We start from the raw sequence: 101,921 nt of genomic DNA on the forward strand, positions 1-101,921 counted from the left end.
CCCAACCAATACCATCAATCCCTGTGGATTCTTATGCTCAAGTTGTTGAGGATAGATCCTATTTGTTGAAATTTCAATAGGTCTTTCATAGTTCTTAACGTGCATTCCATTTCCAATTTTCCACGACCATACACTCTCGTTTAATACTTTTTTTTAACCCTAATCGTGATATTGCGATTTTTCTCTGATTCAAGAGCAAAAAAGTCTTTAATTTTACCTTGATTTTTTCAAGTAACATAATTCAATGTACTTTTCATACAATTCTCATTCATCTTTCTTATGCCACCAACATCGACACTATTGTTGTAGTTGTCATTAACTCAACCAAGAAATCGACTCAAGCTTAATGAAGCCTTAATGTTGAATATCAAGCTTAAAAAGCTAGTAATCATACGATTATGCTACGCTCAACTCTACCTGTTATTATAGTTTTCATATAGGTCTACTTTTCATATAGTTGTAGACCTGTAAATGAATCGAACATTCTTTGACCCGCTCGTATACACCCGGGGCTCTAATTGAAACAACTACATAACATAAGGGGTCTAGTTTCAACCCCCCTATAAAATCTTCAGTCCACTCCAAATCATTTTCATTGTTGCAAAATTTATAATCTTGCACTGTTGTTTGTTTGTAGTCACACCTCCCAATCACAACCCATCATTTCTTGTAGACTCTTCTAATATCACCATCACCATCACCATCACCCTCCACAATCATCAATAAACAATTTCAAACCCATCATTACAAACATCTGTCTGTCTATGATACAAACAATGAGATTTCAAGAACATATACCCAACAACAACAAGACAACAGACAACAACAGACTATCGTTTGGTTCTAGAGAACAAACAGTTTTAGAATATTAAAGTTTCAGTTCTTGAGTGATTGATTGGTTGTTCAGCTGATTAAATGATGTCTCCTGGGATTAATTTAGTGATGACTGTAATTGGGTTTACAGTGAGTACTATGTTCATAGTGTTTGTGTGTACTAGATTGATCTGTGCTCGGATTCATTACATATCTGCAAGAAGATCTATTCGTATGTCTTCTGGATCTGATCTAAACGCTGTAAGTATTATTATTATTATTATTTATTAGTTTATTAATTCTCTAAATTTAGAAGCACACGTGTCCGGTGGCGGATACAGGATTCTTTTCCTATGGCTCACCTTTTTTCGTGGTATCGGGTCGGGTCGGAGTACATAATAATTGTTCAATTTGAAGTTTGAACAAAACTGACCGCCGACAAAAGGTGAGCCCACATAAAAAAAAAAAGTTAGAATTTTCGGGTCGGGTCATAATGATTGTTCAATTTGAACAAAACTGGCCACAGAAAAAAGGCGAGCCTAAATAAATAATGTTAGAATTTTCGGGTCGGGTCATAATAATTGTTCAATTTGAACAAAACTGACCACCGGATAAAGGTGAGCCCACAGAAAAAAAAACGTTAGAATTTTCGGGTCGGGTCATAATAATTGTTCAATTTGAACAAAACTGACCACCGGATAAAGGTGAGCCCACAGAAAAAAAAAAACGTTAGAATTTTCGGGTCGGGTCATAATGATTGTTCAATTTGAACAAAACTGACCATAGAAAAAAGGTGAGCCCACAGAAAAAAAAACATTAGAATTTTCGGGTTGGGTCATAACGATTGTTCAATTTGAACAAAACTGACCACCGAAAAAAGGTGAGCCCATAGAAAAAATACGTTAGAATTTTCGGGTCGGGTCATAATGATTGTGTTAATTTGAACAAAACTAACCACCGAGAAAAGGTGAGACCACAAAAAAAAAACGTTAGAATTTTCGGGTCGGGTTATAATGATTGTTCAATTTAAACAAAACTGACCACCGAAAAAAGGTGAGCCCACATAAAAAAAAGTTAGAATTTTCGGGTCGGGTCATAATGATTGTTCAATTTGAACAAAACTGACCACCGAAAACAGGCGAGCCCACGTGAAAACGTTAGAATTTTCGGGCCAGTTGGGTCAGGTTAGTAATTAATATTATCGGTCTAGTCGGCCGAGTACTCTGCCTTGAAAAGTAATTATCGGGTACTCGCGGACTGGACCGAGTACTAGCAACTCCTCAGTCGACCAACCTGACTGCACCTATTGACTTTTGCAACCATGGGTCAGGTATTTAGTATTTTAGGAGTATTATTTGAAGAAGATGAGGACTCAAATTTTGATAATTTTTTTAAATAATTGTTTCATTAGTCCAAAATTTCGAGTTTCAAATAATGTCTCCAAAAGATAAGTATTCAATTGCTAGCTTTCTGGCTGTCCTTTGTAATTCTGGTACTGTGAACATGGGTGTGTGATAAGTGGTTTTTAAGGAATAACTTTAGGTGAATAGCTGGCCAAAAGTGTGAATAAAACTATAAAAAGGTTTTCAAAATTTATAGTCATGTGATAATTCATGAAGTTGTACTCATGTTGGTAAAGACTTTTATATAATATTACCAGATTAAGCATCTAGTTGTGCAACTTTAAACGGAAAGAAGACTATACTAAACGATTATTTCGTGTAAGAGATATCAACCCTAACCCGGACATACTTTAAATATCATGTAACCTGAACGCTACTTGTTTAACATATGTATCTAAACGAGTCAAACAGGTTGTAAAAGGGTTATAATCAAGTTGTAAACCTGTTAAACAGGTTGGTAAGTTGTAATAAATGGGTTAAACGTGTCATAAACGGGTTGACTGAACGGCCTGTTTAATTAAACGGATTAAACTAGGCATCCTAACACGAACCATTTAATGAAACAGGTAAACATGTCAACCCAGACACGATTTCTTTATTAAATATATTAGACACGACAACTCAAAATACGGTATTTTCATGTCTTGTTTTTTATCGTGTCAAGAATTGACAACCCTGATTTCGTGTATGGAATGTGTTAAATTCTCATTGTTTTTCACCTATGTTTTTGTATCGATTATTCTATTTTACAAATTGGTCAAGGCTCCAATTATTGTGTTTCATGGTTTCTACTTTCGACGATGGCTCACATGTTTATCTATGATTAATTTTTGCCTTTTGTGTTGTAAGCGGGAGTGTGACATGCGCGGCGTTGACTCTTTTGTTGCAACAAGCTTCCCAACAAAGAAGTATAGCGATCCGTTCTTTTCTTGTGTAAAAGATGCTCAGTAAGTATACCTTTTAAAACTACCTAAATTAAACTTTGTAAAGAGGATAATGCTTTCTGCAATGTAGCAAAAAAAATTGCATTTTTGAATCGAGTGGTTTTTTAAGGTCTTGGTCTATTTGATAAGAAATTAATCTTTATGTTCTATAAAAATGCAAGCTTTATACAATTCTATCTTATTTTATTTATCAAGATTCTATAGTGACATTCAATTTTCTTGTCAAAACTTATATTCCCACAACAACCTTGAAGTTGCAAAACAAAAGATGCTCAGTTTGACTTGGAAAGGTCAAACTTTTTTCTTGAACTGTTTGTTTGCTTCAATGGATCAATGATGTGACATGTGAGCTATATTGAAAGCAAAGTAAGAATGTCAAGTTAATACTTAAATCTCTTTAACTAGAAGCTATCAACTGCATATTATCCACAGATTCCATCTTAAAAAATTGCACTGCTTGCGGTGCGCACATATGATGTATATATGTGTGAACCCTCGGGTGGGCAAAAGTGAAATTGCACTAATTTTGACGTTATTTTACTAATCTCATGAAAATAACGTTGAAAGTGGCGAAAGGTTAAGCAGATATCATGTGGTGGCGTTGATAGCCGAAAGGCAAGGGTACATGCACCAATCGGCCGGTGTCCCGATGATTGAGTGTTATGTGCCTTATGTCCTAGGCGTGATGCAAAACTACTATTGAGCCGGGGGTCTCACCAGAAGCAGCCTCTCTATCCCTATGGGGTAGAGGTAAGACAGTCTACATCTTACCCTACTCAGACCCTACCATGACCTTGCTATTGATGGGATATACCGAGTACGATGATGATGATGATGATGATGATGATGATGATGATGATGATGATGATGAGAGCAGCCACAACTATATTGGTTTGATTGAGATCAGATGATCCAAAAGCTTTGAAACACATAGCCTACACACGGATATCCTAATCATGGTTGTAAAAATCCCGATGCCGATTAATCGCTAGTCGGGGCTGATTAAATAGATCAAAATTGAAAAAAAAAATTATATATAAAATATCGTGTGTGTGTGTATGTATATTTGAAAAACTACATATAAATTGAAAGCCGATTAATCCTGATTAATTGCTAGTCCCGACCCCACAGCTGTCTAGCGATTTCTACAACACTGATCCAAATTAACCCTAACTGAAGCCTATATGAGAAGATCATATGAGAGATGAGTAAACCCTAGAACACATAGTTTGGGTGGAATTATAAGATGAGCTGTGAGAATCAATAATTGGAAGTGTAAGATGTAATGAAATGAATCAATCGATCTACCTAATCGTATCAAATAGAGGGAATATAATAAAGTATAATTATGTGCCGTAAATTGTGAGATGAAGAGAAGATGATGGATGATACCTGAAATGGAATTAGGGTTTGATCCGTGGGATGTGATATGGTTTTGCTTCGTGAGCAAGATGAAGGAGTCTGGCGGAGAATACCTGTCAAGACTTCTTTTTAACACGACTCGACTCGACTCAGATGATAATTTTGTTTTTCTATTTTGACCCTCCGACAATTGAAGTTTTTGTTGGTTTAAACCCCCAGCTCGGTTAAAAAATTTCAATTGGTCCAAGATCTTGTATGAGAATATTACTATGTCGGTTTCTCCTCTAGCACACGAGTAAAAGATTAAAGAATATAGAAAATTGTCAAATATATATATACGAATGACATAATGAACATTATTATTTTATAAATTATAATATATTACATAATAAATATTAATAAATGCTTAAATTGCATATTTTCTAAAATACATAGATTATTAAAAATAATTTGTATTTGTTTTTAAAATAAATCAAAATGAAAGGTTGTAAATATATACATATTAATTAAACCATAATAGATAATGAAGTAAAATTTGTTAAATGAGAAACTTGTACACTTAACATACTATGTGGTGAATATGTCTTTCTTTTAATAGTATAGTTAAATTTATAGAGTTAAATATATTATTTCGCTATGAGTACAAATAGGTAGCGTATTTTGCTAATATAAATGCTTTATAAGTGAACTAAGGAAATAATCTTTACTGTCTCACACGTGAAAAAAATTAAAGTTTTTAGTCGCATATAGTATTTCATGAGAATTTAGGAGTGTCATTAAAGTTGATCTTAATCAAAATATACACATGAAATGTTCATTTTTACTAAGTTTTCAGTCGCATATACAATTTCACAAGAATTTAGGAGTGTCATTAAAGTTGATCTGATTTCAAATCATATAAAGTTATACCTCGGTTTTTGATATTTTTTTTCTTTCAAAATTGCATGTACGAGGTTCAATGACCCTAATTTTGAATGCTTACCCTTTGCTTATACGTGTACTCGTAAGTGGCCATTAACCATCATTTTCACGCTTTGCTTATATAACTGGAGTTTAGCATAAGGTCCTCATCTCATAGGCATATTAGTTTAATGCATAGGTCAAACTACCCCATAGACGTTGCTTCATTTGGAATTCACCAAGTTGATTTATATGATCTTCAACAACAATAACCAACGTAGCCAATAATATCCACTCATAACGAAGGCACGAAGCTATATGGGTATGTAGAGAGTGGGATATAGACAAATATATATGGATATGAAAATACATATAATTGAAAACATAGTGTGTCTCTCATGAAATCTAATACTAAACAAATAGCATTAGTAAGCTATAAATAACAAAAATATGGTGAAAAGAAAATACTAACAACGGACAAAAAAAAAAGTAACGGCCTCCAAAAACCAAAAGCATAAAAAAAATTAAGTCTCTTAAACAAAGGCAAGTCAAATTTATACCTTTCATATAAAAAGTCTATAATCTTAATCCTAAATCTCTACAAAGTCCTGTCATTAATCATATATAAAAAAAGGTACGTCTATCAAACTATATGTTCATTTTTACTAAGATTATCATCTTATAAGAAGCTAGTCGTGTAAATTTACCTTATATCATTGCCAAAATTATTTTCAATGGTGATTAATCATTTTCTATAAGTTAGTGATGGTTACAAATTTACAATATAGTTTGACATAAAAACTACTTTATATCAAAATTGATCACATCTTATAAAATAACTTATATTTGATGATAAAGTAGTACATTTTCCAACCAAAAGATTGTGAGTTTAAGACTTTAAGTAATGCAGAATGCATGTGTGAGGATTAAAAAACCGTTAACACTCTATGAAACCTTAGGTGTTGCTAGCACACACTTCTAATATCTACATAGATGAATAGAACCAATCGTCAATCATGAATCGACTAATTTTCCAAAAAATTTTCGGCTCATTTTCTTGAGTTGGGTTGTTGGTTTAATATACGCTATATGTTTGTTTCGATTCTCTCTTGCAAACCAACACCAATACTAATACAACAAAGTCGAGGCTATTTATTTAAAATTTGTATATACAAATTTCTTTTTTACTTTACAGGACTCGAACCAATAACCTTTATGTAGTTATGAGCTTTGTTCTAATACTGGACCATTAACCGTATAACAAGTTAGGGACTATTTAAGTCCTCAAATGTTAATTTGAGAATTTATACCAAAACTAGTGTTAAACAAAATTGAGAATTTATACCAAAAAGTGAAAATTTATACTTTTTGACTTTGGTTTCGACATTTTATCATATTTTAGTTAACTAAGACAATTTAATGATTTGGACGAAATTGGCAACAATTGAAAGACCTCGATGGTCCAGCTGTAAAAATCAATTTTTTTAGATGAAAATCGCATAATTAATCAAACCTCAAGAATGACTTTGACACTTTACTATTTGAATAAAATATATTTAGCATACCGGTAATGTGATCATTGAGGTTTTCTCTAAGGGTTTCCTTCCTGAGGAAATCATGATTTCGAGTCTTGAAGGGAAAACAACATGATTCATAAGTTTAACTTTACAAGCTTAAAAAGTAGCATAGAAATTTGTTTTTCAATTTTTTTTAAAACAAATTTCTTTTTCACCTAAAATCTCCTAATCTTATACGTACGTATTTAACCTATCACCTTGATTTTAAAAGAATAAACACCATTAGATTATAGGTAGAAATTTTATCTCATAAAACCAGTGATCAATGTCATCAAATGTTACAAAACTTGTTATTTATCTTTACACTTTTTGAAGAATTTCTTCATATGACGACATTATTCCCTATATTTTTCTCCGGTGGGACCTTCAGTGGTTACTTTATAAAAGAAAACAATCCAAGGGCACATCAACAAATACATCAAAACCCAAGGACAGGAGAGTAATTTCACCTTCATTTAAACAACCCAACCATTACTTCAATAATAATAAGATAATAATATTAAATAATAATAATAATAAATATAATTATAATCCCGGAATCTTATAAAGAACACCCAACACTCCATCATCCTTCTGATAATAATCGATTACACGCACCACCAATTCCCAGGTATTTTTTTATTTAATCAGTTTTGATTGAATTTGATAACCGTAATCGGTGATTTGATCAGTTTTGGTGTTTGTTAACATTTCAGAGAGAATTAATCAGCAATAATAATAATAATAATAATAATAATATGGTGTCGGCAAACAAGGAAATGGTGGTGTATTGCTTTGATACTCTGGTGGCCCACTTCAACGGCGAACAAGTCCCACCTCCTGCTTTCGATGAAGACGGTCAACAGTAATAATATTATTATTAATATTAATATTATCCATCACTTATTGATTTACTGGTTTTGAGTATTAGTGATAAATGTTATACCTTTTTTGGGGGGTTTTGTGGTTAATTGTAGAGGTTCACGTTGCAACCGGTTAACCGAACCCAACCCGACATCGAGCTGGTTTGGGACCGATAGGAATCGTAGGTTCAGGACCGGTTTATAGTTTTCGAGATTGTAACCGTTTAAATTGAACCGAGACCGGCCAAACCGGTCCAGAACATGCCATAAACTGATTAAAAAACCGGTTTTAATATGAATCGAAACTGATCATAAATTGGTTTTGACTTTTTTTGTTGACCAAACCGAACCGGTTTGTGCACCTCTAGTTAGTTGGCTGCTTCTGTAAGACCGTAAAAAGCGAACTTTTACTTCTTTCAGTTAATTTACACGAGTTGTATACGGTACGTATAACACCTTATGCTTGGCCATTAACATCATCGCCATATAGGGTCATACCGCATATGACCCGTATGATTTGGTGAAAAAGTCATAAGCTCATATGAATTATCAGTGGTGTATGGATAGCATGTTAGTGGTGTTTCTTTAAAACCGAGCCTACGCAGTCAATATCAGTGCTTTAGCAATTATCGGACCTCTAGCTGAATATTAGTCAGAATATCGGTACCAATAATATCAATGATATGACCGATATTGGACCAATATATCACCGATTTTCCCAATATGGCGATATCAGTTTTAAGTCTTAATTGTTGATTTTTAGTGTTTAATGTTAGTGTTTTAACTTTTAAGTGTTAATTAGTTCCTACTTGCTACAATTGTTAGTGTTTCGCAAGTTGCAAAAGGTTAATTTGTTACTGGTAGGAGAGTATACTGAATTGCTAATGTTAAATTGCAATACATATATATATATATATATAATATAAATTTTGCATGATATTAAAATTACCGATATCCCACTGCGATAACCGATATCGGGTATTTTTCCACATTAACTGCATAGAACCGAGCTTTATAATCTCTGTTTGGAGAATCAACACGTGTTTATCCCCTTCGCCTTTGACACTTTTGGTTTCTTAGCTCCGGATGCCGTGGACCTTTTGAATAGGGTTCAGAAAGTTGTGTATAGTAACGTATCAGCCCATAAGAATCAAAACTTTGTTTTTAGTCGGATTAGGTTTGCTATCCAAAAGGGGGTTGCGGCGCAGCTTGTTGTCCGCTTACCTGCCACTTCATTGTAAATCATTTGGATGTTTCTATGAAATATAAAAGGATCTAGTTTTAAAGAGAAAAAAAAAATCTCTGTCACAAGATGGTAATCATCATGATTGAGTAATATTTTAGACATTTTAATAATATAAATTCGAAGATTGAAACTTTCTTGTAATGGAGGCCATATCTGGATATTGTGATTTCAGCCCATTGTTTGTCACTTGGAAGAAAGCGACTAATGGCGAGGAACCTCATTTACGTGGATGCATTGGGACTTTGGAAGCTCGCTGCATAATAACCGGCTTCAAGGATTATGCCATAATAAGGTAGGTCTTCTACCATTCATAATTAGCATAAAATGCATGTCTGATTACTGATATGTCATTATCACTTGATCGCTTCCAAAACACAATGCCAAACAACTCTATGGTGTATAAACAGGCTCACTAACCTCTTAATCGAGATAAAATATGATGAAAGTCAATAATGGGTTGTTATATATTACCTACCTGCAAGGTTAATATATTATGTGTTTTTTTTCTCACAGTGCTTTTAGGGATCGGCGATTCCCACCGATCCAAGCTAAAGAATTACCGTACTTGCAATGTACAGTTTCCCTTCTTACTAATTATGAAAACGCTGCTAATTATCTCGATTGGGAGGTACTGTACATTGTACAAGTCTATTTGACTTCTTTTATTTTTTTTAATTACATGTATATAAAAAACAACTTTATTTATATATGTGTATTTGAGTTCGTTTTTACTTTGTTTTTAAACTGTTCTTGAGCCCATCCTATCTTGCAGGTCGGTAAGCATGGAATTATAATCGAGTTCACCGACCCCAATAATAATACCAAGCGAAATGCCACATACCTACCCGAAATTGCTTCTCAAGAAGGTTAGCTTTTGGTGCTGAATGCTGATGGTTTTTGTTAATTTTTTTTCTTTTAATTTATATTATTAAAACAAATTGTTTTTAGGTTGGACAAAAATAGAAGCCATTGACTCGTTGATGAGGAAAGCTGGGTACAATGGCACCATAACTGAATCAGTTAGGAAGCGTATCCAGCTAACCCGATACCAGAGCACATTATTTACAATGCACTATGGCGATTATGTGAGCTATGTGAAGAAAACTCGAGGCGGTGAGCCGTCTGTTGTTGGTATCAAATCACATTGACTGGTCGGAACCATAAATGTATTTTGGTTCTGAAGTAATTTAAGAAAAAAAGGTGACCCGTTAAGGGCGGGCAAATCCAACCCGCCTGCATACTTAAGAATTGTGGTCAAGTTGTAAGTAATTTTGTAAAATTTGGTGGACTTGTATGTAAAGTCCACTGATGCTGCCATGTTGGATTTTAATGTTTGCTGGCACTAAAATATTGCAAGTGTGTTTTATTTCAGTGTGTTATGTTGTTCTATGACTTGGTGGTTGCCATTGTATTGGACTTTTGACATTTGACTTTTGACTTCAAAGTTTTGATGCTTGACTTGGCGTTATAAACGACTAAGATTAAAGATTCTTAGTTTTGGTGTTATAACCAAATAGATGTGCTACGATGAGATCTGTTATGTGGTTGTCGCTTTAGGCTAAACTCACATAAAGGTGAGTAAAGGTGGCAATTTTCGTTAAGACATGAAAATGATCTGGTTTTGGTTGTCATATCTGACCGGTTTAAAAAGGGATCATGTATGGGTTAACATGTTTAACCGGTATAATTAAGCAGAACCCATTGATAACCGTCGTTCAAGTCAATCAAAAACCTAGTTAAACTATATAGATAGGATAAGTAAGGTATCGTATCCACCAGGAGTATATGGTCAATGTAATCGTGTAAACAATTTCAATATTATGAAGTAACAGATTTAGTGCTGAACACAAACGCAGTTAAGTTGAATTTAGAAAACTGAGCAACGTACAAGTAAACGAGTATTAAGCAGTTAACAAAGCAAACCACACCTGGGAATTCAAGTAAACAACCAAACAGTATCTCATGCAACCTAACAAATTGATTATTAACGATTAACTAAAAACTGATCAACCAGACGAAACCTGAGACGCCAACAATTACTTTACACACGACACTGGTTATCAAACAGTCCTTGCCAGTGTGACTCAGTTAAGGGTAATTGTACGTTTTATCGTATTCAATCTAACCAAACAGTTGTATGACTAATTATCTAGCAACTGATAACAGATCGGTCAGACCAACGTAAACCTAAACCGGCCGAACACACAGAAATACTAAACATCAATAATCATATATCAATCTTCAATAATCAAAACATAAGTATTCTTAATCACATGAGAAAAACTGTAAATGGTTACAAACTATACATCCCGGGTGCGATTCTAGGAGATTAGCCGAGCCGAGACATCATCAAATCTTCGATACGGATGGTATGGATCATAGATATGGTCTTGACACGAGCTAGGATAGTGGAAATCGCCTCTTGGAGCTGCTGGAATCGCCTATGGTTCGTCAAAACCGAGTTAGGGTTTCCAATGATGAAAAGGATGATAATAACCAAAATTTCCCGTCTGCACACCCGTCGCGGTACGCGACGGGGTCTTCTAGGGCCCATCGCGTACCGCGATTGACCCAAAGTCAACATTTCATTTATCTCCCATCGCGGTACGCGATGGGGACTTCAGCAAACCCATCGCGTACCGCGATGGGACTATGTTACAGCAAACTCCATTCTTTTCCTCGTTTTGCGTGCTGGACATCCCGGGTCTTCATTCCGTGTCACAATAGGTCCATACTGAGTACTTTAACGCCTATGACCTGAATTCCAATAAAACACGTATGAAGTATCGATAGTTCTCGAATAAACAGTTAAAACTAACTAATAAACGAATTAAAACATATACAAATTAACCGACCATCACATCCGCACACTTATCTTTTGCTTGCCCTCAAGCAAAACTCTAAAGCAAACATCGACCTCCATCATAGGTATGTAGATTATCGCCATTAATACTAGTAAGGTTTAAGGTCATACCCAGTTTCCCAGACTGACACTGTTTTTAGATTGATATCTCACAAATACGGTTAAATGCTATAATAAAAATAATAGAGCCGCTCAGACAGGTGTACTTTGTTTCCGGTTAAGGCACACATGCTCATACCACTCGTAATATAACATCTCTCCTCTCGGTTTAATATATGGACTAGCAAAAGATGTGCCAGTATCACTCAGCTCTCAATATCACTCATAAGTACATATTAATCCATCAAGCTGCTTTGGCACAAATGCAAATCAAGAGATCTTTAAAAGGGTTGTAACGGGGCCAGGTGTAAGGGTATGGAAGGGAAATATTTAAGTAGCTCAACCGGTCCGACCCGGCTTATTACAAAACATCTAAATAAACGAAACAACCGTACAACTAACTAACTGATTATATACATCTAAATAAGCAACTATCACATACTAATTTCACAATTTTTTTTTCATTTTTTTTAACATAAACGAACTTCAACGAACTACAGAATACATAACTGAATATAAACAGACATCTTTTTGTCTTCTTTTTTTTAAGCATAATATCGTGATGCTTAACAATGAGATAAATACAAATACAAAACAAAAACAAATACAGTTACATATACAAATAAACCTAGTAAGCCGGATCGTCTCGTAACATAATGTCGGGGTTAAACAAACGAAAAATAAGTCCAAGAAATGTTTTCTAAGGGACCCAACCCCCCGCCCCTCACATTAACCTCACCTAATATGTGTAATAATGAGGCCCCAACCCCCCAGTACCCATACTCACGCTCATCCAGACGAGGCTTAACCTAGTTGCCTCTATCATTTTTGCATTTTGCCAACTACGATCCCGTAATCCATGAACATCAGTGAAAGCACTCAAATGACATGTGTTTACTATATATTATATGTGTATTATATATATTTGGGTCAACTCACACACGTACCGGAGGAATAGGGTTGACGATATAAACATGTGTAACTGTCCCCATGACTCGTTATCCCCGCCTAACGACCCCATTTTCAACTTCTCGTTATAAAAATATTTGTGAGTAAGACTAATGAGAAGCTGACAAACCAACCATGACCAGAAACCTATAACTTGGTATTAATAGCAATAATTGACAGTTAACAACTTTGGTTTCTGAACACTCTTCGAGATACTATCGGGCTAAAATTTTCAAATTTCCCCCATCCCCACACTTGAGGTTTACATTGTCCTCAATGTAAGAACACTTAACATTGTCCTCAAAGTTAAAAATGATAAAACAATTAATGAACATTTAAGGGACGGGGTTGAAATTGAGTGCTATGTGCCTTACGTCCAAGGCTTGATGCAAAACTACTATCTAGCCGGGGGTCTCACCGGAAGCAGCCTCCATCTTACCCTCCTCAGACCCTACCATAGCTTTGCTATTGGTGGGATATACTGAGTACGATGATGATGATGATTCCATCTTAAAAAAGTTTTGGTCAACGGTTGACTTTTTGACCATTTTCTTTTATTTTTTGTAGATGTATAGTTTGTCTTTCAGACTACCACGCAGATGACACGCTTCGCATTTTGCCCTCGTGTGGACACTTTTTCCACTCATCATGCATTGACATATGGCTGCAGCAACACTGCACGTGTCCCGTTTGTCGGGTTTCATTACGTGAAGTATTTGACAAACGGTGCTCGATGCAGCCCATGTTCAGTTCAGCCCTCGGATTCTCATCAAGAGCAGATGACAGTTATAGGATGGCCCCTACTACTAATAGTCAACCACGGTCAACTGACAGTGTACATGAAGCAGGACCAAATAGCTCAAACATGAATGATAATGATGGTCCAGCTGGCTCAAAAAATCCAGTGAACAAACAGTTTGAAAGCCCGTCGGATGTTTAAGAACTCATAGATGGTAAAATGTCAAAGAAGTCAAGGCCCAAAGGTGTTTGCCATCTCTTTAGGAATTTGTTTGTTTTGTCTACTACTAGTATATGTAAATATTAAAAAGTCAGTTTGATAAGTACATAGATTGTTTTTGCCATAACTGTATACATGTATCTAGAAAGTTGACTTTTTTTGTATCGAGGTCGTCTCGACTTATGTTGTTATTATCACCGATCTAATATGAGTGTAGCTAAATTAAACTAATAAACCCGTTGGCCCTAATATGATTATTACATTCCAATGCTTGTGTGGTGTTGGCCTATTTGAACCGTGGTTAGAAAGTTTTGTAAACATAATATTACTTCTACCTATCGTCTAATATGTGGGTAGCTAAATTGGCTTGTTGTATGGTTGAGTTTACCCGAACGAACATATGCAACTTTTCTTTTTTAAATGTAGTCGTTATTTGAAGAATGGATCATAATTGCCGCCCTAAACAAAAGTAATAAAGTCAGGTTTGGTGTAACGTGTTCGTATCAAGTTATTTTGGTAATTCTTTAGGTCGACAGGGGTAGGCAGCTTTAGGGGAATGGGTTCGGCCGAACCCGTACAAAATTTTGTGTTAGTGTTATTTGCTTGTGTATTTTGACATTGAACCAATAGAAAACCCAAATTTAAGTGATAAACAATCGATCGTCCGTCCTTGAAATTTTCTGAACCCGTAGAAAAAAAAATTTAGGTACGCCACTGCAGGTCAACATGACTTTCTGGTCCAGGACTACTTTACAACACAACTATATGATGTGTTTGTATATATCAATGCCAGAAAGGGACATGCTACAATTGTAAATATATTTAACTAGCCGAGCCCTCGTTTGCACCCCTACCCTTAGCCACCACCTTCATCATCAGTTTTCGCCCACCTTCATGGGTCATCGCCACTTATCATCAATTCCGTCTTCACTCATTGTTGACGTCCACAATCGCTAGCCATTAGGGGTGAGCAAAAAACCGAATTAACCTGACCGAAACTGAATTAACCGAAAATACCGAACCGAAGCATTAACCGACGGTTACTTTTTTGTTTTTGTGAAAAACCGAATTTTCGGTTTCACTTCGGTTTTCCACTTTTAGAAAACCGAACCGAATCGATTAATGGTGATGAAGATTATGAAGACTGGGATTAAACTTTGAAGATGAACAAGATGATGAATAAAGATTAGAACTAAACTTTTTAGTGTTTTTTGGTTGAGAACTTTGTTGAATTTTAAACTCTATTGCTCTAGCAACTTTGTATACATATGGTTCCACGTAACATGGGTCTAATTTTTTTTTTTGTGTTCAATATATTTGTGTTACTCTAATACACTCTTACAAGCTAAAAATTATCATCTTCATCTTTTATTTTTTTTTGCAATGTCTACACATAATTGAAATAAACCGACTATAACCGAACCGAAACCAAAAATAATCAAAAACCGAAACCGGACGGTTTGTATATTCAAAAACCGATGACTTCGGTTTCGGTTTTGCCATCGACCATGAATGAATTGATGTATATTAATTACCTTTTCAAAATTCTCCTTTAAACAAGTTTTGTTTAATTTTTAGGGAATTTCTCATAAAATAGTAACCAACTTTCAAAATTGTTCCAATTATGTCACTCATGCATATTTTTCTCAAATTGGGTCACTAAATCTTCAAATCGAGTCTCATTAATTTTTATGTGCGTCAAGAAAGAAATGGAGGATAAGATGTGGGGGTTGCAATATATGTAGTTATAATTAAAAAAAATAAAAAAACGTTAATTATTTTAAAATTCAAAGATAAAAAATAAAATTCACGTCACCACTCAACGTCAACATAAAAAAAATATAAAAAGATTTCCTATGTGAAACTAAAAAAACATTAAAAAAACATGTTAAAACCTTTAACTTAATAACATATGAAAATTAAGTGACTTAATTGAAACACTTTTTAAAGTTGAGTGAACTAACTAGAATACTTTTGAAACTTTTACTATTTTATTGTATGAAGTTGTCAATTTTTAATCCTTATTAAATTGGAAAAAAAAGAAAACCCTTGAGTTAAAATAGACCCGGCCCGAAACATCCTAACCGACCCAACAAAACAAATGAATCCAAAACCTATATATATATATACTATGTTAGAACCCGTGTAATACACGGACATGTAATAAAAAAAAAGACAAATAATTCTACTCATACAATGTAATTATAAATCACAATAATAATATTGTATAAAATAATAATACTATTCCAAAGACCATAACAAATCCAGTTAATATTGTTTTCAAGATCACTCTAAAATGATAGTTAGGGGTTTGATCCCCATTTAAGGTTGTTTGTAAATAATATGTATTTGGCTATTAAAAAAAATATTGTCTTTAAGATCACTCTAATAAAATAGAAATAATAATAAAAAAGCATATTGTTCCCAAAAAAATGAATTTTGCATACACCATGACTGTTATGCATGTATCCAAGATTAAATGGATATTAAAATTCAACTTCTATAATGTTAGTAATTAATGCTTTTTTTTCTTATTATGAAAGATGAAAATCGAGGCTTTGAGGTACTGTAGTATGCTTGCCAAATTGGATCGAACTCCAAAACGAATGGATACTTTTATACGGGTTAAAATGGCTCAAAAGTTAATTCATCCTTAATAGATCCAAACCTGAGCTGTAAAAGTATTATTGTTTCACTCTGTTAAATTGTATTACATAATGTATAAACACATAACATAGAACATAAAAAGAATTTTATCACCGAAGCCTACAATGGAAGGATGTTGCCATGAGGTGGTCCCACAAATTTCAGGTAATTGCTAGCGGCAGTTATGGCAGAATTCGAAGAAAACTTTCCTGCCCTACTTGCTCCTTCTAATCTTCCATTTGAAAGCATGTATGCAGGTGTGAACTTGTGTTTGCTAACTGCAGAGTCAACAATGGATAGTAATGCATTTGGAACTTTGTCATCTATGCTTCCAGTTGAAGTGTAAATGTATAGTCAAAAACTCATAATAGCCAAATGCCCCTTAATCAGAATCAAAGTTAATGTATCAATGGATTGCCCGTGATCATTAAGACCATAGTAATGAACACTGCATAATGGTTGTCATCGCCCTCTTTTGAAACCTAAATCAAGAATAACAATAATCATCAACTTTCCAAGTCAACTCAGATGTAACTAATTCAATTTGCATTCAAATATTACCACTAAACTTTCTTGTTGTTTGGATTAGAATGTGGAGGTATCCATGTGCAAGAAGCATTTCACTACATAAAACCTACACTTAAATAAAATAAAGTTAATCAAACATATTTTGTTGGCCAATGAGTAAATCCTATCCGGCCTGTTATATGAACATAAAAAACCCATTTAACTTGTTGCCGAAAACCCATCCGACCCGATAACTCGTATGTCCCGTAAATAGTCGATCTTCATAGTTAATCGAGAACCCATAATGTTGACAAACTGGAATTTTCATAATATAAAGTGTTGACTTTTCCATTAGTCAAATCATTTTTATGTGTATAGTGACTATAGTCCAGTTACAAACTTTTTTATAACCTTTAAATAAATAGGTTGATTTATTATACTTCAATTACATTTATGATTTTACCTTCTCCCTGGGACAACATCCTGATTAACAAAATTCAGGTTGATTTTCACTTTTAACAAAATTCAAGAAAAATGAACCTTGAAGCTATGATACTGATTAACATCCTGATCCAATATTCTTTCAGTTGGAACAACCATCAACGTTCACTGACATCAATTTCAAACGAATATCGAAAAAATTATAATTGAAAATACTTATCTACACTTACTTACAAGCCCACTATTCGAGATTCAAAATCAACTCAATTTCAAACACATGCAAAAATACTAAACCTCCATCTACCAACACCCAACAATTCACATAACACCCAAATAAACAGTAAAAATCAGATGATGAAACCAACATGAGTTCAATTTCAGACGGATGCAAACCAACATTCGTAGTATACCATCTTTAAAACACGACAACATGGCTATTAACTTACCGTAAATCCACTACTATAAAATTTCAGTAAAGCATATATAACAACAGAACGTGCTATAGTAAACAACACTCACCTAGCGAAAGAAGCGCTACAAAAACATGAATACGTAGCGCACCTGCATACACCTACAAAAACAAATATGATAAAAAGCATATGAAGCACTAAATATAGTTATAATAGAATTAGAGTTTCAATTGAAATACCAAGGTTTACATATAAATCAGATTACATAATTCGAATTACATGTAATCTGATTCATCAATTGAACCTGTGAATAAAATTACAAATACAAAGATTGATTGATTAAACCTGATTGTAATCCCTTTATTCTTAATTAACATGTTACTGGACTCAATTAAAACTCGCCTAGTATATTTTTAGGCTTTATTAGGTTTTAACTTTTTTTCGACTTCTATGTATTAGTTTAAGCTTAACATAGCACAGCCGAGCTTAGCTTACGATCAGATCATGTTTTAAATATTGACACTTTTGACTTTTTATATTATATATGATATACATCAATTCTGCATAATATTAAAATTACCAATATCCCACTGCAATAACCGATACCTCAAATAACTGCATATAAGTTAATTGATAAGTCAAAACGAGCCATGGTCGATTCTAGTCAAGGTCTGGTTGTTTGGAAATGATTGGTGTATAATTGCTTTGCAGGGGATTCAAGACGATTGATTACTGGAAGCGCGGATCAGACAGCTAAGCTATGGGATGTTCAGAGTGGAACACAGCTTTTCACTTTCAACTTTGGTGCCCCGGCTAGGTCTGTTGATTTTGCTGTTGGTGATAAGCTTGCTGTTATTACTACTGATCTTTTTATGGCGTCGTCACCTGCCATTCACGTCAAACGCATTGCTGCTGATCCTGATGATCGTGAGTTTTCTGTTCATCTAATTGACCTGGTTTATCTATATTAAGTTTGCTCTTCTGCGTTTGATGTTCTAGTCGTTTATTAGTAGGAATTTTAATTAGGGCTGTAAAAGAAACAAACTTTTTCTTGTTCATTCGTTAATATTAAGCATTTACCGTACCAATGGACGGTTCACGAACACTTTCGAACAGAACTTCTTGTCCGTGTGCATTTGTTAAGTTCATAAGCGAACACAAACAGACAAACGAACGTATATTAGTTTGAAAAATAAAAATCAACATTCTTAAACTCAAGCATTAGGCATAAGCATCCAAAATAAATATAAAGCCAAGTACTTGAGATAGTTATCTGAATAGACTTGACATAATATACTAAATAAAAACTAAAAAAAAACTATAAAAAAACCTTTAATGACCAAACATAAACAAAAGAACATGAACGAACACATAAACGGACACAAATGAATGACCTCAGCCTTTGTTCATTTTCGTTAAATTTAAATAGTCTAGCGGAGTTTCTTGTTTTTGTTTGTTCATTTATTAGAACAACTGTAAACGAACCTTCCGTCGAGCAGTTCAAGAACGGTTCGCTGGATGTTTGGTTTGCTTACAGCCCTAATTTCAGTTGATAATTTGGTTGTGTTTGCTCAAAATTGGTAGAAAGTTGATCAATTTTCGAACAATGGTCTAGGAAATATTGGTTTTTGTTATCTGTGTTAAAATTAACCTTAAGTTTTAGTTTCTGAAGTTAACATTAAGTTAAGGGATCAAAAGAATTATTACCATACACAAGTATAATAAAAACTTAATACAAGCAACTACAATCATCTAACTAATACTAAAACTGATAACGGTTAAGTGATAATCTGATATTGCATTTCTGATTGGATGGAATTGTGTCTTAATAATATCTTGCATTCTAATTGGTGTAACTTTTCAGAGGTTGCTGATTCTGCACTTGTACTTAAGGGTCCTCAAGGAAGGATCAATAGAGCGGTTTGGGGGCCTCTAAACCAGACAATCATTAGTGCTGGTGAAGACACGGTGATTCGAATTTGGGATACAGAGGTATGTTTTAAAATTTAGCATGGTTAACTTTTAATAATCTTATAGTTTTCGCCCTAAGTTCATTACTCCTTTTTAAAAACTGAGAGACAGGAAAATTGTTGCAAGAAAATGACAAGGAAGTTGGTCATAAAAAGATGGTTACATCGCTTGCAAAGTCAAGTGATTCTTCACATTTCCTCACTGGGTCTCTAGACAAATCAGCAAAGGTAATAATATCCATGCAACTATTTCACGAAAGTATTTTTTTCATTCTTTATTGTTTTATACGGTTGTTAAACCAACATATTCTTATTATTGTTACATCCTCTTCCAAATAAATAGATCTGGGACAGCAGATCATTGACATTGATCAAGACATATGTTACCGAGCGCCCAATCAATGCTGTTGCAATGTCTCCACTTCTTAACCATGTAAGTTCTATAAGATACTCTATTAGTCGGGGTTTTTTTTATTTTTTTAATTTTCTGGTCATGAAAAAGTGTCATGCTAAACAGACAAGAGTCTGGTTGCTCAAGCACAATGTGTTTAATATCTCCTTTATGAGCAAGTTGTACATAAATATATTTTACGCCTAATTTTACAAATAAATTCCACCCATCTTGTAGTTTTGACTAAGTTAACTTACTGTGACATACAATATTAGTTTCAACATCAGATATGTTAAGTATTACGTTATAGTGTGTCAAATGGGCCAATACCATTGAGTCACAAGTTCTTATAAAACAAATTATTGAAGCAAAAATGAAACTTTTCGGGGCTAGTAAACTCTATAATCATCTCGGCCTTAGTCATGAGATATGTGATCAGTCGATACCTAAAAAATGGTCATGTAATTTGGGCGTCTTCAGATAATAAAAAAATTTACTTGCATGTCAACCATTATATGACAACTTTAACATTAATCTAGACATCTAGTCCATAATTGTTGTCATTTTTGTTTTGGTAAGATGCATTTTAGGTAGTTGATTAAATAAGGACTCATTATGCAGCATATAACGCATTATAAACTTTTCAGGTCTCTTAAATCTTAATAAATAGTTTATTCATTAAAAATAAGCACAAGACTATTGTTTGTTACAATAATAATGTGATCTTTTAAATTAAGTGACCCATTTGACAAGTGACATCTCTGTTTTACTTACCAAATTGAGTTTTTAAATTGACCCCTTTAAATGAATTAATAATTTCCCAATGATTTTCCAGATATTGTACACAGTTAGTAAGTCAAATTTATTTGTTAATTTTTTTTGATAGTTTTTCAAGCGGAGGCGAAGACGGTTACGTGAGACTACACCACTTTGATCCCGACTACTTTAGAATTCCATGTATTTGATTTTTGTTGATACTAAAACATATCATAAGATGATTCGGAGTACAGTTTTGTAGCAGAGTTGAGATTTTTGGACATAGAGTTATTGAAGATTATTTGTTTTTGAGATACACATAACTATACAAGGATTCGATCATTTCTAGAGAGAAAACAGTTTAATACAATAACGAAGAGACCTTAAGTAACATTTTAGCATTTCATTAGTTTCGTTACTAAAAGGATTAAGCGAATTGCCAGTCTGGTTTCACATCGAACAATTCTTTAAACAAAAGTGTCCAATCAATAACTAGTTTGTGCGATTTTGACCATTTGTTTAACATGCACATAATAACTGAACAATCGTAAGAAAATAAACAGTTATGCGAAGTAGGGACACAATACAACAAACCCATAACATGAGGGGCTTACAATGTTATAAATCAAACACAAAGGATAACATTTGAAACTAGTCCATCACTAATCACACCCTAATTAAAAGATTAGCCACATGGATAACATAATTGTAGAGTCAACCTTCATTTCCAAACATGACATTAGGTCTAAAACTCCATCTTCACTCTCAAATCCCATCCATTCCATTCACAAAACTAGTTAGATCACCACAAACACCCTTATTCCAGCTTCAGCCGATTCAAGCGTGCGGTTTGTCACCTTTACGTCTCAAACCGAGACGAACAAACCCTTGGGGATTCAATGTATTAAACATTAATCTTGGCGAGGGCGGTGGAGGAGGCGTAGATGATGTAAGAAAGTACGGAGGAGACGGAGACGATGAAGGAAATGGAGGCGTAGGTGAAGTTGTGATTAGTCTATTTATTTTGGTGGCAAAATGGTTATTGGATCCAAAACAAGAGAGTGTGAGGAAAGTGAGGATGTTGGAGTTCATTGATGAGTTGATCTTGTTGTGTTTTAGGGCGATGTGTGTGTTGTATGTAGCAATGATGGAGATTGGTAATGTTGTTATCAAGTGCTTTGATGTTGTTCATTTGCTTCTATATGCTGTTATTGATTTTCTTCACTTTCAATTCGTTATTGTTTAATAAAGGTTGTTTGTTATGAATTACTTGCAAGTTAATAAAAGTTTTGAGATTTTAAAGTAGCTATATGCCTATATACTGCTTGAGATAATGGTTATTTTTATTAAACATGATGTTCTAAAGTATGAAAGCTTAATCATATTAGACTGTTTTTGTAAAGCCATTTGAATTGTTAGAAACCTAATGTTACTTGTTAGCTCCCTAGGTTGGGGTCAAAAAATGCTATTAATTATGAAGAAAATAGACTCGAATTGAAATTTGTCATTTTATAGGAAAAATAAATATTAAGATAGGTTTACATGTTATAGTTTTATACGGTAGCAATGGTGGTGTTGGTGGCATCACGGTGGCGACAGTTGTTGTGTTAGCAATGTTATTGTGGTGTAGTTGGTGAGGCCGTGAGGGCGACAGTTGTTGAGTCAACAATATTATTGTGGTGTAGTTGGTGAGATGTTTGAGTCGACAATGGTGGTGTCGAGTGTCGACTATAAAATGGTAGTGATGGTGGCGGCAGAGATGGTGACGACTAATGGTAGCGCGTGGTGTTGGCCTACTTGAACTGATTTAAGTTAAAAAGTCGTCTAAAAAATAACCCTTTTTGATATGTCGTTTAATACGAGTATAGCCAAATTGACTTGCTGTATAGTTGAGTTTACATGAACGAACACACATGCAAAAGAAATTTTTTATTGAGGTAATTTATTTGAAGAATGGATCATAATTGCCAACCTAAACAAAAGTAAAGTCGGGTTGTATCGTGTGTTCATATCAAGTTGTTTTATTGATCATGACTTTTTGGTATAGGCATGCTTAATAAATATGCAATAGAATCCCAATAACAAAACCTACTTTACAAAACTTGATGCTGATGTTCCAAACCTAACTCGCCTAAGAACGTTATTAAGAAGGAAACCTACCATTATGATTTGTGAGGAAACCTCTTTAAGTCGGGTTTTGAAACTGAGACGATCTTGTTTCAATTCTTGAAAATCTACACTTCTTTTAATATATAATATTATGATGACTTTTAGTTTCTCTTAATTATTTGATTATACTTAAATAAAACTAAAATAAATTAGTAATATTGATATACTTGTAAAATTGAGCATAATGATGCTTAGTTTTCTATTAAAGTACTTTTTTTATGAACGGCTATTAAAGTATTTCATACAATATCAAAACACGATAACAACTTTACACGTGTTGCATCTCTACTGGAGGAATTCATAGTCATAGTGCGTTTGTCTTCGAACGAAAGCCCATGAACTCCTGGGTTCCATTCACACTGTTGTTGGTTGGAAACTTCTTTTTATTTATTTTTTATCTTTTGTGATTATTAGTTTATTATCCCCCTTTGTGATTATGTTACTTGTCAATTGTTGGCCTAAACTTCTAAAAAGCTGTTTGGCATCAGGTTGTCAAGAAATCCCACTATTCTATCTCTTTATGCTTGATTATCAGCCATAACATGTAACCCGTCTAAGTTTTGACATGTACGTGCAGGAATAATTCTATGACTATCTAACACCGTAACACATTAATTGTTCATGGATTCATTTCTAGAGACAACAATAGTTTAGTACAATAATGGAGAGACCTTATGTAACATTTACGCCTTGCTTGCGGTGCACGCATATAATGTATATATGTGTGAACCCTCAGGTGGGCAAAAGCGAAATTGCACTAATTTTGACGTTATTTTACCAATATCGTGAAAATAACGTTAAAAGTGGCGGAAGGTTAATCAGGCATCATGTGGTGGCGTTGATAGCCAAAAGACAAGGGTACATGCACCAATCGGTCGGTGTCCCGATGGTTGAGTGTTATGTGTCTTATGTCCAAGGCTTGATGCAAAACTACTATCGAGCCGAGGGTCTCACCGGAAGCAGCCTCTCTATCCCTATGGGGTAGAGGTAAGGCTGTCTACATCTTACCCTCCTCAGACCCTACTATAGCTTTGCTATTGGTGGGATATATTGAGTACGATGATGATGATGATGATGATGATTAGTGTCATTAATTATTATTATTATTATTATTATTATTATTTTTTTGACAACGAAATAAATTTTTTTAAGGAATTGATAGCTTGTCATTTCAAATAAAAGGATTCAATTACAATAAAGAGGCAGGTAAGCGGGCAACAAGCTGCGCCGCCACCCCCTTTTGAATGACAAAACCGATCATACTGAAAATTAATTATTAAAAAGGATTAAGTGATTTGTCAGTCTCGTATGATATCATTGGTAGTTCAGTTAATTAAAAAGACCCAACAGTCGTCCATAGGCTACGCATAATGGGGCGGAAAAATGGGCGACAAGTTGGATTTGGGGACGAGAACACCGCACCGAGGGGCGATAAGGGGGGCCGACAATGGGCGGGGCGACATAAGTTATCGCCAGTGTGGGTTTTGGATTTAATACTATTATATTAGTGTGTGTGTGTGTGATATATATATATATATATATATATATATATATATATATATATATATATATATATATATATATATATATATATATATTGGGCTACAACATCATTACAACCCTAAAACAAAAACCCCACATTTGTTGACTGGGCGCAGGGCCGGCTCAACCGTGTTAGAGGCCTAAAGCTAACTGAAAATTAAGGCCTTTTTCCGAAAGTTATTTTATGAACACCCTTCTTTTGCCCAGGTTTGAAACCAATCATCTATTAGTTGGCTAACTTACTATTACGTTATCATATAGGCAAAATCAAATCAATAATTGTTACAAAGTATTTATATTTAACACAAATCACATGTTATTGCAAAGGAGCAAAAGCTCCCCAAAAAAATTATTTATGAAAAAGAAATCAATTATTGATTTGCATAAATAGATTACATTAAAGCTCCACTATTTATGAAAAATTATTTATGAAAAATTAAAGCTCCACTATTCTTATAAGTCCAGCCCAATTTAGTAAATTTTCAAAGATATATGCCAGCTTAATTTACAAATATATAAACCAAAATGAGTATTAAATATAGAGGCCCTGAATGGGTGGAGGCCTAAAGCATATGCTTGACTATACTTACCCACCAGCGGGCTCTGACTGTGCGCCACATGGCATAAATCGTCTCATTTTGTAGCCCCCACTACAAATAGCCTAATGCTCTATCAATAACTAGTTCATGTGGTTTTCATTTGTTGAACGGAAACCAAGTGTATCAAAATAACAATTAGGGGTCTGCGAAACAAACCGAAAAAATCCAAAAATCGAACCCTATCTGTAACCAAAGAGACTGATCCGAATTGCGAATTTGGTTAGAGAATTGCAAATTCGGTTTCATTCGGGATATTGGATAGAGACTAAAAAAATCAAATCCAAAAAACCGATCTAAACTAACCAAATAACTGATATCTAATCCGATGAACACCCTTATAAACAATTATGAGAAGTCGGGACATAATGCACTAAATGGGGGGGCTTACATTGCTAGAAATAGAACCAAAAGGATAACATTTAAAACTACCCCACCACTAATCACATCCTAATTAAAAGATTAGCCATATGGATAACATGTTTTCACAGTCAACCTTCATTTCCAAACATGGTGTTATCTCTAAAACTCCATCTTCACACTAAAATCTCATCAATTCCATTCACAAAGCTAGTTAGATCACCACAAACACCCTTATTCCAGCTAATTCAGCCTATTCAAGCATGCAGTTTGTCACCTTTACACCTCAAAACAACAAGAACAAACCCGAGGGGATTCAACGCATCATATTTAGAACATTTAAACATTAATGGCAGTGGCGGTGGTAGTGGTGGCGGTGTAGAAGTTTTAAGGAAAGATGGAGGAGGAGGAGGTGGAGGCGGAGGCGGAGCGGGTGATGTTGTGAAGCTTTTTTTGAGGGGGGTGGAGTTGTTTTTGGATCCCGAACGGGCGATTGTGCGTGCGGTCGGGTTACCGGGGAAGTTGGTCCAGTTATGTGCACAGGCGATGTGGCAGTTGCATTTGGCAATGTTGGAGATATGTAATGTTTTTGTGTTGTGTTTGTGTGCAAGTGTTGTTATTGTATCTGCTGTTACTTTTCTTGTGTTTAACTTTGTTATTTGAATGATTGAAGCCTTCTTTTGTTAATTGAAAGTTGTTTTATGAATTAGAGTTGTTGTAGTATTTGTGGATTTGTAAAAATCCCGTCTAGGCTCCAATTAATTAGTTGCTAGTTGGTATCTCACATTCTCACCGATTAGTCGCTAGTTATTATCCTACCGATTAGTCGTTGATTACTTGCTATTAGGTGAAAATTGATCAAAATTGAAAAAATTATATATAAAACTTGTATATATTTGTATATTTGAAAAATTACATATAGATCGATTTCAATTCGATTATGCCTTGTTAATCCGGATTAATCGTTATTTCCTACATCACTGCTTCATTTCTACAAAACTCCTTGAAGCCTATTGAAGTTGCAGATTTTAAAGTAGCAATACTGCTGTATGTATATACACGGAAGTCAAAATCATATGATAGCGTGTTACTAAAAATATAACTTCAAAATCCCTACCAACTGCTTGTAGAAAGCTGCAAATAGTGGGAATAGAAATAAGAGAAAAGTTGCAACTTTTAAAGCAGCTATAATGCTCAGGGGGTGTAAGTGAACGGGACGTCTAGTCGTTCGTTCGGCAAGAAGTTCGTTTATGTTCGTCCGTTTAGTAAACGAACCAGACATGGACAAAAAAAATCCGTGTGGTAAGCTTAAAGGATGAACACGGACAAGGGCCAAGTCCGTTTGATAGTGTTCGTGAACGTCAGGTAGTGTTCTTCTGGTATCGTAAGTGTTTAGATCTATCCAATATTGTAATTTATCTGTGGAATTTCTAGTGTTATTAATCACACGTTTGTAATACTACATATGTTTGATGTCTCTTATAATCCGCTTTATGTTATAATATATTAAGTGTTAAGTTTATTTGGATGTTATATGGTGTAATTCCAAATTTGTAGGTGAAGTTGTTTAGATTTATGTTTGAAATTAATAATGTAACCGTTCATATTTGTCCATTCCATTAATGTTTACATGTTCGTTTCTCCATTAATGTCCATTATTGTCTGTTAACGTCCGTTTACAATATTAACGGACAGACACGGACATGAATTTTCGTTCGGCAGAGTGTTCGTGAACTGTCCGTCAAAAGCTTAACCAATGGACACAGGCATGCTCTCGTCCGACCAGTCCGTGTACACCCCTTAATGCTTGTGGGAAATTATCAAACTAGACGATGTTGACTTGCTTGACCAAGTGTAGTGGCAACGTTGCCACCAACGTTATGGACGAAAACGCGGGGGGTACACCCCCCCCCCCCCCCCCCGCGTTATGGGATAATTTTTTTTGGTTGCGTTGTATACAAATTGCGCTGAAATGGCTCAAAAATCAAGAATATATCTGTCATATATGTTAGACCATGCTTGTTGGGTGGTGACTGGTGTCCGGTGAGAGGTTGGATGTTTTCCGGCGAATCGATGTTGTTGACGGTGATGTTGTGGTTGGATGTTTTCCGGCGAGTTGATGTTTTCCGGCGAGCTTTTCATGGATGGTGATGGTGACCGGCGAGTTGGATGGCTTCCGCTTCTTCTTCACCGGCGGTAGTAAGTTGTCCGGTGGTGATATTGTTGAGGGTTCGGTGGTTGAGTTTAAACAATAGGAGATAAGTGGAAATCTAATTAGTGTTAGGGTTTTAAGGGTGTTTGGTGAGCTGTAAGGATAAGGATAATTGAGTGAGAAGGCAGTTGGTATGTAGGTGTTTTGTTTGAAGATATGTTATGTGTTTACTTTATATATGTTATTTATTTTAGATAAAAAATTAAAAAAAATTAAAAAATGTAAAAGTGATTGGGCGCCACGTGGCGCATAACGCCTGAGGGTGGAGAGTTATGATTACACCCTGTTTTGATAAAAAACCATAACTCTGACTGGACGCCATGTGACGCATAATATCTGGAGGTAGAGAGTTATGACTACACATGGTCAAATTTCAAATTAGACATTCAATTATAGCCTACATGTTTACTTCAACAATGTTTTATGAATTCATCCTACTTCAGCAATTTATATGGTAACTAATATCAGATAAATATTCTGAATATATTATTATATTATATGCTGATTTAGTTTTCCTAAATTAACTCAAACTTTGTTACACATTTCTACCTACATATATCCCATATCATTGATAACTCAATCAAAAACCTTACACAAACATGGCGTTACGTTTGTCATTCCATCCTCGCACCCATAAAAACTCATCAATTCCATTCAAAAAGCTACTTCAATCCCCACAAACACCCTTATTCCGAGTTAAGCCAATTCAAGCATGCAGTTTCTCACCTTTACATCTCAAACCAAGAACCACAAACCCTTGGGGATTCAACGTGTCATATTCAGATTCATTAAACATTAACAGCGGTTGCGGTGGTGGGGGAGGAGGAGGCGTAAAGGATGTAAAGAAAGACGGAGGCGACGGCGGTGGAGGAGGAACATTGGCATATGTTATAAAGTTGTGAAGATGTTTTTAGGGTGGCAGAGTGGATATTGGACCTTGAAAGGAACTCGCAGGGGGATTCGGTGGATTTCATGGTGACGTTGACCTTGGTGTGTATCGCGGTGACGTTTTTGCTGCTTTGTGCAATGATAGAGATCATGAGTAATGGTAGCATCAAGTGGTATGAAGCATGCTTATATCTTGGGGGGTCTGCATGTTTTTTGCTTGTGTCTGCTGTTGTTGGTTTTGCTATTGCTTTGTTTCAACTTTGAACATATATGTTTTGTTTGTCAAGTGTTTTGAGATAACTTGCAATTTTGATGGCTGTTTTTTGAAACGTCAACCCGTACAATATAACCAAGAATTTACTTGAAAGCTTAATCATATTAGACTGGTTGTTTTTGTAAAAGCTTCTGAAGATTTGTAACCTGTTTTAGCCATTCAAAATGGGGAGGCGGCTTGTTGCCCGTTTACCCATCTCTCTATTGTAATCGGATCATGTTCAGTATATGAATCATATGAATGGGCATAAAAAATAATAAAAAAGCGAAGAACTTGAACAAACTCGTTTTACACTTTCTTGATTAATTGAAACCAAAACTGTTCTAATGCAATGAACAAGTAAACCTAAGGAACAACAAACTTAAGGAATAAGGAAACCTAGATTAGGAAACAAGATTAGCATCTAACTATAGATAAAAACCATTTACTAAAAATAAGATATAACTTGGGCAGAAAGTTAAGTTTTGGTTTCTGAACTTTACATAGTATAAATGAAACCAATTACTAAAAATACAATAACTCGGGCACCAAGTAGTTAACTTCGGTTCCCGAACTTTAGATCTCTTCCAAACCGCCCATGAAATTCCGTACCACTCTTTTGTTATACCAGCACTGTCAAATTCAATAGCTTTGTCATATAAAAATATTTAAGTGTGCTACATGCATTGTGTCTTTTTCCGATCGAGGGTTAAGTCCTGTTATGAACTGTGAAGTAGAATTATAAGTAGATTATATGAGTGTGTGGGTGCTCTCCAATAGAAAAATGTGAATTTATATTAAATGCAGCATGTCTGGTTTCATGTTTGGAATGGAAATTTAGACTTCTAGAATCTAGATGACCAAAAGATCTTCCATTCCAAAGGCACCCTAAGACCAGAATATTAACAGTTTCTTTGGTGCCAATAGTTATATTCACCTAAAAAAACACTACAAATATCTCATAATTATATTAAAACAAGTTTTTAGCACCCCCCACCCATTGTGTTGGGTTTGAGAGCTGCGTTGTAATCTAAGTCATTGCATTATAATGTAAGTACGTTATAGTTGTTGAACAATACTATAGTTCACAAAAGATATGGCCAATGTGTTTTTCATTATACAAAATAAGTTTTTTTCAGTGTTAGGCTGAAGTACTTTGGCACCCCTATCTCTAAAATCATTTGTTGAGGTAATATCTTTGGATCCATGTTTCCATTTGTGACAGCCATGTCTTTGCAGCTTATGTTCATCATCTCGGTCACATATTCGTTGAAGAATACGACGTTGGTTGTCCCGGTTTTATCTGTAAGGTTGTTATTTTTAGTGGACTATGAGTTGGTACTTCCTTGTACCATGTTGGATTGCTGCCATTTTGAAAAGAGTATTGACTGGCAGTATATTGCATCTGTTACATCTGTATAGTTAAGCAATGTACAAAATCTTAATGACAGATCATTACCTTGTTTGTAGACTGGTTGTCGATGAGTTCGTGTGTTGTGACTCTTAGCCGATAATATGTCGACACCACCGCTCAATTAATCCACGCTCAAAACGCCGATTGGGATCTGGCCAGAACTATGCTCCAGGATGAGGTTATTCGCAAAGATAATCGCCAAAACCAGCCTGCCTCGGTCTATGCAGCCACCTCCCACACCACACCGCCCAACCCGAATACTACCACCCAGCCGCAGCACTCCCCGCACCCTCCTGCCCCTACCTCGAATCCATCCCAGCCTCCTTACCGCAGCCGCGGACGTGGCCGTGGCCGCAACCAGTCCACTCGTGGCGGTCGTGGTCGCGGTTACCGCGGGCAGCAGAACACCAGTACCTGGGCTTTTCAGACCCCTTCTGGGCAGCCTACTTACCCCCAATGGGCGTGGTGGAACACCCCCCCCTGCCCCTATCCGACCCAAACAACCTGGCGGCCGAACCACCCTTCACCACCCACCACTAACCCCCCCACAGCCCACTTCACATATTCCCCCTACGGCCCACCCAAACCCACCTACAGCAACTTTGATGCGCTCAGTCCCTCTGATCTTAGTGCTGCCTTCACTTCGATGCAACTTCAGTACACGGATCCAAATACAATCATGGACACCGGCGCCGAACAACATCTCACCAACAATCAAGGTATGATTACTATCCCCGATTCATCTATTGCAAACACTAAAGTTATGGTCGGCAATGGTCACTGTATACCAATCCAGGCCTCCGGTACAGGCTCGTTACCCATTCTTCATAGAACCTATATTCTTCCTAATATCTTATATAGCCCACACATTATCAAAAATCTTTTATCTGTTCGTCGTTTTACTCGAGATAACCATGTATCTATTGAGTTTGACCCATTTGGCTTTTCTGTGAAGGATCTCCTAACGGGGCGGCTGCTTTCCCGCCACAACAGCAAGGGTGATCTCTATCCAGTTACTCCTCCAACACTCCCACCACAAGCATGCTCTCTTACAACTTCAACATTACCCTGGCATGATCGTCTTGGTCATCCAAGCCTACAAGTTCTAGATTTACTTAGTAAACGTTATGGTTTCTTTTGTAATCGCACAAACACTTTATCTTTTTGTCAATCTTGTCATTTATCCAATAATAAACGTTTACCTTTTTATGAATCTATGTCTTTTACTTTCACACCATTTGATATCATTCACTGTGATTTGTGGACCTCTCCCATTATAAGTAAATCTGGATACAAATATTACATGGTTCTCATCGATAATTTTTCAAACTTTGTGTGGGTTTACCCTCTTAAATACAAATCCGACACCTTCTCAACATTCACTAAATTTCATCAGCTAATTGCCACTCAATTCAATAGAAAAATTAAAACTTTTCAATGTGATTTGGGTGGCGAATTTGACAACCATGCTTTTAAAACTTTCGCCCATCAACACGGCCTTCTTTTTCGCTTCTCTTGCCCACACACATCCTCCCAAAACGGGCGCTCGGAACGTATGATACGACGATTAAACGATATTGTTCGCTCCTTGCTTATCCATGCTCACCTACCACCTACGTTCTGGGTTGAAGCCATCCACACCGCCACCTACCTTCACAATATCCTACCCACCAAACGCCTAAACTATTTCACCCCTACCTTTGCCTTATATCTCCGCCACCCAACATATGACCATCTCCGGGTATTTGGGTGTGCTTGTTACCCCAATACCTCGGCCACCCAGCCCCACCGACTACACCCACGCGCCACGCGTTGTATCTTCCTCGGCTACCCACAAGATTTCCGAGGTTATCGGTGCTTTGATCCCACTACCGGTAAAGTGTCCATATCCCGTCATGTCACCTTCAATGAACATGACTTTCCCTACACCATACCCACCCCACCTGCCTCCTACTCCTTTCTAGACGAGGCCACCCCACCCGGTTTCACTTTTGCACCACCCTCCTCCCCACAGAAACCCACCCCACCATCCCTCACCACTTATCCTTTTCACTATACCCGGCGGAACCGCCAAATGAACCAACCTTCTACCAGCCCTCATTTACCTCTTAACATCTCTCACCCATCCTCCCCCCAACCACCTGCACCTCCCACCCGCATTCCAGCTGTTCCTGTAGCCCGACCCCCAGGAACACACCCTATGATCACACGCTCCAAAGCTGCTCACATTCACATGTCCGCCAATATTTCTCCTATTCCCCGATCCTATGCCAAAGCCTTTGCCGACCAAAATTGGTTACAAGCCATTCGGACCGAATTTAGTGCTTTGCAAGAAAATGATACCTGGGAGCTAGTTCCACGCCCGATTGATAGACCGGTGATACGTTGTTTATGGTTATTTCGACATAAGTTCAAATCCGATGGCTCCCTGGAACGATATAAGGCTCGGCTTGTTGTCAACGGCAAGTCTCAGACTATTGGCATCGATTGTGAGGACACATTTAGTCCGGTTGTCAAACCTGCAACCATCCGGACAGTTTTATCCGTCGCTGTTTCCAAATCATGGCCAATTCACCAACTTGATGTTAAAAATGCTTTCTTACATGGCAATCTAAATGAAACCGTGTACATGCATCAACCACCGGGTTTTATCGATACTCGGTTCCCAGATTTTGTTTGCAGATTAAAGAAGTCGCTTTATGGACTCAAGCAGGCGCCGCGTGCTTGGTACACTCGCTTCGCAACCCACCTGCTATCTCACGGTTTTTGCAGCAGTGTATGTGACAACTCGTTGTTTATCTACTCTCATGGATCGGATACGGCTTATCTTTTGCTATATGTTGATGACATAGTCCTTACTGCCTCCTCCAATGAACTGCTGCAGCACATTATTCAGATGCTTTCCCGCGAATTTGCCATGACCGATCTTGGTAGACTACATCACTTTCTGGGGATAAAGGTTACACACACATCACACGGCTTATTCCTCGATCAGTCGCAATATACGAAAGATATTATCTCACGGGCCTCTATGACAGCATGCAAACCTTGCAATACCCCGGTGGACCTCAAAGCCAAACTCAGCTCCAAGGATGGGCCTCTTTACGATGATCCATCACTATATCGAAGTCTCGCAGGTGCCCTTCAATATCTTACATTTACTCGTCCCGACATTACATACGCCGTGCAGCAGGTGTGCTTGTTCATGCATGAGCCGCGGGAGCCACATTTTGTCTTCTTGAAACGTATTATTAGATATTTACAGGGGACAATCGACTATGGCATACGGCTTACTCGGTCTAGTATCGCCTCGTTAGTCGCCTACTCTGATGCTGACTGGGCCGGGTGTCCTGATTCTCGCCGATCTACTAGCGGGTATTGTGTTTTCCTTGGTGACAATTTAATTTCATGGTCTTCAAAACGTCAACCTACTATCTCTCGTTCGAGTGCTGAGGCCGAGTATAGAGGTGTCGCCAATGCTGTTGCTGAAGCTACTTGGCTACGCAATCTATTGTTAGAATTGCATCTTCCATTACGACAGGCATCCGTTGTCTATTGTGACAACGTTTCTGCTGTCTACTTATCCGATAACCCTGTTCAACATCAGCGCACCAAGCATATCGAGATTGATATACACTTTGTTCGAGAGAAAGTTCGTATAGGTCACATCCGTGTACTACACGTGCCTTCCTCACTTCAGTATGCTGACATTTTCACCAAGGGGTTACCACGGGAGTTATTTCAGTCTTTTCGATCCAGTTTGAGCGTCCGTCCAAGTCCCGCTCAAACTGCGGGGGAGTCTTAGCCGATAATATTTATATTATTATTATTAGTTAATCATTATCTATTATTAGTTAATCATTATCTATTCCTAGAAGTTGTATCATAGTTGATTTATGTTTCCTAGTTATTAGGAGTTGTTTTATGTAATCCTTTACCCTATTTAAAGGGATCTTGATTATTCAATGAAACAATGAATTATTCAATACCATAAACACTTTTAGTGACTTTGCTTTCGAGCGGGCCTAGTGCTTTCAACCATCATGAAGGGTTACCAATCTAATCATGCACCAACATCTCTATCCCCACCACCAAAGAAACCACATACGATAGAATATCATTGAGAGCGGGAAACATAGACGGATGGGTGTGGAAATAAAAGGCAAAAAAAAATGTTTCAGATATACGAACCACTTGGTGACCAAGTGTAGCAACTGATAACAATCACTAAAGAATAGCGTACAACTGATTAAGCACAAACGAAAATTAACAGTAATACACCTTCCTATAATTGTGCCCTGCTTGCGGTGCGCGCATATAATGTATATATGTGTGAACCCTCGGGTGGGCAAAAGTAAAATTGCACTAATTTTGACGTTATTTTACTAATCTCGTGAAAATAACGTTAAAAGTGATGGAAGGTTAATCAGGCATCATGTGGTGGCGTTGATAGCCGAAAGACAAGGGTACATGCACCAATCAGCCAGCGTCCCGATGATTGAGTGCTATGTGCCTTATGTCCAAGGCTTGATGCAAAACTAGTATAGAGCCGGGGGTCTCACCGGAAGCAGCCTCCCTATCCCCATGGGGTAGAGGTAAGGCTGTCTACATCTTACCCTCCTCAGACCCTACCATAGCCTTGCTATTGGTGGGATATACTGAGTACGATGATGATGATGATGATGACACCTTCCTATAATTGCTTGAATTGTCTGTACATTTTATTATGAGTGAACTTCAAGTGTTGTAATTAGTAGAATGAGTCTTAAATCTTAACTCTTGAGGTTTAAAAACCCATGGGCAAAAAATGGATTCATTAAAACGAGTCGGTCAAAACGCACCAGAAATTCAGATCTCTGAAATAGTATAGACCACCCACACAATATATACATGCAGCTTGGGGATGTTTCAGAATGGTCCTCAAATTTCATGAACTGAGACATTTGTGTGCCTGCCAAATGGGCATAGCAGATAAGTGCACCTGCATACGATAAAAGAGAAAACGGTTACTACGATCAAGTAGTCAAAACAGGTTGACTTGAGTTGACCTTTGATGAATTTATAGATGTACCACATATATTTGTACACCTGCTAAAAATAATACTTGGTGAAAGATGATTGATCTTTTTGGACTATATTTATTATAGAGTTGACCTGCTAAAGATAAATCTATATTACTTGGTGAAAGATGAATTGATCACCTGCTAAAACTAATTAAAATTCAACAGATGCTATTTATTATCAACAAGGGCTTGTTTCTTTTCAATGTAATGTTGGCAATTAACCATATGGACATTTTACTTAACATTTAACAATGCAAGGGACCATACAATAAGGATTTTGGTTAACATTATCGTAGTTGTACAAACTCGTTGGTTATTACTAAACTCGGGTTGAGCTTGCAACGCTATCTGGGTAGTTAAATCAAAATTCTTTTTTATCTCCAAGATAGTCTCAAATTCTCAATCCTTTTTATTTGACCCGGTAAAAGTCAAACACACTCAAAATCTACTCTTCTTAAGGTAATTGGGTCAAAATTCTTGAAACATACCAAAAAATTAGGGTATTCAGCACGTTCTCTTCACCAAGATCTCTCAATCTAGCACATTGCAATGCTAATTCAGCAAACCGTAGGTTTTCATCTTGAGACCAATCGGGCCCACATCACTCGTTTTTCCAAGGAACTTTTGATCTAGAAGAATGTTACCGGGCTTTAGGTCACAGTGAGAAATAACAAATTAACGAACCGCATTACAACCAACTACACCCACGAACTTTTCTAATTCCCATTTCGCTCATCTGATTCCTTACACGGTTAACATCAGCCCACTGATTCGAAGCTGCATAGATATCAGATAACAACACATAATTAGCAGCATTTAGAGGCTCAATCTTAAAAAGCCGACCCGCAACCTCTTCACCTAATGCCACATCACTATGTATCCTACAAGCAAAAAGAAGAGCACCCCAAGCACCAGCATGCGGTTTCATAGGCATGTCTTTAAGAACATTATACGCCTCGTTTAACCTTCCCGCACGGCCAAGAAGATTCACTTTACACGCATAGTGATCTATAGAAGGTTTTAAAGAGTACTCATTCACCATAATATCAAAAAAGTGGCAACCTTCATCAACAAGTTCAGCATGACTACACGCACTTAGGATGATCGTGAACGCCACATAATCAGGGGTCAACCCTTCTGATAACATTTTGTGAAAAAGGTCAACAGCCCGGTCAGCACGACCGTGAACCGACAGTCCTTGTATCATTGAACAATAAGATACTAAGTCACGTGAAGGCAGTTTTTCAAACAACGTTGTCGCACGCTCCAAATTCCCACATTTTGCATGCATGTCAATCAGTGCAGCCGTCACGTGAGTTTGACCAAGGTCAACTGAACTTTGACTCAAATAAGAATCAACACGGTTAGCCAATTCCCAGTCTCCAGTGTGTGAACACGCAGACATTAAGCTCACCATTGCATACTCATCCGGCATAATATTCTTAGCAACCATGTCATTGAACACTTTAACCGCCTCTTTAGGCTGACTATTTTGCGCATAACCAGATATCAAAGCAGACCACGAAACAACATCTTTCTCAGGCGATTGATCAAACAAAGCCCGTGCAGACGCCATGTCACCCGACTTCGCATACCCATCAATCATCGTATCAAACGAAACCATATTCTTATCCGGCATTTCATCAAACAACTTCTTCGCACATCCCATATCCCCCGACTTCACAAGCCCATTAATCATCACATTCCACGAAACCGCATTCCTCTCCGGCATTTCATCAAACAACTTCTTCGCCTCCAAATAATCCCCATTACTCGAATACCCGACAACCATAGAAGTCCAAGTAACCTCATTTCTCACAGGCATTTCATCGAACACCTTCCGTGCATTCCCAATCTTCCCACATTTCCCATAAAAATCAACCAAACTCGACCCGACAAACACGTCGGATACCGTCCCATACTTAACCACCAACCCATGAACAACCTGTCCTTGTTTCAACGCCAACACACCACCACAAGCTTTCAAAACCAAAGGAAACGTGTATTTATCAGGACCCACATAACAACTCTGTTTCATTCGTTTAAAAAAATTAAAACTTTGTGTAAAAGACGAGTGTGTGCAGTGGGCTTTCATAAGGGCATTCCAGACATAAACATTGGGTTGCAAAACCCGGTCGAAAACACTCGAAGCATACGCAATTTGATTAGGGTAAATTGAGTTACAAATAGAGATGAATTCGCTTACGAGAACATGGTCTTGTTCGGAGCCTTTGCGGATAATTAAGGCGTGAAATTGTTCTAGGGTTTTAAGGGTTTTACAGAGTTTTAAGAGAACCCATGTTGATGGAGATGAAGGTGATGGACCCACCATGGTGGTTTTGGTAATTAATTGAATGTAGGAGTTTATGAAGTGAAGTAAAGGAGTAGTATATAGTAAAGTTGATTGAATTGAATTGACTTGACTTGAATTGAATTGAATTTGATTTAGGTTACTACTGTAATAAAAGATATAATGAGTAGAGGAAGAAGACGTGGTAAAATAATTGGGTTTGTTTTTATTATGGGCCGATATGTGTTTATGGGTTAGGTCTAGTTTGTAATTAGTTTCCTAATAGTTAACTGTTATACTGTTATGTCTGGGCTAGAGGTGCACAACATAACCGGTTAACCGGTTTCTAATCGATTTTGTAACCGGTCCAATCCTAACCGATTACTAACCGATCATAACCGCCGGTTAGTAACCGGTTTGTATTTCTGATTTCAAAACCGGTTATAAACCGGTTAACCGAACCGGTTAACCGATATTTTTAACTATTATTTAATAAAAAACCGGTTATTAACCGGTTAACCGGTCCGGCCTAACCGGCCAAAACCGCTTCTGCAGATGGTCAAAACCGGTTACTAATCTAACCGATTAACCGGTCTAACCGGTTAGGGTATTTAAAAAAAACGGTTAACCGTTTTGTTCACCTCTGGTCTGGGCCGAAAAACCGATGTTCTTGTTATTGTTAACAAGGTCCAGTAGAAAAATAAAAAGGTTGGAACTTGGAAGTAGAGAGGTGCACAAAACAGGTTTTTCAAATACCCGGTTTTGGGTATGATCATGTATTGAAAAATCAGGTATTGGCAATACCCGGGTAGGGTTCAGGTCCGGGTATTGTTTTCAAAAACCATACCCCATGCATCGGGTTCGGGTCGGGTATGAAACCGGGTATTTGAATACCCTATTTTTGGGTATTGAAGAAAAACCCTACTTTCGGGTTTTTTTTTCGAGCCTTTTTCCAGGTATTTTTCGGGTATAAATTTGAGTTGAATACCCTTTTTTTTTAAAGAATTGCACTTTTCCGGAGTATTTTCGGGGAAATTTTGGGTAATTGAAAAACCTAGTTCCGGGTATAGAACCGGTTCCGGTTTTCGGGTATTACCGGGAATAAATCGGGTCCGGTTCGGGGTACGGGTTTTGGTACTAAAAAGCATATTCTATCCGTACCTTACAGGTAGGGGTACGAGTTCGGGTATAAAAACCCAGGTATAAAAAAACCGGTTCTGGGTATTTTTTTCGGGTACGATTCCGGGTTCGGGTTTTTTGTGCAAGTTTGAAGTAGTCACAATAGACAAGTGAAGCAAGAATTGTTAAATTGTATTATTAAATTTAACTAGAGGTGGACAAACCGGGTTTTTTCAGGAACCGGTTTCGAGTATGGTCGTGTTTTTAACCAGGTTTTGGTTAGGTTGGGTCGGGTCAGGGTTTTGACGGGTAGAAGTGGAACGGGTTCCGATGGGTCCGGTATGGTTACGGAACGGGTTATGGCTTTTCTAAGAAACTAAAACCTAGTTTGTACCCTTTGGTCGGGTTCAAAACCAAGTTTTACGCATACATCTAATTTAAGAGTTTTAAAATTATCACTTTAAAGAAAACGTAGTATTGATTATGTTGCACAAATGAGTGAAGCTGCAAGCCTTCGATTAACATTAGTGCTAGGGGGTGTTTGGCCTAGCTTTTATTTTTTGGCTTATGCTTATATCCTTACACAAATAAGCTTATTCAAATAAGCTAAAAAAACCTTCTTCAAACAAGCCTACATAATCTAATAAGCTTAAGCTTAAAAAGCTAAACCAAAAACCAAATTAAGCTTATTTTGTAAAAAAAAACTATAAGTTTTGATAAAAAAAGCTAGGCCAAACACTGCATAGCCCTTTCTTTTGGCTTTTATGCGGGAGCCTTACGCATCTGGTATGTTTTTTCTTTACTTTGTTATGTTTTAGTTATTTTACAGTGCAAGTTTTAGTCCATGGTTGAATGCCTGATGTGTACATAATGAGTATTAACGACCGAGTTTAGTTCATTTGATACTACAAACTCATGGAACACATTTTGTTAGATCTAGTATTTAAAGCATATGAGTCATACATAGTACGGTACTATGGTACTACGGTGGTCACATGTTTTGTCTGTTTAAAAGTAGTTATAATAAATTGTTACTATGCCACAGTAGGCTAAATTTGATTAGTGAGACAGATTAAATAGATGGGCAACCAGCAATAATGGAAAAGATGATGATTGTTAATTTTTTTTTTTCATAAAACGAGGGGTTATTCAGATTCGGATATCCGAAGTTTTAGATGTGTGAAAATTTCAGACATCCGTCAATTCATATATCCCGGACATTTTGGGTTTGGAATTTCGGATAATTAGGATTCGATTTTGAGTTTAGATTTTTCTCGCACTATTACATAAACCGCATATTTACTAAACTTCATATAAAAACTAAGCTTAATTCGAATTTCATGTATTCAATGTCATCTTAAAGATACACATCTCTGATTTATTTTGTTCACAAAAGCGGCCTATCGGAGAGGTAGATAAAGCGGGAATTCAAGAGATTCGATTTTGGACTTTTTTAGATGTGTTATTTACATGTCGTTACTCACACTAATTTTATTGAATTTAATCTAATCAAGCCTTATACCTTTATTACTCTAGCAAGATCATCATAACACGAAAATTGTTACGAGCAATATTAGTTCAAGCTTTTAACAAACTATTTTCAAGTAAGTAATGATTCCCTTCTTGGGTTAACAACACTATTTCATTGTTATATAGCCGCCATATAGGTGGAATAACTTTTGGCTTTGTCAAAAGCATAATAAAATCTGTACTTTTTAGTGCCTAAGGATTAATATGGTTAGATTCGGAACCTTGAAGGATCAGAAACGAAAATAAAAGGAATTTGGTGGTCCCCCCTGTTTCACTTTTCGGAAAGGCATGAAATCGGCTACATAGTACAGTCACGTGGACCAATAAAACCCACCAATTATTATGTCTACGTGGATTATCAAGAGCATCAACTTTATTTATTTTGAAGAGTCATGTAACGCAATTATTCAAGAAAATTGCCCCGACCCCTTAAGTCCACGAAGAATTTCATTTTATATATTTGACTAGAATATGGTGTCTATTTTCTTTTATAAATTTTTTTTGCTGATTATGAAGATCTTTTTATATATTAACTTGTTATTTATAGAAAATTACCAAACTAGTTAAGTTGACCAACTTTTTTTTTACTAAAATAACCCTTGAGCAAAAAATAAAACCCTAACTGCCGGGTAAGCCCTAAAAAATATCGGCTAAACTTTCTAACCGTCGACTAAACACTAAAATAAAAGCCCATAGCTTCCGTCTAAGGCTCTGAGCCCTAATTTCTAGTGTCTGGTTTATAACTTTTTTTAGGCACTATATTATAGTAAATTTTCGTTTTATTAATCAGTTATGGCTAACTCAACCATTTTGGAGTCTAAAAAAGGTTGTAAATCATTTTTTTTTCTCATAAACGAAAACATATATTTATTGTTTACTACTACAACATATGAAATATGCTAACAAACGTTCTATACACATTTCTAAACGACGTAAAGTCACATCCAACATAAAATAAGCTAATCGGAGATTTAAATTATTATTTTTCTACTACCGAATTATATCTATTTGTTACTTTAACCAGATGATACACCACAAAAAAAAACCAATTTACTAGTAAACGAAAAAATAGATACCCTAAGTTTTTCAATCAACTTTTATAGGCTTTGCATGACTTACTTTTAATCCATTTGAATTATAAAATACTTCTGAAACTAACGATATCAACTTTAGGATTTAAATCCTTCACATATGATAGATGAAAAATACCTTACTACTACACTGTTTTCGTCTCATGAGACAATTGATTTATCAAATGATAATAACATAATTTGTGAATCTTTTAGGGTTTAAGCACTATATTTTTATTTTTAAAAACCATTAATTAAAAATTTAAAACGGAGAAAACTTATAAGCCAACCAGCCAGCCCAGGACCAAAAATGTAGTCCTTGATGAACACGTAACCACATCACCAACCACACCCTCGTGCTTCACACGTGCGTGTCACATGTTATTTTAACAGCCGTCGATCTTCCATATTAAAACCAATCTAACGGACCACACAACCCAATAACTCATCTATACACCCCACCGCCATTACCAAAATATTATTATTACTCTCACTATGCGCCGGGAAATGGTGACACCTCCATAATAATATCCCATCCCGTCCGCCGCCTCTCTGTAATGCTCGCCGGCGTCATCTCCTCACGTCCTGCTCACTACACTCTACCGGCGCGTCACCGTCACATCCCGTCAGATGCCACTTTTCCGATCAAACTACTCCTCCCGGCGCCGGAGCTCACCGGCCTCCGGCGGTGTGTTAATTATCATTCTTCAACTATTGAGTTAAACTTCTCTGTTTCGGATATCTGGCATGCTATTCTGCCAACCGGAAATAATAACGGGAATAATAATATTCTCCGGCCGGCTGGTGAAGGCTCGTGGAACGTGGCGTGGGATGTGCGTCCGGCGCGGTGGCTGCACCGGCCCTATACGGCGTGGCTGCTGTTTGGAATCTGTGCTTGCTTGGCGGCGCCGCCGGTGGTGGAGATAAGCGGCGAGCCGACGGTGGAGATTGGCGGTACCGGCTCCGAGCCGGTTGGAGCTGATGATATCAAAATAAATTCCAATTGTATTAATAATAATTTTGCTGAAAGCTCATTAAATTATAGAATAACAGGTTTGTCATTCATTTTGATTTTAATTACGTTTAATTGCAATTATTGTTAATATGCTGTATGTAGGTTTGTAAACCTAATTTCATCAAATTTGGTTAGGTGGTGGTTGGGATTCCTTATTTTACCTGTGAAGTTAATAAGTTACACTTTACAAGTTACAAAAGTGTAACTTATGGAACTTTTCCTCTCGCAATATAAGCAATGCCAAACACCTTATTACTTTTCAAAAAGTTAATAAGTTATAAGTTGGTGAAAATAAGCAATCCCAAACACCCCTTAATAATAACATTTTTTTTTATTTTCTTTATTTAATAGAAGTAGTGTTGTAGAAGTCAGCCTAGGTGGCCATGTAGGCTCAGATTATGGTACTTATTAGTGTTGTAAAAATGGGTCAAAATTTGAGCTAGTCGTACAACTCGGACAAACTAGTCGAGTCGGATTTTTGCTGTTTTTCACGCATTTTTCACCGATTTTCGGGTTTTTTTAACAGAAATTTCGTTGATTTTTACATAGATTGCCTGGAAGATGGGAATTAAATGATTACTATGTTTATAATACTACATAATGAATATCAGTTTTTGAAATGATTTGGTTTTTGAACATGTATCCTTTTGATTATATTACTATTCACGCATTTTGTCATAAATATTAGTAATGAACTTATAATGTTTTGACATATATATAATTTTAGTGTCTTTATAATTTACCATGTTTGAGTAGTCCATGCCTAGCCGAATACTCGCAACTCTCTAGTTGACGGAGTTGGCAGCGCCTGGTGACTTTTGCAATTTGTTTTTTTTTTTACATTTAATGAGACATGAGTATATTTTTTAAAATATTATAAGCTTTGTAGGGGTTTCATCTGATGGAAGATGTTTGTTCAGAGCAATAGCTCATTTGGTATGCTTGAGAAATGGAGAAGAAGCCCCCGATGATAATAAACAAAGGGAACTTGCCGATGAATTAAGAGCTCAGGTAAATTTTTAGTTTTGACCTTTTTATATTAATCAGCATTCAAAATTCTCGTATCAAGATTTCAAAGTATGACACATGTTAGATTTGCAGGTTGTTAGTGAGCTTGTAAAGAGACGAAAAGAGATTGAATGGTATGTTTCTTTTCTCGATTTGTTGGCCATAATCGTTTCACTATGTCTTATTTTTTATTATAATTTTAAGGTTTATTGAGGATGATTTTGATTTGTATATCAAGATGATTGAAAAACCTTACATATGGGGTGGAGAACCCGAGTTATTAATGGCTTCTCATGTTCTCAAGTAAGTTTTCACACATTGTTTGCCACCTTTAGTTTCTTTTGCCCTATATGAGTTTGCATAAGTTTCGGTTCGTTTATAGGACCACAATATCAGTCTTCATGGTAGAGGAAACCACCAAAAAATTGTTGCACATTTCAACATATGGTAAAGAGTATGAAAAGGATGACGAGAGTCCAATTAAACTTCTGTTTCATGGGTATGGTCATTATGACATATTGGAAGATATATGATAAATCAATATACCATAAAGTTGTCATAACCGAAAAGCTAATCAGTAGAGAATGGTTTTGATGGAATGTGATTCCATGTGTAATAGATGATTCCATTCTGTTGAGTAACCAAACACCATTTTTTTCATTCCTACGTAATAAATCATTTCATTATCTCTGTCATTCCTGCATATCAAACGTTACCTAAGTGTTTCATCTTTGCTTAAAGCCTAGGTTCAAATCATCTCTTTGATGGTGCAAACATTGTTGTTGGTTTTGTCCTTTTTTTTTTTAACTTTGACTCTGAGTCTTTGACCAGTGCAAACATTGTATTTGATGGTGTAACATTTGTTTTTTTTTATTTTATTTTCTACTTTGTTATGTATGTTTTCGTATGTGTGAGAATCGTTGTCTTTCAATATTAACTTTGGTGCGGGCCGGATGGCTATGTTGTTAAGTGAAACTGACAGAATTCGATCACTCGATTTTGTTTCAGTTTCGATATCGTAAAGAACGTAATAAAAAAGCGATTGTATTCCAATTTTGTTTTGTTTTTATCCTAATGTATTAGTTTCGGTGTCGTAACGAACATGACGCGGACCGACTAAATTGGCGTAGACTCACCACATGGCCAGATCGAAAAAGCTCAGGTTTTACCAACGTCCGTATTTTAGTGACCGACGTCACCCCTTTGGTCCACCTCATTTTTTATATTGTTTTTTTTTTCTTATTTTTGGTTTTAGTTCCGATACCATAACTCACGTAATCAAAATTAACCGAATTCGTGTCGACTTACCGTCTCAAAAAAGAGACCGACAGCACATGAGTTATACTACCACCTGAGTTTTACCAATCCGCTCCAACGCAAACACTAGGTAATACACTAGTTTTTATTAAATTGACGTTGTGTTTGTTTAGTCTAGTGATGTTTAAAAAAAAGGAACCGAAAGGCTTATAACCTACTAGTATCAGCGTGTATGTTTAAGGGATAACATTATACCAAGATAAAGAAAATAGTTGGTCCCAAAAAAGACAAAACAATCATTATTGAGTGGATCCAAATTGTATCCAATGATATCTCTTGGATAGCGACGTATAATGGTCCCCCGAGGACCATTGTCGGTATAGCACATGTAGATGTGACTTGTACAAATATAAATTGAACATTTGCAACAAAAGCTAGTAAGAGAATTCCCTTTACGCCAAAACCATGTTCCTTGCTCTCCAGCCTTACTCTTTCAACGTTCTCGTCACAATCCTATACTTTCGATAAATCTCATTTTATCCAACAGGCTGATATTTGTTTTAACATCGGAGCCATCTGGTGTCAGAATCCTTTTTTTTTTATTTAAGAGAGAGTTTAATACGAGAGTAGTAACATCTATGGCGGAAATCAGTAACAGGAGAGGATACACCGGTGGAAGAAGAGGATGAAATCGAAAGCGTAGACGAAGTTAGGGAAGATATGGGATGTGATTTTCTCGTAATTAATAAAAATTTCCTATTGAAAATGAAGGCGCAACAGGAAAAGGAAGCAAGGATGAAGACGTTGTAAGCGAATTTGTTGAGAACGCCAGTATATATATGCTAGCAGGATCACTATAGTAAGTAAGAATGTTGGCTCATCTCAATCAAAACCTTTGAATATGTTTGTATCCAGTTAGGTTTAGGGTTTATAGTTTGGATATTCTTGGTTTGTCAAAATTAGGTTTTGTGAAACGACAAATTGAACTAGTCAGGTTGGTTGGATCAGCTAAAGTCGTCAAAATGGTTCAGTTTAATTAGTGTATATTATAGATTTAACATAATGCATGTGTGTATGTAGCTTAATGTTACTGATTAGTGGTGATGTTAGAAGATGATATAATTCATATGGGTTTGGAGTTTGGAGGGTTGTGTTGCTAAGTGGGCCACAAGTTAGGTTAGGTGATGATCCTTTTGGTCGGTCATGGTATATGCTCTTGTAATCTTGTTAGATGCTCTATAAAGTAACCCCAAATTTGACACAAAATGAGTTTTGAAAAATCGCTTTTAGAAAAAGTTTATTTATTTATTTGTATGAAAAAACATGTGTAACTATTTGTAAGAAGGTATTGATAAAACAATCATTGTTGTTTGAATGATTTGGTTTAATACGATTTTAATTTGTTAGATTCTGTTCGGGTACGGTTTTTGCAATCTAGATTTGTAATTGTAGCATTTAAACAATTTAATGGATAAAATACAATAACTTGACATTAAAATTTATTAAATAGTTGAATTCTCTTCCCAAATATGGTGGTTTTGTTTTGATTGGGTATCGATCATTACGTTACGATAATTCGGCATAATCAAAACAAAACTCCAAAGTAGCATAGTTGTGATACACTCAAAATGATAACGACACGTGTTTTACATCGATCGAAACCATCAAAACAAATACCAATGTTCATATCGGATATTGGTTCAGTTTGTTACAAAATTAATGCCAGAACATAGAGAAAAGTGTCTTTTGTAGCCAAACTAAAACACACTTTTGTATTTAGTTTTCTCAGAAGGAAAAAGAAAAAGAAAAAGAAAAAAAAAGAGAGCTAAACGTAAAGTATATACATTTTGTTTCAACTTATAAAAAACTTTAATAATTTAATTTTATTTATAAAAAGGGTCTTTTGTAGCCAAACTAAAACATAAAACTTATGTAGTTTTAAAAAAAGTTAATACTTTCAAAGACCTTTATGGTTAAATTAATGTTCCAATTTAATAAAGAAAAAGCGCACCTTTTGCGTACATTTTTATTTTATAAGGAATTAAGGAGCTATTAGTAAAATGCCATCTTCAAGGGCAAGATCCATCTAATAAGTGTATCAATAGTGTTTTCGTATTAATTGATTTGTTTAATCTTCAATTCTTCATTGAAATCCCGCTAAGAGGATAATATTTTTGAGTTGTCATGCAAATCAAAGAAATAACTAAGCAGAAAATATTAGTTAAACGACTCATGCGATATAAGAGATGAAATAAAGAACAATGTTCCTACAGTTCTACCTACTTGACTTGATCGATATAAGAGCGTAGTGTGAAAGAAGAAAAGAAAAATACATTTTTAGGATTTATCAAACTTAAGGGTGTTTGGGATTCCTTATTTTCATCAACTTATAAACTTTTTGAAAAGTTAATAAGGTAAATAAGGTGTTTGGCAAACCATAAGGCCTTATGAGTTTTAACTTATGGGCAAGACAAAATAAAAGGGTTTTGAAAAGTTAAGAATCTCTAACTTATTAACTTAATGAGTTTGATTTACCTATTACATCCTTCTAACCCTCAAAACCCATTACACTTCTTTTAAAAAGAGTGTCTTTTTTAGTCATTTTAGTTTTCTCCAACACATAAGCTAATCCAAACATTTTTTTTAAACTTCTTTTAAAAAATTCATAAGTTAATAAGGTCTTTTAACAAGAAGTCCTTTTTCACTTAAATAAGGAATCCCAAACACACCCTTAATCACAATATTAATAAACTTTCTTAAATCAAAAGAAAAAAAAAAGGAAAGAACTTAATATTTACCCCAAGCCTAGGTGACACTAAATATTTGTCCATTGCACTTGAAAAGATGTTGCTAGTTGCTTTAAAGAAAACTATTGAAGTATATTTGTATGCATTATTGGTTGTTGAGCCTAGTGATTTGTTATAAAAAAAAATAGAACCAAAAGGTTTTTTAGCTTACATGTATCACCTTGTGTATAGAATGTATTAATTATACATAGATAAAGACAAAAGGTGGTCCTCAAATAGGCATCTAACAATTATTATTATTAAGTGGACCCCCTTAAATCGTACCTACAATTATCTCTTGGATAGCGATATCGAATGGTCCATCCGGGGACCATTGTCAGTATAAAATATGTAGATGAATATATATTAACTAACATTTGCAACAAAGCTGATAAGGGAATTCCCTTTACAACATAATTGTGTTTCTTAGGGGCTGTTTGGCAAGTGCTGAACCAGTAAGAGGTCTGAATGATTAAGAGAGTCTGAGCCAGTAAGTGCTGAACCAGTAAGGGTGTGTTTGGCTAGACATCTGAATGAATGTGCAGAATGACTATTTTACTCCTCTTAACTATTTTGTGCTGAATGAAATATATCTGTATAGTCAGAGCTTGTAACATATTTTAAAAAATTTTGACATGAATTGTTTGTATAAAGGGTAATCCTTACAAAGAACAAAACTTGACCAAATAAACATAACGTCATTTATGAAAAATATATATATATATAACTAGTTTTTTCAGCCCGCTCGTTGCGCGGGCAATTTAGACTTTAGAAACAAAATTTAATTTGGATGTGTACTGAATTGTAACAGAGCTCTATTGTTGTAGAAGGCTAACATCTGCTATAGAAATTTACATCCCAAACTGTTAGCAAACCTCAAACATAGATACAAAGTCAATCTACTTGGTAACATTAGCTATTCAAAAACAACATGCATAGTAGACTTGGAATTAATTCCATGTAAAGAAACCAAAAAAAAAAAGTAGAAAAAACTATACAACATCTAAAAAGAACAGGTCCCTAATGTATTTTTAAGCAAGCTGTCCACATGATTGAGTACCATGCGCCCCCATTAACAAAATACCACCAACTCCGGTTAAGCTCGTGAATCTCAGCAACATATAACTTGACAACTCCAATATTTTGCAGCTAGCAAACAGCAAACAGATATTTGATTTTTTGAGCATTCACACTATCACAAACAAACAAAAAGTTACAATTTAAGCCTTACCACTCTCACAAACAAACAAAATATTACAAAATGAAAACATGTAAAGTCCATTTGCTACTTGCAAGTTGACCACTGAGAATAGAAAAAGGCATTGTCATCATCACAAACATATTGAACACCTTGTCTTTCTACTACCAATCTCATGCCATAATTCTATTTGCATACACGAAACAGAAAGACATCGGTGCTATAAATGCAAAAGCATATTATAAGACAACTGGTATTGGTCTCTTCTCTTCGCTGGATTAAAGAACCCTTGTTTCCACCAGTCAAAAACTTATTATAAGACATTCGAGGTCATAATTGTCACGTTGTATGGGTTTTTAATCACAAACTAAATACGCATATTACATTTACTTAAAACATGTAATTTTTGTTGGCTCAAGTGTCATAACTGCAGTGAATCAGTGATTCATGTATCTGAATTCTGAAACAAAATTATAAGCACTTGAATTGAATCTTGATTGATTCCAAAAAAAGAACAAAAAAGAGAGAGAATATACCTGAATGTCCCCGAACCTCAACTCGATTACGTGATGAGATCCATGAAGGAACTTGCAGCTCTATCGTGATGAGATGGAAATACACTTATTATATCAAAAAAACCCTGCATAGTGAACAAATCTAAACATATTAACCGGATAAATAAAGGCCAATTGTAAATTCGCACATTAAAACTAATAAACAATATACCTGAATGTCCCCGAATCTCAACTCGAGCCAATTGCAAACAAAAGTATGCATCAAATTTGAACACTCACAAATCAACAAATCAACACTAATTGCAAAATTTTTTTGCTGAATTTAATTAATTTTAAAAAGTAGGGCAAAACAATGAGCTAGGGTTTCAAAACAAACCGTTTTAATTTCTCAATACTCTGAATCAGACTCTGCTACCTTCTTTAACGCATTACCACCGCCTCCACGATTCTTCTTCGTCCATATCACAATCAATCAATATTTTTTGGCATAATCGAATTTAGTGGTTCAAGTGTAGATGAATCAGATCGATAGAAACAAAACTTACCGGAGCAGGTGAAGAGGAGAAGATGGCGAGCGTAATGAAGCCGCGAGAGAGAAGAGGGTAACTATAGAAATTTTCCATTCAGCGATATTTTTTCTCTGAATGGCTAAGAGCTTCATTCAGCCATTCAGATATGGCGTTGTGAGGAACCAAACATTCGTATGTCCGAGCGAATCAGACTTTTGTCCCATTCAGATCTCATCCAGACCTAAACAAACACACCCTTACTCTCCAACCTTACTCCCTCGACTAGATAAAGACAAAAGATGGTCCTGATATAGACATCTAACAATTATTATTAAGTGGACCCCCTCAAATCGTACATACAAAATTATCTCTTGGATAGCGATATGGTCAATCCGGGGACCATTGTCAGTATAAAATATGTAGATGAATATATATTAACATTTGCAACAAAGCTAATAAGGGAATTCCCTTTACAACATAATTGTGTTTCTTACTCTCCTACCTTACTCCCTCGACGTTATTATCCGAATCCTATACTTTCGATAAAGCTCATATTATCCAATACTTGCAATAGGCTAATATTTGCTTTAACATTGGTGTCACCCGGTATCAGAATCCAACTTTTTATTTAAGAGAGAGTTAAGTAGGAGAGTAGTGATAGCTGTGGCAGAAATAAGTAACCAATTAGGTGATGGTATACCTGTGGAAGAAGAGGAAGAAATAGAAACCGAAGACGAAATCAATAAAGAGTTCATGTTGAAAATGAAGGCTCAGCAATAAAAGGAAGCAATGATGAAAACGGTGTAAACGAATTTGTTCAAAACGTCGGTAGACCTTAGCAGGATTCAATTGGAAATGTTCAAATTGTAGAATAACAGGTTTGCCATCTCAAATTATTGGGTTTTGTTATTGGGTATATCAAATTGCAAACATCTGTTATATCTTTATAAAGCTGCTTTTATCAAATTTCGTTAATTGGTGAACATCTTTAGCCTCTTCACTTCAAAATTTCATTGTTTTAATTTTGTTTCTGCGATATACATGTCTACGGTGTAAACAAGCCAAACTCTCGTGAATAGTTTTTTAAGCTCGAGTTCAAGCTCAATCATTTCGAGCTTTGTTTCTAAAGCGTGAGCTTGGGAGTAGTTTTTCCGGCTCGAGCTTGGCTCTGGTTCGACTTGTTTATTACTTGTTAGCTGTTTTAGTTATGTTGATACTTATTGTTGTTACATTTAATTATAACTTTTGTAATAATATATATTTTACTTGTTTTTAACATAAAGTTGTATATAATAATTATTCTAAATTATATATTTATATATTAAATAAAACATTTATAAAAATAATAGGCTTGTTTAAGTTCGACCTCGACAGGTGAAGCTCAGAATCGTTTATTAAACTATCCTTTTTTAGGCTCGAGCCCGGGCTCAAGCTTGTTTAATCTTGGATCGGCTCGATTCGAGTTTTTAGTAAGCCGCTATCGAGTAGCTCACGAGTAGTTTGCCTCGTGTGTACCCCTAATGTGCTTGTTCTCCTACAATTAAGGAAACACGAGTCGATTTTAAATATCATAATTATGCAGGGTTTCAAATTTTTAATAGATGGAAGATGTTTATCGAGACCAATAATTCATTTGGTATGCTTGAGAAATGAAGAAGAAACTTCGGATGTGAAAAAAATAGAAAGAACTTGCTGATAAATCAAAAGCTCAAGTAAACACAACTTTGGCATTTTTGTTTAGTCATTATTCAAGAATTTTCATAAAGTTTTAAAGGTATCACACATGTTGATCATCTTTCAATGTGCAAGTTGTTGATGAGCTCGTAAAGAGACAAAAAGATATTGAATGGTAAGTTTGTTTTCTTGATTCATTTTTGTTGAAAAAGAAACAAAAATCTAATTGTTTACTGTCGTTGTTAATGTTTATCGAGAAAGATTTTGATATGTATATCAAAATGATGAAGAAACCTAATATATGGGGTGGAAATTCCAGAGTTATTAATGGCTTCTCATGTTCTCAAGTATGTTTTTTTGCACATTGTTTACAACCTTTAGTTTCATTTACGCTATGTGAGTTTGCACTAATTCGGCCCGGTTTTAGGACCACAATATCAGTCTTCATGCTAGAGAAAAGCACCCAAAAACCATTGCACAACTCAACATATGGTAAAAGAGTATGAAAATGATGACAATAATTCATTGAAGTTCTATTATGGGTATGATCATTATGGCATATTGGAAAACATATGTTTTGGTGTAGATTCTCTTACATTCATCTTATGTCAACATTTTGACATTTACCGGTTCCAAGGCTAAAATAGTTAAATGATCACATTTGACTTTGAATAACCCACACACACAAACTCACACAACATAGAATTAACACACATAACATAGATTGAATATTGCATGTATTTGATAGACTTTGAAAACTTAATTGAATATAGTACATGATACAATCTCAAAAATAAAATATTGAAAATGGGAATATGAATACTCACCTCGAGGATGGTACGTTTATAATACGAACTCAATCAAATGTGATGTAAAAGTTGGATAATCCAAAAGTTATCCTAATTAATTGTATGACATAAGTATGAATAAAAATAATAACCTTCATATCAAATACCAAAACAGCCATGTGCTACCCAAAATCCATCTTGAACCAAGACTTATAAACTTAATTATATCGTTGGAATACATGATTATCTTGATTGCATAATTGTTTGCATTTATGAGTTAATTTTCACCTATGAAACTTGAATTACATCAACATGACCATCAATTAAATGCTTTTATACACCCATGAAATATGATCATTCATACCTGTCATATAACCATAAGTAGCGTGATTTAAGTCACAAGAAGTTTTAGATTACTTGGTTCAAGATAGTTTTTAAACAAAAGTTTTCTTGATCATGTTTAAACCTATTCTAAGACACTCACTCCACAACTCCTCTTCTCCAAGGTTCAAACCCTCCCGTCATCTATCTACAACTTAGGGATATAACCATTCATGAACAATCAAACCTTACTTCTTATACGTCCATCTTCGAGGAGAATCTTTAATTATCAGTGTTCTGGTATTAGTGAATAGCCTGTGATTAGGACTTAGTGATTTTCAGTATATAGATATTCGATTTTTTTTTTGTTTCTATCATTGTTGTTATTGTTATTATTATATTGGGAAAATTTCATAGAATACTAACCAGGTTTCTTCACACTACAGACTCAACATAAAGAACAATTGTTGTTGAACAACCAACTCATGAAACAGATGGAGGTAACATTTTTTATCTTAATGGATTTTGCCTTCTAATTTTTTTAAAGTATTGTAAAGAGTAATTCTTAGTTGTCCATAAGAGGGAGTATGGGACAATAGGTTCTAATTTTGTTTATTGTACTCATGTTAGTATTATATTATGATTTGGTTTAGAATTATAAAGTTCATATGTAGAAGAGCTTTTAGGTTTATGATTATCATCTTAAATAGGTTAGAGAGACATGATTTTCCAAGTTCTCAAAAAATTTTCTCTTCAAATTGACATTGCGGATTCTCGACTTATGCTCCCTAAACAGTAATCATATAACTGATGCCTACTCACTTTGGATAGCATCATTTAGATTCAAAATATATTTGCGCGGTTGTATTTTTAAACGAAATGGTTTCCTTAATTGTGCAACTTTTGCAGGAGCTAACCTGCGAAAAGGAGAGGAGACATGATCTAGAAGAAATAGTTAAAAACATCAGTATTGCCTTCGCGTCACGCCAGGAGTCTATGAAGTCGTTCATAGAGGACTTCAAATCTAAACTAGATCACTTGAAAGCTTAAAGTTGTCAAACTGAATAATTTGATCATGTTACTTATTTTAGGTTGTTTGCTAAGCATATTATTAAATATGTCCCTTTTTTGCCTTTTGAAGGCAATTTGTTGCCATTTTTTAATCTCTTTTTTATGCTAGTTTAAGCTTAAATGGTAACTCAAAAATAGACTTGTGCAAGTGAACACATTTTGAAGGATTCTTGCCTTTTATTATTAATTTTTATGAGACTTGTCTAGATTAAATCTTGTTTTGGGAATATAATGGTTCGAGCTTTGTTGACGAGGGAATCAATGGTTTAAGCCTTTAAGGTTTACGATGTTATCTTAATCGTAGGAGTGTTTATGGTTTGGTATAGTTCGGGTTTTGTGGACCCGAGAATTGATGGTTTAAGGTTTATGATGCTATTTTAATCATTGTATGTTTATGGTTTGTTTTTTTTTTCCTAACATGAATGCATATGTAATAAAACAAAGTGCCTCCAATTAGAAGCTAGATGGCACCGAGAGTTCACAAACAAGGAAAAACAAAACGAAACATATTAAAACTACAAAGGAGTCAAACCATAACATAGAAATAGGATCAACACTTCATGTCTCCCAAGAAATCTGCTTATGCGAGAATCTAAATTTGTTCCACCCGAACAAATTGATCTTGATTTCTTCCAATACGACCTCCTTTTAGAGACACTTATTGTTAAAGATCTTTGCATTCGTCCTCTTCCAAACGTACCAAATAGAGGAATATATAATTGTAGTTAAAATCCTCATACCCAAGAGAGAACCTGAATGTGAAGGCACCTCTAGGCTCTAGATGCTGATCAAACGTCCATAACCCGGTCATGTCCCAACCACACCACAAAGAGACATCCCTCCAGACCTCTTTAGCCGAACACAATCAAGAAAAACGTGTACTGAAGATTCAACCTTCAAAAAACAAATGAACCGCAGCCGAGATTCTATTTAATAGTAGTCTTCAAACGAAACAATTTAATTTAATAAGTAACCAACTTTCCCACGTGCATGTACTCACAGACTCAGAACCATATAACTTTGCAACCATAAGTCTTCTCAAAACTTGGTCTGAGAAAATATCTGAACCCTTGCTACACCATCTCCAACTATCAACCTTACCCGAATGAAACGAATATAGGACCGCCTTCTCGTTTAGATGAGCAACTTCCACAAGAACCTCCGCGGATAATCTAGATTTAGACCAGACCCAAACCGTTTCTACCGCGCCCTACCCCTTTGACACCACTCGATCACACACAAGGCAATTTTTGAATCGCTCCTGCTGGTTTGGTTAGTCTGGTTTTTTCGAAATTAGGTTTTGAGATACGATAAATTAAACTAGCTATGCTGGTTAGATCTATTAGAGAATATTATAGAATATATTATTAGAGTTTTAGTATTATCACTAATAATATATTCTACTAAAACTCTAATAATATATTCTATAATATTCTCTAATAAGATCAGCCAAACAATCAAAATGGTTTGGTTTAACTAGTTTGTATTATTACACGTTTAGAAATAATAAAAATGCCTTTTGTATAGTCAGTTTATGTTGTTAGAAGATAGAATGATGGGATTATTCATTTTTTTAACGGCAAATGCTGCATTTTCACTCATTACTCGTTCCTAAACTACACCGAATATTACTCTTTGCTTGGGATTGAACCCAAAACCTCCAACCTAAAAGGCTTGCACCTCTATCATGTGAGTAATTCTGTCGGTTGCAAGAAAACATTAGAGTATTGTAGACTTCTTTGACAATGTAACTTTTGTGTTCCCTGTAAAAGAAAGTTTATCCATGAAGAAACTAAAAGTAACTTTTTCAAAAGGTATCCGTAGTGGTAAGTAGGTTAGTTTAGGAGATTTATCTTACACGACCCTAAAATACATGATAGAGCTCTCACTACAAAACACCTTTACACTTGGTTGATTTGCTTTAACATGTTATAAAGCCATAAAGGTGCTTGAATATATTGCAAAGGAAGATACTGGTGGTTCCAGCCAAGATCAAGCACATTTTAAACTATACATATATTATTGATCGGTGACGGTGGAAACAAAGAAGCATGCATCTTGTCTTTTGGTCTTATCAAGTAAAGTTAGCATTGATTTTGATTGCAATGACCTAAAGAAGCAACCTGAAAATGAAGCTTGCCAAGTCAAGATTATGCAATCAAGTTGGTAATGATTATTTGAACGCTTGTATAATTATTAAATTAATACCATTTATGTTATATTAAATGAAGTGAAAATAAAATGAGTAAACTTGTCGAGGAACATCAGCTGATGGTGCTGTCCATTTACTTATAAAAAATGTTCAATTTGGCTTGTATATTGATTCAAACTGATTAAAAGCAACCATGATGTTAATTTTTAATGAATAGTTGCATTGTATACAACCTCGTCCATCGTGGTCATTCAAAGATTTAGACTACTATTGTGATATTATTTGTTTGTTATTATTAAGTACTAAAAAATGACAAAAATGTTTACGGGTAAACCCAACGTTTTCTCTGACCAATGAAACAAAAAGGCCAGTGAACTAATAGAATTATAAAACCATCTATTCTAATCAAATTAATAATATGCATTGTCACACATCTTTGGTAATTTCTCTATGTTGCACTCTTGTTAACATAAATTTCATCTCGTGACAATCTGCACATTGGGGCTGGCAAAAGACTCGACACAGCAGGCGAACATGCATTGGTCAACCCACTGCAAAATACCACGGTATGTGGGTCAACAGAAATATACTTCTGAATGGATATTACGCTGTCAACGTAAGCATCTCCAGAAGAACATTCAAGTCCATCAACAATCTGTATGACCCAAAAGATCCAAAAGGTTAAAAGCTTAAATCACTAATATATATAATTATCTGTTAACACTAAACATGAATGATAATCATACCAGTGAACAAACACCAGATATATCAATAGCATCCATTGAAACAAGCTCCAAAAGCCTATTTGGTGTGCATACAATAAACTCTGGCTCACAAGCTTTTAAACTATACAGTAAACAAAGTTTTCATTAAGGAATGTTTTAAAGAAGTAATGTCCACACACACACACACACATATACACACATCACTGACCCATGAATTTGATGATCTATAGAGGCACCCGAATGCAGACTAACTGTATGTATTCCAAATGTCTTCAGAGACTTGTACACCGCATGTACCTGCAAATTCTAACTTATGTCTAATGCATCTTTTATTATTATTTTAAAGGGGAAAAGTAACTAACTTACTTGCGCTGCTCTCTCTTGTGATGGTACAATGAACAAAAAATACGGGCCAGTGAAAGATTCACCGTCTAGTTCCTTACTTGTGATAGTATCAACAGCAGTTGATCCAATCCAGGCAATTTGCTTAGTGGTAGCACATCCACTTGTCTCCAATACATGCATGCCACGTGTATAGCATCTCCAATACTCAAAGCCCCATGAGTCAAAGAACAAAGGTTTCCCTCTTTCAAATGCTTCATTGTCACGCATTGTATCTTGTACCATTTTCAAACATGAAATTAAGAATTTTGACGGGCAACCTTCGTCATCTAGTGTTGACTCTTTCTCGATCCTTGACTTCTTTTGACCCATTGATATATAGTCCTTGTTAGCCTTTCTCTTATTTTGTGAAGCATCGGTACCGTTTTCTGTCAAATTATCATCTCCTTTTGATGGCAAAATTTCCTTGGTATTCTTGGATTCAAGATTCATATTTTTGTTATTAAATGAATCATCTTGAGTTGGGAGGCTAAAATACATTCCCTGCATCATCACACCATATTGATACAATATTCATAAAACAATCAAACCTCATGAAAACAACAGGATTAACATATCAGTAAATTAAATTTGCATAAAAGATAAACTTTTAGATCATACCAGTAGAGCAACAATTACAATCTAACAAATAACCAGAGGTGAAAACGAGACGAGTTGCCCGCGAGCTACTCGAAGAGGTCGAAACTGGCCGAGCCCAAGCCTCAAATAAAGCTCATTTAGACTTTAGTTATCAAGCCCAAGCTCGAGCCTTGTGTTTTTTTAAAGTTTTGCTTCTTTTGGACTTCTTTTGTTTCTTTGAGCCTAAGCTCGTTTAAGTACCACACGAGCTCGTTCCGAGCTTAGGCTCATTTAAGGTTTTTTTTTTTCAAAACATATAAAAATAACTTAAAACGTATATAAATTATTTAATAAATGATAAATGAGTCCAGTCTAAGCCTGAGCTTGAAAAACGACTCATGAGCTGAGCTCGAGTTCTCGTAAGTCAAAACGAGCTGAGCATGAACCGAGCTTGGCTCGTTTAAGGTACTACGTGAGCTTGAGCCAATCTTAGGCTCTTAAAGTTTTTTTTTTCAAAACGTACATAAATTATTAATTAATAAATAATAAACAAATTGAACCAAAGCTGAGCCCGAGTCTGAAACCCTATTCACGAGCCTAGCCGGAGCTTTAAAAAAGACCTCAAAACGGGGCTCGGTCTCATTACACCCGTATATTTTCAACTATTCAAATAACAGTTTATTGTTAAAAGTAATGCATATTTGTTTATGTATGTATTATCTATAACAATAACATCCACATCGGCACAAAACAATACAAAACTCCTCACATGATACTAAATTTCTCAATAACAAAAACAACATCAACCAATCACAACAATCTCATAAAACACAACCGATTATACCTGACACATTCTGCGTTTGGCGGATTGCCTGGGCTTCTTTTGTGCAATAACAGCGGCTATGCGATTGTTAGCCGTCGATGAATCGTTCCTGATCGACTTGTTTTTCTTTCTAATGATCGACGTATCTTCTCCTTTAGCCATTGTTGTTGTTGTTAAGATCTCGAACAACAAAAGGAGGTTATGAGTTGAGACTAGCAGTTTAGTTTAGTTTAGTTTAGTTTAGTTGCCGGAAGGTGCTTTGTACTTGTGGGTGGTTGAATTGAGGGTATGGTTGGTATAAATAGTTAAACCCAAGGGTGGTTTTGGTATTACGTGGGGGATGTATGTAAAGGTTTGGAATAATGGGCTTTTATGTCTCGGTTGGTGTTTCTTGGTTTGCACGCCAATGTTAAATAAGATTTTTTTTTGAACGACCAACTAAGTAACGTCGGGTACTTTGTACGCGGCCCCTATTGGCTAAAGGTAGCCCGAGCTGGCCACTAGTCCGGACGGACGAAGCCCCTAACGGTCCACCTATCGAGGGATTCACCAGATAAAACCCGACCCCCACGCCCGCCAAATGGCACGACAGCGAGGAGCCGGTAAAACTGGGTGAGATCAGGACTCGAACCATGGCAAGTCATGGTCATCCCTCATATCTCTCATATAAATTGGTGGTAGTGAGGTTTGAACCCCCTACCTATCACTAGTAAAGTGAGTGCTCTACCATTGAGCCACAACCAATTTTTACGTTAAATAAGATACTTATTCAAGGTGTGTTGTTTAATATGTATTTGATTTTATTTTTTTATTTTAGTTATCATTGATAAAGTTGAAATATAATTTATGGCGAGTTTCCTTTTCCTTCATGAGGATGGTATCTAGCTATCTAGATTTAGATTGTGAGTGGTGGGACGGACTAATATATGAGCTTAATATATGAGCTTTATGTTGAGGACGTGTTAATTTTATACTTGATGAATGAAGATTATCGGGTGAATCTATGACATGTCAGCGATCTAAATGACCATTAAAGATAAATATACTGTTTTAATGAAGATTACTAGTATAATTTTTTTTAATGAAAATACAAAACATATAGTTCATAAAATATTAAAAGCAAATGTAGTATAAGAGAATCATTAGAAGTTTGAATAGAATAGAATTAGAAGGTGTTACATTAAAAAAAACTAGTCATAGCAAAATTTTGATAGATGTATTTCCATATGAACAGAAAATAATAGTTACAATTTCGAAACTAAACCACACAATCTCAACCTAAAGCTCGAGAGGTTGAGAGTTTAGGGAGTTGTGACTAGAATGAAAGATTTGTTGTGAATCAAATATTCAAATGTAAAAGAATTGAGGACCCTTAAATATGAAGTCTATTTTCAACTTATTTTTTATGCAGTCAAGTCTATTATTCATATAACAATAGCCTCTATATTCGTGTGGCATATGAGGCATACGAGATGATAAAATTATATTTAAAACATATTAATAAATATAATCTACAATGCAACTACAATATAACCATAACAATAACTATATTGTAAATAATTCATGTGTTAGTTACGAGTACAAATAGTAAACCACGATTTTATTACCATAACAATGTAGAAATATAAAATATTTAAAAATAGATCATAATTTTAGTCGGATTAATAAAATTATAATAGGATTAGGTTAACGCTGCTAAAAAAATTTCTATAGGTTAACTAGCTTTTAGCCCGCGTGTTACGCGGGTTAATTTTAGTTTTTCTTTAAAATATTGTGAATATGTATTTTTTATGTACGATGTGTTTATGTGTTAAAATTAAAGCTTAAATGAATATATAAAGTATGTTATGTTTTTTAGTTGGAGTTAAAGTTTACTTTGTTTGTTTTATTTGCTTACGTTTATATGGATTTGTAACTCACATTTGTGGATAAATAGATTGTTTTTGTACAATTCGTTTGTCAATTCCATTTGTAAATAACTTTGTTTATTGATTTTGAATACGATTTTGTCTTTCTTGTTAATTTCAGCTTTTTTGGTTGTTAATGAAATTCTATCTGTATACTCAATCATTCAAATCTTCCTTTGATTCATTGTAGTCGTTTTCGTTTCAGTTTTAATAGCCCTAAAGGTTTATGGATTTCTTGATGGAATTTGCATTGTATGAGACAATTTTAACAAATGAGCTTCAGATTGTACATGATCACAGAAAATCATAAGACTGAATGCAATAAATAACAAAAATTGAAAATGCCCATTAAACATTAATAAGTTAGGATGTTAGAGTTTAGAAAGCTTATAGCCCACGTATTACGCCATATTTGAAATTTTATTAACAACGGTAAAGAAATTACCAGAAGGCACCATGTTCGATGTATCTGACATAGGGAATATTTAGATTTTATTTTTTATATTATTTTATTTTAATTTAATTTATTATAAGAAAGTGTGTTGTATTCATCTAGAAATTGTGTAGTTAGTCCTATTTTGATCCATTTATGTTAGTGAACGGTTGTTTATGTTCGTTCATTATATTCGTTTATGTTCATTTTTAACAAAATATTGAATGTTTCATCTACTTAATGTTTTATATTTGTTCGTTTATGTCCATTTTGGGTATGTTAATTTATATTTGTCTGTGTTCGTTTACCATATCATATAGACCAAATATTCATGAACCAAGGACAGGCCGACCATGTTGTCTTTAAGGAATCTAGACACTCCTATTTTCATCACAATCAAATCACTTTCCAAGTTTATGCAAATACTTGGTTCATGCATATCCACACTTCAAGTGGAAAAGGCAAATGAGCAAAATGATTGAAGATGATTATCATCTCCATGATAATGAATCACTAATATAAATAGGTAATATACGCATAAAGAATGCTTATACAACTATTAAATGTTTGATTAATGTTTAATATACGCCTGAAGAATGATCATACAGACCATTTGTTGTTTCTCAGAAACTATCTTGACTTTTTAAAATATCTATTTCTTTACACTATTAGCCGTTGTAGTGGCTGCTTTTCTGATGGGAGATCCAGTTACTTTCACATTCTTCAATGTTTGACTTTGACTTTGGATTTAACTTTGACTGTGTTGCTACAAACTCGATCATCTGTTGAACATCTGAATGATAAAATTGAGAATCCATAAGAAAGTCGATTACATGCAACATGGCAAGACCTAAGGTGTGCACAAAACAAAAATTACTAAACCGTGTCTGAAATAACCAACGCAACCTAACCCTATAAAAACCCAACAATTTGGTTGTCTTTTAAAAATGATTTTTGGTTCGGTAGCCTGAATTACCAAACTTGGACAAAAATACCGAATTTAAGTAATTTGTAAGAAACTAATAAATGATGTGGCCCAAAAATTTTACGCTCAGATGTGTAATAATTAATCAGGGGTGTGCAATGCCCGGTGGTGTGCTAAAACCGAACCAAAAACCAAAATTTCCAATTTCTAAGTTATCAAAAACTATTCGTTCTCAGTTTCTTTTCTGTTTAAGTTTGGTTATACTTCTTCAAATTCAAAATAAAAAATGAATCCATAAACTCGGCTCAGTTCAGTTTTCTCGGTTACGCGGGTTTATTTAGATTTTTTTATTTTTTTTTACTATTATTAAAATTCATGACATTACGAGTAGTAAATTTTGTTTAGATTTATTTTTCGTCTTTGTTTTTTATGTAGATTGTTTTCAATAAATGTTTGTACAAAGATGGGTTGTTATGTATATTTTATTCAATCACTATTTGTATAAAAATTAGCTACGATTATAGTTGGGTTTATAATTTGTAATGACCAATGAGATGGGGTGAGTTTATAGTTGGTTGGAGTTTAATTATTGTTGGCGATCTTTTAATAGGCTTGGATGTAGTTATAGTAGGATTTATAATTTGTTGGAGACCTTTATCTATATATTTTTTGTTGGCTGTATGTTGAGTGGTGTTATGTGATGTTGGTAGTTTATGAAGGTTTTGAGTAAGTGGTTTAATATTTATTTCATTTTTACACAGATTTTGTTACTTTTTTATGGTTATTCATATTAATGTTATTTTATTTAGATTGATGAAAATTTAAAGTTATTTTGAAAGTTCATTTACTTACATAGATATTTGTTTATTACATAGATATTTGTTTATTACGTGTAGTAAATGTAAAACCAAAAACTGTCAGTTTGGTTTTATGTTTTTATCAAAAACCGAATTTCCAGATCGGCTTCGGTTTTGCATGTACTGAAATCCAAAAAACCAAAATTTCAGTTTTTGGTTCGGTTGAAGCCCAAAACTAACCCATACACACCCCAGGTTTGCTCCAATCCTCGGACCCGAATTTCATCATCTCGAGTCCCGATTCAAAATATTTTACTTTACCTTGTTTTAACAACTTTGATTTATTTTCCTTTTAGTATAAATAAAAAGCCTAAATCTTTTATCCAAGTTTAGGAAGTTGATTTGATTATCATCCACACAATTCATGGCCAAATCTTTTTAGCCTAATTGAGTATAGACAAATAACCTATAATTCATAATATATAATTGTGAATTAAAATTCAAATATTGAAATCAATAAATCTTACCTTAATTTTCTTGTTCTTCCCTATCAAGGGAGTAAAGCAACAAAAAATCGGCATAATTTATTGAAAGATATAATCAGATAATCATTCACATCTTTCTCCATGTTCCTAGAAACCCTAACCTTTACACGGGTCAAGAAACCTTCAGATCCAATGCTTCCTTGTGTCGTCAGAGGATTTCATCAATTTCCATCTACTACTGATTACGACCTGCAAATCATCCACTGATTACATGTTCGTTAGTTTCTGTTATCACCAAATTGATGAGAGTAGTAGTTTTGGCCAGAATTTAGGTCTAGGGTTTTGTTAATTTGGGGTGATAGGGTGGCTGAGAGGGAGGGTTCGTTACCAGAGAGAACAGAGAAAGATCAAGTGTTCTGACCCATTTAAGTGTATCTGGTATCTAGGTTTGGTAAAATCATGACCCGCAAAATTTAAAGCTTAAACGGGTTAAAACCGGGTTAAATCAATGAGAAGTCACCATTTTAAAATCAAGCAAATCTGATGGCTCCAAAAAGGGAGGGAGCGACCACATCGCGACACCTAGAATTTTTTGATTTTCGTTTATATATATTATAGATATAGATTAGGACGATATATGCCATCACTATTAATTCGTTTTAAACGGAATTGAAAATATGTAGAAATTGGGATGCCTGATTTAAATGATCTTTAAGATGTTACATTTAGTTAATACTAAATCACAATGGTTATATATATGTATTTATTACGAATAAAGTTTATATATTCATTGTTATTATTAATACTCTGTTTGACTCTATATATCTATTTATTTTATTTTGTGTTCATATATTCATACTTAACTCTTATGCCTTTATCCATCCCTATCCATTATATCATTCTTGATTTTATGTTAAAGAAAATAAATTGGTTTGGGGGGGGGGGGGGGGGGGGGGTTGGAATATATAGGTTGTGTCTTTGGTTTAGTAGACGAAGCCTAACATGAAAAATAATGTTACATGCATATGCTTGTCAACAAATGTCAAATTTGCTTGTTGATACGAGCATGACTTGTTTAACCCAATATTTATAATTTATTTTAATCTTACTACATATTAGCACTTTAAAATTTAAAAGTACGATATACACAACTGCATAGAAGGATTGCGTTAAAACTATAATACATCATGTGTGTTTCTCTTTTAAAACACATGACATCCAATCGTTAAGTACATGACATGAGAACAACCTTTTAATATACAAAATTACATGTACATTAGTCAACATGCATGCTCGTCAGATTAACCTTGCTATGACATGTTAAGACTTAAGATAAACGTGTTTGTCGGTTCAACTTAGAAATCAATCAAAACCCGGGAAATCATGTTAGGTATAGGCTGTATATATACATACATGCATACATAAAAAGGTAGTATTCTCACAAGACTTGTATCAACTTGATTATCAGACTGTACAACGAGAATAATATAAAAGGAATTATAGTGTTGAGCTGGCAATATGTATGTGACCGTGAAGAAACACTAAGTGACCCCGGCAGATTACGGATAATCTTAGGGCTAAGTAGATGTTTCCCACGAGGGTTAGGTCCGGCAAAGATGGTTATTCTTCTGATGACCTGCAAAACGGACACCGTGAGCTCGTCACTGAGAAGGGGGGGGGGACCTCCTTGTGACCACCCTCCGGCGTGAGAATCAGACTAGATTGCTCTGAATATAAGTGTATATTAAGAGAAATAGCTAGATAAGATAATATCAGATGATATATGATGATATATGATGATACCAGATAATCATACCGTTCCAAGGTGTTGGAGTATTTATAGCCGAAGGTAGGTTTCCAAGCAGGTACAGCCAGCTGTATAATATTCCTTTTCCACCAACTACAGGCTACGCACATGCCACGATGGGAGTTGGTGAGTAGGCAGCGGCTGATAGTGACATGACCGGCTGTGTACTATTCCTTTTTCACCAACCATGGGCTGTGTACGTGCCACGATGGGAGTTGGTGGGTAGGCAGCGGCTGATAGTGACATTTTGTACTAGAGCGTGCTCCTCCTCGTACTGTTGTCGGTGAGCTGTCACCCTGTGATTGGTTCATGGGCTGCTTTGGTCAGATCTTGTCTATTTTGTCCATACCTTGGCATGTATAGTACAAAAGATCTTCCAGAAGCGTACGGATTGGCTCATTTGGGCGGGAGTATTCCCGCCTTGCTCATTCCTTCTTCAGGTGACATTACTGAATTATTAAGAGTTAGTGCCTTGTGCGTGTAGCCTTACTATTAGTGCGGGTAGCCTTCCCTGATGGCTTGTATCCGCAGCTGCGGGAACAGGCGGGGTACTTTACCATTGGGAGGCTTTTCCTGCGGGAACAGCTGGCGTACTGCGCGTAAGGTCTTCTCTCTGAGCATGGTGGGTCCTGCGGAACCAGTTGGTCTTCGCGCAGACGTCCCTCTTCAAGGTGAGTCTTGCGGGTCCAACTGGGCTCTGCTAGGACCTACCTCTTCAAGTCCCCCCAGTCCATTGTTCTTCTCATGAATTGTTAATAAGTGAGGTGAACTTTTGGACTTAAGCTAGGGGTTTTGAAAAGGGTTTAGTTTTAAGGTTTTCCGTGGGGATTCTTCCCGCGGTTTTCCTAATGTCACGTGCAGAAATTCCCGACTTTTCTGCTTGATCTTTGGGTATGATGCGGGTAGGTGTGTAACCTCCTCGCAAGTCAGGAGCGTTGAGTTTCACTTGTGTAGATTCTCAACGAGGTTTTGGTAGTTTTAGACATAGTGATCAATTATGTTAAACAACCAATTCCATCTTGGAGCTTCAAACAATCTAGTTCTCAACGTTCCCGCTATGCGTGGATGTTATTTCCCTTTCCACAAGCATGGCCCAGAAGATCCTTCTTGGTTTTAATTCCCTGCAAGTGCTAAGTATGTGAAGGGTTTCGCCTTGACACTGTACCCGCACTCGTCTTATAGTTTCTTGACTTCCAAGGTATTCTTGGCTTCAATTCCCTGCAGGTGCTAGGTATGTGAAGGGTTTCGCCTTGACACTGTACCCGCACTTGTCTTACGGTTTCTTGGTTACCAAGGTATTCTTGGCTTCAATTCCCTGCAGGTGCTAAGTATGTGAAGGGTTTCGCCTTGACACTGTACCCGCACTTGTCTTACGGTTTCTTGGTTACCAAGGTAAGGGGGTATATTCCCTTTTATTTTTGAATCTTTGTTTCACGCATATTTTAGTTTAACTTAGCAATTTCTTGAGTAGTTTGGATAAGTTAACCTTTCGACGCGTGGTTGTCAATAGGTTAATGTTCAGTTTCCTCTATCATGATTGTGCGGGTAGGACCGTCACTTTCATTTAGTGGGATGACCAAACTTCACCTATAACTGACCTGCGTGAAGGTTTTCCTCATCTTTTTGGAAATTTTCTAAGTGTTTTGAATAAGTTAACCTTTCGACGCGTGGTTGTCAATAGGTTAATGTTCAGTTTCCTCTATCATGATTGTGCGGGTAGGACCGTCACTTTCATTTAGTGGGATGACCAAACTTCACCTATAACTGACCTGCGTGAAGGTTTTCCTCATCTTTTTAGAAATTTTCTAAGTGTTTTGAATAAGTTAACCTTTCGACGCGTGGTTGTCAATAGGTTAATGTTCAGTTTCCTCTATCATGATTGTGCGGGTAGGACCGTCACTTTCATTTAGTGGGATGACCAAACTTCACCTATAACTGACCTGCGTGAAGGTTTTCCTCACCTCTTCCTTAGAAATTTTTACCGTTTTTTGTGTTTATGCGGGTTTTGCCGCCTTCCACACGCAACGACTTCCCCACTTATTTATGCGGTGAATACCGGCATATCAGTGTGGTCAGATCATAAGTAGAAATGTAAGACCATCAGCGTCAACGTGATAAGGAGAATCATTTCCATTAGAAGTGGCTCTAGGCCTTTTCTTTACAAGTTTGGAATTGATCTACATGCAGCCTGTGTAATTGAGCTCCCTTCCATGTTCTTGGGATGGGGGTGTCATCGAGCCTTTCGAGCCGATATGCACCTGGTTCGGAATCTCGTTGTTTACGCAGTATGTAGTCTCCAACATTGAAGCTGCAGTTTCATCCGTGTTTTCCCCAACTGGGGTTCTACACGCATTAGCCTGCTTAGCGTCCATTACGCCACGAGGTGAGTGAGTTTCCCATTTCTGACAAATGCTTCGACGACGTCCTTCAAGGATACGCATTCCTCCGTGGTGTGGCCTTTTGTCCTGTGGAAGTCACAGGATTTGCTTTGATCAGCGTTTAGACGCTGTCGGATTATTGGAGCCTCTGGCCATGGGAGCCTCTCGGTGGCAAATATCTCGGTGACGCTTTTGGTGAGTGGCGTCCATCTGGAGTTCCGGTTCGACGACTGCATGTTATCCTTTCCGCCTAACCGAGGGTGCGAGCCGGATGAGGTGTCAAAGTTTACCCTTGACTGCCAAATACCAAGCTTCCTCTTTTTGTTTTGTCGGGCAGTAAGGACGTTGTTTTCTCTAGTTTTTTGAGTGTAGAGGTTTGTGCTCTAGGGAAGATCTCTACCCAGTTGCTTTTCCGTTTCCGCGAAGCGTTTAGCTGCTGTCATGATGGCATCCCATGTGGATGGCATGCCGTCTTTACCCGTCAATGTGCGGATAAGCTCTGGGTATTCGGCGCCTTGGATGAAAGCTGCGCGAACAAGATCTTCGCTTATGGTGCCCAGACTCAGCTTCTTTGAGTTGAAGCGAGTGATGAAGTCTAGCAAAGATTCATCTTCCTCTCGGATGCAGTTGAGGATCGTCCATTGCTCTTTGGTATACTTTCTTTGTTGACTGAAGTGTTGGCTGAACTTCTGCTGGAAGTCTGCCCAATCGTAGATGTGGTGGACCGGTAGACGGTCAAACCACGTTCTGGCTGCCCCAACAAGCGTCATTTGGAACATGTAACACCACGTGGGTTCCGTCCAGTTGCTAACGGTTGCCCCCGCTATGAATCTGTTCAAATGATCGTCTGGGTCAGATATACCATCATATGTGCCTATGTTGGACATTTGTTTGGCACTTTTCGGGGCAATTGTTTCCGCAATGTCCCTTGCAAATTTGGACGTTCCCGCATTTGCAACAGTTGGTCTGAAGGTTTTAGAGAAGTCACGTGGGTTTCCACCCGCGTTTTTTGGTTTAAAGGTTTCTCCAAAATTTCTTCTGTGGAAATCTGCTTGTTTACGCTTCCCTTTCGCCCTATGGCGCGGGTTTGCGTCCCTGTCAGATTCTTCCCAATCTTCATCATACTCGCACTCATTACTCATGTTGAGCTGTTGTCGAGTGCTTCCGAATTCGTCAGCCTGTTGGAGTGAACGTAAGCGTTCATCCAACTCAGCTTGGAATTCCTTCTGACGTGCTTCCGCCCACGCTTTAACTTGATCAAGTGTTTGGCGGGGGAGCCTCGTCTGTTGTCTCTCCAACTGGGTATCGGTGAATCCCAGTGAAGGATTGTTTACTGCACTTGCCCCGGCTTGGGTAACCGGGGTAGTGTTCGTAAAAATTGTGTACTCGCCGGTGTTCCCCCCAGTAGCTGGGGTTATGGTTACCGGAGTTTCCTGGTCACTCGTTGGCCTTGGAATCGGAGTAACCTTAACCATATTTCCAGAGGTTTTGAAAAAACTGAAAAAGAACTAGTTCTAGCTTTATGCACGGATGGCGCCAATGAAGAAACACTAAGTGACCCCGGCAGATTACGGATAATCTTAGGGCTAAGTAGATGTTTCCCACGAGGGTTAGGTCCGGCAAAGATGGTTATTCTTCTGATGACCTGCAAAACAGACACCGTGAGCTCGTCACTGAGAAGGGGGGGGGGACCTCCTTGTGACCACCATCCGGCGTGAGAATCAGACTAGATTGCTCTGAATATAGGTGTATATTAAGAGAAATAGCTAGATAAGATAATATCAGATGATATATGATGATATATGATGATACCAGATAATCATACCGTTCCAAGGTGTTGGAGTATTTATAGCCGAAGGTAGGTTTCCAAGCAGGTACAGCCAGCTGTATAATATTCCTTTTCCACCAACTACAGGCTACGCACATGCCACGATGGGAGTTGGTGAGTAGGCAGCGGCTGATAGTGACATGGCCGGCTGTGTACTATTCCTTTTTCACCAACCATGGGCTGTGTACGTGCCACGATGGGAGTTGGTGGGTAGGCAGCGGCTGATAGTGACATTTTGTACTAGAGCGTGCTCCTCCTCGTACTGTTGTCGGTGAGCTGTCACCCTGTGATTGGTTCATGGGCTGCTTTGGTCAGATCTTGTCTATTTTGTCCATACCTTGGCAGGTATAGTACAAAAGATCTTCCAGAAGCGTACGGACTGGCTCATTTGGGCGGGAGTATTCCCGCCTTGCTCATTCCTTCTTCAGGTGACATTACTGAATTATTAAGAGTTAGTGCCTTGTGCGTGTAGCCTTACTATTAGTGCGGGTAGCCTTCCCTGATGGCTTGTATCCGCAGCTGCGGGAACAGGCGGGGTACTTTACCATTGGGAGGCTTTTCCTGCGGGAACAGCCGGCGTACTGCGCGTAAGGTCTTCTCTCTGAGCATGGTGGGTCCTGCGGAACCAGTTGGTCTTCGCGCAGACGTCCCTCTTCAAGGTGAGTCTTGCGGGTCCAACTGGGCTCTGCTGGGACCTACCTCTTCAGACCGTATGAATAATTGGCAAGTGTGTAGAGGGGTTACATTAAACTTTTGTTTATTTTCATCCAATTACAAATTAGCACTTTAGCGATTATAAACGTACGATTTACAACGAGAAATACACAAGTGTATGGAGTTACGTTTAAACTACAATGCATGATGCATGTTTCCTCATATTGATCTGACTATGACTATATAACATGCAGGGGTTAGCAAAGATCGGTTCACTTCAGCTTTTACATATAATCGAAACCAATAACCGATAATCAGCTTATGAAAACTCCAACGTAACTAACAACCGAAACTAATTTAGTTATTTCGATTCGTATATCAATTTTCAGTTCATTTTAGTTTGTATTATATTCAAATATTAAATCTCCTAAATTGAACCATTAATTATAGGTGCACGAAAAACCCGAACCCGGAACCGGAAACGAACCCGAACAAAAAACCCGGAACCTGGGGTTTCAATACCCGAACCAGTGTCGAACCTACCCTACCAGTAGGGTACGGAAATGGTATGCATTTCAGTACCAAACCCCACACCCGGAACCAGACCCAATTTGTACCTGGTAATACTTGAAAACCGGTTCCATACCCGAAACCGGGTTTTTTCCATACCTGATCTATACCCGAAATTAGGGCTGTCACTTTTACCCGAAACCCAACCCGAGAAAACACGTACCCGAACCCGAACTAATCCGACCCGAAAACCCGAACCGAAGTAATTCAGGTTGGTTCTCGGGTTTGATTTATAAGTTTCGAGTCAACCCGAATAACCCTAATAAACTTTTATTTTTGAAATTAAATATATTTTTAGGTATAAAAGGTTTAGTCTTAGCCACTAACGTTATCAAAATCTTGTCCTAATAAATTGTTGTCATTACAACTATTATAGATCAATTGTTTATTGTTAATTTATGTTTTCCGTTGATTACTAATAGCAACCGTAATCAAACAACTAAATCACGTCCGATTGAAGACGATTATGATTCGAGTTAGTTTTACTCTTCTTTTGGATTGTTTAATCAAGTTATGTTTGGTTTATCATTTGATTATTTGTTTACGAGCAAAGAATAATATGTTGTTTTAGTTTTAGCATTGTAGTTATAAATTTTTTTTGATTTTTGTTTTGTTTTCTAGGATACTCGAAAACCGATTAACCCAACCCGAAAAAACGCGAACCCAAAAAACCCGTGAGAGATTTGGGTTGGGTTTCGGGTCAAGATTTAAAACTTTGAAACCCGAAGAACACGACCCAAAAAACCGAAACCCGAAAACGAACCCGAAGAACACCCCTACCCAAAATTACTCGAAAAAAACCTGAAAAATACCCCAAAAAAGTGCAGCCTCATAAAAAACTCAATCTATACCCCGAAAAAAACTTGAAAAAACTCCAAAATAAGTTTTCTCAATACCCGGTTCTATACTCGATTTGAACCCAATTCATATGGTATGGCTTTTAGAGACTATACCCGGACCCGAACTCAACCCGATTATTTCCAATATCCGATTTTCTAATACTCAGCCATACCCGAACCCGAATTCATACCCAGAACATGGTATACAAAAACATGATTTGTGCACCTCAACGCCATTATCCCTTTGGGCTAGACTAACTGAGTAAGCCCTTGGACTTGAAGTCCTAAAATGATAAGCAGGCCTGTGTTTCGGCCCAAATTACACTCAGACCCTAAAACCAGTTAACTTAACCACCTTCTTCTTCTTCTTTATTCTTCACCCGCAGTGCTGCAATTTCATTTAACACTCGCACAGACCTTCAAACGCCAATTTAACTAACTCGCCGTCAGAAAAAATAGCAAGCAGAATGAGGAAGAAGGTGGACGAACGTATCCGAACCCTAATTGAGAACGGAGTCAAAACCAGACACCGTTCCATTTTTCTTATTATCGGCGATAAGTCTCGTGACCAGGTCACTCCACCTTCTATAACACATACACACTTGTTATTATATTATATTATTATTTTAATATATGGCTATGCACACTGTTTAAATGTGATCTTTTGATTTTCTTTTGTTTTTGTCTTTGTAATTTAGTGAATAATAATAACAGTAACACTATCAACTCAGTTGGTGATATTTTTTTTTCAAACGGCTAGTTGGTGATACTTCACGGACTATAATCCCTTACAAACTTCAAAGTGGGGTCCATTCAATTATTATATTATATTATATTATATTATATTATATTATATTATATTATATTATATTATATTATATTATATTATATTATATTATATTATATTATATTATATTATATTATATTATATTATATTATATTTATCTGTATGTATTAATATTTAATATGTGTGTTATGTGTTGTGAACAGATTGTGAACCTGCACCATATGCTTAGCAAGTCAGTTAAAAAGGCTAAACCTAATGTGCTTTGGTGTTACAAGGATAAACTTGAGCTTAGCAGGTGCTTATTTTTACTAATTTTGTGTTTAGTTATATTTTGGTTTTTAATTGATAAGGATTTGCTGAATTTAGTACATATTATAGCTGTGAACACGTTAAATGCTTATTCTAGTTATTAAGTTTGTTTGATTAAGTTTATTGAATCGTTGTATGCTTTAAGATGCTGTAAATTTGATTATCACACAGTTAATGAGCTGAGCTTGGCTCATTTTAACTTACGAGAGCTTGAGCTCGGCTCGTAAGTTCTGTTTTCTAAAGCTCGAGCTCGGCTGGTGAGTCGTTTTTCGAGTTTGGATCAGGCTGGGCTCGGCTTGTTTGTTATTTATTAGTTAAATTTGTATATATTTTTAGTTCTTAAGTTGAGAAAAACCATAAACGAGCCGAAGCTCTGCTCGGGCTCATGTGCAGTGCCTTAAACGAGCCAAAACTCTGTTGTGCATTGTGAATATAATATATTATATATAAAAGTCCAAAAGAGTTAAAACTTAAAATTACACAACGCTTGACGGGCTTAAACTATCTTCCCATACGAGACTCGGGCTCGAGAACTAAACAAGTTATTTGAGGCTCGGGCTCGATAAGGCTCGGATTATTTTGATCTTTTTATTGATTTGATCTCGAGTAGCTCGCTAGCGGTTTGGGTCGTTTGCACATCTATCACAGAGTCTACCTAGAATGGTTCTGGCTAATTTTGTTCATTGTGTATGTGTCACAGTCATAAGAAAAAACGGGCCAAACAGGTTAAGAAGCTCATGACAAGAGGACTTTTGGATCCTGAAAAAGTGGATCCTTATTCACTTTTCCTTGAAACCGCGGGAATTACTTATTGCCAGTACAAGGATTCTGAGAGGATTCTTGGAAATACGTTTGGCATGTGTATATTACAGGTAGATTGAAATCTGTAATGTCTTTAATGTCAAGTTCTATTGTAGCTGGTACATTTTCATAAGCAAATGTTTTTTTGTTTTTTACCAGGATTTTGAGGCTTTGACACCAAATCTTCTGGCTAGAACTATAGAAACCGTGGAAGGTGGTGGATTGGTTATTCTGTTACTTAGTTCGTTGAAATCACTTACTAGTCTATACACCATGGTTATGGTATGTGTTGAATCACTAGCCTATTATACAAATAAAAAGTCTTATGAGTTTAACAGTTGTGTAGATAGCGTAATTCTCATTTAATTGTCTATGATATTTAATCTTGATTTTTCATTAAATTTCTATTGTATAACTTGATTGGTGCTACCTGCAGGATGTTCATGAAAGGTTCCGAACAGAATCTCATGCTTTAGCCACCGGTCGCTTCAATGAACGCTTTTTACTTTCTCTTGCATCATGCGGTTCATGTATGGTTATGGATGACGAGTTAAACATATTACCAATCTCATCTCACATGAGATTAATAACACCAGTTCCAGTAGAAGAGGTAAATTACTGGTCTCTTTAACATTTTAGTGTTGTATATTAATATCAAACCGATGAGATTTGGATCTTATTTTTGAAATAAAAGGACTCTGAGGGGCTTTCAGAAGCAGGGCGTGATTTGAAAGATCTGAAAGAGCAATTGAAAGATGATTATCCTGTTGGTCCGCTGATTAAAAAGTGTTGCACATTAGATCAGGTACTAATGCTTCTTATATTTGCTTATTTTCTTCTTTATGTTTATTGCTACTTATTTCTACATGATGCCATTACTCATAACCATTCCAACATACCATCTTCTTTTGATTATTTCAATCAATGGTGTTTCTTGATTATGACATTTTACTCTTTTTTGTACACATGGAGCTAACATATTGTAAATTTATTTATTTAGGGTAAAGCTGTAATTACGTTTCTTGATGCGATTTTGGATAAGACACTGCGTAGCACGGTGGCTTTGCTTGCTGGTCGTGGTCGTGGGAAGTCGGCTGCACTTGGTCTTGCAGTTGCTGGAGCCGTTGCTGCAGGGTGGCAATCTTACCTATTATTCTCTGACATAACATATCAGACTTTTTTATTTTTGTTATATGCTTTGATCTAATATTTTAATGAACATACCATTCTGCAGGTATTCAAATATTTTTATTACTGCTCCTAGCCCAGAAAATCTAAAGACATTGTTTGAGTTTGTATCAAAGGGATTTGACATGCTTGAGTACAAGGTGAATCTTGTTTATATTTCATATTTTATGATTATTTCAGGGTGTGTAACATGTTATTTACTGTATTTTGCTTGGTTTTGGTTTTTTGTATAGTTATGATTGTATTTGTTGTTGATATGTTTTACTGACATTTGTTTAGGAGCATTTGGATTATGATATTGTCAAAAGCTCAAATCCAGAGCTCAGGAAAGCAACTATCAGAATAAATATATACAAACAGCATAGGCAGACAATTCAGGTTTTCATACATGCACAACTGCCCTCCTGGTATATTAATTCTATTTTTTATATCACCGTAGATACTTATAAGTTATAACTATATGTGTCATTGCAGTATATACAACCTCATGAACATGCTAAGCTGTCTCAAGTTGAACTCTTGGTGATTGATGAAGCGGCAGCTATTCCACTTCCAGTTGTGAAGTCTTTACTCGGGCCTTATTTGGTTTTCCTTTCTTCTACTGTTAACGGGTATGAAAATATACATATAAAAGTATTTATATGTATTGATCTCTATGTATTTGTGTTTGTTACAACTTCTCATATTTGCATGATCTATAAATGTCGTATTGTTGTATATCTTTCTTAAAGGTATGAAGGTACAGGGCGATCTTTATCATTAAAGCTTTTGCAGCAGTTAGAAGAACAAAGTATAGCTTCTACAAAAAGCACAAAAGCAGATCCTTCTGGTATGATAAGCTCTTAGTTAAATTCCATGTGAATTTATGTTAGTTTGTTTTAAAACTTAATGTAATTTAATTTGTTTGAATGCAGGACGGTTATTTAAAAAGATAGATTTGACTGAAGCCATTAGATATGCGTCTGGTGATCCAGTTGAATTGTGGCTGAACAATTTACTTTGTTTGGACATAGCAAATTCCATTCCTAGCATTAACAGGTTAGTTTAAGAAATAAAATGTGGGCGATATATATTTTTTTTGTTTTAACGTTATAATGTATCGTCTTTATGTGCAAGCAGGTTACCTCCTCCAAGTGAGTGTGATCTTTATTATGTTAACCGGGATACACTTTTCTCATATCATAAAGACAGCGAGTTATTTCTGCAGGTAGTTATGATCTTGTTTGTTATTGGTTTTTATTTTATTTTTCATTTATATTAATAGCTTACAAGGTTTCACTTTATTCAGAGAATGATGGCTTTATACGTTGCTTCTCACTACAAAAATTCTCCAAATGATCTTCAATTATTGGCTGATGCTCCAGCCCATCACTTGTTTGTATTACTCGGTACAAGCTCTGTGCTAATTTTCTCTATATTGTATTATTATCTTTAGTATGGATTTTATTGATTTTACTTTATTTATTATGTGTGCAGGTCCCGTCAATGAATCAAAGAATCAACTCCCAGATATTCTTTGTGTCATCCAGGTTTGTTTGTTTTCATTTCTTTTAGAAGCTTCATATCTATGTAAACAAATGGTGGTTGATTTGATTAATGGTTGTACAGGTCTGTCTTGAAGGGAAAATTTCAAAGGCTTCTGCAATGAAAAGTTTAAGTGCTGGTCATCAGCCTTCTGGAGACCAAATTCCATGGAAATTTTGTGAACAGTTTCAAGATAACGACTTTCCGAGTCTTTCTGGTGCCAGAATCGTACGCATTGCGACACACCCAAATGCAATGAAGGTATGTGTTTTCATTAGCTTCACTTTCTTTTTTATCTTTTATGTTTTTTTATCCTTTTAAGTGCAACATGAATGACGGTGATCTTATTATATTGCAGCTTGGATATGGTTCAGCGGCTATAGAATTGCTAGCAAGGTAGTGGAATTTTATCTTGTAAACGTCCTGTTCAGGAACATCAACGCACATGAACATAAACAAACATAACTGAGCGAAAACCCAGTAAAAGTATACGTGAACAATCAGTGCTGTTCATGTTCGCTCGTTTAACTAACAGTGCTTTTCATGTTTGCCTGTTTAACTAACCGTGCTGTTCATGTTCGCTCGTTTAAGAACAAACGTGCTGTTCATGTTTGTTCGTTTATTAAATAACCGAACTTCCTGCTGAACGATTCATGAATGGTTCATTGAACTTTTGGTTTGTTTACAAGCCTATTAATCTATTTCATTTATAATTTATTAATATTATGGTGTAGGTACTTTGAGGGTCGAATCATTCCCACTTCTGAAGAAGATGTCCTGAATAATCCTGAATCTTCACCTGTCAGAATTACAGAAGCAGCTGAGAAAGTAAGATCTTACTTTTAACATATTTTTTAATCGTAACTTTTGTTTTTTCTTAACTTATGCCAAAACATTATTTGTATTAACTGTTAATACAGGTGTCATTGCTTGAAGAAAACATAAAACCAAGATCAAATCTACCACCTCTTCTTGTACACCTATCTGAAAGACGGCCCGAGAAGCTACATTATCTTGGTGTCTCATTCGGGCTTATTTTGGACCTATTTCGTTTTTGGAGAAAACATAAATTCGCACCATTTTACCTGTGTGAAATTCCAGTTAAGTTCATATTGTTATTATTAGTATCCTTACGTCTTTATCCTCTCTTTTAAAGGCTTAATTAATCCTAATAATATGTTATCAGAATTCCGTAACTGGTGAGCATACTTGTATGATGCTGAAAGCCCTGGAAACCGATGATATCGAAGCTAACGGATCAGACGAATTGGGATTCTTTGGTCCTTTCTATCAAGGTTGCTTATCTTATGAATAAACTTTGCTGGTTAGTACAATATATAAAGTATTTGAAAACTAATTTCTCTCGTATGTCTTTAGCTTTCAGGACATCATTTGCTAGGCTTTTATGTTCTCCAAGATTTAATACCATGGAATACAAGCTTGCAATGAGGTACGTCTCTTGTTGATTTTTTAAAAAAATGTTCATGCATAATTTTAATTATGTCATATATTTGTTTTTGTAGCGTATTGGATCCAAAACTGAGCTTCACTGATGAAGACGCTTCAACAATTCCACATGAAACATACAGTGATATCCTTAAATCTCCAGTCAGTATGAAAAGACTGGAAGCTTACGTGAACCAACGTGCTGATTATCACTTGGTAACAAATCTTCAAAGTTATAAAATTGATTTTTTGAAACAAAACATAGGCTGATATTTGTGTATATTATTTTGTTGGACAGATTTCAGACCTGAAACTTTCACTTGCATACTTATACTTCCAGGAGAAGTTACCAGTTCCGTTATCATATGCACATGCCTCTGTGTTACTATGCATGGGCTTACAAAATCAAGATGTGTCTTATGTTGAGGTTTAGTTTGTTTTTAACTGAACTCTTAACTAGTTATTTTAATTAATTTATTTTTATATTTGATTCCTTTTGTTTTGTAGGGAGTAATGAAGTTGGAAAGACAGCAAATTATGTCTTTGTTCTTTAAAGTGATGAAAAAGTTTCACAGATATTTGGATTCGGTATCCACAAAACAATTTAGTTCAACTCTGCCTCCAGTCAAAGAAGTAAGCAACAAGTTTAATTATATTAAAATTTTATTTTTTTGAAAGGCAGCATTTTATTAAAACTCAACGAACTAGCAAGCGGCTAGAACGCATAACAACAAACAAACAAGATCTGTAGGCACTACCAAACAACATACAACAGCAACAAAATTAAATTAATTTTCTTCAATGATTAATAATGTCTACTATTTAATATCAGGTGGAATTGAGGCCCCACGAGATTACAGTGGAAGAGGATCTCGAAGAAGCTGCAAAGAAAGCCAAGGTTTGTTTGGTTGACCTTTGATGTAAATTGTCTTGATAATTGATATTTGAACTTAAATTTGTTTTGTGATTGTGTTTTAGGATAATTATAATGCAAACAATGATGGTGCATTGAACCCAGAGTTTCTCCAAAGGTACGCGATTGCTGATAGGGATGTGGAGTTTGAGAGTGCTTTGAGAAATGGGGTGCCGGGTGGTGTGATTAGTGTCAGGTCGAGTAAAACAAAAGCGGAAAAACATGGGAAATCAAAAGATAATGATAAGAGTGACAAGAAAAGAAGCAAAGACGGAAGTTCTTCCAAATCATCAAAGAAGAGAAGGACCTAATTATTTATAATTTGTGTTATTCTGCTCACAGTTTTGACATGATTGTTAGTTTTCTATTTATAATGCTATGTTTGTAAGAACAAAAGGTCTTTGATTCTTAGACGGGATTGTTATGTTCTTGGGAGCAATTTTTTTTGGCAAAATTGGATTTTATCTTGAAGGTTTCAATACTTGCGTCTAGAGGTGTTTTTGCCTTTTTTTTCTCGAGTTACGAGTTTTTGGGGTCGGGTTCTTTGGGTTTTTGTGTAGGAAAAATTTAACAATACCTGACTGATTTAAAGTTTGGACTGGTCGAGTATGGGTTAGTTCGGGTCAGGTTCGGTTTTTGAGTAAAGATGTAAATAATGTATATATATAACTTTTCATGAAATATCAAAAAATATTATTATGCTACTAAAAAGTATATTCAAAATTCAAAAATTAACTATGTTACCGAGTTTCGGTAACTAAGTTGATGCCTATTAGTAGGAAATTGCTACTGATTTTGAGTAACTTTAGAAAATGAGCGTATGCTATACACTTCCTTAATAATTAACTATTATCAACATACCTTAGAGGCTCCTTAATAATTTTAAATGAGCGTATGCTATACACTTCCTGACTTGTATAAGTTTTTTAGGACTTCTTTTTTGGTCTTCAATAAATCCTGATTATCCAAAATAGCTTGATGACATTAAAATCGTCAATAAACTTGTTCCAATGATTATAGTAGTTGAAGGAAGATGCATTGTTTTGATTTAAGATTTCCACACGTAAAACTTTGCTATTTATAGAATTGAGGCAGAAAATCAAGATGTCAAATTCTCGATGGACTTGTAAACGAGTGTGAATGTGGTGTTAGTTATAACAATAATAATAAAAAAATATATTGTATTGCCATTTGCATTGTTTTGTTTTGGCGTTCCATTCATAAAGCAAGAAAAATCCTAGATAAGTTTTATCTTTTAAAACATTAGATTTTCATCTGATTATTTATATTTTAGGAAAATAACATGAAATTGAGAGTGCCACCCACACCACAAATGAAGCCCTCGTCATTCGGCCATAGAAAGACCCAGGTGAAATGTGATCGCCCCCCTTGGCTTCTTGTATTAACAAGGCGTCTTGGTTTTGATCGTTTTGACTTTAGTTATTGAATAACATAAATATTTTGAATGTTAATACAAGTTCATATCCATTGGTAATCAATTTAAGAGAGCATTTTACAACGTGAAGATGTATAATAGTTAAGTTAACACCACCTCTGGCCCTCTCACATGGTTCGTTCAAATAATGTGAATGCAAGTTGTATCATGTGTACAAGTTTCCCTTACACTTTACCGGTTTCAAAAAGGCATCATGTTTGGTATACATGTTAAGCTATCCCAGACACCCTCCGGGTTGACCTCAGCTAGTAATGGTTCGGCTTCATTATTCGGGTTTAGCTGTTGGTTTGGTGAAACTAAATCGGAGAGAGAGAAGGTGGGTACCATAGAATGATTTGTGTTGTGACCAATTGAAACTTAATGTTTACATTAAAAAAATTCCCCATAAATAAAAAATACACCCCTAATAAATTTACAAATTTCCAAAAACGCTCTGCTTTTGACATGACACTCACTCATTCCGTCGATCTCTCTCTATAAATCTGTACACCCCAACATCAATATGCATGTCAGCTTATGTACCAAGCCTAATTTTGAAAAGAATAAAGTGGCTACTGGCTATTACCTTAGTTACAAGTGAACTAGAATCTCTAGTATCTAGTATTCACATGACTCTTCTTTATGCATTTGACATCCTATTTTAACAATGTTATTAACAGTTATGACCAATATTATCTTTTAAGCAACTTTTGTAGCAGATATCAAAAATTTTAAAATCGGAACTGGCCCAGCCAATTCATCGGGTTTACCAGGAACTGCTACAAAAACCTTAAACCACTAGCAAACTAAACCGGCTGGTTTTCATAAAAACCAGCAGACCAACCTAAACTGGACTGAACCTGAATAAATCATTGAGAATCACTGAACTGCACACGACCTAAGCCAATGGGCTTAATAAGCTATATAAATCTCTAAGACAGTTTAAAAATCCATGAAACTCAATGTGGAACAAGTTCAAAAAACAAACTATGATACGCTTTAACTACTCTCTTTCACCAGGTCTATATGATTGTATGTATCTTGTGTCTTGATACTAAACAATACAGATGCATATAATATTGGTGATGTTTAATATAGCATACATCACCTTGTTTGTCCAACAGTTTGATCGATATAAATTGAACCGGTTTTAAAAATATCGCTAGAGATATACAAAATTGGAAAGCTTTTGCAATAGTTTTCATTTCTTTCTATTTCAGTAATAACAGTTTTCTTAGAGTTAACCCGGTTATATTAAACCCAAACTGAACCATAGAGTTGAAATCGGTTTGTAACCCCACGCTTTGAAACCAATTTGAACCTGGTCAAATCCAAACTGACAAGGTTTAAACCTGGTTTCAAGCAGGTCAAACACGATCCTTTCCATGTTATAATCCAAACCGGTTTCACCAACAAAAGAATAAACTTCCACTGCACCAACCGACCTGGTTTCAATAACCGGCGTGGGCCAAAAACCTGATTTGTGCACCTCTATAAAAATTTTGGTAGTCTTTCTCTATATGATTTGTAAAACAAAAATCCAAACAAAATTTGAATAAGCAAACAATCATAAATCAGATCAAGATTACTTGCATACCCGCTTTAACATACTGATTCATCAAGAATCCACAAAGGTGCAAATAACATAAAGTAAGGTGTCTGTGTATATATAATAAAATCATAACAATGCAAAAGTAGGTAAATGACCAACCTTTGTTGTGTCTTGAAAATCACCTTCCAAGCCTAAACCTTTAAGAAAGAAGCTTGATGAACCACACAGCCATGTAAAACAAATATACCTGAAAACAAAGATTATGAACCAAAAACTCCAAAGCTCGAAAGTGTATCAATCGGAAAACATGAAACTACTTAGATTAAAGCAAGCAAATTCAATTACATGCATCTCCCTAAACACCCTTAAACAGGATCATCATTAATTAATAAAAAGCCAGTTCTTTGTTCTCATAAAAACACCACTCTACTTTAGTTATTGCTATCATCACTGTGATTATTATTGTTTATGGTGTTATGGTTACTGCTGTGATGATTATGATTGTGATTGTGATTGCTGTTATTGTTCTCCACATTTCTTCTACTCTGCTTCAACTGCGACTGCTCCATCTGCGTCTTCATAAAAAACTGCATTCTCTGCAACTCAAGCTCCTTGGCAAACTTCATACTCTGCTTCTGCATCTCCACCATCTGCTGCAGCTTCGAACTCTCCGCGTGCTCATACGCCTCCCCAAATTTCATAATCGCCTTCGTCAATTCCCTTACCGAATCCCCCCAATTCTTTTCCCTCGTAACCCGCCCCTTTTGCTGCTGTTGCTGATTTTGAAACCTAGGGTTAATGTTTACATTAGACCTCGCATTAAACGGGACTCTAGCGCGTTTCTCGTACGGATCCGATTCCGGAGAGTCCGGCTCCGGTTCTGAGTCATCAGACTCGGAATACGCAGGAGGTGGACGAATCCGCTTCCGCTGCTGCTGCTGAAGCTTCAATTGCTCCTGCTGTTGTTGTTGCTGCTGCTGCAGGCGAAGCTGTTGTTGTTGCTGCTGTTGTTGCTGCAAGAGCAACAATTGCTGCTGTTGTTGACGCTCCTGCTGCTGTTTCAGCCTCAAACTCTGAACGGGCGCCGATCTTACTCCAACCGGTATCCCAACGGGAACGGACCTCAACGGCGGAGTAGCTGACGCGAGGTTACTTTTCGCAGTAGCGATCGGTCCAATCAACTCATCCAACCTGTCATAAAAGCTCCAAGTGCTCGGTCCACCACCCGCAGCTATCTTCGCCTTTTCCAACTTATACTTCTTCTTCACCGTATCAATCCTATTCTTACACTGAATGTCCGTCTTCGGAGCCTTCAAATAATCCTCTCGACTACTCACAATATCCGCAACCTCTTTCCAATGCTTCTGCTTCAAGTTTCCTCTGCTTAACTCCAAATACCGTTCTCCCCACGCCTCAATCAACACCGCCGTGGCTCCTTCGCTCCAGCAATCCTCACGTCCTCCACCACCAGATCCGGTACCTCCACCACCACCACCGCCTACGGTACGCGGTTGTTGTATCGGAAGAGCTAGGGTTAAGGTGTTCTGCGGCGGCGCGGCGGAGGCTACCGTGACGGTTATTCGTGGATTCGAATGGTGAGATCCGGATCCGGTGGATTGGTGGGAGTGGATGTCCTCGTCGTCTTCCATAACGGAAACGTAACAGATCTAACAAATTGTTGATGGGATAGAATGAGAGATAGAACCGGTAGAGCTGATAATAATAATAATAATAATAATAATAAGAAACGGATATAGAGAAAGAGAAAGAGGTTATTATTAGGGTTTAATTTAGAGAGAAAGGAAAGGAAAGGAAAAGAGATGGGAAGAGAGGGTAGTTGACCGGCGTTTTTTACGATAAGGGAATAAAAAGAATTGATCTGGTTGACGGAGAAAAACGGAGGAGAAGTCGGCCGTCAAATATAAAGGACACGTGGAAACCCATTGGGGTTAGGTTTATGGCAAAGCCGACACACCGGACGTAATTAGTTTGTTAGTTGCCGGCTCCAGCTCCTGCTCCTAACCTCCTTCCGGCTGGCTCGGCTTCCCTCGTTTCGGACGTTTTTTATTTTTTTGTTTTGTTTAATTTCAGTCTTTAAACGTAACCTACCTTTTATTCATCTTTTAAAATTACCTTTTCTTTCCACTCTTTTTATTTTCTTTATTTTTTAACTATTACGAATCTTATAAAAGGATTACTGGTTTAATTCTTCTTAAGACAATGTGTAGTTATAACTCTCCACCCCCAGTCATTATACGTCACGTGACGCCCAGTCAGAATTATGGTTTTTTACCAAAACAGGGTGTAGTCATAACTCTCCACCCCCAGGCGTTATGCGCCACGTGGCGCCCAGTCACTTTTACATTTTTTATTTATTTTTTATTTTTTATCTAAAGTAAATAACATATATAAGAGCATTCACATCCCATCCCTCATCCCCATCTTTATAATTACACTAAAAAACACTACATTTCTCTCTCCAGTTCAATTAAATAATATATTTTATACCTTTATCATTACAGTTTTCTCTCTCCTCTACTCACAACCAACCTAACAAATATTAAAAAATAAATAGGGGCAAACAAAGTTCCCCAAATATTTCCCCAAACTTACAAAAAATCACTACATTTTTCTCCCCACCCTATAATTTACACTCACAATCATTTAAAATTCCACCCTATAATTGACCAATCCCCCTCATATAATTATGGGGGATGGGATGGGATGGGAATGCTCTAAAGTAAACACATATATGAAGTAAACATATCTTCAAACAAAACACCTACATACCAACTGGTTTCTCACTCAATTATCCTTATCCTTACAGTTCACCAAACACCCTTAAAACCCTAACACCGATTAGATTTCCACTAATCTCCTACTGTTTAAACTCAACCACCGAACCCTCAACAATATCACCACCGGACAACTTACTGCCACCGGTGAAGAAGAAGCGGAAGCCATCCAATTCGCCGGTCACCATCACCATCCATGGAAAGCTCTCCGGAAAACATCAACTCGCCGGAAAACATCCAACCACAACATCACCGTCAACAACATCGATTCGTCGGAAAACATCCAACCTCTCACCGGACACCAGTCACCACCACCCAACAAGCATGGTCTAACATATATAACGGATATATTCTTGATTTTTTAGCCATTTCAGCGCGTTTTGTATACAACGCAGCCAAAAAAAATTATCCCATAACGCAGGGGGGGGGGCGATAGCATTTTCGTCCATAACGTTGGTGGCAACGTTGTCACTACACTTGGTCTAAGGTGTTAGTTGGACGATCCAAAAAGCAATTGATCATATGACAATCTATTTTATAAGCATACTTGCGTAATGCCTGTGAACACTCTTCCAAATGCACGACAATACGATTAGATAAAACATGTTCAATTCAATAATTTAACTAGTGAACACTAACTACTCGTCTAGTTTCTTATCATCATATGATGTCGTTGAAACTAAATTATAGAGACACCAATCAGTTACATTTTGTTATATTGACTTTCTTTTCTTACAACTAAACCAACATGCCATTGACTTTCTTTCCACTCTTTATCCTTTTTATTTGTTGAATAAATAATGTTTAAATTTTGTTATATTGATGGAAAATTATGTTGTATTGTGAAAGTGAGTAAATAACAGGGGTTGGGGGAGGGATAAATTTTATTTAGTTTTTCGTAGAAATTAATACACTTCTTTAAAGTAGATGACAATTTTTAAATCTTTATATATTATAATTATAATAATTATAAACGATATGTCACTTGACATTTTTTTTAAGTTTTTAACTCTTTCATTGATTTTTTATTCCTTTTTAAATTAAATCGCGTATTTAACCAAACACATTATATTTATTTTGTTTTATGTAATGTTTCCGATACCCGTCACAGCGAGAAGTTTTAGTGCAAGTGACGTTATATACTAAGGAAAACAAAGAGACAAACACTTCTTGATATCCTTTTCATTAAATTACAACTATATTTGATGACTTATCGAAAACAAAAGGTTGTATGTCCGGCGTAAAGTACGAGTTGTATCTTGCTAGTTTTCTTATTATTAAAAAAAACTTAAAAATAATCCCACAACTCACATGTTCTTTCTTTTAGCTTGTTGCCCACCCTCATATGGATTGTCATGTTCAAACGCATGAGCAATCGATGATCAAACAATTTAGATTTTCTTTAACATCGTTAAACATAATTAAACTTTAATATATGTAAACAATCTATACTATATATAATACATCAAACAAGGGCAAATTAAGACACACATTTATAAGTAATCTACAACACATAAAGCATGAGGTACATGTGTTAGTAAGGGTAAACATGTCTTTTAAATACAATCCATTTAACTTACAAGTTTGTTCCATCACCTTTAATCATATTATGTTTTTAATTTAACTTGTAAACTAATTTCTCACCCATGATTTTTAAACGACTATAGCCTTTTCATACGTTAATATTTTTATAAACAAATTGCACCATAAAAACGAGCATTTTATTCTCTTTAATTTGGATATGATATTGTTGTAATTTTTTTCATTTTAAATAAATTAATATGTTACGTAGGGGTGTTCAGTGTCGGTTTTGATGGTTTTTAAGTTAAACTTGTGAGTCCAACCGTTAATACTGATTTGTTGTCGTCCAAAACCAGACTCAACCATTGAAAGTTGAAACCGAATCGTTACTAACGGCCTGGTTCCAGTTTGGTTTCACAGTTTAAACTTTAATAATAAATTTAGTTTAAAATAATTAATAATTTAAATGTACCGTCAATTTTAACTAAAAACCAACATAATATGATACTTGAGATGATCATAAATAAAAAATGATAATTTTTGCCACATAAATGGTAAATATTAATGGAAGATCTAGGAAGTGAAATAATAACAACAAATATTACAAAAGGAATCATATTGCAATTAGGTTAATTTACAATCTTTTCTGGTTTCATATGGCCGGTTGCCGATATGAACGGCGAACCAACCGTTCACTACGTTTTGAAAATTTTGAAACCGGCCAACAAACCGAAAGTAAAACAGAAAAAGAAAAAAGAAGTCAAACCAATGACCAATTTAAACGATTTCAAGGTTTTAACCGAATCATAAACACTTATATTTGTATGTGCTTAACATGTTCAAACATCCGCTGAATTGCGCGGGCACCCATATAGTAATATATAATGTATGAAAGGAGGGCAAAGACACTTGATTTCTAAGGGATTTACAAAATTTAATACATAACTTACAACACAACAAAGCATGTGAAAAAGGACAATATAGTCTTTTAAAGGATAAATATCACATGCAACTTCAAATCATTAAACATATTTACAATTTTGCTCCTTTAACTTTAAGCATCTTTTGTAAATTTAAACATTCATTATAACTTTGACCCTTAATCTTTTACCTATATACACATTTTATTTTCACTTTTAACCCAACTTCCCCAACTGAATTTAAACGGTCATAACTTTTTTATATGTTAATATTTTTTATAACGGATTGCACCATAAAAACGAGCATTTTATTATCTTTAATTTGAGTATCATATTGTTATAGTTTTTTCAGTTAAAAAAACAACATTTTACGTATGGGTGTTTATGGTATGGTTTTGATGGTTTTTAAATTACACTGTGAGCCAAACTCAAGTAACATTTTTTTGTCGTCGAAAACCGAAACCACTCCGTTGAAAATTGAAATCGGCTGGCCAAAAGTTAAAGAAAAAAATCAATCATGAAATTAAACCAATGTCCGGTTTTAACGGTTTCAAACCGAACAATGAACACACGTAAACTTGTAATGAGATTACCAAAATTCGGGTTTCCCGCTGCATCGCGCGGGCACCCGTCTAGTAAACAATAAAACAAAGGAAAAGTAAGAAAAAAAGAGACATTTTTATTTCTTAATAGAAAGATGCAAACTGACTGTTTCTTCACACCAAAATCCAATCCTACATCTCAAAGTTATACCTTTATCCCAAAACAAACCCACCCAACAAAATATCAAACCTTTCGTGAAGCATCAAAAACCTTTGAATGACCGCCGGCAATCACCATTGTCACTAAGGTAACACCGAAAACTTGTTTTGAAATATTAACAATCTTAATAATAACACTAATAGTTGTATTAATAATAACTATTATCAGATTCAAATAAATACATTTTAAAATATTGACTAAACGGCCTTAAACACTTCGAATGACTTCTGTTAGTTCCGAAACTGGTTCTGAACTCAATTCAAGTGTCCTTAACTGTTTATGAAGTCTTTTGAACATGCTATGAACTTTTCTGAAGTATTTTGAACTAATATTTAAAGTGACTAAACTACTTCTATAAGCTGTGTTGACTTATGATAAGTTCTTGTGAGTTCTAAAGCTAACTCTAAACTAGAAACTACCTCTGAAGTACTTCTAATGTCTTTCAAACTATATCCAATATGTTTTAAGTACTTCTGATTTCTTTCAAATTATATCCGATGCGTATAAAGTACTTCTGATGACTTTTAAACTAAATCTAAAGTCTTAATCAAAGTGGTTTAAACTAAGTATAAAGTCTTATGAACTAAACTAACGTTTTCTTAACTAAACCAACCTCTTTTAGACTCTATATATGAAATACTCTTTACTTTTTAAAATTGAACGTAAAGTACTCTCAACTCTTTTAAACTGAATTTAAAGTGTTTGAAGTGGTTTTGAACTCTTTTAAACTGATTACATTTAGGAATCTTGTGTTTTTGGTTAAAATAGGGTGTTCTCGGATAAGTCTAGTGTTTCCGGTTAAAATCTGGTAAGCCATCTGATTTTTGAATCATCCCAGATTTGCGAGCCAACCTAGATTTGTGAACCATCCCAGATAAATAAGCCATCCTAAATTTCCTGATAAACTATCAGATTTCTGATTTTTTTTTTGAACGCCAAACTTCTCATTAACTAAAAAGGAATACACGAACCAGCCTCTGGCTGAAACAAACACAAACAAAACAAAGGGGAGCATCAACAACAGCTTACACCTAAACACATAGCATGGAGCAAAAAGGCCTAGTGAAGAAACGAGACCTTCTTTGTGAACAATTTGACCAGAACCCTTTATCTCTGCCCCCCCCCCCCCCCCCCCTTTTTACTGCACTCCTGCCAAGAATCATTTCAGGATATTTACCTCGCGTTCACTAGCGATAATATCTCTTAATTGACGCTCATAGCCTTTGAGTGAAACCCCCACTACCTCTCCCAACAAGCACGTTTCCAGAACCTCCGAATCCAAATCGTACTCCATGTTTTGTGAGTCGCCTATCATTTAATTATTTTTAAACTTTAGTCATTTCATTTGCTTAACGTTGATGGCTCTTTAGGTCGATTGGTTATTAAGGCAAAGAGCCAACACACCACATTGATTTTGATGAGATATTAAGCCCGCTTGTAAGGATTTGTTGGACTCAGCGTCTAGATGAGATATAATATGGATGACTCGAGTCCATCCATATAGTTCTTAGCCTGGTAGTATCTCGTTATTGGTTTGTTCACTAGTTGGATGTTAATAATGATTTTCTTCACGGTTCGATTCAATTCGTTTTTAGCAGGATTGGCTTTGCTGTTCAAAAGGGGGTTGCGGCGCAGCTTGTTGCCCGTTTGCCTGCCACTTTATTGTAATCGTTTTATAGTAAATTATATAAAACTTCGATTTGATTATGAAAGACAATATAGATGTGCCAACCTATAAAAATATGCTACCACCGAAAGTAAATTTCCCTTCTAAATTATCAATAAATAACTTCATCTTCAAATTATTCAACATCATAATAGAACATTTCATATCATACAACAAAAATGATGATATGCCATATAAAATATAGCACTGAGGTTGGAAGCCAAAACTCAAATATGCAGTTAACATGCTTACCAAAGGAACAGATATATTGTCATCTAAGCCTCCTTTTGTCGGGAGTGACTCGACCAACGTCGCCACCAATGCAACCACCGCCACTCGTTCAATTGTCAACAACCAGTCCAGTTCAAAAGACCCAAATATTGAAAAGTAGTATAGCATTCTGGATAAGAGGGTAACATAATCCTTCGTTAAAACATTTGGTATTTAGCTGATCACTTATTGCACAAAGTTGATTTTGATAAATACAAACTCCTAAATGATATACTTTTAGAGTTAGATTATTATATTGTAAGTGTAGAATATTTATTTTTCCTGTATGTTATGAGTAATAAGATGGACGCGTACCCGATTGAAATTAAGAAACCAACTGTAAACATTGAGATGCTACCGGCCCAGCTTTTGTGTTTGTTGTAAGGAAGTTTATGGGTTCCAAATCTTCTACCCATGATATCTGCAATACCTGTAGAGTGTATTATGTTAATAAAAAGCACAAAATAATAATAATAATAATAATAATAATAATAATAATAACAAAAAAGCCTAAGAAGCGAATAATCAAATACACAAGGTTAAGAAACAATACCATCACCACCACACATCATTGAAATTGAAACCACACCGATTGGCGACTCGCGCCAGAAGATAATAGTAGATAGAATCAACATCAAAACATAATATAGAGGTCCTCTAAGTAATTCCCTGCATAAAAATCAGTATTAATTTTGGGGCAAATTCATTTGGAAACTAGTTAATCCACTGTTAAGCAAACCATCAAGGATAACATTATGAGAACTTACTCCGGTTTTCCTTCTCGAGTGACTGATTTTATGAGATCTTCATTGGTTACAAGGGAAAGACTGTGAACAAGAAGCCTTGCACAATTTAGTAAGGGCACCATAGCAGCAAAATATCGAGCATCGGTTGAGGTACTAATCTAGGATTGAAAATCAACTGTAAGAGTTTGATTTAAATATACATACATATATGTGTGTATACACACATTTGTGTATTGGTTAGGAACCATTTATTCACCATTGAGCAAATAGTGTATTCACTAATCAATACTGAATAAAATGGTTTCAAAAATTCAGTTCTTGTTTGAACCCACTCCTATGTATATATTGTAAACAATGGGCAATTTAAAAAATACCTAAAAATTGGCCAGCATCCCATGTAAAGCAATCCAGATAATATATGAACAAGCTTTCTGCTTAGGTTCTGAAAGGAGGATGAAAGATAATAAAAAAGATTAAACAATTTAAAAACCCTAAGTAAGTTTCACTTCAGGTTCCAAAAAGGAGCCTAAGTTTGACTTCTAAGTTCTAACAGTCAATTATTCCAGCACCTTAACACGAAAGATATCCTAAGTTGCAGTTGACTTTGAAAAGTCAACTATGTGCAACGAAGGGAGGCGAATGCAGGTATAAGCATGCAAAAAACATAAATTAGCAGTATTAAGATGAAAACTAGCAATATCTTAAAAAGTGATCACCCTTGTTTTTAAGTTTATAGGCGGCAAATTCAACTTGTTTACTTGTGAATGGTCAATTTAGGATATGTGTTTATCTCTAACAGGTCAAATGAGAAATTTAGCTAAAAGAGGAAACTTTTCAAACAGGTTTAAGGTTGCCCAATGTATATTCTTGATTCTTGATGCATACAACCTTCTAATTAAACCTGTTATTTATTTAACTAGATCATCATTGCAAAAATCTAGCTTTCATGATCATATTGAAGGCATTACTTATCTACAAACAACTTTAATAAATGAACAAAAAAGTGTTACTGGTCAACCAAAACCAACCCGAACCACTAGCACATTTCCTAGACCCGTTTTGACTCGTTAGCTACCTGCTAACCCGCTGAATTCGCCACATCTAGATAGGGCTGAGATCGGTACACTAAGGATAACGAACCGGTACCGCACCTTAAAAAAAACAATACAAAAAACGAGTGAAACAAGTCTATCGAATACCGTACCGATTTTTTTGGTTTGGTACTGGTACCATAAAAAACACCAAAAAACTTCAAAAACATATCACACCAAAAAATACCGATACCGAAAACGAGTGAAAGAATATATCAAATACCGTACGATTTTTTCAGTTTGGTACCAGTACCATCGAAAATATCGAAAAATACCGAAACCGAATGGTGCCGCACCGAAAAATACCAACACCAAAAACGAGTGAAACAATATACCGAATGCCGTGCCAGTATTTTCGCGATCAGTTCGGTACCATCGAAAATATCAAAAAAATATTAAAACCGAATAGTACCGCACCGAAAAATGAGTGAAACAATATACGGGTACAGAATATCGTACCAATTTTTTTGGTCCGGTACAATTGAAAATACTGACACCGAGTGGTACCGGTACCAAGTGTACCGACAACATACAAAACGAGTGGGATAAAAAAATGTTCATCCCTGCATCTTGATATCACTATACAGTAGCTAATTAGCTATAAGATAAACACACGGATTAGGGGTATTTAAGGAAATGTATTATATGATTTATAGTCGATTAACTAACCAACTGTTTACAGTTTGTATAAGCTAAATTATCTATTATGTATATAGAGTAAAGTATATTGTTGGTGCCAATCTATTATGTATATAGAGTAAAGTATATTGTTGGTGCCAAAAGCCCATGATTGGGCCAAAATGGCGGCACCACATTAGTTTTTTTTTCTTTTTTAGGTTTTTAGTTGTAATATCATAACAAACATAATGGTAACTGAACAAACACAATAAAATGTTTTTAGTTTTGGTATCGTAATTAACGTGACCGAAACCAACCGAATTTACCAGCCAGTTTTGCAAATCCCTAGTTACAACTAAATTAGGTTAATCAATATATATATATATATATATATATATATATATATATAGGATAAACAAAATTGAAGGCCACCTGTTCGATGATTTGCCTCTGTGTAAGATAATCAAAACCAGATATCAGTCCATACGCACCGGCAACAACGAGAACAGTCGCTCCGGCATCCTGAACCACGTGACCCGATACACCTCCAGCAAAAGCACGCGGCGGATAATAATAATACGACCTCGTTGGCTGTTAACATCGCCGTATGAAACATTTCGAATACGTGTAGTAGTAATTGGACATAAAACATATCTCTGAGAACGAAGAATAGATAGTTTGTGGTTAGCAACGGCGGTGGTTATGGCGGCGGAGATGGTGGTGGCCATGGTTCTCCGGTGGCCGGCCGGTGAATTAAATGATTAAATCTAGCTGGATAAGTGTTGTGGGACCCAGTACAGCTACTGAACTGGTGTGCTTTTTTGTGGAAAGGTTTATGTTTATGTGTTGAGAAAATAAGTAGCGTTTTGGTGTATGGGAGATTGGATAAATGGGTTATAAATGGATAATAATAGGCACGTGAAAGTTACATAAATGGTTGTAAAAAGTTATGACTTATGACAGAGTGACAGACACGTGTTTTACTATTTAAGTAATTGTTTTTGAGAAATAGACGACGGTCCATGTGGTTTTATCTTTTTCAATGTTTAGCATCTATCGTTAATACAAGTTAGTTTTTAACGGAAAAGTGTTGTTATAATGTTAATATGAGGGTATTCGCTCTTTTCAAGTTTGAAACTGTAATAATTATAGTCTTTCATGTAAGGTTAATCTTGTTTTAGTCTGTTCGTTGTGGCTAGAGAACGGATGAATTGAGCCAGCTCGCCCAAATGAATGGAGAAAAAATGATGGTTTTGCTCGCAAGTAGATGAATTCAGCTACATGAACGACAACGGGGTGAACTCAATTGTGGTACGAACGGCAATGGGTCCAGTCAGCGCCATGAGAAGCAATGTAACAGACTAAATTCATTTCCGTTGAATGCCCACAATACACAGCCTTATTTGAAAGTTTGATGAAATTGAAGGTTCAATTTAAACACCGACGGCGATGGTGATGAAGTTTGACAACTTGACGTTAGGAGTTTGAGTTTGAAAGATTATTTTACTAGAGTTTTAAACTTGAAAAGACACGGTTATTCTTACATGAATGATACACGATATCACTTTTTTGTTAAATTACAAACTAATATTAAAGTTGGGGACTAAACTTGCAATCATTTCCCAAATGTTTAGACTGAATTTACAACTTTTAAAACCATAGGGACCAGTTGTAAAATTGTCTCTATTCTTTTCTAAAGCAGCAAATTTTTTTAGTTATTTCCAAAACTGAACTTTTATATGGTGGAGATAAATAAATGAATATTTATACAAATTCAATATGAAATGAACACGTAATGAAGAAGACGATGAACCAATCTAAAATCCAACATATCAATAACCTTCATTCATATGTGTGGTTCATACTCTATTTGTAACAACATCGAGAGGATAATAGATTTGTATTATTTTATAAGTTAGTTCGATTTCGAGTATAATAACCGTCACTATCCATGTATAGTCATTCAACGATATTTTTTTGTCCTACATTCACTCCTTTAATTTCATCCAATGTTTTGCTATACTATTGTTATGATTTTATCAAAGCTATTTGTTATTACATATAAAACGAACATAAAACTATACTTTTTAAATAATCGACTATCTAGAAACAACTGTTACGAAGAAATAGTAAATCGAACTATACATAAATAGATATGCATATGTACACATATTATGACATAAGGTTAGTATCATTTAATAACTCTAAAAATTTTAAGAACTCTCAGGAACTCTAAACAACCAAACATTTAAATTTTTTTTTTATACATTAACATTATTTAAAAGTAGTTTTATCATATTTTATATAAAAATTTTAATTTCATATATGAATCACAAGTTTACATATATGTAAAATTTATGTACTAACAAATTTATATAGGTGTAAAACAAAACATAGATATGTATAAAAACTTATTTTCAAAATTATAATCGTAAATATAGATATAAAAAATGATAAACTTACACTCAAATAACGTTAAGATACAAAAAAGGTTATAAAAAACGTTAGATATAAAAAATGTACTAAAAATGTTAGTTTTTAAGGGTTCATTCAAGTTTTTAAATAATTTAACTGTTCTGTAATGATACTCATCCTTATGACATATACGCATTTTATTTACGCGAATATATTCGTGTTCTCTTTTTAGGTTCCTTAGGTAACCAAGAACACAGTATTCAGTTTTCTTGTTATATAAATTGCTATACAAATTTAGAATTATCAAAATGACAAAATGTAAATTTAAAAGGCTTTTTGATAAAAGCTGTCACGACTGAATAAATGGGCCCAAAAGGCCGAAACCATTTAACGCATTAAAGAAGTATTGGGCCCGAGTTCCTATTCCATCAGGCCATCTTCACAGGTGAGTGTGTGGATATGATTTGGTATTTTAAATCTGGGTCCTTTTTTGACTTTTGTGTCCAATAATGCCTCATACATAGGACATAGGAGTACTGGTCTACTGTAGTAGGACGTTTTTCTTAATAAAAATAAAATAAAGCTCGAGTAACGAAAAACAAATGTGTGAAATCAGCTCGGTTCGTTAACGAGTTGAGTCTGGCTCGGTTTGTATCTAGACGCACTTGAGCCAAGGTTTGGTTGTTCAATCATTCATTTAAATTAAACACAAATTTTAATAGTTTTTTATGTCCAATTTTGCAATCCCCGAGATTTAGAGCAATCGCTCAATGGTTTGCTCTATCTACTTAAGTTAAGCCAATACTTAACGTCTTTTTATATGCGCATGTTTGATCCCATGGATTTAAATCACTCTCTAATTGGCTCGTCTAAGTTAAGCCAAAATTATTATCTCAAGCTGAGTTACTTTAGATTTCGAGCAGGGCTTAGGTCGGTGTTAGAGTTGTTCACGAGCTGAGTCAAGCCAAGACAACTTGAGCCTCTCTCATAAATTCCTTCTCCCTAAAAAAACGATGCTATTTTATAGTTATTCCCTTGTTATATTTTAGTTTTAATATTATCAAATATGAACACTTTTAACTTATTCTCTTGTATAAACTTTATGCACGTTTAACAAGACATAAAAGCCAATAAAAGTTTGTGGATAAAATAAAAACATTGATAAATATTATATCTTGAAAGCCTTCAAAATATCGTAAACACCAAATGTCTCTAAAGAACATGGTGTGGTGGTTAAGTATTTATACTATCTATTCTATAGATAATGAGTTCAAACTTAACATGGTGCATGTACGTATGGTTTTTATGGGTATTTAAGGGTATGTTAGTTTGATGTTAAAGAAAAAGTTATAAGCTTCGATCAGACGATTATTTAAGAAGTTAAAACTAGAATAAACCTAAAACGTTGAATACCCTTGAATTTGTGGTTGACTCAAGATCCATCCATATCAAGTACATGTCAGTTTTCTGTTACAAATTCCAAGTAAGTAAGAATAAACTAATTGCCTTCCCGTCGCCTCACCAACGCCTTCTCTCCCTATCGGTGGAACTTTTCCATCTTTTCTCATTGGGAAAGAGGATCGATTACCTTTCTTATAATTAGCTAGGATATAGTCATTGTCATCGCTCATAAATCGTACCTAGTCTCTCATCTATAACCTAGCACGGGGCTCTCAAGCAATTGATTTCACACAAGTAGTAGGACCTTCTATTATAGTGAAGTTAGAATAATCTAAAATAATCGAATGAATGGTGAGGCTCGCTCTCCACCCTAGATAAAGGTCTATGAGGTGTGTGGGTTAAATCATTTAATTTTTTTTACAATAAACCTAAATGTGCTAAAAAGAATTGACAATATCATATCTCTTGATTTTCTCGAAAAGACTCACCTCAAGTGGGATCTGATTCTAGCTAAAGATGTCAGAAACGAATATATTGTCGTTGAATTGTGTAAATCATGTCATGTGTATGTTTCCATTTAGAGGTGGCAATAATATTATTATTACCCCACCCCTAATAAGCCCAAGCGTCCTTCAATGAAGTCAAGGCCAAAACCACTTATGCGGCCCAATGTAAACCACTTATGCGGCCCAATGTTTTAACCTTCACCACATTCACCAATTTGCAACCTTACCCCTCCCTAATCCCTATAAACACATGATTGACATATAATTTACACACAATATATATACATATACATACATAAATATATCTCTCTATATATACTTCATACTTGTATGTGTGTCTGTTGTTTAAGAGAGTGAGAGATGGCTTTTAGTGAGAAGCAAGAAGAGCTAGTGAAGGAATCATGGGAGATAATGAAGGAAGACATTCCTGCCCTCAGCCTCCATTTCTTTGCACAGTAAGTTTTATGTATCCGACCCAAAACGACATCATTTTAGCATCTACATATAATATATAATAAATCACTAAAAATATTACCCAAACAGCCATTAATATTTTCCTTTAAATTTATTAGTTTTACTATTATTTAAATAGTCACTTCACTTATATAAAGATTATGCGAATGATATGTTAGTGTGTGTAAAAATGGTCCACATGTCAAGTATTGATTGGTTTTCCTTCTATTAAAAGGTTTTGTATAGGTGAAATTATAAGTTATAGAAAATAAGATAATATGTTTAGTCTATTCTTGTTATTTTCTCATTAATGATATATAAAAGGGTATTGGAGATAGCACCTGCTGCGAAGGCATTGTTTTCGTTTTTGAAAGACGAAGATGAAATCCCCCAAAATAACTCCAAGCTCAAGGCCCATGCTGTCAAAGTTTTCAAGATGGTCAGCATTTCCTTACATAAATTACCTTTTTTACCCTTGAAATCTATATATACATGCAATTCAGATTAATATATGTATGTAAATGTGACTGAAGACATGTGAGTCAGCAATCCAACTAAGGGAGAAAGGAGAAGTTGTGGTTTCTGATTCTACACTAAAGTATTTAGGATCAGTTCATCTTCAGAAAGGAGTTGTTGGTCCTCACTTTGAGGTAATTTTAACTATTTTATAATACTTTTAACCTATTTATCAAGTTGGAAACGGTTCGTAAATGGGTTGAACAGGTTTAAGGATGGCAAACAAACCTGAAACACTCGGAACTGAACGAGTATGAGATTAGTTTTAAAAAAATTTTATGGGTTTGAGACGAATATAGTATTAGGTGATGCCCGACCTGATTACTGAAACATATAAAGTTATAAACCACCCATTTGCTCAAACTATACTCGTAAACATTTTCTTTTGTCTTGGAAATAGAATAATATAGTAATTTATATTTCTACTTTCTTTGAGTAATAAAATTATATAAAACTTTAAAAGAGTAAGATATAAATTTGGTAACTTATATTCTAATTTTTAACGGAACGAGTTGCTTAATTAAACAAGTAAAACATATAAAATCAAACACGACTCATTTAATTAAACAGATCAACGAGTGATGATGTGTTTGCTAGGTGAGTTAGATATGACAGCCCAAAACCGGATTAACATTGTATATTTATTGTTAATGAAGGTGGTAAAGGAGGCATTGCTAAGGACAGTAGAGAAAGGAGTGGCGGAAAAATGGAGTGAAGAAATGAAGGGTGCTTGGTCTGAAGCTTATGATCAGTTGGCTGCTGCTATTCAAGCTGAAATGAAGATAGAGGCTGCACAAGTCATCAAAGAGGATGATGAAATTAATAAAGAGGCTGCTGAAATTCACACTTAATTCATTTCTATTAGAATCATAATTATACGACTTAGGGAATAAAAATAAGAAGCAAACTCAATTATACTTGTAATGTCCGAAAGTTTATTCGCTTAGACACTTGCTCAATATACTAAAATCATTGTTCTCAAATGTATGGAACATAAAACTTTTACTGTTTTGACTTTTGAACGACCAATTGTAAGTGGTGGCTTGAATAAAAATGTAACGAATCCAATACTTTGTCTTTGTTTGATCCGTCACGGATCCAGTTCAGTTTTGGTCCGCTTTGGTCCAAAAAAAAATATTTCTTTTTATATTTTAACTAGGATGTGTACCCGCGCTCCGCCGCTGGGGCATGTAGTTGCGAGTTGGTGTTATAAGAGAGTATAAGAAATATTTATAAGTTTTCATTTCAAATTGTTTGATGAACCTACATAGTTGCACAGTACATGAAGTATACTGATATTTTTTTTTCATCTTGTTAAATGCATACATTGCAATTAAAGTCTACATGGTTTCGTTTCAAAATGTTTTCGCTGGTGCATAGTGTGCCTAACTCCATATTCAAAAAGTTGTTGTGAAGTTTTCTGTGCATTTTGGTGTTGGGCGTGTAGTTGTTCAAAAATAGTGCTTGGGCCAGTTATGCTGCAGTCATTAGACCTTTGTTTTCTTGCTGTGGTTTTGGGCTTTTGGCTCTCTAAATACATAAATTAAGCACCTGTATTAAAATATGCAAAATTTTTGTTGGTCAAATAATGGTTATATAATAACCCGTATTCACTTATATTCACTTAAATCAGCCCGAAGGTTTTAACAATTCTAACCAGATGCAGATGTAAATACACAGATTAAAAAAAGACTTAATTTATGTAATTAAAGTTGTGAGACTACAAATTCAACAGTCAACATTAAAAACATTAGCATTGGCAACAACAAATGCTTTTGCAACTATGTTTAATAAAAGATAAAAGAACAATGAACACATTAACTACTTTCATTTGGATTAAAAAAGCAAATGACTTTTATAGAACACTATTTTGATTTAGGTTCATAGTTTGTCATAAACAGCTGCAGCCTTCAACTGTTCATGAGTACCAGATTTTTCCTTTTGCAGTTCTTTGGCTGTTAAAGCAGAAAACAGAACTCCAGGTGTTAGGAAGCTACCATCTGCAAGAAAGATTACACTTTAAAGATCTTTTAAAACTGAAAATTAGCAACAAAAAACAATACTCAAAGAAAAAATGCTTCCTTTTTTTTATATCCACCGTCAGATCTGTATTTTTGGTACATTATATTGAAATAGGCTCAGATCATTTTTATTAGACTACAATTGACTGCAGAAGAGGTTGCAAGTGGAATACCCAACTTACCTTCCTTTGAAACTGCCTCGCCAAGATACAATGTTAACTTAAGTCATAATCTTGGACATTAAAAAGTTGGTTGGTCATAGAATTATGAGGCTCAAAGGCTGTAAAGGCATAATATCACCATGATTGCAGAACCCGCCAACCTTTGAATCTTCCACGCCATTAGATTTTTACTTGAGTTAAGATCACATCACATGCCTAATGACATTCAAACTCGTTTACGTACCAGCCGCCTTAACCTGACCAATGCACCTTTGTGAAAGTTGACTAATAAACTATGCAACAAATAGAAAGATGCCCACATATATCTGTAATGCAACCGACAATCTCTTCAAAGAAGTGTGATATATCCAAATTTGAATAGATGCCTGACAATCTCTTCAAAGAAGTGTGATATATCCAAATTTGAATAGATGCCTGCAAAGCTTTCAGTCAAAGTCAAAACACAAAAAGCACGATAGTTAAATTATGAAGATACATTTTAAATTGGATAATCAGTCTTGTTTAAGCATTTTGTTTGTGTCAAATTTTCAAATTATATGTTCTTTTAATAATCAATTTTGTTGCAACCGAACCTCAAAATTGGATAAACACTCTAAATTCGTCATCAAATTGCAAAGGGGCTTGGCCCTGTTTTGAATAATTATGTTATTGTTAGGTATCAAAATAGTAGAAGGATTGGATTGTAATAGTCGAATAGTATAGGGTGTCATTGGTTAGTTGTTAACCTAGTTGTACTTAAGCAGAAAGAACTTGATCTTATGGATATCAATGAATTTGAGATTATTCTTCTCCTCTTAGTTTTCTTCTTCTCTTTATCGATCTTCTGCTTGAATACCAAATTGTTTCGTAACAATGGTATCAGAGCTTCCTTTCCTCTCGACCGTGGGTTAGAGTTAGGGCAACAACATCAATAATCAAAATTAGGGCAAGAAACGGGTTGGCCATCAACTCGGGTAATTCAGAGCAGCATTCAACAATCAAGAAATCATCAGAACAACATGGAAATGGCTTTGGAAAAGATTATGTCAATAAGGCAAGAAGGTAGGGTTAGTGAGTATTGTGATGAATTCCAATTTCTGTTTGATCAAGTCAAAAACTCTAAAGAAATTAATGAAGATTATGCAACATATCTCTTCATTTTCGGCCTTAAACCAGAAATTTGTGATACTCTTATGAGGTATCACAATATGCCCGAAGGTTTAAAGTTAGAGCGTGCGTTTTCTTTGGCTAGATTACAAGAAATGTTTCTAAATGGGGTTTCAATTCATGGGTCAATTCAAGGAACATCATCTGATCTTGAGGTAATCACTTGTGCTTTACAACAAAAAAACAGTTATGTTATATCTAGTGTTAGTAAAAAGGGTTTTGAATCACCATATTTGTCTCAATTTACCAAGATTGAGACTGCACCCAAGGTGTTTGATGAAATGCATGGGTATGTTAGTAGTGAAATAAACGAAGTTTCGGGTGATAATTCAAGAAAGAGTGCAAAAGAAATTAAAAATGAAGTTTCACTTATGGCGTCTAATGATAGATTTGATATCGAGGCTCCATTAGTTAAGCTAAAAACTACTATGACAACGGAGGATCAAATAAATGGGTTGGAGGATAATATGAGCACCGAATGTGATCAGAACAACCGTAGAATTATAAAAGATAATATGGGTTATGTTGAATTTTTTAATGCTACCAAGACATGTGAAAATAGTTTCTTAAATGAAGATGTTAAAGAGATTAGGATAGATATTTCAACAACCGAAGAGGAGGTCACAACATGGAATGCGACAAAACGTCAAGAAGTTATTAAAAAGGGTGTCGCTGATTGGTTCGAATTTTTGGCATTCAAGTTTAGAAATGAAAGTGGGAAGACTTGGTGGATTAAATGGAAATGGAAAAGCAATATAATTGGTGACAACAAAAATCTTAATGCTGGACTTTCTAATGGAGTTTTATATAGCATGTTCGGAATGGGAAAGTTTTATCGATTTTTGGATAATGGCTTTGATGTGTATAATAGAAATGGCCATACCAAATTGTATATGGGTGTTGCTTATGGAGGAACTAGTGGGTTGATACAGGCAATAACTACTTATTTGGAGTTTTGTTTGCCCATGAGAATGTTATCTGCTCTTTGCTATGATGAACAACTGGTATTTTATTTGGTACATGCAGAATTGACAATGGGAACCACTAATGTTGTTGCGGTTAATTTCAATCTTCAGAAATTCAAGGCTGTCACAATTGAATTGTTAAATGAAGAGGATGAGAATACTAATAGTGTGTCTTCTATTGGTCTGACCATTATATCAGTTGATGCAATACTTGATCTAGTCACATGTTTAAATAAGCTGGGCATAAGGTGGACTACTTTGTCTATTTGGCTGTGTTGTATCCAAATTAATAAACCCAAACAGTTGCTTCTCATCATGATTATGAATGGAAGTTGTTTAAAAAGGGAAGTAAGGGTATATCTGTGGCATAAATGGAGATCTAAATTAGATTTCTATACAAAGTTTTTCCCAATCCTATCTAATGAACATGTTGTAAATAGTGCAGTGGTGGCATGTACAGTTATGCAGTTTAAGAATGCAGTGGTGGCTGATATGGTTATGTGGTTCAATATTGCAGTGGTGGCAGATACGATTGTACATGTTGCTTCACACAGATCCCATGTACACAAGTTTGGGTATCTTCCAAGGTGGACAGCATTTGATGTTGATAAAATAAGAGTTTTGATTATGGAGCTAAATTCCATCCAATATGTAAAAAGTAGAAACTTGAAATGGTACTTTTTAAGTGTCTTTGACAAGAAAGTTGGAAATGAATTGACAACAAAACATGCTATTGTGAAAGGTTATTGGAAGACCAATAGAAAGGACCAAGTGGTTTACCATAAGTCTCAACAGGTTGAGACGAAGAAAATCTTGCTCCAAAAAGATTATTAAAACATGCATGTCAGGTGGCCATGTTAGGCTACCAAAATTCTGATGAAAATGGTTGTCTTTATGGTGCACAAGGGGGGTCTTGTACTATACATCTTTCATGGAAGAATTTTTCTAAGGAGTGGCATGTAGGA

General features: G+C 35.6%; 9 protein-coding genes and 1 pseudogene across 10 annotated transcripts; 6 read left to right on the forward strand and 4 right to left on the reverse strand.

The window, feature by feature from the left end:
- The first annotated feature begins 832 nt into the window (after positions 1–832).
- On the forward strand, positions 833–14,154 carry LOC143556822 (RING-H2 finger protein ATL10-like). The gene is made up of 4 exons (XM_077046058.1): positions 833–1,074; positions 3,066–3,163; positions 13,565–13,966; positions 14,000–14,154. Exons 1-3 carry the CDS (start codon positions 916–918, stop codon positions 13,935–13,937), a joined length of 630 nt encoding a protein of 209 aa, XP_076902173.1. The 5' UTR covers positions 833–915; the 3' UTR covers positions 13,938–13,966; positions 14,000–14,154.
- On the forward strand, positions 7,695–10,456 carry LOC143556793 (uncharacterized protein At2g38710-like). Its single transcript, XM_077046034.1, has 5 exons — positions 7,695–7,843; positions 9,260–9,379; positions 9,601–9,715; positions 9,860–9,953; positions 10,036–10,456. The coding sequence occupies exons 1-5, from the start codon at positions 7,737–7,739 to the stop codon at positions 10,233–10,235; spliced, it is 636 nt and encodes a 211-aa protein (XP_076902149.1). The 5' UTR covers positions 7,695–7,736; the 3' UTR covers positions 10,236–10,456.
- Positions 14,155–18,616: 4,462 nt separating the features above from the next.
- On the forward strand, positions 18,617–21,238 carry LOC143556810 (eukaryotic translation initiation factor 3 subunit I-like). The gene is made up of 5 exons (XM_077046048.1): positions 18,617–18,886; positions 19,824–19,951; positions 20,038–20,157; positions 20,273–20,393; positions 21,207–21,238. Exons 1-5 carry the CDS (start codon positions 18,832–18,834, stop codon positions 21,236–21,238), a joined length of 456 nt encoding a protein of 151 aa, XP_076902163.1. The 5' UTR covers positions 18,617–18,831.
- A 14,443-nt stretch (positions 21,239–35,681) lies between these two features.
- On the reverse strand, positions 35,682–37,990 carry LOC143556823 (putative pentatricopeptide repeat-containing protein At5g37570). The gene is made up of 2 exons (XM_077046060.1): positions 36,233–37,990; positions 35,682–36,202 (listed from the first exon to the last, which is right to left on the reverse strand). Exon 1 carries the CDS (start codon positions 37,903–37,905, stop codon positions 36,262–36,264), a length of 1,644 nt encoding a protein of 547 aa, XP_076902175.1. The 5' UTR covers positions 37,906–37,990; the 3' UTR covers positions 35,682–36,202; positions 36,233–36,261.
- A 3,920-nt stretch (positions 37,991–41,910) lies between these two features.
- Positions 41,911–44,179, forward strand: LOC143556824 (OVARIAN TUMOR DOMAIN-containing deubiquitinating enzyme 3-like). The gene is made up of 5 exons (XM_077046061.1): positions 41,911–42,635; positions 43,487–43,608; positions 43,699–43,739; positions 43,810–43,908; positions 43,988–44,179. Exons 1-5 carry the CDS (start codon positions 42,140–42,142, stop codon positions 44,136–44,138), a joined length of 909 nt encoding a protein of 302 aa, XP_076902176.1. The 5' UTR covers positions 41,911–42,139; the 3' UTR covers positions 44,139–44,179.
- An 11,774-nt stretch (positions 44,180–55,953) lies between these two features.
- LOC143556811 (uncharacterized) lies at positions 55,954–57,315 on the reverse strand. The gene is made up of 4 exons (XM_077046050.1): positions 56,968–57,315; positions 56,810–56,898; positions 56,623–56,722; positions 55,954–56,531 (listed from the first exon to the last, which is right to left on the reverse strand). Exons 1-4 carry the CDS (start codon positions 57,313–57,315, stop codon positions 56,325–56,327), a joined length of 744 nt encoding a protein of 247 aa, XP_076902165.1. The 3' UTR covers positions 55,954–56,324.
- Positions 57,316–71,413: 14,098 nt separating this feature from the next.
- LOC143556825 (RNA cytidine acetyltransferase 1-like) lies at positions 71,414–78,762 on the forward strand. The gene is made up of 26 exons (XM_077046062.1): positions 71,414–71,579; positions 71,998–72,089; positions 72,804–72,975; positions 73,064–73,186; positions 73,341–73,514; positions 73,599–73,709; positions 73,905–74,038; positions 74,139–74,232; positions 74,372–74,470; positions 74,567–74,703; positions 74,824–74,921; positions 75,007–75,130; positions 75,212–75,299; positions 75,381–75,480; positions 75,569–75,621; positions 75,701–75,877; positions 75,975–76,012; positions 76,351–76,444; positions 76,537–76,716; positions 76,803–76,911; positions 76,994–77,066; positions 77,140–77,278; positions 77,361–77,489; positions 77,570–77,695; positions 77,895–77,960; positions 78,041–78,762. Exons 1-26 carry the CDS (start codon positions 71,475–71,477, stop codon positions 78,284–78,286), a joined length of 3,081 nt encoding a protein of 1,026 aa, XP_076902177.1. The 5' UTR covers positions 71,414–71,474; the 3' UTR covers positions 78,287–78,762.
- A 2,582-nt stretch (positions 78,763–81,344) lies between these two features.
- Positions 81,345–82,632, reverse strand: LOC143556794 (trihelix transcription factor ASIL2-like). Its single transcript, XM_077046035.1, has one exon. It carries the CDS (start codon positions 82,609–82,611, stop codon positions 81,394–81,396), a length of 1,218 nt encoding a protein of 405 aa, XP_076902150.1. The 5' UTR covers positions 82,612–82,632; the 3' UTR covers positions 81,345–81,393.
- Positions 82,633–88,692: 6,060 nt separating this feature from the next.
- On the reverse strand, positions 88,693–92,138 carry LOC143556812 (putative phytol kinase 1, chloroplastic; annotated as a pseudogene). Its single transcript, XR_013139449.1, has 6 exons — positions 91,784–92,138; positions 90,017–90,084; positions 89,664–89,795; positions 89,450–89,565; positions 89,212–89,326; positions 88,693–89,026 (listed from the first exon to the last, which is right to left on the reverse strand). The product of XR_013139449.1 is annotated as a putative phytol kinase 1, chloroplastic (transcript).
- Positions 92,139–95,846: 3,708 nt separating this feature from the next.
- LOC143556795 (anaerobic nitrite reductase HB2-like) lies at positions 95,847–97,699 on the forward strand. The gene is made up of 4 exons (XM_077046036.1): positions 95,847–96,128; positions 96,451–96,565; positions 96,660–96,776; positions 97,299–97,699. The coding sequence occupies exons 1-4, from the start codon at positions 96,034–96,036 to the stop codon at positions 97,491–97,493; spliced, it is 522 nt and encodes a 173-aa protein (XP_076902151.1). The 5' UTR covers positions 95,847–96,033; the 3' UTR covers positions 97,494–97,699.
- The last annotated feature ends 4,222 nt before the right edge of the window (positions 97,700–101,921 follow it).

This window comes from Bidens hawaiensis, unplaced genomic scaffold (genome assembly GCF_021521415.1).
Source record: "Bidens hawaiensis isolate Kalapana, Puna unplaced genomic scaffold, B.hawaiensis_p1.1 tig00018745_1, whole genome shotgun sequence".
Taxonomy (NCBI): domain Eukaryota; kingdom Viridiplantae; phylum Streptophyta; class Magnoliopsida; order Asterales; family Asteraceae; genus Bidens; species Bidens hawaiensis.

Excerpts from the sequence above, each read along its gene's own strand:
- LOC143556795 (XM_077046036.1), top strand. The coding sequence starts at position 96,034 with ATGGCTTTTAGTGAGAAGCAAGAAGAGCTAGTGAAGGAATCATGGGAG. Across the intron at positions 96,129-96,450 it reads AGCCTCCATTTCTTTGCACA|GGTATTGGAGATAGCACCTG; the intron begins GTAAGTTTTATG and ends GATATATAAAAG. Across the intron at positions 96,566-96,659 it reads CTGTCAAAGTTTTCAAGATG|ACATGTGAGTCAGCAATCCA; the intron begins GTCAGCATTTCC and ends ATGTGACTGAAG.
- LOC143556811 (XM_077046050.1), bottom strand. The coding sequence starts at position 57,315 with ATGGGTCAAAAGAAGTCAAGGATCGAGAAAGAGTCAACACTAGATGAC. Across the intron at positions 56,723-56,809 it reads ATAGATCATCAAATTCATGG|TTTAAAAGCTTGTGAGCCAG; the intron begins GTCAGTGATGTG and ends TTTACTGTATAG. Across the intron at positions 56,532-56,622 it reads TATCTGGTGTTTGTTCACTG|ATTGTTGATGGACTTGAATG; the intron begins GTATGATTATCA and ends TGGGTCATACAG.
- LOC143556794 (XM_077046035.1), bottom strand. The coding sequence starts at position 82,611 with ATGGAAGACGACGAGGACATCCACTCCCACCAATCCACCGGATCCGGA.
- LOC143556825 (XM_077046062.1), top strand. The coding sequence starts at position 71,475 with ATGAGGAAGAAGGTGGACGAACGTATCCGAACCCTAATTGAGAACGGA. Across the intron at positions 72,976-73,063 it reads TTGGCATGTGTATATTACAG|GATTTTGAGGCTTTGACACC; the intron begins GTAGATTGAAAT and ends GTTTTTTACCAG. Across the intron at positions 76,013-76,350 it reads GCTATAGAATTGCTAGCAAG|GTACTTTGAGGGTCGAATCA; the intron begins GTAGTGGAATTT and ends ATTATGGTGTAG.
- LOC143556824 (XM_077046061.1), top strand. The coding sequence starts at position 42,140 with ATGCTCGCCGGCGTCATCTCCTCACGTCCTGCTCACTACACTCTACCG. Across the intron at positions 43,609-43,698 it reads CCGATGAATTAAGAGCTCAG|GTTGTTAGTGAGCTTGTAAA; the intron begins GTAAATTTTTAG and ends TTAGATTTGCAG. Across the intron at positions 43,909-43,987 it reads ATGGCTTCTCATGTTCTCAA|GACCACAATATCAGTCTTCA; the intron begins GTAAGTTTTCAC and ends GTTCGTTTATAG.
- LOC143556810 (XM_077046048.1), top strand. The coding sequence starts at position 18,832 with ATGGCGTCGTCACCTGCCATTCACGTCAAACGCATTGCTGCTGATCCT. Across the intron at positions 18,887-19,823 it reads TGCTGCTGATCCTGATGATC|AGGTTGCTGATTCTGCACTT; the intron begins GTGAGTTTTCTG and ends GTAACTTTTCAG. Across the intron at positions 19,952-20,037 it reads TTCGAATTTGGGATACAGAG|ACAGGAAAATTGTTGCAAGA; the intron begins GTATGTTTTAAA and ends AAAAACTGAGAG.
- LOC143556793 (XM_077046034.1), top strand. The coding sequence starts at position 7,737 with ATGGTGTCGGCAAACAAGGAAATGGTGGTGTATTGCTTTGATACTCTG. Across the intron at positions 9,380-9,600 it reads AAGGATTATGCCATAATAAG|TGCTTTTAGGGATCGGCGAT; the intron begins GTAGGTCTTCTA and ends TTTTTCTCACAG. Across the intron at positions 9,954-10,035 it reads CGAAATTGCTTCTCAAGAAG|GTTGGACAAAAATAGAAGCC; the intron begins GTTAGCTTTTGG and ends AATTGTTTTTAG.
- LOC143556823 (XM_077046060.1), bottom strand. The coding sequence starts at position 37,905 with ATGGTGGGTCCATCACCTTCATCTCCATCAACATGGGTTCTCTTAAAA.
- LOC143556822 (XM_077046058.1), top strand. The coding sequence starts at position 916 with ATGATGTCTCCTGGGATTAATTTAGTGATGACTGTAATTGGGTTTACA. Across the intron at positions 1,075-3,065 it reads CTGGATCTGATCTAAACGCT|CGGGAGTGTGACATGCGCGG; the intron begins GTAAGTATTATT and ends TTGTGTTGTAAG. Across the intron at positions 3,164-13,564 it reads TCTTGTGTAAAAGATGCTCA|ATGTATAGTTTGTCTTTCAG; the intron begins GTAAGTATACCT and ends TATTTTTTGTAG.